The sequence below is a fragment of the Trichogramma pretiosum genome, unplaced genomic scaffold, assembly GCF_000599845.2.
Source record: "Trichogramma pretiosum strain Unisexual culture from Peru unplaced genomic scaffold, Tpre_2.0 scaffold149, whole genome shotgun sequence".
Taxonomy (NCBI): domain Eukaryota; kingdom Metazoa; phylum Arthropoda; class Insecta; order Hymenoptera; family Trichogrammatidae; genus Trichogramma; species Trichogramma pretiosum.
Genome location: NW_019640821.1, coordinates 73,074 through 210,440, shown reverse-complemented (window position 1 = coordinate 210,440; position 137,367 = coordinate 73,074). Strand labels below are relative to the sequence as shown.

The 137,367-nt window shown below is 40.0% G+C and overlaps 8 protein-coding genes across 9 annotated transcripts; 5 read left to right on the top strand and 3 right to left on the bottom strand.

Annotated features, from left to right (window-relative positions):
- Positions 1-62,515: 62,515 nt before the first annotated feature.
- Positions 62,516-72,097, top strand: LOC106649624. Its single transcript, XM_014367100.2, has 4 exons — positions 62,516-62,827; positions 69,438-69,779; positions 70,221-70,447; positions 70,871-72,097. The coding sequence occupies exons 1-4, from the start codon at positions 62,716-62,718 to the stop codon at positions 71,186-71,188; spliced, it is 999 nt and encodes a 332-aa protein (XP_014222586.1). The 5' UTR covers positions 62,516-62,715; the 3' UTR covers positions 71,189-72,097.
- Positions 72,098-88,593: 16,496 nt separating this feature from the next.
- On the bottom strand, positions 88,594-91,872 carry LOC106649574 (mitotic spindle assembly checkpoint protein MAD1). Its single transcript, XM_014367034.2, has 7 exons — positions 91,680-91,872; positions 91,290-91,550; positions 90,974-91,204; positions 90,459-90,904; positions 89,920-90,384; positions 89,541-89,848; positions 88,594-89,475 (listed from the first exon to the last, which is right to left on the bottom strand). The coding sequence occupies exons 2-7, from the start codon at positions 91,548-91,550 to the stop codon at positions 89,132-89,134; spliced, it is 2,055 nt and encodes a 684-aa protein (XP_014222520.1). The 5' UTR covers positions 91,680-91,872; the 3' UTR covers positions 88,594-89,131.
- A 124-nt stretch (positions 91,873-91,996) lies between these two features.
- On the top strand, positions 91,997-93,434 carry LOC106649575 (ER membrane protein complex subunit 10). Its single transcript, XM_014367035.2, has 4 exons — positions 91,997-92,290; positions 92,378-92,641; positions 92,727-92,993; positions 93,069-93,434. The coding sequence occupies exons 1-4, from the start codon at positions 92,231-92,233 to the stop codon at positions 93,171-93,173; spliced, it is 696 nt and encodes a 231-aa protein (XP_014222521.1). The 5' UTR covers positions 91,997-92,230; the 3' UTR covers positions 93,174-93,434.
- Positions 93,435-93,561: 127 nt separating this feature from the next.
- On the top strand, positions 93,562-98,995 carry LOC106649603 (Bardet-Biedl syndrome 2 protein homolog). Its single transcript, XM_014367073.2, has 4 exons — positions 93,562-93,894; positions 94,926-95,649; positions 97,727-98,821; positions 98,889-98,995. Exons 1-4 carry the CDS (start codon positions 93,670-93,672, stop codon positions 98,981-98,983), a joined length of 2,139 nt encoding a protein of 712 aa, XP_014222559.1. The 5' UTR covers positions 93,562-93,669; the 3' UTR covers positions 98,984-98,995.
- A 478-nt stretch (positions 98,996-99,473) lies between these two features.
- Positions 99,474-103,818, bottom strand: LOC106649472 (ras-related and estrogen-regulated growth inhibitor-like). Its single transcript, XM_014366908.2, has 3 exons — positions 103,612-103,818; positions 100,936-101,387; positions 99,474-99,738 (listed from the first exon to the last, which is right to left on the bottom strand). Exons 1-3 carry the CDS (start codon positions 103,736-103,738, stop codon positions 99,496-99,498), a joined length of 822 nt encoding a protein of 273 aa, XP_014222394.1. The 5' UTR covers positions 103,739-103,818; the 3' UTR covers positions 99,474-99,495.
- Positions 103,819-119,021: 15,203 nt separating this feature from the next.
- On the top strand, positions 119,022-120,792 carry LOC106649473 (insulin-like growth factor I). The gene is made up of 2 exons (XM_014366910.2): positions 119,022-119,865; positions 120,228-120,792. Exon 1 carries the CDS (start codon positions 119,259-119,261, stop codon positions 119,631-119,633), a length of 375 nt encoding a protein of 124 aa, XP_014222396.1. The 5' UTR covers positions 119,022-119,258; the 3' UTR covers positions 119,634-119,865; positions 120,228-120,792.
- Positions 120,793-123,061: 2,269 nt separating this feature from the next.
- Positions 123,062-125,731, bottom strand: LOC106649626. Of its 2 annotated transcripts, none has more exons than XM_014367104.2 (3): positions 125,172-125,731; positions 124,045-124,253; positions 123,062-123,354 (listed from the first exon to the last, which is right to left on the bottom strand). In XM_014367104.2, exons 1-3 carry the CDS (start codon positions 125,452-125,454, stop codon positions 123,160-123,162), a joined length of 687 nt encoding a protein of 228 aa, XP_014222590.1. In that variant the 5' UTR covers positions 125,455-125,731; the 3' UTR covers positions 123,062-123,159. The 2 variants fall into 2 exon arrangements, with proteins under 2 accessions (XP_014222590.1, XP_014222591.1); XM_014367105.2 differs by having other exon boundaries at positions 124,045-124,250.
- A 4,851-nt stretch (positions 125,732-130,582) lies between these two features.
- LOC106649474 lies at positions 130,583-132,921 on the top strand. The gene is made up of 2 exons (XM_014366911.2): positions 130,583-131,717; positions 132,145-132,921. Exons 1-2 carry the CDS (start codon positions 130,583-130,585, stop codon positions 132,642-132,644), a joined length of 1,635 nt encoding a protein of 544 aa, XP_014222397.1. The 3' UTR covers positions 132,645-132,921.
- The last annotated feature ends 4,446 nt before the right edge of the window (positions 132,922-137,367 follow it).

Sequence of the window (137,367 nt, the reverse complement as noted above, 5' to 3'; positions counted from 1 at the left end):
CCCATGTGTGAGGAACGCCCAAGCTCAAAGACCGAATATTATCGAAAAAGGAAAAAATCTAAAATTCAGAAAATATCTAAATCGCGAAAAAAAGAAAAATTAATTTATCCGATCGGGTAGTAGGGATAAGGCAGCTGTGCGCGTACACGAAAATCAGCAAAACTATTTCAAAAACTCCGAAGTACAAGCACCGAACCGATCCAACACGTACGTCTGTACACGTACTCAACACGTGAAAATAAATTCGCGTATGAAAAAGCAATCAATCACACACTCGAAGCTACTACTGTATCAGTACAATCAAACTCGGATCATTCACAGTAAACAATTACCGGTAATCACACACAAATTGCTCAAAGTCTTACGTGGGCTAGGTCTAAATACGTGCTCGCAGCACGACTAGCAATAATATTCAAAAATAGATGTACACTTGTACCAAATTATGTTTATGTATATTGAGTCTCCGAGTATCAAGCGTAACTAATTAATACAAATCGAAGCAAAGTATATTTACGCTAATCAAATTAAAAATTTCATAATTCGAACACGCTGCAAACGTTCAACGACAAACATGTCGACTCGCAAGGAAGACAAATCTTCGAAAATGCGAGAAGCTATGCCGATAGATCAGACGAAGCGTGTCGATGAACTCGAAAAAATAACGAACTTCAAGCTCGACTCGAGAGACTCACTGCGCGTCGTAATGCGCTTCTCAAAAAATTAAATTGAATATTTTCTTACATGTCTAAATAAATCTTCAAAATTATATCGAATGTATACATGAACAATAATATGTATATGCGTAAGGGAAGGTAAAGTTAATCACTAGAAAGTTTTTCTTTTGTACTTTCAAATTAATACGAGTGTTGATTGTACCTTGTTGAGCTCAAGTCGTGTGTCGCCGCTGCGCAGTAGACTCGTCGCGCACCGGTGGCTTCTGCTCGCACGCTGCTGTACAAGATGTCCGTCGATTGGTCAAAACGGAGCGCGAAACCTCGCTGCGACCGTTGATGAAGATGGGGATGTCGAACAGCTACCGCCGCTGCTACTGCTGTAGCGCAAGATGTCTGCCGGTGATGAAAAACGGAGCGCGAAGCCTCGCTGCGACCGTTGCGGCACGGCAGAGATGTCGAAGGCGGCTGATGCTGCTGCCACTGTTGTTGTCACGGCTGCTGCTGCTGCCGTTGAGCAAAATGTCTGCCGGTGATGGAAAACGGAGCGCGAAGCCTCGCTGCGACCGTTGCGGCAAAGATGTCGAGTCGGCTATTGTTACCGTTATCTCGACTGCTGGTGCTGATTCCGTTCGTCCGATAGGTCACTGAACTCCGCTGTCGGAGCAGGAAATTGCCACAGAACGACGTATTTTGCCGTGCGCCACTACGTCGAGCAACGGCTGCTTGGTGTCAAAGGCAGCGTAGATGCGGCAACAACGCCGAGTAATGCGTAGACGAAGCCGGCACGTACTCGCTCGTGCTCCGATTTAGGTGTAACAAAATGGCCGCCAAATGACCAATTTACCGCGCGGCACTGCGACGAGCAACGACGATGCGATGTTGGGCGAAAATGGCGCTGAACGGGTCGACGGTGCTCTTCTGCCTCGGAGCGGATTCGCAGCTTCTGCACACTATTTCTTTAATGTCCGACGTCAGGGTGTTGTCGAGACAATTTTATAGCCCGTCGANATATGTATATGCGTAAGGGAAGGTAAAGTTAATCACTAGAAAGTTTTTCTTTTGTACTTTCAAATTAATACGAGTGTTGATTGTACCTTGTTGAGCTCAAGTCGTGTGTCGCCGCTGCACAGTAGACTCGTCGCGCACCGGTGGCTTCTGCTCGCACGCTGCTGTACAAGATGTCCGTCGATTGGTCAAAACGGAGCGCGAAACCTCGCTGCGACCGTTGATGAAGATGGGGATGTCGAACAGCTACCGCCGCTGCTACTGCTGTAGCGCAAGATGTCTGCCGGTGATGAAAAACGGAGCGCGAAGCCTCGCTGCGACCGTTGCGGCACGGCAGAGATGTCGAAGGCGGCTGATGCTGCTGCCACTGTTGTTGTCACGGCTGCTGCTGCTGCCGTTGAGCAAAATGTCTGCCGGTGATGGAAAACGGAGCGCGAAGCCTCGCTGCGACCGTTGCGGCAAAGATGTCGAGTCGGCTATTGTTACCGTTATCTCGACTGCTGGTGCTGATTCCGTTCGTCCGATAGGTCACTGAACTCCGCTGTCGGAGCAGGAAATTGCCACAGAACGACGTATTTTGCCGTGCGACACTACGTCGAGCAACGGCTGCTTGGTGTCAAAGGCAGCGTAGATGCGGCAACAACGCCGAGTGATGCGTAGACGAAGCCGGCACGTACTCGCTCGTGCTCCGATTTAGGTGTAACAAAATGGCCGCCAAATGACCAATTTACCACGCGGCACTGCGACGAGCAACGACGATGCGATGTTGGGCGAAAATGGCGCTGAACGGGTCGACGGTGCTCTTCTGCCTCGGAGCGGATTCGCAGCTTCTGCACACTATTTCTTTAATGTCCGACGTCAGGTTGTTGTCGAGACAATTTTATAGCCCGTCGAGAATCTCAAGCGAGACATGACGTCAGGGTGTTGTCGAGACAATTTTATAGCCCGTCGAGAATCTCGAGCGAGACACGAGCGAGGAAGAAAAAACTTATTCCAACTTGGGCCTGTACCTTATTCTCCTTTTCAAAGTTCTACAGTTCGACGCAGATGAGGTGGCCACACTCGACTGCTCCGAAGATGATGCTGTTGTTGAACTGCCTCCGCGTGTTCTCGAGGATGGCCGACTGCGAGTCAGGTTAGTCAGCTCTCGTTGACCCACGTACTTTTCGTTGATACGTTCCGATGTAGCTGGATAGAAAAGGACGTTGCTCGCTGTTGCGACGGCCGACTCACTCGATGTCGAAGTGGTTTTGATGGTGTTGCACTACACTTCGCGTACTTTTTTGTCGAGTTCACCAGGTGTAGGCTCTCGACTTTCTTGTCAGGGTCACCAGATGTAGGCTCTCGACTTTCTTGTCAGGGTCACCAGATGTAGGCTTATTGGTATATGCCGGCTGCCTCGCAGCCTAGGAGACGAGGTAGTCGGATGAGGCAGGGCAAGGTAGAGAGAGAGAAGACGGTTGTTGGTGTGGGTACAGGCGTTTATTTGGAAGGTGTTCGGAGCGCTGGTAGAGCGTCCGTTGTGTGTGCTCACTCGAGAGTATCTGACCGCGCTTACACGATATAGTCGCTGCGCGAAGGCGCCGTCGGCGCTTACAATGGTACGTGCGTCTAGCGTCTCTTGACGCGTCTGTTACAGTGCGTATCGCCACAGTTTTATCCGGAGAGTGCCTCGAGCTACTGCTAGTCACTCTCGTATGCCGCGTGTCGCGCTGTTCTCTCTCTCTCTCTCTCTTCTTGGCTGATTTTTTTCACATTTATGTATATACCTTACTACCGGGTGTTCCTTTTTTGCATCCAGCGTATCATACCTACCGGAGAGACGCGACGAAGAAAAAAAGGTGGATAAAAAAAAAATAGAGGAAGAAGAGAAAAGGAACGAGAGACGAGTACGCGTGTCAAAGATTACGAGATTGCATTTCTTATGCTACTACCTTCGAGTCTGAGCTGGCGCAGCATATAGTAAAGTAGTGTGTTGTACCACGAGGTCTTGGAAGTAGTCTCTCTTACGTAATGCGGGGCTGCTGAAATCAAAGGAGGTGTATTTGGGGCTTTTGCCGGAGCTTCGAGCACGATGTGCAGAATTCGGCAGTGATTCGACCCATACGCACGAGTGTAGGTCAATGCGCAGATTAAAGTACTTGTAATATCCAAGATCGGCCGTAATATAATACACATATGAGCAATTCTCCAAATGAAACGCATTTTTGGAGGTAGAATCGCGGCAAATTTTTTTTTCAATCTACGCGGATACGGACCCCCGGGAAATGTTTTTGAGGGTCCTAGGAACATGTAACTACGTAGGAACCATAGAAATTTCAATAGTGCTTATTTTTATAGCTACTTTTGTGATTTAGAGGACGAAAAATCATGTTTTCTTATATATACGGCTAATTACTCAATTTCTAAGTCACTGAAAAAGTATCAAAACTCATCTAAGAAAAATAACTGGCTACTGTGTTCGATAGGAAATTTTCTAAGCTTTCCAATGGTGGTGTCAGATTTTCCGATAAGTCGCACCTTCACCGAGAAAATCGCCATCAAACATGCCAAGCTAAATATCTCGAAAAACTCGGTACGGAAAAAGTGATTTTTGAGGTTTATTTTCGATTTTTCTTCTTGAAAATGAAATTTATCGAAAAATCTGACTACACCATGAGAAAGCCGAGGAAATTTTCTATCGAAATCATATCTTCATTTATTTTTTCAGTGGAATTACAATGTTATACATGAGAATTTCTTTCACGTTGTTCGCTGTTTTCTGTTTCCGAGCTGATTCAGCGCGGTCGCGAGGTTTTCGGCTCGCTACAATCAAAACTGGCTCGTAATTCCACTGAAAAAATTAATGAAGATATGTTTTCGATTGGAAATTTCCTCAGCTTTCTCATAGCGTATTCAGATTTTTCGATAAATTTCATTTTCACGAGGAAAAATCGAAATTAAACCTCAAAGATCACTTTTTCCGTACCGAGTTTTTCGAGATATTTAGCTTGGCATGTTTGATGGCGATTTTCTCGGTGAATGTGCGACTTATCGGCAAATCTGACACCACCATTGGAAAGCTGAGAAAATTTTCTATCGAACATAGTAGCCAGTTATTTTTCTTAGATGAGTTTTGATACTTTTTCAGTGACTTAGAAATTGAGTAATTAGCCGTATATATAAGAAAACATGATTTTTCGTCCTCTAAATCACAAAAGTAGCTATAAAAATAAGCACTATTGAAATTTCAATGGTTCCTACGTGGTTACATGTTCCTAGGACCCCCAAAAACATTTCCCGGGGGTCCGTATCCGCGTAGTTTGAAAAAAAAATTTGTCGCGATTCTACCTCCAAAAATGCGTTTCTTTTGGAGAATTGCTCATATACGCGTGTAATACAACTTGCATCGAAGGTAAATCAATCTGCGATCAGCTGAGCAGAGGATATATTATCTACAGATCGTGCATAATCGAGCTTCCTCATCGGCGGCCGTCCATTTAGGTATATTATATAGTCGCGTCCGGTCGTCGCTCAGCAGTCGAACGGAGAAAGCTGATTCTGATTATGTACCGAGGAGACCAAAGCACCGCGTGCACTTACCCATCCACACCTCTGCACCGATGAGCTTTCTCGATACAGAGAGATCGGCCGCAGCAGCCAGTTGCAAGACCTCGACAATTGTACTACACTGTATAACGTCCGATGAACACTTGTAGATACATCTTCCCTTGGGCCGCTTATACGAAGGGTCATGTCGCTGGCCAGTTCGAAAAAGGGGAAAAATTTGTGTGACAAAAATTAAAAATAGGACGACTACTATACCAAACGGGAAAAAATAAAAACGATGTCAAAATTTTAACAAATATTCATTTTAGTTTATTCGCTTTAAAATGTGATAGTACATAGAACATTATTTCGCATCGTGTAACTATATGATAAAATATCGAGTAATCGATATTATGTGCATAAAATATTTAATTACTATAAATTCTTGAATTTTCGATGAAATACCATCAAGTTTGACGTAGTACGCATGAGTTCGCCTCTCTTCGAAATTAGAGTAAAGTTAAAAATTTTGAGCAACGGATTCCTGTAGATTGTTATGATCGGTGATCTCTTGTTATGCATATCCGACTATAGATGTCGTATCCTCAAACCTGCAATCGATGGATTCAACTCCGATTGTTAAATATGAGAGAATTGAAATTACCTGAATGCCAAGACATTATTTTCATTGAGTTACGTACATTAATAACATTGATTGACAATAGTTTTTCGTATAATTTGTTCTTGAAATAAGGTGGTGATTATGATGGATACGGACTTTGCCGCAGCATTTAAAATGTTAATTGGATCTTATATAGATTTAATTCTTATAATCTATATTTGTTTACCAAGTCAATTATTGAAGAATGCTAGCGAAGATTTGTTTAACACAAGGTAATATTTGCTCAATTAACATTACTTATTTCGTACTGCATTACTGTAATACGTTTTTCTATAAAAGCTGTGGACTGAACTTTCAAAACTATCCACCAAATATTAAAAGGATGTTTTTAATAATAATTATGAGAGCCAAACAATCTTTTGCATAGACTGCTGGACCACTAATTGAGTTAAATTTAGAAACTTGCAGTTCTGTATTTATAAATCTCTTATTTTGTGAGAGAAACATAACACACCAATTGCTTACATTTTCTTACGCAGCAGCTTTTAGATCGTTCTACACGTCCCAATAACTGAACTTTTGTTAAGCAATAAACTTGATATCAGTAGCAATATCAAACCGATTGAAAACACGTAAGAAAACCTGAAATAATTATTTTCTTGTATCGACTCAATAAAAAATTCATTATCTGAAAACAACACAAAAGATACTCATCTATATCATTGTCTCATCTTCCATAAATCCGTCAATATTTCGACATTATACTCACGGGCGAAGAAAATTCACCCACTTTACATCGCGAAGCTCTCTTTCAGTATATAAATTCTGCCTTTGAGAGCACGTAGGGTACGCGCTAGATACGTTATAATAATAATTTAAGCAAAAGAGAAAACGCGGCCTTTGATTAATCGATGATAAATCGCTCGAGGCCTGCGCAGGCGCTGAATAAATCATGATCTCCGGGAGCTAGAGAGCCAGAGTCGAGTCACGGGGGGGCAAGGCCGCCCGCCCCGTCCAAAAGCTGGTGTTCATTGGATTTAACAAGTTGTTGCGTCGCTCGCTCATACACTCTCGTGTGCGGATGCCGCGAGGCCGCTTTGGGCGTTTCTCTGATCTCTCTCTCTCTCTCTCTCTCTCTCTCTCTCTCTGTCTAGATCTCTCTCGCTCTCTGCTGCGAGCAGCAGTTGCCAGAGAATTCACCGTGCCGCATCCTTTATTCATCACTTTTGCCTCGCTCGCGCCAAGTCGTGTGTGCCCGTCCACGCATACATACACGCGTTTCTATGCTCATATGTATGCGCGTTTGTAAGTTTTCGTCTGTCATATTTATCGAGGAATATGTACGAATGCGATATGAATGAAAACGAGTCGCGATTCGAGGATGGTTGTGTTGTATATACGTACGAAGTCAAGGTCGGGTCAATTGACTTTCTTCAATTGTTCGCGTGCGAATCATCGCGTGGAACGTATAAACCATATACGTCGTCGCTTGTTAACCATTTCGTTTCGCATAATTGAGCCAACTCCCGACGAAGCTTGCGAATACGATCGTACGAGTTACAAATGAAATATGCTGGCAAAGAGAGCGAAATTATATCATGCGAGAACGCGGGTTGCGAATAGAAGCTCGAGAGCAAGACGGCTATGGGACAGGCTGTCGAACGAATTCGGCTTTTATCTTCGAGCACCCATCCGGTCGTCATCCAAGCTCGACCATCCAGTCCTTCGATCCGCGGCTATATTAGAAGCTCGAGTCGACGGGGCACACTCTGCACGCGTCAGAGATCTGCGCCCGCGTGAAAGATTCGACCGAATTTCGGAGCTTCGTGGCAGGCCGCTAGATGGCGTCTCGCGATCCGATAACGAGTTGTCCCACCCAGGAAATAAGTTGATGAGTCGCAATGACGGTATGATAAACGGGTTACCATCTATGATAAGCTGGCGCCTCCTAACAGCTGAACTTACGAGTTAAAAAAAAACCGAGTAAATATGCCGATTAACATGGGAGAAAAAAGAAAATAATTTTAAAAAATCCTTTAACGAATTCAGAACACGAAAGTATCTTAAAAAAGTGAAACATCATAATAAGAAATACTTTAAAAAATATCATTTTTATTTTTTACTATTTTTATTGATTATTATTTTCAATTGGCATTTCTGTAAGAATTTAGTTTAAATGTTATATATTTATTTTCATTGATTTTGAAAAATGTTATTCAATACCTGAAATTAATTTTTCAAAGAAAAAATCCTTCGATGACTGTTTTATTTCAACAGTTTCAGCATCTTTACGTTGGAAATGACAGTACTTTTCGATCGGTATGACTTCTTCGTAGGGTAGTTTTAAATTTTCTTTATATTTACCCCATTTCTGCTTGACATCGGTACAAATAATGTATTCCAAATTTTCTGTGCGATCCCTGCAAACGTATATATATGTTTTTTAATAATTTTAATAACTTTTTAATAATTAAAATTTATTTGTTATTCCGAAAGTTAATGGACTGTCGCGTAGAAGTGACAACAATGGCATGCAGCGGTAGCCACGAGCAAGCCAAGAAACCAATTTGCGCAACAAATCGCGCTGCTGATGTACGCTTCAAGATTCTACCCAAATTTTACATGTCATCGAGTATATACATGATAAATATTTGTATCCGTAAATATTTTAAATCAAGAAACTAAAAATTGAGAATGTTTATAAAATCATTAATTAATATATTTAATAGACAATATTTACCTATTTATTTTCATAAGGGTTGCAAAAATATGTTTGCATTTTTCACCCTGACCAGCAGGGCATTCACGATTTCTTTTTCATTGTTCTCCACAGTAATTTTAAAATCCACTTTATATGAGAGATCATTAATTAAAAATAAAACTTTTTTTTTAAAAATTCTTCATTAGTTGGAGTATCATTTTTTATTACCAAGTATGAGCTATTAACTCATTAAATATTTATAAGAAGCATTGTTTATAAGAAGCATGTGAAGTCGTTTTATTCGTCACTACATTGGTCGAGGAGTAACTGCGCCTCGCTTCATGATTGGTTGTGGAATCTCGCGTCGGTCGTTCAAATAATTTTTTTAGTGTGAAAACTGAAATGTCGCTTTGCTTGAATGTTTATATTTGTAAGTCAATGGTTATTGTAATGTCAACGTGATTAGTTGGCGCGCGCGAGCGCGCCTCATATCACTAGTCATCACGAAATGTTCACGTTAGCGGCATTCAAAATATCAGGAAAAATACGTACGAAGTGAACGGGAAGCTAGTAGTAGCGTTTTTACGTAAAAGGCACGTACGAATTCTCGATCACGAAATTCATAAATTTTGTCCTCCCCTCGAAACAAAAATCCATTCGGTCTAAAACGTAATAAAAAGATCGCGAAGGTGTGTGCGCAATCGCTCGTCCCGTATATTAAGTACATTAAAATCGATACACGAAAAAAATAATAAAACAAAATTCCTCGCGTTTCTTCGCTCGAGTTCAATGATAATAAATGTAAACGCAAAAAAATACCCGAGCAACGTCGTAAATTAAGGGAATTCATTGACGAGTTGGTGGTGCTAGCTGCTACTGCGATGCGTCAGCCGCGTTGCAGCTGTCGTATACACATACATTAATTTGGCAGCTGAGGCACGCACGAAGCTCGCGCGCGGTCGATTAATATTAATACCACTAGTACGAATGACCACGATATCATGTATATAAAACGATGATGCACGAAAAAGAAATTTTTCGCAGCTTACGGGCATTATTTTCTGAAATACTTGCCGCTCTCTTATATTCTTCTAAAGCATCGCTGCCGCCGAGCTTGTACCACTGTACTACGTCGCGCGCGCGCGCGAGCTTTATATAGAGCGAGTTGAAAGCGCAGCAGCAGCACACGCGCGGAGGTTTCTACGAGAGAGAGAGTCAAAAAGCCTTTGTATTTCTCTGAGAGCTGAAGTAGTTGTTAACTGCGGGCACAATAGTCCCTCTCTCCCTCGCTCTGCTTCGCTTTTTTTATTTCTCTCTCTCTCTCTCTGCCTCGCGCTTTCTCATTTTTCTACCCTTCATTTGTACGTGAACCTTTAGCCGCGTACATAGCAGCGGCAGCAATACGTATACTCGCATTGCAGCAGCTCTCGCACTGGTGCAGCATAAATAAATTAGTCTTATATAGTCCTATTCAATTCATCCTCTCTTCCTTCTCTCCCTTTCTATATACATCGCTCAACTTCATATATATACTCTTTTCGCCGAGCGAGTCGAATACTAAAGCCGCGTCATTTAGGTTTTATTTCATTCTATATACCGCCACTGCCGAGCTTATATACACACACTCGGAAACATTACTCGGCTGAGCGTTGACCTTTATATAGCTCCTGTCTCTCGTGCTATGTCGCTAAGGCTGCTGCTGCTGCTGCTGCTGCTTCGGTCCGCCAGGCAGCTCGCTGACTGACTGATAGTTCGCTACTATATAGGAGGAGCTCCTCTCCCGAGACTCTACTCTGCTCGATCTAAGAGATTATACACTACGGGGAATAGCCAATTAGTCTGCCAATGACGGATTAATTAATATGCTTTGGGAGCTACTTGCGCGGAAATCAATGCAGTACGATGACGACGACGACGACGACGACGAGACAGACAATGGATTATATAAAGAGAGCGGATTTGAGGCTGTATAGAGCTTTGTCGGGATTTGAAAATCTTTAAGACGCGTAATTTTTCTTTTGATTATTCACCGATGCCGATTTCGTCTCTTTCGTTAGGAGGATCGATCCGGAATTTTTTGTCATAAGCACGAATTATTATTATCGTCGATCAAAGAGCACGACGTTATACGTAATGAAAATACGAGACTCGCCTAAGAAATAGTTTCTCAGGCCAACGTCGTTGGCGCGCGCGTTATCTTTCAATTTCGCGCGCGGCGTTGTAAAACACGACGTTAAACCGCGCACGAGCATTATAGTCGGCTGAGTAAAATTGACTGGCCCCTGGAATCGATTGATTTATCTTGGCTGTCGTGTGCCTCGCACTTTAACTATTTTGCCTTTTCGTGCGACGTTGCGCCGTTGCTTGGCGACTTGTGCGACGACTTCGAGATCTCGTGGCAGCAGCAGCATAATATATAACGCCCGCGGCGCGTATTTGATGTGTATATATGTGTGTGTGTGTAGCTCGAGTCCACTGCCCTGCCCTGTGTGTGTGTGTAGGTTAAAATTTCCCTTGGGTTTCCGAACGAGAGAAGGAAAATTTCTCGCGAGTCCGTAGATGGCGCAAGACGGAAAGTCATTGGGATATATATTTTTCACGAGCATTATATGGGCTATATGGGTGGTAGGTAGGTAGTACAGCATCGCTCGCTCCGGAAAAGTATATATAAAGGTATATATACGGCGTCGTATTTCCATTGTGTACGCGTCGTCGGGGTGGTGTGGATATATAAGTCACGCCGGTAGGTATATATCGTACGTAAGTGCGAAAAAGTCCCTTTAATCGCCGATCGATTGATGATTATTTTTCATCCTCTCTCTCTTCGCCCCTCACCTATAGTATATATAAGCTACCACCACTACCCCTATAGCTAGAAAAGCCGGGGATAATGCTATGCTGGAACTGCGCGTGCTAGCTGAGCTAGACGAGCCGGGCGAGGGGGATATCAAATTTTTCTCACATCTTTCCGCTCGATTTCGCCAGGCTCTTCCACGTGTCTCGAATCCGAAAATTCTGGCAGCGAGATCCACTGCTGCTGCTGGCGTACTACTATCCTCCTACGTTATACGTTTTGTACGGGGTCTTTAGAAAAATTGGATTTTTCGCTCGTATACTATACTACACACACACAGACACTGAGTAGCGACGCACGAGCCAGAGAGAGAGAGCCCAGCTGCAGCTTACATATAGCAGCTCATCCTCATGGCCGCACGTCGTTCGAAGCTACACTATTTTTCTCGCAAAGTACATCTCTAAACGTCAGTTTTCCCTTTTTTGTTTTTGTCGTTGTTGCCACGCAAAAGAACACCAAGTAAGGGTATTCTTTTAAGGTTAATGAAATCGTGACGCGATGAAATTTTCCTTATACTTGTATATCTTTCCGAAGCGATCGAAGACGCGAAAGTAAGTGTATATGAAAATAATAATAATAAAAAAAAAAATGAATCGATGCTTCGCAGCAGCAGCCGAGCTGTCGATGTATCGAGTGTATACAAACGCGCGCCCCGGACGTAGCAGTATATATACGACCAGGTAATGCTCCCCCTTTAACGCGTCAACGAGGATCGTGACAATGGAAAATATTCCACGCGTCGATGCCTTCCCTATATATACCCATCGTAGAGAATAGACGCGTTCGACGTATAATTTACTAATAGTAAAAAAGAAGAGTTGAAAGACCTTTGGGGAGGGTGTCGAAGGGAAATAAAAATAGACGCGAGCTAGGTGCAGAGAGAGAAAAAAAGCATCCCTCCTAGCTCGTTAATCGATCGGTTAGCGCAGCTATATACATAAGGGAAAGAAGGCACTTACGCGTGAAGTGTAACATCCTGACGTGGCGCGCGTAATACGTGTATGTGTGTATGTGTATGTGTGCTCGGAGGAGGAAGAAGATCCGATGCAATACTTATTAGACGTTCGCGCGCAAGCTCGCTCTGCTGAGAGTTTCGAGAGAGAGAGAGAGAGAGAGAGGAAAAGATAGATAGATAGATAGACATGGAAAGAGTGGAGAAAAAAAAGAACAAAGCTCCCTCCGCGAAGCGATCGAACACTTAGCGCTCGCACACGTACGTACGTACGTCGTGCATCTCGTCTTCTCAAACTGTATATATAAATCGCGTCACACACACACACACACACACGTGTTAGAGTTTCTCCCGAGGAAATGCCGAGCGAGTGAGAGAGAGATTTTACCCTCCTCGCGCACATACCCACACACACACACACACACACACACACGTGCACGTTCTATTTGTATATATAAGCCGTGGAAAGCACCGGTGTGGACCGATTGAGATAGTCCCTCTTATCCGGTTATCTCTCACGTGGCAGCCTCGCTATTGCGTTATATCTTGTAAGCCTATATGATTCTACGCGTTGTATAATAGCGGAGAGCTATCGGCTGATTATTATACACGCGTCGCTCGATTTTTTTTTTATATATATCGCGACAATTTTCATCAACGCAAATGTCACAATGCAAGTGTATTATACGATCCATCAGTCAGACATCGCTTTATTCGTCTGTCTCGAGATGTATACACGCACCTGTTCTCTATATGGAAAGATTCTATGTAGTATTCGCACGCGCGCAGGTGTTTTGCATTTGGTATATATTTTTTTTTATTATTATATTCGCGAGCTTTCATCACGCATCCCATAAAAAAATAATAAAATAACGGTATTCGCCATTACCCCAAAACAGTGTGTGTGTGACTGTGTGTGTGGGTGTCGAGAGCATCGAGAAAAATATCAATCAATATATATAAGTATTACGGCGGTTGGCGAGAGAGAGAGAGAGAGGACTATACTACCATTACTATACTGCTATACGGTATAGCACACAAAGGGAGAAAAGCTGCTAGGCAGCAGCAGCAGCAGGTAAAATGTTTACGATGGATGTTGAATATTTCAGCATCACACAAGGACGCGATATTGACAAGCGCGCGCGCGCGTGGCGCCTGCCAAGCTTTTCCTTCTCCTTTTTCTCTCTCGGTCTTTTCTCAGCCCTTACGGCGGAACAGTATTATATGGTATACAGAGAAGGAGAGAGAGCTCCGTGACTTGTACATAATGCCGTTTATATATATACGCGCCGCGTGGCCCGGATAAAGGATCAAGGGGGTGTGGATGTGTGAGCTAGCTGCTGCAGGTGTGTGCGCGCGGTTGTTGTTGTTGTATATCTATAATATACTACAATGGGTCTGCACTGTGCGGTGAGAAAAGGAGTTATATACAGTACTATATTATTGAAGCTGTCGTAGACGTTTATATGCCCGCTCGAGCTATATATGTATAATACATCGGACGTTTTTCCGCGCGCGCACGCCGCGCATCAGTCGTCGTGGCTGCTGCTGCTGCTGCTGCACTTGACACTCGGTGGCGGTGCGGAGTAGACGACGACGACGATGACGACGAGATCTATATATGGAGTATATTATGATGTACGCCGCGGAGAAAGAGATGAAAAAAAGCTCGGCGTGTGAGTCAACGACGCGACGAGTCGAGATGACAATAATAATAATAATAACATTAATTTGAAGTTATTAGCTTTTGCTCGCGAAATACGAATGAGGAGGAAATTTTATTTCATTAGGCGCGTGCCGGGTCTGCGTTATATACGATCGCTGGGCAATTTGTACGGTAGCATCGCCAACGCCGAACGGTAGTAGGTCTCGAGACGGCCCAAACGCACACGCTCGATCGTCCGGGGCATATAAACAATATATACACAGAGTACAGCTCGACCTCCTCTAGCCGCTAAAACAGAGCCTCGCTCACGCTCGCGTTTATTCTGTTATATACTCTATATGCGTGCGTGAGTGTGTGTGTGTGTATTATTATATAGAGCTAGCGAGGCCGAGCGAACGAAGCAATAATCGTAAATAACCCAGAGCGAGCAGCGCAGCGCATCGCAGGCAGGCAAGCAGGCAGGGAGGAGAGAAGCAACAGCTAGATGCGAGAGGCACGCGTATAACACGAGGCATAAGGCGGTATTACGCGCGCATAAAAGATTCAAGGGATGAAACAACGAAGGCCAAGTTCTCTCCGTCTCTCGCCTTCTCGGCTTTTACCACCTACCCCCCCGCGCGCGTATATATATACGGATAGCAATCGTGCAGCGAGGGGGAGGAGGAGGAGGAGGAGGCAGGAGGCAGATTATAGCACCGCAATATCGTATATTATACTACATCGCGGGCGACTAAAGCTTACCGGGGGATAAGTGGAATTTCGCGTCGAGCTTTAAATTATTTATATATGTATTGTATATAACGTGTGAATCACACAGCTCGTATAGACCTGAAACTGTCGCAAGTGCTCTCAAAGAGTTTGTCAATTATACCAACTCGATCTCGATAATGATGCACGAGGCCTGCACCGGGTGCCTTATATTATTGTACAGCGTCGTGTTGGTTTATTATTTCATCCGCGCGAAATGTATGTAAAAAGTGAAAGAGAGAAGAGCCGAGCGTTCAAAAGTCGACTTTTTTTCTCTCTTTCTCCAACGGAGCCTCGCTCGTGCTTATATCGCGCAGTACAAGCATTCGGTATATATAGAGGCCGGATAGAGCTGTAAAATTATACGACGTTTGCATCATCGTATATTAAAGTGCGTCGCGCGCGTGCAGATATCGTATCATAGCTAGCTAGCTAGATGCCGGGCGAGATATATATCTAGTAGAAAAACGGGGGGCCGATGCTGCTGTATACCGTTGCGCTCTCTTGCCTGCCTTGAAAGGCGAGAGACACACGCTCGGTGGGTAGGATAGCTGCCTCCTGCCCGCGCGATCGCGTGCTGCTTACTATCCTATATATGAACCTCGAGCAGCAGTAGCAGCAGCCCAGTAGTAGCTATATACCCAAGCTAAGTATGTGCACTCAACGCACTCTTCAGAACTTAATACATCACCTTGCTGCGCTCTCTCTTACTCGCGAATATGACGACGCACCAGAGACCAAATGCTTTTTACCTGGCGCTGCCTTCTTCTTCCCTACTCTCTCTCTCTCGCTTCAATCCATAAAGCCCAACATGATTCACGGGTAGCTCTGTTATATGTATGTATGCCTCTCGGCTCCTGGCGGGCTCGCGCGCAGTTCTACTACTATACGAGCGAGTGAGTGCAGAGAGTAGTAGTAGTAGTAGCAGCCCCGTATACTCGCACGCACGTTATATCACTGTAAAAAGCATAATGCTGCATTTTTTACGTTCTATCGCTCCTAGTTACATCATCATTATTTAAAAGTTCGAGTCGTTTTCCCGGAGAGGAGCAGGCTGCAGGCAGAGCACCTCTTACATAAATCGTCGCGCGAGCTCGCCCATCCGGCCCGAAAAAAATGCGAGAGCTTTTTGGCTCAAAAGCAAAGCGGCGCGTGCGTAAGTAGTATACACTGTACGCGAATTCTTAATTTAAAGTCGAGCGCGCGCTTCGCCTCCTTTTTTATCCTTTTTTTTTTTTTTTTTTTTTTTTTTTTTTTTTTTTTGATTTAATTGTAATGAATCGAGAAAAGCTCGTCGTACGTAATATCATTTTTTTTTCCTCCGCGAGAGAGAAGGAACCTTACGTAACGAATGCGACATCCAAGTATCACTGTGTATACGTGTATTACGAGCGAGAGATAAAAAGGAAAAGGCCAAAGTGTATATAAGCAAGGAACGAATGTCCGTTCATTAAATTAACATGTGTGTTCGCGCGCGCGAGCGCCGAGGATATAATATAAAGCGAGTGGCGCTCCGGAATTAGCGCGTCGTACTTTTCCTCCGACTCGCGACAACGCACCACCACATTTCGCCTGTCGACGCACACCCACGTATACTGTATACACACAAAGGCTTCCATCTCTAATCCGTTGGCTCGTGGCAGCAGTAGCGCGCGCGAATGTCTCTGTCTCTCTCTCTCTTTCTCTTGGTTGTTTGCTTGGGCTTATTAATTTACAACGTTGCAGATTCCACGGAATAACATCCCTCTCTATCTCTCTCTCTCTCTCTGGGTAAAGGAGAGAGAGCTTCAGAGCCATGGGGCAGGAAAGCAGCAGCTAGAGAGAAAAGAGAAAAGATTCGTCTACTTAACCTCGATAATGGCTTAGAAGAGACGACGAGAAAACGAGCTTGTTTCATTTATTTTCAGCAGCTGCTGCCGCCGCCGCGCGTGTATTAACTAACACGCGGGCGCGGCAGAAAAGTCGACTTTTCCATTATCATCATTAAAATCATGAAGGCAGCGCAGCGCGTAGAGTATTTTTAATAATAAAATAATTTGGATTTACGAAGAGTATAATATTAATGTTTCGCGAGGAAAACGAAGGCTTTCTTGCTAATACAGTGTTATTTATTTTATAATAAAATCAACACAGGACGAAGTCTTTGGCGCGAAGATCGATACAAATCGACTCTACAAACGCAAAATCATAATATTACGAAACAGATGTTGATACAAGGTTTTTCCCCATACGCAAGTGCGTGTCAAATAGACCGCAAAATATACAAGTCTCGTCACTTTCTCTCGAGCTAATCGCGCCGGTGATCTCGTTAATAATATCGTTAAATTGGAGTAGCGCAGAGAGCTCGTCCACAAACATTTATACATCGCACAAAGTCGTCAACCCGATAAGATCCTGCTCGTTTTCCTATATAATATATACATCTCTCCGCTGTGTAGCTCTGTGCTCGTTAGTAGCGATCTCCTCCTCGGCGTGGACGACTGCTAACTGTACTCGAGGAGGTGGAGGAGGATCCTTTGTACAAACTTCGATTTCTCATCGTCTTATGTATCATTAGAATCTTCCAGCAACAGCAAGACACTCGACAGGAATTTTAATTATTCCGTTTGACTTTTGGCTTATATCGATCAATTAAATACCCCGTCCCTTTTCTCGCGATATAGAAATTATAAATATACACGATTATTTCTGTATTCAGCGAGCGATTATCCAGTCGTAAGTATTTTTCTTTCTCCGCGTATACTCCTTTTTTTTCTTTTTTTTCTCTCTTATACGCTTGTAAGGGTAAACATTGTGTTAAAGCAAACGTTGATTATTGTACCAGCTGCCGAGCTAGCTCCTTAGGACAAAAGCTGCGGGGGAAAAAAAGCACAGAATGTATAAAAATGAGAGAGAGAGAGAACCAGCTAGAGGCGGACGTCGGTGTGTGGATGGAAAAAGACAAAAAGGGAAACGTGGTATATGTACGTAGTAGGGGCCCTCGCATACATGTATATTACGGTATGTATGAGGGTGCGAACTCAGCGGAAAAGGAAATTCGGCACTTGGAAGAAAGTCTCTCTTTCTTTTTCTCTCTGTGTGTCGGGTTCGTTTTCACTCGTGTACGTACGGATATGTGTGTGTGTGTGTGTGTGTGTGTGTGTGTGTGTCCTCTGTGGAAAGGGATGCCCTATACTACATATATACTTCGGTCCATACATAGCAGTAGTATAGCTAGCAGAGAGATATAGAGAGAGAAGCTCGTGTGCGCCCGCCGCGCTGAGGGCAATAGGGATATAACGGACGAGTTGGCTAAGACAAGCGGGCGGCAGCGGCAGTGGCTTGTCGAGTGGATGAAAGGGGGATATATTGGTATGCGCGGCGGCGGAGGCAGAGCGGAGCTTCCGCCTGATTGGCATTACGCTATAACCCTCCCCGACGTACAATTCGGCATTCCTAATGGACATTATTATTTCACCTATCGTCGAATGCTGCACGTCGATCGATATACATCCCTTCGACACTTTTCTACACCTTTTTTTTTCTTCTCGCTTCTATTTCGTAATATATAAAACATACGTATTCGAGCTTTCTTCTCTCGTTTGTGCCTATGACGTTGCTACGAAGCTCGCGTGTGTTTGTCTCGAGGATGCAGCGTATATATTTCGCCTTGACAACGTGCAGGCAAGTTAAACACTCTCCGCGCGGCGGTGACTATTACTTAAGCCGCTCGTCCGTCTTCGTCGTTGGCGGTTATATCTAATTTGTCGGATGTAAAACGAATCCGAGCTAATCCCGACGGCTGCTGCTGCTGTCGCAAGCTTATGTATCTTATACCGCGGGCGAGTTTTATTTCAAACGCCGAAAGCGTCTTGATACGGCTGAAAATTAAAAAAAAAGAGAGAGAGAGAGAGAGAGAGAGAATGAAATAATTTAGAAACTGGAAAAAAAATGAAAAATGATAATAATGAATTTCAGCTGCTCTCGACCCTGGGCTGATATTTTTTTCATTCGGTAATTGTTAGGAACGGAGAAGGCGTTAAATGGCGTCGCTGGTGCGCCTCTCGCGCTTACAGAAGTGTATTATATTATATTATACGATGCACTATGCTCTATTTAAAACCACTTAGGCCTTAGAAAGATACACGTACGCGAGCTACTGTGTATATATATGCACACGCCTCGTAAATACTTCTGCGTTCTTGCTACCGCCTGCTGTGCTGCTGCTACTCTACGTACGTGTTTATTATATACGATTATAAGCTTTGTATAAAACGTCTACTTCGCTTTACGCGATGCGTATATAAAATATGTCGCGCTCGATTCGCGCGAGCTTTATCTTGATTTTTGAGCCTGCGCTTCGACGCTGAAGATGCGGTAATAATTTACATACGTTCGATTATATTCGACGATGACAACAGCCTTAAAACATAATATAATGCTTTGACTAATATATACAATTATGTTTACTTTGCCACTTTCAGGTTTACACATCGAGATACTGGCCATCTAGCGGTCGAAGGTGAAAGTGACATCATCGTATTGAAAGTGATTTGAAACTGGTCTGAGGTTTTTTGAAACGAAACTCAGCGGCGATTTCAGGCCATTTTAAATGCGATAAATATTTTCCAAGTATCAAACTATCATTAATATTGAGCATTAATACCGCAGAAATACTATAGAATCTGGGTCATTATAATATCGATATAGCCATCAAATTAACAGCATAACGACAATTTTGTGATTTATCCTGTTCATAAGTTACGAAAGATTTTACACTCAAGATTTTGTGGTTCGCAGTTGTGGCGCGTTTTACAACGATAAATATATTTCCACGACCGAGTGAAACTTTTTTTCCGAACTACGGCTGGACTAGGGTCGAGTTTTAAAAAAGAAAATGAAACTTTCCTCGGCCGATGATTAGTGTAGCGAGCGAACTCGATGTTCGTCGTGTCGTGTTACTTTGATTGCGTACGCACAGAGAGAAGAGAATATTGATTACGGGTCGCGATTCATACTCGTGTTATTCAGCGAGATGCGCGCGTCAATCGATATCTTTGGTTACACGACGGCGTCGATTCGATACCAGCCGGGTTACATCGTCCGTTGATTCGATTCGACGATCGAGAAAGTTTTCGAAAGAAGAATTGACAAGTTTTCTTGTGTATAAATGTATGGAATGAGTAAGTAAGCAAGAAGTCGCTCAAATGTTAAAACGTCATTTAAACAGGGTGTTCTATTTCACTAACATATCTAAAAATTTCATCCGCGTGAATTATGGTTGAGCTTTGTGCCACCTATCGGCGACACGTCTCACTACTAAGCGTACATCAATACACAAGTAATTTGATGAAAAATGTAATAAATACATTTTATACGCTTGTATTAAAAAAACCAGATTATACCTACAATCAAAACTTTTGTTTTATTGATAATAATGATTAAAAAAAACAGCAGCAACTACGATTAATAGCTGCACCGAATAATGCACAATACTCGCAATTTCACAAATTAAAAAACACGAAAACGTACTCTCTTCTGCCGGTGAACTTTGAAACAAAAAAAATACACGCATAAAGTATTCAATTTATATATCGAGGGCCTCGAATCGTGCGTGCGCGCGAGCGTATATGTGTGCCGCAGCTCGCGCTCCGGGGGGAGGTAAAAAATCGAAATGTAAACTTCCATTACAATTTCCCGTCTCTGGAGTATTTTCTATAATGACGCGATTCCGAATGCGGGGGAGGCGGGGGGTGGGAGGGAGTTTCAGAGGGAAACTCGCTCGGTATAATGGAATAAGTTCATTTTTAAAGAAGAATGTGCGAGCGCGGAGTCGCATGTAAAGTGGGTTTTTTTTACTATAAGCGCGCGGCGCGCGGTAGTTCTCTTTCGAATTGTATGGAATTTCAATTTTTTTTTTCTTTTTTCACTTCTTACCTTCGCTCGCCTCATGATGTAGCCATTTAAAGCGTTTATTCGAATGATAAATCGAAGAAAAAGGAGGTGAACGTATATATCAGAGCGTCGCGAACGAATCGCGCGATTGTTCAACATTTGTGTCACGTTCGAGTCAACCCCCTCTCTCCCCCTCGCGGCCACTCACTTACTTTCTTTTTTTTTTTCGTTCTTATATTATTTATACGATAAAAAGATTATTGTACGTAACAGAAGCAAAAACCGTATTGTTACAACGACGTTAGGAGAAAAGCACACGAGAGAGTCCCCGTGATTTGGCAGGTGAAAACACACGCGCGCGCGCAAACTTTCTGACCTTTGTTCGTGGAAATGTTCAAAGATGACACGCGTGCACTGTCGGGGCGCACATTATATAAGGGATGATTAAAACGCAGCGCGTTCAAAAATACATGCAATAAACTTTTGCCAGGTGTATTTCGTATTATGTATATACAATGTAGCAGAAACCAGAGCTTTTGCCGTATTCATATACGCGCGATAAGAAAAGTTTCGCCCTGCAGTTACATAGGTACATAGGAGGAGCACTTATCAGCTCGGCGCGAAACGAATGTGAAATATGCCAGGCTGCAACTCGACTTTTTCGAACTCGGTGTACACAAGGTACTACTACGTTTCAATTGTCTATGGGTACCTATATATATATACGGTAGAAGTACGTGTTTTTACGTGTCCATTGGAGCAAACTCTCTTTCTCTCTCTGCTTTTGTTTTACACACATATATATTTGTACAGCGAGTTATTTATCGCTACGACCGATATTTATATAAAACCTCGGGAGAAAAAGTCGATAAAGTCGTGTACCGTACGCGGTTACATTATGGTCGCGAGCAAAAGTCAAATCTTTTTCCGACGCGATACTCGAAAGCTCATGTACGATCGCGAGTACGTAACATATATAGTGTCCAGCTGCAGTGCTGTGTTTATTGCCTCGCGCTCGATCGGTTAAAAGCTTGCACACACACACACACACAGAAGGTGATTTCGAGGCGTCTCTCGCGGGTCTCGTTGCTCTGACGCTCGACGCGACGAGAGAAGGAAGTGTATAAAGCCAACCACCGAGAGAATGAGAGAAAAATCGTCGGTATATAGAGAGAGAGAGAGGGTGGCTTTTACCTAGTTACTTTTTGCCGCTCTTGCTCACGTTCGCGCGTTTTATCTGGCTGTGCACAGGCAAACACAGCGAGCTTAAGCCGTTTGTGTGCATGTAGACGCGCGCACACACGTACACACACAAACAGAGACGAAGTGCGAAGAAATTTCGTTTGATCTTTTTTGCGCCTGGGTATATTACGTACTTTTTGTTGTTGTTATTGTTTTTTTGTTTATTCGAGTGCGTCGACCTCCGTGTACACTTTCTTTATTAAAATAATGCGTCAATAATACATGGGAAAGGTCCAAGAAAGTACTAGCTGGTACTTCATGAGTTTATATTTTCTAGAACAGCTGTAATTTTCAGCTGAAATTCGAGCTAAGATTTGCTTTTTTTTAACTATCATAAATTTAGCTACGTAACTACGAGAAATAAATGGAAAAATAAATTTACTTAAAAATATAAATCCATGAATAAAAACAAATTAAATTTAAATTAAAAACCAACAGATGTTTAAGAACAAAGTTTTATAATTAAATGGCGAGCTTTGAAACTGACCGTTAGATGTCATGATTCATACCAAACATGAAAACATGAAGTTTTGTATAGTTATAACAAGTTGATCCTTCAAACAGATGTACTCGTAATGATTTTATAGAAAACGCTTATTTTTTCCATAATCTTAAAATAATATCGACCAATTTTAATAAATTCAAAAATTAGCCACAGCAAGGCTAAAGCTAACATAGGCGCCTACCCTTTCTAGAAAAATTTTGTACATTGCTTCAAGTCGTGCTGAGCACACAAATGTGTTACACCATCATAATAAAAACATATACAAAAACTGAAAAAAAAACAAACAGATGTTAATAGCGTTGTTCCCGCAGCCACATTTATAAACAGTTTTATCATTTATAAACAACATCAATAAATATTTATCTAAATAACGTATAATTATGATATTTCAATCGTAGGAAATACAAATAATCTTAATCCAGAAATGTAAGTAGACTACTATATTCAACGCTTGAAACAGGTTGCAAATGAAAAAATTGAATAACGTTAGATGCAAACTCGTTCAAAAACTCCTTCGGCGCAATCCATTCATTCGACGATCGCTAATAAATACAATTTTGAGTTCCATGAAAGTTTAGACCTTCGAATCTATCGACAAATATAATATACTTGTCCTTTGTCGTTCGGAGCACGATGTTGTCGCATCACTCGTGATTACATATCTCTTTCTCCAACGCCACGATCGTTCGAGCATATGTCTCGCGGACGCGACACTAAAGTTCTTTCATATACACGTATGCGAACTTGGCCCCTCCGGCTATATAATATGACATGGATTGCATCGCTGATATATACACACGCGACGACGAAATATCTCTTTACTCTACTCCACGACAATCAATGTAATGATAATTATTTTGATATGTTTTTAATTTTATTTCGACCGTAGGGTTTATTAAAGTAATCAAGCTTCATTTTATTGTCAGTTCGCTTGTACATTGCACCCAACGAACATAAGTAGGGCGTCAGAGCTCGCGCCTCGTCTATCTATACTACCAGGCTTTCTACGTACATACCACATCTATCCTCACTCTCTCTCTCTCTATATTCTATCTCTCTGCGGCTCACACAGCCCTTTTTTTCATTTTGCTTCATTGATTATATGGAGCACATCGCATTTCGGGGCTCTGGGTTACTGGTTATACCAGGGATTGCACCGCGCACACGATGTATTTGCGCCGCAGAGTCCGCACATATAGCGAGGCGCAGAGAGATAGGACCGATGCGAGAGAGTCGGAGTTATATATATGAAACGACCTCCTAGCCCAGGGATAAAGCGATTAACTGCGATCGGTATTAACGCGAGAATTGCACACACACACACACACACACACACTGTCATCGCGACACGAGTGCATATAATATCGCGGCGTATATATGTAACTATTTCGCGAATTGAATGACGTATGAATGGATAGCACTTTCGTAAATAGTATTTTTTTTTTCTTCAAAAAACAGGACCAGACACTCGATCGGATGAATGTATTTCGTTCCCCTTTACAGAGCTCTGAATTTTTGCAAACTAATGATATACTGTATAAACGAATGAATGAATGCCGCACGATACATCATACGTATATAACGTAAGAAGATAGAAATGAATTTGTATCGCGTCCTACATTGTATATTAAAACGCGCGACGTCGACGTCTAAACTTTCTGAAACGTTCTCTCTCTATACATCATATCTATCTGTATATATACCACTTTGCAGAACGAGGCGCAGAGAAACGCCGCCGCCGACACACAGTCACGCGAATAATATAATAGATCTTAAATGCGAAACAGCAGCGGCGTTCGAAACGAGCGTCTTTTGTCGCGCGCACGCGGATCGGAGCACCCGCAGCAGCAGCAGCAGATTGTCACAATTGTGCGCGCCGCGCCAAGCAGCAGCCTTTTGAAATTGCGTGACCCACAATATCGCGTATAATGTAGCTCGCGCGCATGTAGTAGCAAGTGTCGTAGTATATAGTTCTGATCTCTTTCAGCCGCGCTTCTCAATTGTCGCTAATTGACTTTTTTCCCGCAGCCGCGCGTTCGTAAGCGAGAGAGAGAGACGAGCAGTTTTTTTGCCGATAAATACACGCGATGACTCACGAACTGTAATGTATTTCGTATGTAATACCGCACATTCGCGAAGTCGATCGAGGAATCTCATCGAATAGAAAAGCACATCATCGAGCGTTGACATTTTGCGCAACGAGACAATAATTGCGTCGACGTTATTTTACGCGCAGAGTTGTATTGTATACGCAATTTTCCATTCGAGCCATTAGGAGAGAGCGAGAGAGCCACACGAACTCGTGGAAAAGGGGCTTTTATAACGTTATATATATGCCGCTGTATATACACATAAGACTTTGTTTCCGTATCAAACGCGTACAGTTTCATCCCGAATCCAATTATGCCACGGGCGGCGCGGCTGCATCCATATTACTCCCAGAGCTCTTCCTATCTATCTACATTATATCGCGACCGATGTCGAATGCGTATTTCCCTTTCCGTTCGCATGTGTGCATGTGTGTGTAATGGTAAACGGCCACGTGTGTGCGTAGGTGCATCCGTCGCACGACTAATTTACATCAATATGATCGTGTCACGTGTAATATTTACACACGCGCGCGCATTAATCAGTATAATCTCGTCGTAACTTATTTAATGGATAATCATGTTGAATGCATCGAAACAACCGCAGCTCCGCCGGTACATATGTAGTTCCGTGTGTAATACGCTATTCAATTATATACAACGATTAATGTTACCGTTGTTATTACTTTTTATATTGAAATTAACGAGTCGAGGGTGAAACAGAGAGAGAGAGAGAGAGAGAGAGAGAGAGAGAGAGAGAAATATATGAAACTGACAAATAAAAAATTTAACTTAATCAAACCGAGGTATTATATACGAGGCACGCTGTCAAGAGCAGCATATACACACGCGTATCCGAGTCATACTGCGTCGTTTTTTTCTGTTAAATTAAATGCACACACGTACACAGCCGTATGAGCATAAATCTACATTATGTGTGTACAGCGGCAAGCGGATATGATCGAATAAAAATTTTGTTAGACTGACCGATGCGTATATAACACGCGAGCGGGCGGGCGGGTAGATGCCCTCCGCACCGCGCCGGGTTGCGGATTTAATATTTATACGCGATCTGATCAGCTGGTAAATTCTTTCGTGTATCATGTGTTATATACGTGGTATACGTGCGGGGCCAAAACCATCATGCGCAACACTGATCTTTTCAATCTGCTAGACGTGGTTGATTTTTTTTTTTTTTTTTTCATTATTATTATTTTGCCCGGGTAGCAGCAGACCTTTTTTCGAATACGACGTGTGCCGCTCGATGCCGTCGACGATATTTTATATATTGCATTTTTCGCATGGCTTGGATGTATATACACATTGCTTTCGCGGGATTATTAGAATGTTTTTGGCCCTTTTCACGTATAAAGTAACGCGGCATTATGTATGTATGATTTTTTCTAAATGCGAACGATCGAAAATTCATGCAGCAAAAAGAGAAGCGGATGAAATGCAATATATGATGTACAAAATTCGATCTTCAAAGTTAAAAGATTCTAATCAAATATTCAGAGATTTTAAAGTAATTGTGAAAAATTAAAGAGAAGTTACGTGATACGCGATCTTCCAGAGAGAGAGGGGAGAGAGAGAGAGAGAGAGAGAGAGATAGAGAAGAGAAGAGAGCTTTTATTAATGTAATTTTCTATAAAGCTTTGCTAACGTCTTAACTGCGCACATGGCAACGAATTTTTCAAGCTGAATTTATGATGATCGAGACGCGTATACGACGATTTCGTATAGCATCAGCAAAAGCTCGCGCGCATCCTCTTTTCTTTTTTTTTTTTTTTTTTTGAACGGCATGTACGAAGCTCTCACTCCGAAAGGCAAAATATTTACACAAAACTTTGGGAATCGCAAAAGCTGAACTTTAACTGGTCCCCTCTCCCCAGGGTGCTCTCTAGAAAAGGCTGTTATGAAAAATAAAAGAAAGTCGATGGGAGGGAGAGAGAGAGCATCGGTTAAATATAAACATTCGCGTGTCGCTCTGTTGCTGCCATGCCGCGGGGAAAATTTAAAAAGTGCTCCGCTCGCTATACGACGAGCTCATTTTCGTGCGCGTGCTGCCGAAAAGAAACGGAGAACGCGCGTATCTTTGAACGAGGGAAACAGCTGATAATAATCCCGAAGAGAAAGAAAGAGAGAGAGAAAAGGAAAGTCGCGCAGTTGCGAAAATAGTAGCAGCAGCAGCAGCAGCAGCAGCAGCAGCTGTACTTTGAAAAATAAAATAATATACACGCGCACGTAGGGCAGGTGTAGGCTGTTGCTGTTGTCGTCAACTAGTTTCTAATACGTGAATATTCGCGCGGAGCACTTTTCAATACTTCGGGACGGAAAATAGTCTTCGAGGCTAAAATGCGTTCCAATTCCAGTTTCCCCAGGAATAAAAAATACACCCATCTATTATATCGATTCGAAAAAACGTAAAAGTAGCCCAATTTCCGTCTCTTTCTCTCTGTCGCGCGCATCTGCGTGGGCGTCGTGGGTGAAAGTAAAAGACGACTCTATAAGCAAAGTAGGGGGCCCCGATGACTAGGCCTTTTTCTTCTAATCTAAAATAAGGCGCTATATACCAGCTACATATAGTTCGAAGTGTGAACGAGGCAACACGCGTTAAGTAAATATAACGCCGTAAAAGTACAGTACAACGTAGTGCCACGTTTTCCAAATTCGAAATCCGACGCTGTACATGTAGAAAAAAAGTCGAGGCAGTCGCTGCGTGCATGCGCGTAGACTCGACGCAGTCCGACTTTCGTTTTCAACTACTACTTATGCGTATACGCCGAAAGTATATACCTACATGTGCAACGCTCGCGGCGATCATCGCACCTCGTGGCTTTTGATTCTTCTCGTTAATCTCGACACTCGTCAACAAAAGCGAAATTTCGGCAAACGAGAAATATCATAATCGTAAAACAGTGACACGCGTACGCGAGTGTATAGGTCGCAGTTACAATTTTTATGTTTGTGTGCGCGTGTATAACCAAAATAGATCGTACGCAGTGCTACACGAGGACAGCCGTGCAGTGAAAATGTTACAACGCCACACGTAGTGAAAGTGAACGAATATCTCCAATAGTGCTTTATCGCGCGTTCAGTGTTTATGAACACTAATAACGATATGTCTCGGTACTACCGAAGTCACTTGAAGAATTTCCACGACGAGCACGGCGTCTCGCTGTACCTGCGCCGCGTCACCCGAGTCCACCGCCAAGCCGAGCTCGATCGCGCCTATCGCCGATCCAATCCCAATCACCGGCTCGAGCTCAACTTCAATCGCGACAACGGCCGACTGCGCGACCTCTTCGACGTCTACGACCGGGCCAATTATCACGACGACACGGGCCTCACGCATCTTCATCTGGCCTGCGAGTACGGCTTTTACGAGGTGGCCCGGGAGTTGCTCGAACAGGACGATCAGCCGGTGGCGGCGGATCCGAATTGTCGGTGGCGCGAGACGGGCGACACGCCGCTGCATCTGGCCTGCGAGTGGAACAGGAACGAGGTCGCCGAGCTGCTGCTGCGCAACGGGGCCGATCCGAATTTAGCCAACGACAAGGGCGAGACGGCTCTGCACGCGATCTGCCGGAAGTACAACGACGACGACTTTTTGGAGCGATGCTTGAGGATATGCGAGGAGAGGGGACAGGAGGTGCGGATCGACGCCCAGGACAACGCGGGCAACGCGCCGCTGCATCTGGCGCTGCGCTACTGCCACAAGACGACGATCGAGTCGCTGCTCGAACGAGGAGCCGATCGCAATCTTACCAACGCCCGGGGCGAGACGCCCCTGCAGATCATCGGCGACGCGCGCTGGATCGACGACGAGGTGCTGGACGCGTTCTTCGAAGCAGAGAATAATCCGGTGCAGGTCGACGCGCAGGACGTCGCCGGCCATACGCCGCTGCATCGGGCACTGAGGCGAGAGCACTGGAGGATGGCCAGGAGCCTGCTGAGGGCCGGGGCCGATCCGAATCTCGCCTACGCGGATGGCGAGACACCCCTGCACATGATCTGCAAGAGGAAGAGCGCCTCGTACGTGGAGCTGTTCTTCGAGAGCGTCGAGGAGGTCGATCGTCGTCCGGTGCGGGTCGACGTCCGAGACAAGGCGGGCAACACGCCGCTGCATTACGCCCTGGCGCTGGATCACCCCGAGACGGCCGAGCTGCTGCTGAGGCGTGGAGCGGATCCCAACTTGGTCAACGCCGCGGGCTCGACGGCTCTGCACCTGTTGTGCGCGAAACATTACACCGACGGCTGGACGAAGAGATTGTTCCGGGCGATGAGCGACGACCGGTATCATCCCCGGCTGCGGATCGATGCCACGGACAAGCACGGCAATACGGCGCTGCATTGGGCCTTGCGAAGCGACAACGAGCCGTTGGTCCAGCTGCTGCTCGACGGAGGCGCCGATCCCAATCTGGCCGACTGCGACGGATCGGCCGGTCTGCACCTCGTCTGCCGGGATCTGGATCTGGACCGCCGCGCTCGCGACCTCCCGCCGAGGAGGAGGAGGAAATCGCGGCTCGAGTTCGGACGACGCGATAGTCCGAGAAGCCGGCGGATCGAGGCGAGAGACAAGCTGATGAGGCTGCTGCTGAAGAAGGGAGCGGATCCGAATCAGGGCGACGCGGAGGGATCGACGCCGCTGCACGTCTGCCTGAAGAACGAAGACGACGAGCTGGTGGCGATGTTTCTCAAGAACGTCGACGGTGGATCGTTCCGTATCGATAGCAGGGACGCTTCGGGTGACACACCGCTGCATCTGGCCGTGCGCAACGAGAGCAGAGAGACGATGAAGCTGTTGCTCAAAAAAGGAGCCAATCCCAATTTGTCCGACGGACGGGGATTCACACCCGTGCTGTCCATTTGTCAAGGTGACCGGGCGACCGAGTGGGCCGGCGCCAAGCACTACGATCTGGCCCGGCTGCTGTTCGAGCACAGTCGCCACGGATTCAAGCCCGTGGCGCTGGACGGCCGGGACCCGGAGTCGGGCGACACGCCGCTGCACCTGGCCCTGAGGAGCGAGAACAGGCAGCTGACCGAGCTGCTGCTGAAGAAGGGAGCGAATCCCAACGCGGCCAACCACGAGGCCCAGACTCCCATTCACGTGATCTGCCAGCTGGGCCGCTGGACGGTTCCGCTGCTGAAGCGGGTGCGCGAGCTCGGGGCTCTGCAGGTCGAGACGATCGACGCCAGGGACGGAGCGGGCGACACGCCGCTGCACCACGCGATGCGCGAGTGCAACTGCGCAGCCAGCGAGATGCTGCTGAGATGGGGAGCCGATCCCAACGCGAAGAACGAGGCGGGCGCGACACCACTGCACGCCCTGTGCGAGGTGTACACGTGCCAAAGCGGCCTGGTGGAGTCGTTCCTCGAGATCTGCGCGGAACTGAGGCTACCGACGCCGATCGATGCCCGAGACGAGGTCGGCGACTCGCCGCTGCACCTCGCGGTGGCGGGTGGCCACAGATTGCTGAGCGAGCTGCTGCTGAGGCGAGGTGCCGATCCCAACCTGGCCAACGAGCAGGGCCGGACCGCGCTGCACTCGATCTGCAAGCTGGCCTGGGACAACGACCTGGCGGGGATACTGTTCGGCGTCTGCGACGAGCGGGGCGAGCGGGTGGAGATCGACGCCCGAGACAAGCTGGGCAACACCCCGCTGCACCTGTCGCTGTTTCGCGGACACCTGAAGGTGAGCGAGTCGCTGCTGCTGAGGGGGGCCGATCCAACGCTGGCCGACGGCCAGGGACGCACACCCGCGCACATCGTCTGCTTGAGAAAGGAGTGCTGGGACGACGGCGATCTGGTGCAGCTGTTCTTCAGGTTGATCCGGGAGCTGGGGAAGCCGGTGCAACTGGACCGTCGGGATGACAGGGGCAGGACGCCGTTGCAGGTGGCCGTGGCGACCTTGACGTCGGTGGCGGTCGACGAGCTTCTGGAGCACGGAGCGGATTTGACGAATTTCGCGTTTCCCGACGACAGCTATTTCGGCGAGTCGTTTCGGACGTTCCATTATCGAGACAGCAGGGTGAAGCTGAGACTGGCCTCGGGTGCTTTCGCCGTGGTAGACAGTCTCGAGCAGGCTGGCTACGAGATGAAGAAGGAGGACGCCGTGACCGTGATGAAATTCTTCCGGAGGCACGATCTCTTCCAGAGGAGGATGAGTTTCGGCAGGGTCAAGTACGACGCGGACGAGGCGTTGGCCGCGGGAGCCAAGAAGCTGATGATCAAACCCGACCTGTCGCTGTACGACGCGAGCCAGTTGACGCCCGAGGCGACGGTCCGAGCGTTCACCTACGCGGATTACTTCCGGCTGATGGGCTCGAAGAGATTCCACGAGTTGTTCCCGAAGTCGGTGCAGCCCTATCTCAGGTACATGTTCGAGATAATGACCCGGGGATTTTTCCGCGCCTGGGCGCTCGAGTGCTTCTGCGAGCTGACCCGATGCAGGCTGCCGTTTGAGTGCTGCGAGAAGATCTTGGATAAGCATTGGTTGACGAATGGGGATCTGTTGAATGTCTGTGTGGCGGCTACGGGGCAGAGGAGTATCGGGCAGACGAGATCGCGATTCAATGTACGATAACGTATGTGTAGGATTTTTTAAGAATTTTGTGATATATGTAATAATGTTAATTATGTTAATGTTGTGATTTACATAATAAGATTTTATATTTTTTTCATTGTATATGATTTTATTATCATTACATTGTATGTAATATTTTTTATACTGTTCAAATAAATGAATTTAAAAAAATAAGTTCCGATTTTTTTTATTAATAAGCAAATAGTCATTCAAAGTAAAGTATTTCCAGTTGTGCATTAATCACCATGATACATTGGACGAAAGACAAAAATATGTAAATAAATTGAATTAAATTTAAGCAACATCTGTTAAATAAAAGTAGGTAACAGTAAAACTTTAACCAAATCCCTCAAAGAAATAAAATCCAAGTTAAACATTTAATTAAAAAAAAAAAAATAATAATAACCTCAGTAAATGGAGAGAATAATTTTACAATAAAACATTAAAAATCTATAAATATTGAATGAAACTTTAAATGGTTACATCGGTTAATTATTTTATTTTTAATCGAATCGCTAGCTCGCTTCGAATTTTATTACGAATCATTGAATTTTAAAATGATCAAAGTTTTTGAAATTTAATTTGCCCACACACTCGAAATGAAATTCATTCGATTGAATTTTTGTTTTCTCTCATATTCCAAACGCATCTAAAAAAGTTTCCCTTCATCGACGAAAAAACATAGCGTTCCAAGACTTGCCGCGATACTCTCAATAGTCCCGGAATGCATACATGTAGAAGCGCAGACGGCAAGAAAAAAGAGAGAATCTTATATCGAACCCACTTATCGATTTTTGCGCGCGCGCGCGACTGTTCGCAGCGCAGTTGAAATACATTTATAGACACACACACACACACACACATATATACACAGCATCGAATCAAGAGAGAGAGCGAGTGAGTACACCGCGCCGGGCGCGCTCTAGAGTTTGGTGCCTAGTTTGTCCAGTACTCGGGCGCGATGAGGCACTTTTGCACGTGGTCCGCAGCAGTAGCAGTATAGGTATACATAGGAATCGATCGCCTATATACTTGACCCACTCGAGGGAGAGAAGAAACTGGCAGTGGTGGTGGTGGTGGTGGGCGAGCTGCAGCAGCGCAATCCAATTTGACTTGACAATGGTGCTAAGAGCTTCGCCTGGCCGCACGTGCGATCGCATACACACACACACACACACACACACACATACACAGACACAACCACATATATATAGTCACTTCGTATAGTCCAGCCAGTGTAACTGTATATGTATATAATACCAATCGACTGCCATACATATCTCGCACTTGCACATAGCAGCAGCGGCAGCGAGCTTAAAGTCGATTCTTCCCTTGCTATTTCGTCGCGTCTTTCCACCTTTTTTTCTTCTTCTTATTCTCTTTGCTTTTCTTTCTTTTGCCCGGTCGCTTTTGTTACTATCTATATACTATTACTACTATTACTACTACTACTCACCTGGGTCTTATCAGCTCTCTCTCCCTCTCTCTCTCTCTCTCTCTCGATATGGTTTCCAATACAAATTAAACTTTTTTATATTATATATAGGCCCGATTCAAATATCTCGCAAGCACCAACGGAACAACTGTATACATATAGCTCGGCTAAAAAGCAGCGTAGCAGCTCTGCTTGGCTGAAGACAAAAAAAAAGAAGGGAATAAAGTTTTTTTCTCCTTGCTCGCCTTTTTTCCGTCGAATCAGCACAAAGCGTTACTCAAGGCAGCCACCGCGCGAGCGGAGGAACATCGTCTTCGTTTCGTTGCCAAAAATACGTCTCCTCGCTTTCGATATCGAGCCGCCGCCACCGTTGCTTTTTTTCGCTTTGGCGCAGGACTATGTGTTCGTTTCATGCAAAAATCTCGAGGAATTATTATATAATCGCACACGTACGCGCTAGACACGTAAGAACTATTTGCTACGATTAAATATCGTATAAGCAATATCGACACCTCTGCTACTGCTGCTGCACGGATGGACAAACCTTATACGGATCGACAATCGACAAAAGTGTATGTGTGGGGAAAATAAAAAAGAAGAACCGGTTGGGATATATGTCGCGCCGAGAGAGGCTACTAAGGGCACTGCAAAGAGATAGAAAAGTATAGCCGAGAGAGAAAAGCCTTTTCTATTTTACTCTCTCTCTCTCTCTGGGAGTCGATGGAGCGAACGAGATGAGGATGGTGGATAAAGGCTTTCTGCACTTTTCCGATCTCCCCCGCGCAGCACTACTCGGCGTAGAGAGAGAGAGAGAGAGAGAGAGGCGATTCACGTGTGAGCAGTTCGCGTCGATCGTCGAAAACGAACAGCGCGTAATTTATTCGAGGATGCAGCGGTGGTAGGTAGCGTTAGCAGCGGTGCAATGGCAATGACGCTCCACAGGGGTTCGAGGGTCCGCAACGATCCTCCGAATGGCCGGCAATAAGATCTTTTTCTGGTGGCTGCTGTTTGCGTGCGTAAGCGATCGCTGCAGCAAGAAAGCTGCTGCACACGATGGATCGTTATACAGGAGAGACGCTGCTTTTCGAGGATTTCGGGGGAGGGGGACGCGGAAAATTTCGAAAGTCCATCTAGCTGCCCTCTTAAGATCGAGCGCGTTGATGCACCTCCGCGCGCTATAAACTGTATAATGCTCACTTCGACGAGCTTTTTCCGGTCGCGTACAAACACCGCGCGCGTCGTTGCGTTATCAGCGCAGCTATATCTATATATCTATATACGATACGGAGCTCGAGCTTGGTCGCGTCGCGTCCGAGATGTCCGCCTTTTAAAACCTTAGTGCAGCAGCAGCAGCAGCAGCGGAAGCGGAGCGAAAGGAAAAGAAGAAAAAGAGGAAGAAAAAAACCTGGGAGCACTGCTGGCTCGAAGAGGAGGAAAAATGAATTATATATAGAGGCATTTGCCGCGAGAGGCCATCTCGCTCTACCTCGGGCTTAAGCAATCAGTAAATACACGTATACGTATATACCTTTCGCGCGCGCGCGCATACACACACAAGTGCAGCAGCGGGTGCGTCCTATGAAGGTACAGAAAATATCAGAGGCTTATGGCTTTACTACTACTGCTGCTGCTGCTGCTGCTGCAGTGTGTGACAGCTCTGAGGAGAAAAACTTCTTCTTTCTCTTTCTGTGTATGTCTCGTAATTACGGTAGTAGTTGACTTGAAAGAATTTCGATGCTGTATAGTGCACCACCGCCACCACCACTAGGAGCTTATACTTTTTCTTTCTTCTTGTAGCGAGCAGCAGCAGCAGCAGCAGCAGCAGGAGCTTCCATGTGCCGCAACGTATTTATGTTTCTCGGCCAGTAAGTCGAATCGTATAGCCTGTGCGGTTGCCTTGGTTTACCCACACACACACAAACACCCACGCACGTGAAGGATGGAGTGACCCATGTACAGGTACGCGTTTCGAGGACGATGTACCCGAATGTACGCAGGTATGTCTTTGAGCTGCAGGCTGCTGTCTCGCTACACCTCTCACTCTCTGATCTTTGTCTCTCGCATCTATCTCTGCGGAGTGTCCGGCCGAATTTAAACCGGCGCAGATGCAGCGCTGATCAATCCGTACGATTTGACTGTATGCAGCTTGTGAATTCGTGATGGATATGATGGTGGTAGTGCGATGATTGGATCAAGAATATGAACATAGTCTCTGCGGACAATTTTCATTAATTTATCAAGAGAGAGAGAGAGAGAGAGAGAGAAAGAGACAGGGGAAATTGATTGGCTCAAAGATTTAAGCGATTTGCGTGTAGAGTTGTTTCGATGAAAACGAGCAAGATACAGGCGCTCGATCGGCGAATTTTAGTGCCTAAACACAGTGTACAAACATAAAAATGGAGCGTAAAATTCGATAACCATTTCAGGCATCTCAGCAATCGTGAACAAAGCGACGTTGAAAAATGTAATTTTTTCAACCCGGCCGAAATCTAGAACTCGCTTGTCGGAGGATGTTGATGTTGAAGCGTCGAGACGAGCATCGACGTGACTAAAAAAGAAAAACCATTACCGTATGCCAGCGATTCGCCCAAGAGGCGATGCATAGTAATGCGTCAGTAATGTATTTCTTGTTTTTGATACGCGAGGAATTGATTTTTCGAGGGTGCTAGAGTACTCGGTGGCTTTAAAATTGTTTATAATTTATATTAATTAAAAATGCATAAAGCCTGCTTTTTCAAATAAAATTCTGACGTAAAACAAACATTTTGAGTCATTACAAGAGATGAATTAATAAACGTCGAGTTACAACCTTCTGAATTTGAGCGAGCGCTCATGCACATTTTTACGTATGTAGTATAAAATAACTGCCCAATTGTTCGACCGCGACACGTTGGCAGAAAAATTATTTACAGATTTTGAGTGATACTTCGTAAAAAACATGTTGCAATATTGGCCGATTTTTCCACAAGAGATGATTGGAAAAGGGGATCTTAAAGATTTATCAGAATCAGAATTATCAGATCTTGAACAACGTGCAAAAGAAATTTTTCCATTGATGGTACCTGTTATGAAGGTTTCGTTCATCTGGCCTTTCTGGACTGGCCTAAAAAAATATGGGTTATGGGTGTCATTTGTGTTCAACATTTTAGCTCTTGGATCTACGGTAAAGTAACAAAAAATCTTATATTTTACTTATGATTAAAATTGAAGTTAGAATATACATATCAAACGGTTGTTACTTACAGTTTTTTTATGCAGCTCGAGTAATAGGCAACAATAAATTAGACATGAATTTAGGCGTGGAGTTATGCATTCAAATACTAATTCATTTTTTTATTATTTTTGCCACTTACTTTATAATTTTAGATAAACAAGGCATCGCATTGGTAAAATTATCCACATACTATTTTCAATACATACTAACGTATTTTGCAATTAATCGAAAGCTTTTTCAATTTTATCTATATGATCATGGAACTTACAAAAGTTATTCGTAATGATGATTAGGAATTTGTTTCAATGTAGTTCCGAGGAAAGAAAATTTCTACAGTATTACATTAACATAGCTAATTTTGCATCTTACATAATCACAGGTCAATGTTTTGATTATCAAATTTGATAAATTTTACTAAACGAAAGCTTCAATTATTTTTCAGGTTTTATATGTAGCGCCTATTCTATGTATTTTGTTATCATTCCAGTATTATGGCCAGTGATAGCAAATTTTATTTTACCAGGAAATCATACATATGATAAAACGTTATCCGCTCACATTGAATTGTTCATAGACGAGAAAACATACTTTTACTATTATTTTGTTATTGTACTTATACTATGTTTCACAACCCAAGTGTTTATTTCAAGTTTGGGAACAGTTTACACAATATCAGTCGCCTACGTGGTAGCAAAATTTAGATTCATGGGGTATGATCTTATAACTTTTCATAATTAATTCCTTGTATCTTGAAATAAAAACTGTCGTTTTGTACATTAGATTCAAGTTGAAACAGATTTTGATTTTGTCTGAAGCGGATAATTTTTCGGAACAAAATGATGACATTTTTAAACAGATGAGTCAGCTGGTTCAACTGCATCAATTTTGTATCAAGTTGAGAGATCAAATAAATCACTCTTTTACTGAATGTTAATTCATTATTTTTTATGATCAGTTTTTTTGATTGGGTGAATTCAATTACGAGTCCTATATTCCTCCTTGCAATATTCGATACAATCATTGGCAGCAGCATTTCTGGCTATGTTGTACTGTTCTGCTGGTTTTAGTTTAAGAGTAAATCATGATAGTTTACAACTAATATTCTAATTTTTCCGTAGGTTGTAATGAAACATAAAGAGAGCATAAACATCGCACTGAAAATGGGCTTTGTATATATCATATGTGTCGAGTGTTTGTTTATGACAAGCTACCCCTCGCAAATGGTATCTAATGCTAGCAGTGACATTTTTGACGACTGGTATGAATAGTTAATTACCGTCATATTATTTATAATAAATTTAAAGTGTTTAATTTTTTCTCTACAATATAGTTATTCTACTGATTGGTATAGATATTCTATTAAAACCAGAAAAATGATACAATTAATAATGTCAAGGTCAATCAGACATTCCTGTGTTACAATTGGTCCAAGCAACTATTGTAACTATGAAACTAGTCGTCAGGTGGCTATGAATTTTAGAAGTTAATCATATTTCTTCTAACACTCATTCAAGCAGTGAATTTTTATTACAGATTACACAATTATCTTTATCTTATATGGTTTCCTTGATGTCTATCTATGGTCCTTAAATCGTAACTCTTGTAATATATACTGTTGAAATTTTAATCATAATCCCTTTTGCAAGCAATAATATTTTAAAATGCATACTTTCATATACACAACCATTTTCGTCAGTCATTTTTCAAGAAGCCGCGACGAGCAAGTAACAATATACCTGCCTAAAATTATAAGTGATAATTAATCATGTGGTCATTCACTGGTACCCGGTCATTGATTGGTCCGACTACCCTACTCTAACCCATGTGTATTAAGCATCTATTGTGAATTTACAAAATAGGGTGTAAACAATTCAAAAAGTTATATTAAATAAAAAATAAGAATTTATATTTATATAATATAATACAGTATTCCCTCCGTTTACGCGGGGGTTACATTCCAAAAAAGCACCGCGTACGATAAAACCGTGTATACTGAAACCAAGCTCTTATGGAATTTCAGGGGTTGTGTTCCTAGGAATCGCAAAATTTAAGAAACGTGTACATAAAAATGATGAAATTAATTTATATTGAATACACTGAAAAAAATTTTATACCCAAATCCAGCGAAATTGGCTAGCTGGATCAGCAAAAGATATTTTGCTGCCACGGCAAAATAATTTTGCCGTGGCAGCAAAAAATTTTTGTCGCGGCAGCTAAATGATTTCGCTGGGACAGCAAAAGGTTTTGTCGTGGCAGCAAAATATCTTTTGCTGATCCAGCTGTCCACTTTCGCTGAATAGACTTGGGCACAAGGACACTCGTAACCAATCGACTTGCTTTGGAAGTCCAATGCATGGCACAGAATGTGTAAGTAGCGGAGAGCAACGAACATCGCCGAGAACCAGCCGAGGCAAATTTTTAGAACAAGTTCTAAATGCATAACTCGGAGTCGGTGGCGGCACACACGTGAGATGTTATTTGCTGGCATGTAGCCTGCTGCTGCGGCACACACACACTCACCCATACCATGTCGGCCTACACATCGCTGTTGCGATTCAGAGCGATCTCTAAAAGGATTCGCACTGTTTCGTTTCTACACGCACAAACACAAACACACATTGCATGAGACGAGATCGCAACTCAAGAGCCTCATGCAAGCACACGTATACACACACGAATGATCACATACTCACACAAATGTGAACGATTCGAATGTCCGTTATAACGCGACTTGACATCGTCAAATCGCACACGACACCAATTTGCACAAACAAGGATGCTCCGCTGACCGCCACTCGAAGGTACAATCACACACACACATACACACACACACACGCATGCGTGCAAACGAAGCAACACGCGCACGAGCTGCCGAGTTGCCAGCACGTCTGTCGTCTGTCGTTACTCCCAAAATGCAGAAACACATAGTATTGACTGTTTTTCGACCGTATTGCACCATGTCAGCTTATACGAATCCTGGCCACTCGACAGCTCGCGCGCCTGTTGCTTCGTTTACACGCATGCGTGTGTGTGATTGTATCTTCGAGTGGCGGTCAGCGGAGCATCCTTGTTTGTGCAACTTGGTGCCGTGTGCGATTTGACGATGTCAAGTCGCGTTATAACGGACATTCGAATCGTTCACATTTGTGTGAGTATGTGATCATTCGTGTGTGTATACATGCATTTGCAATGTGTGTTTGTGTTTGTGCGTGTAGTGACGAAACATGCCAGCAAATAACATCTCACGTGTGTATAGAAGTGTGCCGCTACCGACTCCGAGTTATGCATTTAGAACTTGTTCTAAAAATTTGCCTCGGCTGGTTCTCGGCGATGTTCGTTGCTCTCCGCTACTTACACATTCTGTGCCATGCATTGGACTTCCAAAGCAAGTCGATTGGTTACGAGTGTCCTTGTGCCCAAGTTTATTCAGCGAAAGTGGACAGCTGGATCAGCAAAAGATATTTTGCTGCCACGAAAAAACCTTTTGCTGTCCCAGCAAAATCATATAGCTGCCGCGACAAAAATTTTTTGCTGCCACAGCAAAATAATTTTGCCGTGGCAGCAAATGTTGAAGCATAATTTCATTTTCTCGAGCTCAGCGCGGTGGCTCCCTCGTGTGTGCATGAGTGTACGGATGGTACTGTGTGTGCGAGAGAGTGACCAGATATCGCTGAGACTCCAAACAGAGTACAGCTACGCTTCTGAATCTTTTTGTTCACTACTGTATACTTTTTTATATTCAATAAACATTCTTTCACATTTAAACAACTGCGTTAACAGGTTATGGGCCCAGTAACGTGCACCAAGTGAAAAACGTACGAAAATACATACAAAAACTTGTGTGGTGAAAAGTTATATTAGTGAGTGAAACGTAAGCTGGCAAGAGTCAAGATGGCGGGCGAAATCTCCACTCGACACATTGAGAAGCTAAGCGCCACAAATTTCCAGATGTGGAAATTTCAACTCGAGAATCTGTTCATTTCTCAAGGAATTGAAGAAATTGTTTTCGGCACGAAAACACGTCCGAGCGCAGATTCGAGAGACGAGCTAAAGGCCTGGCTGAAGGATGATGCGAAAGCGAAATTCTTAATATCATCGGCAATGGAGGCTGATCAAGTAAGACATATACTGATCTGCAATACGGCGAGTGAAATGTGGACGAAGCTGAAGGCAATTCATGCGCAAAGCTCGTCGACACATAAACTACTTCTCACGCAGCGATTCCACGAGTACCGAATGGACCCAACAGACTCGGTCGCGACTCACGTAGCCAACGTGCAGAACATGGCGAGACAACTGCTGGATCTAGGAGAAAATGTCTCCGACCTGACGATCACGGCAAAAATTTTAGCAAGTCTGCCATCGAAATATAAAAGTTTCCGAAGTGCGTGGAACAGTGTTGAACCGTCAAGACAAACAGTGGAGTATCTCCAGCAGCGTTTGTTCGAAGAAGAGTCGTTTTTGGAAGGAGACCTCGAAGACGACGCTCGAGCTCTCTCAGCAACCGTAAGAAATGGCGGCAAGGCAAATGACCCGGACGGACGCCAACGCAAGAAAGGAAATAAGCATCAAAATAAAAAGAATTTGAAGTGCTTTACGTGCAACGTGAAAGGCCATTTTGCCAGAAATTGCCCTCAAAAGGAATCAAACAAAAGTACTTCGAGGAAAAGCGAAGACAATGTTGCACTTATTGTTTCAGTTTCACATGGTGAAATCATAACCAAAGAAACCAAAAAACTTCTGGCTGCCAGTACAGAAGAAATCTGGTTGACCGACAGCGGAGCATCGGAACACATCACGCCTCGTCGTGAATGGTTTGCAGAGTACCGTCCAAAGAGAGATGGCAGCACAGTCACTCTAGGTGACAATAAGCGATACGAGGTTGTCGGCATTGGCACAATACACGTCGAGAGATTTGTAAACAACGAATGGCGTGACGGACGCATCGAGAACGTGTTACATGTTCCTGGCCTAAAGAAAAATTTGCTGTCTGTGGGTGCCTGTGTCAAGAAGGGCTTTGACATCTCGTTCAAGAAAAATGCTGTATACATCCAATTGGAGCGAGAAATATGTGCTGTCGGAATCCTTCAGAACAACAACACGTATCGGATGTTAATGCGCGTGGTCTGCTCGACAGAAAACAAAGAAATCAACGTCGCCGAAAGTCTTCAGTGTGTACATGAACGACTTGGACATCTGAACGCACGTGGACTGAAACAGCTGCTCGGTAAGAAACTTGTGCTCGGAGTCGACCTAAGCGACAAGAAAAAGTTTGTTTGTGAGTCGTGCCAGATCGGAAAGTCACATCGTTTGCCTTTTGCTCCAAAGAAGGAAAAAAGAATCACAAAGCCTGGCGAGCTTGTGTACAGTGATGTGACTGGTCCAATCTCCACAGAGTCAATCGGAGGCGCACGATTCTTTGTAACCTTCATCGATGATGCAACAAACTATCGATTCGTATACTTTCTAAAACACAAATCAGATGTGTTTGAGAGGTTCAAGGAGTACGAAAGAGCAATCGCTAATAAATTTGGTCAGACTATAGGGACCCTGGGGGCAGAGAATATGATAACAGTAACATGCTGGAATACATGAAACAAAAAGGCATAAGCTTTGAGACATCTGCTCCCCACACACCACAGCAAAACGGAAAGGCAGAGCGTAGTAATCGCACTGTAGTAGAGTGTGCAAGAACAATGCTGCTCTCGTCTGGTCTTCCTCGTTCATTGTGGGCGGAAGCAGTCAACTGCGCTGTGTATTTGCTCAACAGAGTTTCTCGCTCAAGTGAAACTAGTGAGACTACAGCTTATGAGGCTTGGACAGGAAGAAGACCTGATTTGGAGCACGTCAGAGAGTTTGGAGCAAGCTGCTTTGTGAATGTGCCCAAAGTCTTCACAAAGAAATTCGATCCAAAAGCCAAGAAAGTTGTGCTCGTTGGCTATCATAAGGACTCCAAAAACTACAGAGTATATGATGAAGCAAGCAAAAAAGTCTCAATATCAAGAGATGTTGTTTTCTCAAGTGAGCCAATTGTCAAGAAAGATTCTGACTCAGACGATGATCTACTTCTAGGCACAACTGGTCACAATGAAAGAGATCCTGAATCAGAAGGGTTGGACAACGACGATCTAGACAGCTATAAATCTGCTGATGATCAATCCGCCGAGCCTGAGGACTGCGATGCCATCAAGGAGAGAGACGCAGCGTCTCAGGGAAGGTACACACTGAGAGATCGCCAACTGCTCAGGCCACCACAAAGGTACGAGGCGAATTCAGCAGAGATCAACGTGCCTCTCACGTACGAGGAAGCTACAACAGGAGCAGATGCTGCGCAGTGGTCACAAGCTATAAAGGAAGAGCTCAAAGCTCACAAAGAAAACGGCACCTGGAAATATGTGAAAAAAAACCCGTCAAAAGCTCCGATAAAATCCAAGTGGGTATTCAAGGTCGTCAACAATGTGCAAAACGGTATACCAAAGTTCAAGGCAAGATTGTGTGCCAAAGGGTTTCTACAACAAGAAGGCGTGGATTACACGGAGACGTTTGCACCCGTCGTAAGATACGACTCACTTCGATTGCTTTTGGCCTTGGTAGCCCAAGAGAATCTTGAGATGACGACATTTGATGTACGTACTGCCTTTCTATATGGCAGTCTTGAAGAGGAAATCGACATGGAAATTCCGCAAGGTGTGGACATCAACAACCCCATCGAGACCAACTTCAGTGAAGAAAATCATGAAGAGCTGGAAGCGTGCGTGAGTGGCGAGTATGTGTGTCGGTTAAATAAATCACTTTACGGGTTAAAGCAAGCACCGAGGTGCTGGAACCGACGATTCAAAGAGTTCTTATCGAGATTTAACTTCACGGAAAGCGATGCTGATAAATGCGTATTTGTAGGTCGCGTAATGAATGAACTTGTGCATCTAGCCTTGTACGTAGATGACGGTCTGATAATTTGTAAGTCCAGAGCCACAATCGAGTCAATTTTATTATCATTGAAAAAAGAATTTAAAATTACAGTGGGAGATGGTAGCTTTTTTGTTGGGATGGAAATATCACGAGATCGCACATCGAAAAGTTTGTTTGTAAATCAAAGCGCTTACGCAAAGCGTATCATCGACAAATACAATATGAGTGATGCAAATCCGGTGAGTGTGCCCGCGGATCCGCATAATGTACTTCGCCCAGTAGAGTGTGATGCTGAATGCGTGAATGATATACCTTATCGTGAAGTAGTAGGCTCACTTACATATCTTGCTATAATATCGCGTCCGGACATAGCCTTTGCGACCAGCAACGTGAGCAAATTTTTGAATAGGCATAATCTGCAACACTGGCGCGCGGTGAAGAAAATCTTGGCTTATCTTGTAGGCACAATCGATTACGCGAACGACACTGAAACGAGACGTTCAGTGACAGGCTACATATTTACATACTCTAATGCTCCGGTTACGTGGTCTTCGCAGAGGCAAAAATTAGTCACACTCAGCTCTACCGAAGCTGAATACGTAGCAGCGGCTACAGCCGCGAGAGATGCCGTTTGGCTTAGACGATTATTGTACGATCTCAAATATCCATGTGATTCGTCCACTCCCTTGTTCGTAGACAATCAGAGCACAATAAAGCTCTCTAAAAATGCTGAGTCACACAAGCGGACGAAGCACATGGATGTTAGATTTCACTTTTTGCGCGAGAAAAATGAAAGCAAAGAAATTTCTGTTAAATATATTTGTTCTAAAATGCAAAAAGCTGACTTCCTGACAAAGCCTCTGCCCAAAGATTATTTTCATTCCATGCGCGTAGGTTTAAACATTTGTGAAGTTTAAGTTTGCGAGAAAAGGCGGAAGTGTTGAAGCATAATTTCATTTTCTCGAGCTCAGCGCGGTGGCTCCCTCGTGTGTGCATGAGTGTACGGATGGTACTGTGTGTGCGAGAGAGTGACCAGATATCGCTGAGACTCCAAACAGAGTACAGCTACGCTTCTGAATCTTTTTGTTCACTACTGTATACTTTTTTATATTCAATAAACATTCTTTCACATTTAAACAACTGCGTTAACAGCAAAATATCTTTTGCTGATCCAGCTAGCCAATTTCGCTGGATTTGGGTATAAAATTTTTTTCAGTGTACTTTATCGTGAAAATAAGTCAGTTCTACGTGATTGCTTGATTTTGCTTTGATAATATTTGTATAAATCTTCGTAGATTTTAACTGCTGAAGAACATATATGTTCGTAGGATTCTTTTCTTCAAGGTAATTATCAAATTCAAGAGTTTGGTCTCGTACAGCTCGCGTACCGACAGGAATACTTTTGTAAATCTTCAAGCCACACCATCAACATTTCTTCCATTTTTTGGAACGTTGAGATTCCGAGTAACTTTAGTCAGTACAGCATGTAAGCCCAAATGTGCAGCGCTATTCCGAATTCTGACAGCGCTATCTCGTATAGTTCGAACTGAGGATTCATTAATATCATACTTCCTTGCAACAGCCGCGACTTTCTCACCGTCGTCGAGAAGATTTAAAATTTTTCTTTTATCAGCTATGTTTAAAACTGTTCTGGATTTAGATTTTGATGGTTTTTTGTATTTGGAGCCATGATTTTGATTTTATTGCACAATAATATTTTTAAATATAAAAAATACGAAAAATTGTTTTTCAAACAAAATTCTAACTCCGAATTCGACTTGAGATCCGCGTATACAAAGGACAAAAAGCGCGTATAACGGAGGAATGCCTCAAACAGCGAACCGTGTAAGTCCGAAACCCGCGTATAAGGAGGGACTAATGTATTACACTCGTAAGCAACTAATAATGTAACATATTGCTATTGAATAAAATGAATCAAGAAAAAAACTGAATTTAACTTAAATGAAAAGTGAAACATTGAATTGTAAAGAAAAGGTTGTGTAATATTTTTCGTAAAGAACTTATTGCAATATTGGCCGATTATACAACAAAAAAAGATTGGAGAAAAAGATTTGAAACAATTAACAGAATTAGATATATCAGAACTTGAAAAATGTATCGGGCAATACATTTGAATGTGGTGAATGTGACATTTTAATTTTATTCATTTTTCGTATCCCAAAAAGTTTGACCGCAAGATGAGCATCAAATATTATTTAAAGAGTAAGATTTTGATGATACCAGCACCGCGAAATGGGCTAAAAATATGATTTTTAATCGAGCGAGCATCTGAAACAAAAGTGCATATGCTACAAAGTTCAGTACTTCGTGCTAGTAAAACCTTGGCATAATTTCTTTTTAAATGATTGTTATTTTTACGGTAATAATATTTTCATTGGTTTCTTTTGTTTTGAAAATAAACGCTGTTGACATGATCCTTAAAGGTGTTATTGTACAGCACGTGTAAGAATTAAAAGCTAATATATAAAAGTAGAAAAAAGCAAATTTCGAGTAATAGTGGTCATAACGCGTAGGATAGCGAGCAGATTAATTTTTTATAAAAAAGGAAGTTTTCAACATTATTCCTACACGTGTGACTTATACTGCAGGCGTAACAAATTACAATCAAAGAAAAATTTTTTCTCTTCGCTTTAAAACAGCCTAGGTTCTCGATAAGATAATTCTATCTGCGAAAACGCAACAATATTCGTCGGCCGGTTCTCAGGAACCTGCCGAAATAACGTGACACCTAAGAAAATGGAAAACGACACCAGGTTACCAAGCGCGAGCAAGGGTACAAGCCGCAGGTGAGCGCTTGACTCCGCCGTAGCACAGCGAAAGTACGATTCAAAACCTGGTGTTACCTTTTAATTATTAATAAGCTCATTATTTATTTAATCTTCACCCTCGAATTGTTATTTGTGGCCTCATCCTAACAAGGATTAGGATTAGGATCCTAACAAGGATTAGGATTAGGATGAGGCCACAAATAACAATTTAAGGGTGAAGATTAAATAAATAATGAGCTTATTAATAATTAAAAGGTAACACCACGTTTTGAATCGTACTTTCGCTGTGCTACGGCGGAGTCAAGCGCTCACCTGCGGCTTGTACCCTTGCTCGCGCTCGGAGCTTTACTGATCCTTCTTAGGTGTCACGACTTCGAACGCTGGTTGTTGTCTATGAAAAATAATACTTGCGCTTAAGTATAATCGATTTATCTAAACCGTATGGGACGTGAAATGGACATGTGATAATGTGACCTATTGCTGTTGACACATATTAACTGTTTACAACATCAAAAAATAGCGTAACAATTAGTGGTCGTGTGGGTTTCACGTTTACATATAAAAAAAGTTTGAGTGATATTTCGTAGAGAACATGTTGCAATATTGGCCGATTATTCAACCAGAAATCATTAGAGAAAGGGATCTAAAAGAGTTATCAGAAACAGATATATCAGATCTTGAAAAATGTGCAAAGAAGATTTACCCCTTGATTATATTTTTTATGAAGGCTTCATTTATATGGCCTTTTTGGACTGGCCTGAAAAAGTATGTGCTGTGGGTATTATTTGTGTTAAACATTTTATGTTTTGGATCTACGGTAATTTAACAAAAAATCTTACATTTTACTCATGATAAACATTGAAGTTAGAATATAAATGAAATTGTTGTTATTTACAGTTTTTTTTACATAGCTCGAGTAACAAGAAACAACGAATTAGACATGAACTTGGCAACGGAATTATGTCTTCAATCTCTTCTTTTATGTATTATAATTTTTGGCACTTACTTTACAATATTTGACAAACAAAACTACTCATTGGTAAAATCAACCACATACAACTATTATTGCATACTATCTAATGCGAAATTCGATTTCCAATTAATCGAAGACTTTTTTCTACATGATCATGATACTTATAAAAGTTAACAGTAATGACGATTAGGAATTTGTTTCAATGTAGTTCCGAGGAAAAAAAATTTCTACAGTATTACATTAATTTATCTAATTTTGCATCTTACATAATCACAGGTCAACTTTTTGATTATCAAATTTGATAAATTTTCCTAACGAAGGCTTCAATTACTTTTCAGGTTTTGTATGTAGCGCCTATTCTATGTATTGTGTTATAATTCCAGTCTTATGGCCAGTTACAGCAAATTTTATTTTATCCGGAAATCATACGCATGCAAAAAAATTATCCGCTCACATTGAATTGTTTTTGGACGAAGAAATATACTTTTACTGTTATTTTGTTATTCTAGTAATTATATGTTATACGGCACAAGTATTAATTTCAACTTGGGGAATGGTTTACATATCGTCAGCCGCTTAACTGGTAGCCAAATTTAGATTTATGGGGTATTTCATTATCAATTTTTTTATTTATCATATATAAATATAAAAATAAAGTCGGGGTTTTCAATTAGATTAAAGTTGAAACAGATCTTGATTTTGTCTGAAGGAGAGGATTTTTTGGAAAAAAATGATGAAATTTTTAATCACGTCTCTCAACTGGTTAAACTACATCAATATTGTATCAAGTTAAGTGATAAAATTGAAAATTTTTTGGTTTATTATAATCATTTTTTTTATAATCAGTTACTGTGATGTCTTAAATTCAATTACTAGTCGTATGTTAATCCTTGGAGCATTCGATGTGATCATGGCCTTCAGCATTTCTGGTTATGTGGTACGATTTGGCTTCTTTTTATATGACATTGAATCGGGACCTTTTATTACCCATGATTTAATTTTTTTTGTAGATTGTAATGGAATATAAACGAGACATAAATTTAGTTCTGAAAATGTTCCTTGTATACATCTTGAGCTCAGAGTTTTTATTGGTGACGAGTCATCCCTCGCAGATGATTTCTAATTCTAGCGGTGATATTTTTGAAAAGTGGTAAGCATGCCAGTTTTCCTGAAACATTGCAATTAATTTGATTATGATAATTTTTTGGTTTTTTCGTTAAAAATAGTTATTCCACTGATTGGTATAAATACTCCTTAAAAACTAGAAAAATGATTCATCTAATTCTGATTAGGTCAAGTAGACCTTCCTGTATGAAAATTGGACCAAGCAAATATTCTAATTATGAAACAAGTGGGCAGGTAGCTAGAATGATAGTAGTAAACTAAAATCTTAACCTGCAACCTATTGATGCAATTATTTTATATTCCAGCTTATACGATTATCTTTATCTTACATTGTTTCGCTGATATCTATCTATGAACATTAAATTGTACTCTTTGAAATGTGAATCAAGAAATTAACTGATTTTAACATAAATTTAAAATTGTGATAGTGCTCCATTCGTATTTCGAATTGCAGTGAAAAGCAGTCCAGCAAAAAGTATTCTGTGTATAATAAATATTACCATAGTTAAAGTTTAATTATACTTTTAATACAAAATTTTTTGGCATTAAGTACAACAAAAAATAGTAATAGATACATCAAATTCTTTACTGCCCTTAAAATAAAATCCTTATACTTTTTCAGGTAATTATTTCAATTTAAGCTTCTTTAATTCTCTCACTTAGAAAGTATGAAGCTAACAAAAATATTTACGGAGAACAAGAACTTAAAATTAGTTTAAAAATATGCTTAATTTTTTTCGGAATAGTTTGGGTAATATTTACTTAGTTTAGATTTTTATTCCTGAAATTTCACAGCACCTTAAAAAATATGCGGAATCATTTCTGTTTAGAAGCAAACCGGTTAAAATATTTATGGTGTTGACATATTGCAAGTCTTCTAAACTTTGTTGTTAAAAGATATTTTTTAGAATTGTGTTATCGTGCCGCTGCATATTCTTACGCTTCTTTTTCGATTAGGCCTTGGCTAAGTCCAACCTCCACCAGTCGTGAGTAAGTCATTTGAGACCACATTATATTATTTGTTTTGTGTAATAATTTATTAGTGTACTACCTTCAGCATGATTATTTATTTAGGAATCGTACCGAATTGTGATACAGCTTTGCATTTTATTCGTAATTTATGGAACTGAATTGCAAGGTGTTTTTTAACGTAATAATATGTGGTCAAAGTTACGGTTCAAATTTCTAATTTTTTCGACAATGATAAACAGAATCGTAACTATGAAATTATTTACGAAAACTTTATCATCGATTGATCTTCTAATTTATGTAAATTTAAAAAAAATAGATTTCAGAAGAATTACTCAGTCTCCGTTATCAAGAAGAAAACCAATTTTTTTGTCTTAGGTTTAATAAGAATTATATTATGAGATGTTAAATACATACATATTATGTGTCGATGTTTTGTTTGTGATTAATTGACCCTTGTAAAAAATCTACAACGCTACACTATCTACAACATATTAAAACGTATTACACGATCGATAGAAAGTTTCAATAAAAGCAAAGAAAGATTTACACGACGTTTAGTACTACGTTATGATAACTAATTAATGTATGATTGTTTTGTTTTAATAATATTTTATTTATGGTTTTTTACGAAAAAAGGAAGTTGTCAACATTATTCTTACGCGTGTTACTAAGTTGTCCTCGAATTCTGGTTGTTGTTGGTAAAAAATAATACCGTCGCCCAAGTGTAACTGATTTATCTAAACAAAATAGCACATGAACAATTTCATAAAATTATGTAGAATGAAAAATTAGAATTGGTATTTATATAATTTGATGATATACCAATAGGAATGTAATAATGTATCTTATTGCCATTGAAAATTAAATAAAAAAATATAATTATTTCAATCTAAATAAAATGTGGATCATTCAATAGTTAGTGGTCGTGTGACTTTCGCGTTGGTATATAAATTATTTACAGAGTTTAAGTGTTACTTGATTAAAAAAATGTTTTTTCAATATTGGCCGATTTTTTTAGAAGAAACGATTGGAAAAGGGGATCTAGAAGATGTATCAGAATCAGAAATACCAGATCTTCAAAAACATGCTAGAGAAATTTATCCCTTGATGGTACCTTTAATGAAGACTTCATTTATGTGGCCCTTTTGGACTGGCCTAAAAATGTATGGATTACGAGTATCGTTTGTGTTAAACATTGTTATTTTTATATCTACAGTAACGTAAAAAAATTAAATATTATAGGGTGCTAGAATACTCGGTGGCTTCACAATTGTTTATATACACTCGGATCAATAATTAAAAATGCCAAAAGTCTACTTTTTCAAATAAAAGTCTGACGTAAAAAAAAAATTGAGTCTTTACAAAAGATGATTGATGAATTAATAAACGTCGAGTTACAACCTTCTGAATTTGAGCGAGCTCGCGTACATATTTTTACGTTGTGTAGTAACTGCACTTGTTCGACCGCGGCATTAATATTTAATTTAACACAAATATAAGTATAACCGATGTTTATTATGCTTATTTTGAGAAATTACACGATGAGTTGACGGAATTTTCAAAAAAAAAATCTGTTAAATGAAAAATACAGTTTTATGTAGGATAATGCGATATTAAACGAGTGGTCATAAAGCACCCACGTGCTGCTCAAAATTGAATTTAAAAATAAACTAATTACAACTACGTTGCAAAGTGAAGTATGTAATGGCGTGCATATTTTTTAATAAAGTTTTGTATGATTGGAAGAATCATGCCACAAAATTGGCCTATTATTTTACCGCGAAAGATCGAAGACATCGAATTAAAACAGTTGTCAGAATCGGATATGTCAGATCTTGAAAAAAGTATCAGGCAATGCATCTCCCTTGATGATACCTTTTTTTAAGGCATCACTTATGTGGCCTTTCTGGACTGGCATAATAATCTAAGGAGCATGGGTGTCAGTGGTGTTCAACGTTTTAATACTTATATCTAGGTTAATTTCATAATTTAAAATTAAAAAATATGTTTGAAGATTAACATTTAACATACATAAAATATCGTATATATAAATTGATTATTAATTACAGCTTTATTATGCATTACGAATAACGAATAACGATGAATTAGATATGAACATAGCAACGGAATTGTGCGTTCAATTTTTCGTTCAATTATTTTTTATTTTTGGCATGTAAATTTTAATTTTGGACAAATAAGGCTCTTCAATGGTAAAATTAATCACATACAATTCCTTAGGCACAATATATAGACGTATGAAACATGTTTTTTAATTAATGTAATACCTTCTTAATTTTATCTTTTTTATCTTCAAAGGTAAAAATTTTGCTAGTTCTAATAATGAGGCATTGGTTCCCATGCAGTTTCGAGGAAAAAAATTCTAAAATATTACCTTAACATGGCTAATTTCGACTCTCACGTAATCTCAGGTATGCTCCGAAAATTGAATCAAGTACAGATTACTGAATAAGGGATAAAATTATTTTTCAGGTCTTATTTGTAGTGTCTATTCTATATTTCATTTTAATACTAATATTATGGCCAGTTACAGCAAATTTGATTTTACTTGGAAATCATACGTACCAAAAAAAATTAATCGCTCACTTGAAATTGTTCATCGACGAGGAAACATACTTTTACGATTATTCAGTTGTTATAACAATACAATGTTATACAGCACAAGTATTTATTTCAAGTTTAGGAATTGCTTATTGCTTATATTTTTGCTGTTGCTGACGAGTTAGCGAAATGTAGATTCATAGGGTAGGACACATTTTTTAATACATTCTTCGCAGAATGCTAGCGGTGAAATTTTTGACAAATGTTGTAAGCATATCGATTCTCGTGAAACATTAAAATTATTTTGTATATGTTAAATACAAACCTTGTATTGTTTCAATTTTATAATACAGTTATCATTCCACGGATTAGTATAAATACTCAATAAAAACTAGAAAAATGATACGACTAATAATGATGAGATCCATTAGACCTTCTTGTGTTACAATCGAACCAAGCAAATATTCTAACTATGAAACAAGTCGGCAAGTAACTATGAATTTTAATAGTAAATCATATTTCGGCAATTACTCACTCATGCATTTACTTTTTATTGAAGATTATTCAAATGTCTATGTCTTACGTTTTTTCATTGATGGCTATCTATAATACTAAAGTATAAAGTTTTAAAAAGAGTATTAAAATGAGAATGACAGAGTTGTTGAGGGAAAGTTACCCCTTCTACGTATATTAATGTATGAGAATATTACGGCCATGACGGTTGTGATGCGTTTGAGATGGTTATAGATATTTTTAAGACACAAAAGTTGTCCGACTAATTTTTTTCTCCAACATTTAAAGATTGTTGAAAAAATCGATAAATGAATCAAATTGCTAAATGGATCGGAATCGCGATGATATAGTCCCGAACTCGGGTTGTAATCCATAAATTATCATAGCTGTGCCTAAACATCATTATTTTTGGCACGTACTTCATAATTTTAAGCAAACAAGGCATCGCACTGGTAAAATGAACCTCATACTACTTTCAATGCATTTTAACGTATTTGCAATTAATCGAACGCTTTTTCAATTTTATCTATATGATCATGGAACTCATAAAAGTTATTCGTAATGATGATTAGAAATTTGTTTCAATGTAGTTCCGAGGAAAAAAAATTTTTACAGTATTATATTAACATAGCTAATTTTGCGTCTTACATAATCACAGGTCAATGTTCTGATTATTGAATCAAATATTTGTTACTAAAGTAATGGTTCAATTATTTTTCAGGTATTATATGTAGCGCCTATTCTATGTATTGTGTTATTCCACTATTATGTCCAGTGATATCAAATTCTATTTTACCAGGAAATCATACATATGATAAAACGTTATCCGCTCACATTGAATTGTTCATAGACGAGAAAACATACTTTTACTATTATTTTGTTATTGTACTTATACTATGTTTCATAGCCCAAGTGCTTATTTCAAGTATGATTATGGTGCACACAATATTAGTCGCCTACGTGATAGCAAAATTTAGATTCATGGGGTATGATATAAATTTATAAATATAAATTTTCATAATTGATTCATTAAAGATGAAAATAAAAAAAGGCGTTTTGTACATTAGATTCAAGTTAAAACAGATTTTGATTCTGTCGACAGCGGAGAATTTTTCGGAACAAAATGATGACATTTTTAAACATATGAATCAACTGGTTCAACTGCATCAATTTTGTATCAAGTTGAGTGATCAAATAAATCACTCTTTTAGTGAATTTTAATTCATTAATTTTTATTCTCAGTTTCTTTGATATGGTGAATTCTGTTAGTAGTCCTATACTCCTCCTTGCAATATTCGATACAATCATTGGCAGCAGCATTTCTGGCTATGTTGTACTGTTCTGCTAGTTTTAGTTCGAGAGTGAATCAGGATGGTTTACAACTAATATCCTAATTTTTCCGTAGGTTGTAATGAAACATAAAGAGGACATAAACATCGCACTGAAAATGGGCTTAGCATATATCATGTGTGTCGAGTGTTTGTTTGTGACAAGCTACCCCTCGCAAATGGTCTCTAATGCTAGCAGTGACATTTTTGACGACTGGTAAGATTAGTTAATTACCGTCATATTATTTATAATGAATTTAAAGCATTTAGTTTTTTCTCTACAACTTAGTTATTCTACTGATTGGTATAGATACCCCATTAAAACCAGAAAAATGATACAATTAATGATGATGAGGTCCATTAGACCTTGCTGTGTTAAAATTGGACCAAGCAAATATTCTAATTATGAAACTAGTCGAAAGGTAGCTATGAATTTTAAAAGTTAATCATATTTCGTCAAATACTCATTTATGCATTGAATTTATATTACAAATACAGATTATACAATTATCTTTATCTTATGTTGTTTCCTTGATGTCTATACTTGGACCTTAAATCGTTACTCTTGTAATGTATACCGTTGAAATTTTATTCATTATACTTTTTATAAGCAATAGTACTTTTAAGAATGTTTGTATGACTTCAATGTCCCGGGTAATAAACAAATATACATAATAATATATAAAAAGTACTGAAAGAAATTCATTTAAATCACAGAACAATAACTGTTGAAGTTAGTTTTAAGAAAATTATGACTTGCTCCTAAGAATTACTTTCTACTGGGTTTTCATTAAAATGCATACTTCCGTAAACACAACCATTTTCGTCAATCATTTTTCAAGAAACCGCGACAAGCAGATAACAATATACCTGCCAAATACATCCAAACGCAAAGATATGGCCTCGAACTATGGTTTTTGTCCATAAATTTTAATGACTTTACCTGAACGTAATTGATTTACTCTAACCCATGTGTACTAAGCATCTATTGTGAATTTACACAATAAGGTGAAAACAATTCAAAAAGTTATATTAAATAAAAAATAAGAATTTATATTTATGTAATATAACATTGCACTCGTAGGGTACTAATAATGCAGCATATTGCTATTGAATAAAATGAACCAAGAAAAAACAGATTTTAACTTAAATAAAGAGTAAAACATTGAATTGTAAAGAAAAGGTAGTGTAATATTTCGTGAAGAACGTATTGCAATATTGGCCGATTATACAACAAGAAAATATTGGAGAAAAAGATTTGAAACAATTAACAGAATTAGATATATAATATCTTAAAAAAAGTATCAGGCAATGCATCTCTCCCTCGATGATACCTTTTTTTAAGGTATCACTAATGTGGCCTTTCTGGACTGGCATAAAGAAGTGTGGAGCATGGGTGTCAGTGGTGTTCAACGTGAATGTGACATTTTAATTTTATTCACTAAATACTTTGCTAGTAAAACCTTGGCATAATTTCTTTTTAAATTATTTTTATGTTTACGGCAATATTTTCTTTGTTTTTTTTTTGTTTTGAAAATAAACGCTGTTGACATTATCCTCAAAGGTGTTATTGTACAGCCCGTGTAAAAATTAAAAGCTAACATTTAAAAGAAGAAAAAAAGCAAATTTCGTGTAATAGTGGTCATAACGCGTAGCAGAGCGAGCAGATTAATTTTTTTTTTTGAAAGAAGGAAGTTTTCAACATTATTCTTACACGTGTGACTTATACTGCACGCGTAAGAAGTTACAATCAAAGAAAATTTTTTCTCTTCGCTTTAAAATAGCCCAGGCTCTCGATAAGATAATTCTATCTGCGAAAACGAATTCGTACACAACAATATTCGTCGGCCGGTTCTCAGGAAGCTGCGGAACGCGACGCGCAAAGAAACGGATCCGATCAAATAGATATGATCTCGAACGCTGGTTGTTCTCTATGAAAAATAATACTTGCGCTTAAGTGGAATCGATTTATCTAAACCCTATAGGACGTGAAATGGACATGTGATAATGTGACCTATTGCAGTTGACACATATTAACTGTTTTCAACATCAAAAAATAGCGAAACATTAAACAACTAGTTGTCATGTACGTTTCACGTTTACATATAAAAAAACATTGAGAGATATTTCGTAGAGAACATGTTGCAATATTGGCCGATTATTCAACCAGACACCGTTAGAGAAGGGGATCTAAAAGAGTTATCAGAATCAGAAATATCAAATCTTGAACAACGTGCAAAAGAAATTTTTCCATTGATGGTACCTTTAATGAAGGCTTCATTTTTATGGCCTTTTTGGACTGGCCTGAAAAAGTATGTGCTATGGGTATTATTTGTGTTAAGCATTTTAATGTTCATATCTACGGTAATGTAAAATAATGTTACATCATATTTATGATAAACATTTTAGTTGGAATATAAATGAAATAGTTGTTATTTACAGTTTTTTTATATAGCTCGAGTAACAAGAAACAATGAATTAGACATGAACTTAGCAACGGAATTATGTCTTCAATCTCTAATTCTAGGTGTTATAATTTTTGGCACGTACTTTACAATATTTGACAAAAAAAACTACTTATTGGTAAAATCAACCACATACAATTTTCATTGCATACTATCTTATGCGAAATTCGATTTCCAATTAATTGAAAACTTTTTTTCTACGTGATCATGATACTTACAAAAGTTAATAGTAATGACGATTAGGAATTTGTTTCAATGTAGTTCCGAGGAAAGAAAATTTCTACAGTATTACATTAATGTAGCTAATTTCTCATCTTACATAATCACAGGTTAATTTTTTGATTATCAAATTTGATAAATTTTACTAAACGAAGGCTTCAATTACTCTTCAGGTTTTGTATGTAGCGCCTATTCTATGTATTGTGTGATAATTCCAGTCTTATGGCCAGTTACAGCAAATTTTATTTTACCCGGAAATCATTCACATGCAAAACAATTATCCACTCACTTTGAATTGTTCTTAGACGAAGAAATATACTTTTACTATTATTTTTTTATTACAGTAATTTCATGTTATACGGCACAAGTATTAATTTCAACTTGGGGAATGGTTTACATATCGTCAGCCGCCTACCTGGTAGCCAAATTTAGATTTATGGGGTATGTCATTATCAATTTTTTTATTCATCATATATAAATATAAAAATAAAGTCGGGGTTTTCAATTAGATTAAAGTTGAAACAGATCTTAATTTTGTCTGAAGGAGAGGATTTTTTGGAAAAAAATGATGAAATTTTTAATCACGTCTCTCAACTGGTTAAACTACATCAATATTGTATCAAGTTAAGTGATAAAATTGAAAATTTTTTGGTTTATTATAATCATTTTTTTTATAATCAGTTACTGTGATGTCTTAAATTCAATTACTAGTCGTATGTTAATCTTTGGAACATTCGATGTGATCATGGCCTTCAGCATTTCTGGTTATGTGGTACGATTTGGCTTCTTTTTATATGACATTGAATCGGGACCTTTTATTACCCATGATTTAATTTTTTTTGTAGATTGTAATGGAATATGAACGAGATATAAATTTAGCTCTGAAAATGTTGCTTGTATACATCTTGTGCTCAGAGTTTTTATTAGTGACGAGTCATCCCTCGCAGATGATTTCTAATTCTAGCGGTGATATTTTAGAAAGGTGGTAAGCATGCCAGTTTTCCTGAAACGTTGCAATTAATTTGATAAATTTTTGGTTGTTTTCGTTAAAAATAGTTATTTTACTGATTGGTATAAATACTCCATAAAAACTAGAAAAATGATTCATTTAATTCTGATTAGGTCAAGTAGACCTTCCTGTATGAAAATTGGACCAAGCAAATATTCGAATTATGAAACGAGTGGGCAGGTAGCTAAAATGATAGTAGTAAACTATAATCTTAACCATAACCTATCAATGCAATTATTTTATATTCCAGCTTATACGATTATCTTTATCTTACATTGTTTCGCTGATATCTATCTATGAACATTAAATTGTACTCTTTGAAATGTGAATCAAGAAATGAACTGATTTTAACATAAATTTAAAGTTGTGATAGTGCTCCATTCATATTTCAAATTGCAGTGAAAAGTAGTCCAGCAAAAAGTATGCTGTGTATAATAAATATTACCATAGTTAAAGTTTAATTATACTTTTAATACGAAATTTTTTGGCATTAAGTACACCAAAAAATAGTAATAGATACATCAAATTCTTTACTGCCCTTAAAATAAAATCCTTATACTTTTTCAGGTAATTATTTCAATTTAAGCTTCTTTAATTCTCTCACTTAGAAAGTATGAAGCTAACAAAAATATTTACGGAGAACAAGAACTTAAAATTAGTTTAAAAATATGCTTAATTTTTTTGGAATAGTTTGGGTAATATTTACTTAGTTTAGATTTTTATTTATGAAATTTCACAGCACCTTAAAAAATATGCTGAATCATTTCTGTTTAGTAGCAAACCGGTTAAAATATTTATGGTGTTGACATATTGCGAGAGTTTAAACTTTCTTATGAAAGATATTTTTTAGAATTATGTTATCGTGCCGCTGCATATTGTTACGCTTTTCTTTCGATTAGACCTTGGCTAAGTCTAAGCTCCACCAGTCGTGAGTAAGTCACTGGAGACCACATTATATTTTTTGTTTTGTGTAATAATTTATTAGTGTACTACCTTCAGCATGATTATTTATTTAGAAATCGTTCCGAAATTAGATACAGCTTTGCATTTTATTCGTAGTTTATGGAACTGAATTGCAAGGTGTAATTCAACGTAATAATATATTGTCAAAGTTTACGGTTCAAATTTTTAATTTTTTCCACAATGATAAACAGAATCGTGGGTGTCGATGTTTTATTTGTGATAAATTGCTGCTTGTAAAAAATATACGACGCTACATTATTTACGGCATTACATTTCTGACAACTGATATAAGTATCTGGTTTCTTCAAATTGTCAATATAGGTATTACACGATCGATAAAGAGTTTCAATAAAAACAAAGAAAGATTTACACGACGTTCAGTACTACGTTTTGATAACTAATTAATGTATGATTGTTTTGTTTTAATAATATTTTATTTATGGTTTTTTATGAAAAAGGAAGTTGTCAACATTATTTTCACGTGTGTTCCTATGTATGTCCTCGAATTCCGGTTGTTGTTCGTGAAAAATAAAATGGCCCAAGTGTAACTGGTTTATCTAAAAAAAAAATAGCATACATGAATGATTTCATAAAATTATGTAGAATGAAAAATAAGAATTGGTATTTATATAATTTGATGATATACCAATAGGAATGTAATAATGTATCTTATTGCCATTGAAAATAAAATTAAAAAATAAAATTATTTCTATTTAAATAAATGTGGAACATTTAATAATTTTTAGTCGTGTGACTTTCACGTTGGCATTTAAATTATTATACAGAATTTGAGTGATACTTTGTAAAAAACATGTTGCAATATTGGCCGATTTTTCTACAACAAACGATTGGAAAAGGGGATCTAGAAGATGTATCAGAATTAGAAATATCAAATCTTCAAAAACGTGCAAGAGAAATTTATCCCTTGATGGTACCTTTAATGAAGGCTTCATTTATGTGGCCCTTTTGGACTGACTTAACAGTAACGTAAAAAATTTAATATTACACTTATAATAAACATTCAAGTTAGAATGAACATAAAATGATTGTTATTTACAGTTTTTTTATATGTATCTCGAGTAACAAACAACAACGAAGTAGATATAAATTTAGCGATGGATTTATGCCTTCAATTTTGTGTTCACTGTTTTTTTATTGTCTGCATACACTTTATAATTATAAATAAACAAAACTGCTCACTGGTAAAATCAAACATGTACAATTTCTAATGCAATATTAATATATAGTATATTTCTCAACGGGTGCACATATGGTTTTTTAGCAAAACGAGGGATTATAGCACGAGCCGAAGGCGAGTTTTTTTTTCAAGTTCAGGAACAATTTACATTCTGTTAGTCACCTACGGGGTTGGAAAATTTAGATTCATGGAGTATGATGTTATATATTTTTATAATTAATTCATGATTTATGTAAACAAATTTACTCTTTTCTTATATTAGGTTGAAGTTAAAACAGATTTTTATTTTATCGGAAGCAGAGGATTTTTTGGAAAAAAATGATGAAATTTTTAAATATATTACTGAGCTGGTTCAATTACACCAATATTGTATCTAGTTAAGTGATAAAATAGACAATCATTCTTCACAATTGTAATTCATTTTTTTCATGATCAGTTTCTGTGACATAATTAATTCAATCATAAGTCCTGTATTAATAATCGGAACATTGAATGCGGTCACGGCCTACAGCATTTCTGGATATGTGGTACGATTTGGCTTGTATTCATTTGACAGTGAATCAGATTAGCTTATAAGTCATAGCTTTTTCGCAGATTGTAATGAAATATAAAGAGGATATGAATTTTGTTCTGAAAATGGGCTTTGTTTACATCATGTGTTCAATATATTTGTTCGTGTCGAGCCATCCTTTGCAGATGATCTTCAATGCCAGTGGTGACATTTTTGAGGGCTGGTAAGAATAACTAAGTAGCAGTTTTGGAAGAAAAAATCTTGTGAAACATCGAAATTAATTTGCTTATGATAAACAAACAAAAAAAATTTAGTTTCCATCTTAAATAGTTGTTCCACTAACTGGTTTAGATACTCAATAAAAACAAAGAAAATGATACTGCTAATAATGATAAGGTCTAGTAGACCTTCCTGTATTAAAATTGGGCCTAACATATATTCCAATTATGAAACGAGTGGTCAGGTAGCTAAGAATGCTAGTAGTGAACTATTATCTCAACCATTACTTCTTCATGCAATTATTTTATATTTTAGCTTATAGAATTATCTTGGTCGTACGTTGTTTCGCTGATGTCTATCTGTAATCCTTGAATTGTACTTCTTGAAATGTGAAATTTTTAATAATAACTTTTTTTCCCCACAATTATATTTTGAAATATATGCATATGATTTTATTGATTGTTCAATTATTGCAGAAGCTCAAGAATAAGATTCAATTTTTTTATTGTACGCTCATCGTCAAACGCTAATTTCAACATTTAATTATTTATATCCCTCACATTTCAAAAAAATTCGGTTAACAGCCGAGCATCATAGGACATCTATACCAAACGATTTTGAAATGCTACCAGTACCACAAAATGTTCCTAATTGATGAAATTCGTGTTTCTCACTTTTCTCCATTCGCACCAAATTGTATCGAATGTTACCACCATATTGTTGAATATACTGGATCGCGGGTAGAAATACTTAATATTAATAATGGCTTGATGACTAAATAAAGTGTGATATGACCATTTAAAATGTTTTAAAATACATTATCATCGATTGGCTGATCTTTGTCAACTTTATTGTTACAATCACGTTAAAAATATTAAGCGCATTTAAAATGACAAATAAATGGCAATTTAACCGTTTATAAACCTCTTGTTTCGAACAAAAAATTTAGACCAGTTTAGAATCACGATAATAATGCTTCAAGCCTTCACCGCTAGGTGGTGAGAAATTTCATCTGTAAATCTGCAAGAGGCAAAGTAAAAGTAAATGTATAAGTCAAAGCTCAATTTTTAAAGAGTAATTAAAGTGTCGGGTGGCGTTTACGTTGCTCACGATTCACCGAGAAACGGCACAATAGCATTATAATGACAGTAATGCATTTCTCGCTTCTACCCATATACTGCGCATCCTATTGACTAATCAAAATCGGATCGGCCGATTCCAGCATCGGACGCGTATAAACAAATACACGCCTAAATGCATATTTACGTACACAACCATTTCCCCGGCATTTTTCCTGAGGATTTTCAACAAATAGGTAACAATAAACCCGCGCAAATAGATTCGAACGCGACGATACGGCCCCGGGCTCTGTAGTTGTTGTCCGTGAAACATAATACCTGCGCGTAAGTGTAACCAATTTACCCCCAGAACAAGTTTATTATCCTTCCATTGTGAATTTACACAATAGGGTGGAAACCATTTTCAAAAGGTTTTCTTGAATAAAAAAGAAGAATTCGTGTATTAGATAAATTGACATTGATGGACAAGTACTATTGTGACCAATTAGCTATTGAAAACGCGTATCAAGAGGTAAACTAAATTTAACCTCGGTGCAGAGTGAAACATTGAAATGCGTCGGTGTGAGTTTCGTGTTATTTAACATAAATAGATAGCCATACATTCTAATCAAGTCATTTTTTCAAAAGTTGCATGTAATTCATTCATATAATTGTAAAATGTCTATGTCCTACGCCACCCCATTGGTGTTTATCTATGAACCTTAAATCGTGCTTATTACAATATAAACTGCGTTGAAATGTGAAATGATCAGCATGCTGCACGCGATAATATTTCAAAATGTTTGCATGACTTCTAGTCTCGTTACATTATTTCAAAAGCCCAAAAATGAAACATTATATTTTTTTCGTCATTCTTCAGTGCTCCTCGAGACGCGCAAATTCGTCATTTGAATTATATTCATTTTTCGTACCCCAATAAAAATTCGACTGTCAGACGAGCATCATACAAAGAACAAAATAATCAGCGACCAGAGAGAACGAAATCAAAATAATTGATATTCCAAGAACCTGCGACGAGTTACACGCACTCTTGGGCCTGTGACTTTCCTCTTGCACCCAAGAAGTAACAAAAAAAGTAAAGAAGAAGAGAGTCGAGGCAGCAAAAAGGCCACAATCCTCGTGTATAAATGGAAGTTGAATATAACTCTATAGCTCTCTGCCTCTCTCTCTCTCTCTCTCTCTCGGTAGCTTATTAATCCTCGCCGCTAAATTAGCCTCGATGAGACTTAATCTAACTCATAAAATGATTTTATCAAAGCCCCCAAAGAGGAGGGAGAGAGAGAGAGAGAGGAAGGGGCGAGCGGAGACTCATTAAAACTAATTCATGCAAACATTTCTTGCCTTGAAAAGTTGCACGACGACGAGAAAGAGAGAGAGAGAGAGAAAATAATTAGTACGCGACCGAGTCATGAATTACTGTGTTTTAAAAACGATAAAGCTCTCGGAGCGGAGCTAGGCTTCAACAGGTCAATGGCGAAAGAAGTTCAAACGACGAGTCATTGTCAAAGCTCGCGCGCGTAATCTACGACGAAACGCGCGACGCTCTCCAAGCGTGAGTAATAATCTCTCTCTCTCTCTCTCTCTCTCTCTCTCTCGATTTGAAAAAGCGCGATTGAGGTAATTAATTTTATTGATCACAAGCGGCAATTTTATCGACCGTCAAGCCCACGCGATTCGGAATTAACGACGAACCTTTGTATCAACGGCAAAAATCTGCAAAATGTGTATGCCTATACGACGATGCACGTGGTCGTGTATACAGGAGCATGCGCGCGTCGATTCGAGCGCAGTAATACGCACGCCGGGCGGCGACGGCAGTCTTGCGTGAACTTGCGCGCGCGCGCTTCGCTGTACGGATAAACCGGCCGCGACTCCGTCGCAGGCTCAGTCAGTCAAGCTTTCGCGCTCGTTGCGCGCGCGCTGCCCCGTCTACCAGCCTCCTGTCAGCGTATGTGTGTGCTATATATATATATATATACGTGTAAAAAACAATGTGGAGCCGCGGCGACAGAGATCGGCGCGAATCGACGCGATGAGTGTCCAGTTTAGCGAAGGTCGATGACCGATCGGAGATCGTTGGTGTAAACTACTGAGTGCACGTTAGTTGTGTGTTATCTGTGTGCGATTGTGATCGATAAAGAAAAAAATTGATTATAATCAAAGTTTATTAATTGAAATAATCATGTGACACGATGTCCATCGCCTCGAGACAAACAAGCGCCATCGGGCTCGTCGGCCGCCCGATGCTGATTCGACTCGTACTACTGACTCTGCTGCTCCTTCTCGACGCTCGTCTAACCACAGGTAAACACACACGCGAGCGATAAAACTCTCTTGTTTTACTTTACAATCGTCGGCGTAACGAAAAAAAGGAAAACAAATAAAAAACTTCAAAGAGAATAATGCGATCGTTTCAGCGAGCGAGCGTATGAAAAAAAAAGTGAGAGGGATCGTTATACTCCCGCGAAAATATATAATACCTTGTGCTTACGCAGAGAGAGAGAGAGAGAGACCGAGCCTTTATCCTATTTGGCTTTGCGCGCGCGGGCGACGGCGCGGCATTGAATTTCATGCGGGGAAAAATCAGCTCCAGCTCCCAGCACACACACAATGGTCTTGTGTTAGCCCGTAATACGTTCGCGTGAACGAACGCGATGTCTGTTTCAAGAAGTTCTATATGCTCTCTCTCTCTCTCTTCTCTCGGGGTGCGAGAAAAACTTTTTTACGCATCATTATCATAAACATGTGTCGCGCGCCCGACGCGAGTCTCGAGTGTGCAAGAGGAGGGTGTACTATATATGTGCCACGCGCCGACGACGAGGTCGACAAAAAGTTTTTTCCAAACCATCTCCACCCCCCCGCCCCCCCTTGTGCCCTGTCCTCCTTCAACAAAGTTATACGCGCGTTGGGCTTCACTGGGCACAAGAGCCGCTGCTGGTGGAATTGTCTGTGTGTATGTGTCTACGTCCTTCTGCTAAAAAAAAAACATATTTTTAGGTGGAAAAGTTGGTCCAACAAATTTTCAGTTTTTTTTTTTTTTTTTGTTCGCCGAGTGAGAGAGAGTAAGAGCAGCGAGTCGAGTCAAGCTTTACATTCATTGTCGGTTCTAAAAGCAGAAGATATCGTCTCGTTAAGTTGGGAAAATTTTGCAATTTTACGCGATTCGAGCGGCGCTAGGTATAAATTTGCGGAATTGTCGCGCTTGTCTGTGTATACTTATGCGATTGAAGTAACGCGATCGTCGTCGTTTTGCGGACGAATTAAATTTATTCGTGTTATTTCCCTCTTTTATACTTTACGACTAAAACGATGAAATCTTTTCAATAGAAAAGGCACGTACCACGCGTTTTTAGTAAATATATTTTAGAAATCGATGGAATACGAATCGAAACGATATCCCGAGCTCCCGAAAATCGATGTTTATTTTGCGCGCGGTCGAGAGTCGAGTACGCGTACGCACACGTTTTTTTTTTTAATCCCCCGCGTACGCTCGTTTCGCGATATAAAAATTACCGCGGAAAATAACGCCGCGGCCCGGGGTATATTTTTCAACCTATTTTACCATTACCGCTCGCGTATGTACACCGTATGTTTACACAAAAATTCGTACACAATGAGCATTTTTTTTTCGGGGCTAGTAAAAGGTAGTAGGGGGGCTGAAATGAAAACCGAGTTATCTGCGCGAAGGTGGGCGCACAGAAAGAGAGAGAGAGAGAGAGAGAGGGAAAAGAGAGCAAAATAATAATAAAAAAAAATATAAAAAAAAAATTATTGTTTTTCATGCGCTTTCGCGTTCGGCTTTAAACAAAGCTCGCCTCCGCTGGCGTGTGGTGCGTGCATATGTACGCAAATACCATAGGTAAAAAAGTGGTTTACGTAGATACTTTTCCAGACCATAGCCGCAACCCGGCAACGCTCGTACAAATGAGAAAAAACTTTGCGTAACGCAACGGGGTTTTAAAAAAAACAACAACAGCAACGAAACATGCTGCGGGGTTGCTGCTGCCGCCGCTGCGAGTCAGGGGGTGGCTGCGGGGGTGAAAAAAAAACATCAACAACGAAATAACAGATGAACAATTTTTTCTGAATTTTAGCCCCGTACATCCCACAAGTTGTCGGTGTATTTGCGTTTGTCTGATCTCCGCGCGTTTTGCGCCGAATGTGGGCTACACAGTACATAACGTAACATAAATGCGAGTGCATGTTCATTTGCCTGCAATTTTTGCATACGCCGCGCAATTTATTTGCACGTCGCGGGAATATAAACTGCCTCTTGCGCGCGAGCTCATGAAGCGTTTCAATTTTTAATGTCACTGAAGAGCATCCCCCCATTGTGAGGAATTAAAAGTTTTTCAAAAAAAAAAAAAAGGAAAAAAAAGAGGAAAGGAAAGGAATGAACGAGAAGTGAAGTAGAGAGACAGTTTCGAAAAGCCTTAAACTCTTTTTCAATGCAAAAAAAGGAGTAGGAGAGAAAGAAAGAGATGATGAATATTTATCGCCTCATCGTTGTCGTTATGTCGAGCTGCTTGCTGAAATCCGTTTTCGACTCGGCTAAATGAGAGAACTGCGCTTTATCGCATAAAAGCTCTGCGCGCGATGGACAAAAGCTATATACACGTATTATTAACGCCCGCAAGGCGGAGAGAGGATATTATTAATAAGTGTGTATAGGTGTGTGTGTGTGTGTGTTTTATAAAGCGGAAACGTTATTATGAATGTTCTGTGTGTGTCGCAAAACGAGCAACAGCATCAGCAGCTCTTCCTCATTATAAATAATTTCGCCATTCAAGTGGCTAATAACAGGCCACGCGCGCGGGCGTAGTAACGCGTGGCTCGCAAGTCGATCGTCGCCGCGCAAACTGCGATTTGTCTTCGTTTTACAAAAGAGAGAGAGAGTCAGTCGACTCTCGTTGCTTTAGTCCGGAAAAGGGGGTCGAGGCTGAATATATAAGCTACGTGCTACGACGACACGACCTGCTGCTGCTGATGTATTCTTCTCTCTCTCTCTTGCTCTCGCGAGCTCCTTCAATTGGATATGAATGAGTTATTCTCGAGTCTGTTAGTCTTCGCCTCGGCGCGTGTGCGCCCCCGCCCTCGACTCCGCAGAATCAGCAGAGAGAGACCTGTGTCTTACACACAAGCGCGAGCGAGCGGGAGTCAATATACTAGGCCCCGATGCAAAAGCCCCAACGGGATCTGAAGAGCGAGAGAGAGAGTAAAAAAAAAGAAGAGAAAAATCCACCGCCGCGCTGAGCAGAGCAGAGCGTCGTAGAAATTCCGTCTGATATCAAAGAGAGAGAGAGAGCGAGTGAGTAAGAGAGAGAGAGAGAGAGAGAGAGAGATTTTAGTACTTTGCTCGTTCGCCCTCGAGCATCTCTGTCGGCGCGGGCGAGGCCAGCTGTGTGAGCAGTGGCTGGGGTATACATCACCTGGTGGAAAGCTTACCTATACGTATACTTCCAACCTTAGTTCAACTACATCTTGTACTAACTTTGAGGCATCTTAACTAAATCAAGCCAGAGAGTAGATAGTAAGCTCGTATATATAGCTCGTAGCTCGCTTCTACTGCTGCAAGCTCTCGAGTCCGGAAAATTTTAAGTCAAAAATGAAAAACGTCCCAGTTTATGTATAAACGCGCCGAAAAGCTTTTCTATGATTCGAGTTATTATAATCATAATAACTCGAATCTTAAAGTGTAACTATCGGAGCTTTCGATTACAGATCTATTAAAACTAAAGAGAGATCGTATCATGCCGTATAATTAGCGGGCTCGTAAATAAACGAGGCAAACGGAAAAGGCGCAAGAAGGAGCTGTAGGAATAAACTGCTGAGTTTATACAACTACGAGAGCATAAGTAGTCGGAGGTCGAGTCAGGACTAACTATTAGACTACTCTCTCTCGGGCGCGCGCGTGTTATACGTCTATAACGGCAAAGTTAAGACCATCGTTATCAGTTCTCCAGGAAGTTCATTGACGCGCCGATTTTCGCCATTGAAAGCCGAGCTGTGCTGCTGCTGCAGCGCCTTTGTCTTTGGCTAAATTGTTATGGCACACATACACACACACACACACGGAGCCCGTGTCTATTTACGCGGAAAGGGGAGACCTCGCCCGTGCGAGCACCTATACTGCACTGTGCAAATAACCACTATACGCATGAAAGCCAATGGCACGTAAAACAATGCCCGTCGTAATTTTTTTTTTTTCGTCATCCTTTTTCGAGCTGCTTTACAAAGATTTTGTGTCACGCGGTGTACATAATTATATGGCTCTANCCCCCCCCCCCGTTGTACGTCATTGTCGTATACTCGAACGATAATTGCGCGCAATTGTGGGTATGCACGAAAAGAAGTTTGAGTGTATCCGTGCTGCGAATTTGTAGTTATTGTATGAAAGTTTAATCATTTAAAAATAAAGCCAACTGATCGCAGACCGATAAACAGAACCGAATGAGATTTAACTACTCGATAAAATGACAATCTAACTGCTTCCAAAAATGTAAACTTGTTTTCAAACGGTTTGAGTAGAACAACATACATCAACCGCTAGATGGCGACTACCTTATAATCTATATAAACCTACAAGTGGCAAAGTCAGTATAATTGTATAAGTCGAATCTTGATTTTAATATCTTGGCGATCAGTAGTTGATAATTGAAGCCAGCCCCCACCGCTAGATGGCGACTACCTCAATCTACATAAATCCGCATGTGACAAAGTCAAAATAATTGTATAAACCAAAAGCTAGCTTTATGTAGCTGATTATTGCCGCACTTTTCCAGTTCTGCGCCGGCAGCGTACACGCCTGTATACATACAATAAACGAACGATATACTCACACGACGCCACATATACACAGCGCGTTATTATCAAACCAAATAGATGTCCGGAGTATATAGGCTGGCGCCGCGGCGAAGCCCCCCGAGTCGTGTGCAGCGCGTCAACGCCTCGCGTCGACGTCGTCGTCATCCATACAACGCGTGCTCTTTCTCTCTCTGTTTATTTTATATCACGCGTATATATATACGCGTCGTGCAGCGCGGCGTGGGTCAATTGTCTCTAATTGTAACTCGTTAGCCGCAATTTTTCATGCGCGCGGCGGAATGTTATACGCGTATATACCCGCAGCGGTATACACGGAATGTAGTGGTGTCACGCGGCGTATATATCGAAGAGAAACATGTGTACAGCGTATACGCACGTACAAATATTATACATACGCCATAGGACATGCACGAAGAGAGAGAGAACGAACAAATTAACATAAAATAGCAGCAGCAGCAGCTGGCCGACGACGAAGTATTTCTCCACTCCGCACCATATACATGTAGTTTTTGTGATTCGATTGCGAGAGCGAGCTATATAGTAAATAGCAGCGGCGCAGAGGGACGTCGTATTATTTCGGGGGAGGGTCGAATTGACTTTTCGCCACGCTGCGATGTACGTAGTACACATGTGCGTGGGTGCGTGCGCTCGTGCGAGCATAAAAGCTCGCGGCCGCACTAAACTGAGACCGAGAGAGAGACAGAGTAGAGAGAGTTTATTCGAGCACTGCGCGAATATATACACGCACGAATTGGTCGTAATTTAGTCGCGCGCTCGCACACGGCCTGCAGAGACCGACCGACTATATATATACGCGTGTGGAACGAAATGGGTGAGAGAGAATAGGCAAAAGCAATAATTATTACACGCGCAGAGCAGCGGTAGCGAGCTCGTATTATATATGTAGAGCAGAGGCAGAGCAGAGGGATGTGCGTGAGTGAGCTTAAGTTCATCGCGCATGCAGCAGCAGCGGAGCTCGCACGAGAGCTTATAATGGAAATATACTTTCAATTAGCACCTAGCTCTTCGCTCGCTCCCTCGCTCGCTGACTCTGTAATCATTTTTGAGCGAGTGGCCCTTTTTAATTTGGCCGTCGATCGATCGAATCTATTGAATTTAGGATGTTTGAAGTAATATTAAGCTCGTATCGAATGACTTGAAAATGTTCAGTTAATACGATGATACTATACTTTGAGCTTTCGACGGTAGATGCCGACTGTAATAAGCTATAAACCTGCAAGTGGAAAAGTCAAAATAATTGTATAAGTCATTGTATAGTATAAATAATTGTATAAACACTAGACTGGAAGCAAAAGAAAAAATTTTTTTTATTTCGCCCGGACCAAACGGAAAAGTGATCTATGTACCAAAAAAATAGTCTGTGCAAAATTTTAGCTCATATAAATTGAGATAACCCGTGCCGCCAGTCGCTTGAAGGTTTTTAAATTCGATTTAAATTAATTTTTACCGCTTCTTTACAGCGATATTCAAATGGCTCTGTAGCCGTCAATTTTCAAGCAAATAAAACTTCGAACCCATAAAATTAAAGGTCTTGAAAATACCTTTAATTTGCTTTTTTCAAAATTGTGATTGCTTCAAAATTAACTGCTGTATTTTTTTAGCTCATTACACACGAAAGAACACCCCGGAGTTTAGGAAAAATTGGTGTTTCTCCGAGTGAACTTCAGCTATTAGAAAACTAGAAAAATTTCGATTTTTTTCTATTTTTTAGCAATAATCAAACGGCTCTACAGCAGTTAATTTTGAAGCGATCAAAATTTTGAAAAAAGCAAATTAAAGGTCTTTTCAAGACCTTTAATTTTACGGGTTAGAAGTTTTATTTGCTTGAAAATTGACGGCTACAGAGCCATTTGAATATCGCTGTAAAGAAGCGGTAAAAATTAATTTAAATCGAATTTAAAAACCTTCAAGCGACTGGCGGCACGGGTTATCTCAATTTGTATGAGCTAAAATTTTGCACAGACTATTTTTTTGGTACATAGATCACTTTTCCGTTTGGTCCGGGCGAAATAAAAAAAATTTTTTTTTTTGCTTCCAGTCTAATAAACACATCAAAATGTTTTTTTAGGCTTTAGGCACTCGCCGCGGCTGGTAAAGAGAAACAGCAGCAGCAGCGGCCCCCCTGGGAACAACGCGACACCCGAGCGCAACAACATGGTCCGGGGCCTTCGCGCCCCGGCCGTGGTGGACCCGCGCTCGCCGGAGCTGCTGCTGCGCTGCGAGTACGACCTGGGCGGCAACGAGCTGTACGCGGTGAACTGGTTCCGCAACGAGGACGTGCTGTTCCGCTACTCGCCGAGCCTCGTGCCCAAGGCGACGGCCTATCCGGGGGTGGCCGACGTCAACGTCAGCCTCGAGCACAGCAACGCCGAGCAGCTGCTGCTCATCGGCCATCAGGACGTGCAGCGAAGTGAGTCGAGTTTTTTTCTCCTTACAATTATATGTAGAAAGTATCGAGCGCATTCTGAATTAGCTGAATATAACAGTTTACTTGTTTCGAAATATTTCGATCTGTTTTCAATCGCGTCAAATACGATATTACTTTAAGTCTTTACCGCTAGAGGGCGAGTACCTTTATTTATGTAAATCCGCAAGTGACAGAGTCAAAATAATTGTATATATCAATCTAAATTTTATAAATTGTTTCGTCTGTGTACTTATTGCCTTTCCGAACAATGTGATTGATAATTGAAACCGGTCTCTGCCACTAGATGGCGACTACCTCATATGCGTAAATCCGCAAGTGGCAGAGTCAAAATAATTGTATAAGTCCAAGCACTATTTCAAAGCAATTCATACAATTAAACATTGCCAGATTATGTATAAATTGCAATTAATGGCATCCTTGCAGACATGAAGTCGTACGAGGGTACGTACGTGTGCGAGGTGTCGACGGAGCGGCCCTTCCTCACCGACTACGGGGTGGCCAACGTCAGCGCCGCCATCCTGCCCAAGGTCAATCCCGTCCTCGAGGGTCTCCGGCACAATTATCAGGTCGGCGAGTTCCTCGAGCTGGCCTGCACCTCGGCACCGAGTCTGCCCCCGGCCGAGCTCTCCTTCTACCTCAACGGACGCAAGGTATATAATACATAAGAAAACGATCTATATATATATGTGCCGGGCAAAACTTATATTAAACGTTATATAGCTTTCGTGCACGCTTGTTCTCTCAGACTCCTCCTCCTTCTCTTCGCTTCTTGATCTATATTATACTCGCTCTCTCTCTCTCTCACTTCTCTTGTTCTGCTCCTATTCGCGCTTCTTCCAGCCCGGATTAATTCGAACGTTGTATATATATCGCACGGTCGCAATTTTCCTTACCCTCGCCAAACCTATATTATGTGTATATACATACATACACTTGCATAACTATTGTTCACGCAGTTTTTTTTGTCTATACATTTGAATTTGTACTCGATGAAAAGTCATCGATCTCGAAATTAATTTCTTCTCGAGCTTTTAATCAAAAATACATAACGCGTACTATACGACCAATTGCAGATCGATCAATCACGAGTGCGCAGCGAGAGGATGCGTCCGTCGAACGAGGCTACGTCGAGCACGAGATCCGAGCTGTCCCTGAAGCTGGAGAGGCAGCACTTCCAGAACGGCAGTCTGAAGGTGGCCTGCGTCGCTCGAATAGCCAATCTGACGCAGATCAGCCGCGACTATCGAGTCGAGGCCGTGATCGCCTTGGGTGCCGCCAACCAGCCGCTGGCCCAGGCACCGCCCTCGCCGAATTCGGCGGCAGCGTCGGGACTTCATCGTTATCTGGGATTGCTTGTCGTCGCGTTCTGGGCCGTCGGTAAAATTGCATGATACGACTGATTCGATCGACTTGTCCGATTTCTATGTTAGAAACGAAGATATACGACTGCACAGTTTATTCTCAAGATGTATAAATATAAAATATACTTTCGAAATTATTACGTTATTTTTTACTTAAACGTAGAGGAGTGCAATGACGAGCTACGGCATTGCTGGATTATTATATCGTATAATGTCTGATGTAATCAGAGAAAATTTGTTGCCAAAATATTTTTACGAAATACTATGAATGAGTTGAACAAGAATGAGATATATTTTTTGTAATTGTAATATTGCTTTAAAACGACACCGGCTAGAAAATTCCGAGCGAGAGAGAGAGAGAATAATTTGACCCACCGATAAAAGATCGAAATTTTTTTTAATGGTAAGCTAAATTTTTATAGATATGTTTGAATTAAGCAAAGCACGAACCATTTTTTTTTTTTCAGCACTTGATACATTTTTAGAACCTGTAAGAATCCTATATGATGATACGATGAAATTGTGTTATTTGTAAAATAAGAACAAAGATATACCGAAAAGGATTATGAAAGAATATAATTATATTACGAATAGATAGCAGATACGAATAATAGCAAATTAATAATTATCAGTTCCATGACTCGTCAGAGACTACTGACTTTCATGCATTTTAAATTTTAAATTCATCCATGAATGATTGGAAAAGTTTTAATTTTATTTGTAAAGTTAAATAGATATTTAAACTTGCGATGCAATTCGATTTGAATTCTGAGTTGGGGATGTATACGATGTGAGAATAAGAGAAGAGAAGATAAAAAAATTAAAAAAATTTTTGTGTAAATAGTGTGTATAATGCAATAGAATCTGTATGTATCGTGACACTTGAAGATACTTTAATATGTAACAAAAAACCATTAAATTGATCCATTCATCGTTAAATTTGATTATTTGTCGAATCTACCCCCCCGATTTTATCACTATTTATTTATTTACAATTTCATCATTCGAACTGCATGATAAGCAAAAGGCTTGGAACTATATCGATCGCATCGAGACACATTGCGGTTAATTCGCACACGTGGATGTAGGCGACTCGATCAAAGCATCTCGGTTACATATCCGGGCTGATTGAAAGCGATGCTTTTCTGATCCAGTCGCAACGATGATTAATCAAGTTTTGCTTCGGTGACTAATTAATCGACCATGGAGAACGAAGTCGCTGTAATTTCAAACATCTCCTAGGAGTTTTTATTAATAAGGAAATATATAGTTATGTTAAAATTAACCCATTAACGCGCAAAAGTGCAATTTTGTGCATGAATTTTTCTTTGTAAAAAAATTATAGATAAAGTTAAAATATTTTCTTAAAAATCCATACCCAGGGGTTTTTGAGTATGCTCTTTCAGTATCCGGTGTTATTTTTGCGATAAATAAACATTATCATCGTTTATTTTGCCATTAAAAACAAAAAACGTAATTTTTTGATTCAAAATTTTTTTCCAAAGTCGATTTTCTACCTTGCCTTACCTTCGAAGGCTCCCATAACACCAGAAATCGTGCACTTTTTCTCTGAACCTTCGAAAAATGCGCTGCCGCAATTTTTATCTAGCCGCTATATTTCTAAAATGGCGAATTTATACCGAGCAGCGATATGAAAATTGCCTTATTTTTTATTTGTAAATTATTGACTTTATGAAAGAAAGTCATATAATGAAAAGTGTTCAAATTTGTTCGAAAAACACATGTGAATTTTTTTTAGAATTTTTTAATAATTTTTTCAGAATTTTTCAGATTTTTTTTTGGAACATTTTGGATTTTTTCGACAGGCCGGGAAATGGTCGTATTTTGCAAAATTTTCAAAGTGGTCTGAAAAATTCTGAAAAAATTTAGACGTATTCTCTAAACGATTTCAAATAAGTTTTTACACTCCAAATTGTACTTTTGAGTTCATATTTAGCGCATGTAAAATAGGTTCTGAGTAAAAAATGAGTGAATTTTTATACCGCTGCTCGGTATAAATTCGCCATTTTTGAAATATAGGGGCTAGATAAAAATCGCGGCAGCGCATTTTTTCAAGGTTCAGAGAAAAAGTGCACGATTTCTGATGTTATGGGAACCCTCTGAAAGCAGGGCAAGGTAGAAAATCGACTTTGAAAAAAAATTTTGAGTCAAAAAATCACGTTTTTTGTTTTTAATGGCAAAATAAACGATGATAATGTTTATTTGTCGCAAAAATAACACCGGATACTGAAAGAGCATACCCAAAAACCCCTGGGTATGGATTTTCAAGAAAATATTTTAACTTTATGTATCATTTTTTTACAACGGAAAATTCATGCACAAAATTGCACTTTTGCGTGTTAATGGGTTAATTAACAAAGCTCAAAGTGACGTAAACAAAAGTGACACGTGGTTAATTAACTAAATCTAAAACTGACTCTTGTGGTGACTGTTCCAGGGTACGATACACAATAAACACCATTACCGTCGGCGATGTTTACTGCACAATAGCGTAATAATGACAGCAATGCGTTTCTCGCTACTACCCACACACGCACAGTCCTATTAACTAATAAAATCGCAACAGTAACATCAAAATCGGACGAGTAAACAAATACACGCGTGAATGCGAATTTATTGTGTTGCGGTTAGGGGCGAGTACCCGATTTTTCGAGTTTTACTCGACTCGAGTCGCCAAAAATTGTGTGAAACTTCAATATTTTACCAACAAGATCAATATTTTACTAACGCTAAATGCCACATTTAAGTTCTTGAAAGAAAAGCAAACTTTTTACAAAAACCGTAACGCAGCCTCGATCGCGTGATCATTGACTTCATACGTGTACGAGCGTGTGGACGTGTTCATTCATAGACTCAATGTATAAAATCGTAGCGCAGCAGAGACAGTACAAAGAAGAAAAACAAAAGTGTGCATCGAGTGATTTTTAGTTAAAATATTTGAAATTGTAAGTGACTGTGAGTTGTGAAACAATGGCCCATTATCTCGACGATTGCGAAAATTTAGAAAGATTACAGGCCTTGCGAGAAAATGTCGATTGGGAGATGGCGGAGGAGCGACATCGATTTCTCGAACGACTCTATCCCGTGGTCGTTTGTTGGTACTACGAACTTCCAAACCTGCGCGACATCTTTCGAGAGGATGAGATAGAATGTCTTCTCTTGGATTCTTCGGATTTGAAGAGCGATCACAATGACTTCTACTACAGCAATGCAGCAGGAGAAGCATTCATCGATTTCGTAGCTTGCACCGGCTACAGACATCGGGCCCGATTCGACGAGCACGGCAAGCCACTGCTGATCAATCGCACAAGTCCGCTGCACCGAGCGTCCAGAGTCACGCTAAAGTTGCGCACCATCGAGGTTCTTTTTGAAATTTACAACGACTTCCGGGTGAATTACGTCGACGAGGAGACCGGCCTCACACATCTGCACGTGGCCTGTCAATACGGCTTCGACGACGTCGCGAAAAAATTTCTCGAGCTCGGCCAAGTCGATCCCAATAATTGCCGGGAGAAAATGACCGGCGACTCGCCGCTGCACGTGGCGCTACGACACCAGAGAGCCGAAGTCGTCGAGATGCTGCTGAGCCAAGGCGCCGATCCTTATTTGGCCAACGATAAAGGAGAGACTCCTTTGCATGTCATCTCCAATGTAGAGAATATCGACGAAAGCGTCGAGGAGACGTTGGTAGAGATGATAGAGAAGAAACAGGAGGAGATCGACGATGCCCGGAACGGGGTAACACGCCGTTGCACTTGGCCTCGGCCAAGTGTCGCAAGAAGGTAGTCGAGTGGCTGCTGAGACGAGGCGCCGATTTTAACGCGGTCAACGATAAAGGAGAGACTCCTCTGCACGTCGTTTGCCAGAGAGTCGACGTTCGCAGAGCTACGACGCGGATGGGACGGCGGTCCAAGCCGACGAAGCCAATAGTTTGCCGCCGCTGGAAGATGCAGCCCACATCGTGGACGACGCCTCGTTCCAGAGTGTGCACGAAATGTTATCAGCTGATTATTATCAGCAAATAGCTAACCGTACAGATGCCTTTTTAAATTTCCAATTTGGATTATATTCATACGAGATAGCCAACGACGACAACGTAAGTGTTCGGAATAATTTTCAGAGTAATAATGTATGTGTAAATTCCATTAAAACACTGGATGGCTTGTTGAGCGAGTCAAAACGAAACTACGAAAAGCAGATAGCTGTAAGTACTTTCAAAGGTATTGCGACAAATGAGCACTTTTTTCAGGCTATATTCTAGCATAATCTGTCATTTTATCATATTATACTAATGAAAAAAAATGTATATATCGCTGTAATATTGTGTATAATTAATTAAAGTATCTCAAAGTGCTTGCGTTTGTAACCACACATCTACTGAACAAAATGAAACCCCTATGACCATGATTGAATCATCGGTTATAGCTGGATTTTACGGCATAGGTGTACCACTCGGGAGTGTGGGCTTCGTTCATTCGGGAGGGTTCTATGGTGACTGGGACCTCAATTTTGATATTCCAGAATGAAAAACTTTGGAAAAAGAGTGAAAAAACAGAGTTTTCTCTGTATAGTCCAAAAACATTTTTTTTTTGTATTTTTAATAAATTTTTTATAAATGTAGGTTTAATATACCTTTCCCCCCTTAAAAATTAAATAATGATGTTGCATTCAATAATTGGTAAGATGACTCTATCACATACAAAAGGATCTTATTAAAAGTTGAGGACCCCAATGGATTTATACTGATAATTCGAACAAAAAATCAATAAAAAATGATTTGTATAATGAATTATATGTAACTGGTGGTGACTAATACAATCAATTCACTACAGTTGATCGTAATAGATTATATTATTTTTATGAATAGATTTGTACACATGACCTATAGATTTCTCAAACATCGACGGCTAGCATGATTGATAAGCATAGAAACCTGCATCAAAATGATGTTAATATTCATTAATTAATTCGGATAATTAGATAAAATTTTAGTAATTTTTAATCCAGAATTTGAAAATATATTTCAATATATTCACGAGTCTATATTTTATAGTCTAAGCTCTATACATAACATGAATCGAGTGTGACTTCGATTGGATTGGTTCCGCAACACCAGCCGATGCGTCTATAAAGATCGAGTGACATCGAAAATTAACTCGAGGGTTATAAGAGATAATTTTAAGATTTCTCTCTTTATAGTTAGTACTTTCGATGCACACTGTGTTGATATCGAACTGTGTTGCGAAATCAATCCAATCGAAGTCGCACTCGATCCATGTAATGTAGAACCAGCTTCATAATCATAATCCTATGCGAGCGGTACGCGCCCAAAGCATTTCTAGTACAATGGTAAAAGGCTATATGGAAGGATCTAACAATGCACTCTACTACTCGACTACTCTATCTACTCTTTTAAAAAGAGTAAATAACGCAGTTTACTATTTTGAGGTTCGAAAATTACGCTTTTGGGTTTAGAGTGCAGGAAGCATGAATTAATAAATTCAATTGGTTTTATTTAGTTTATTTGAATTTTTTTATAAAAGTACAATATTCAACAAAACAGACATAAAAATATACACTAATTATGTTTATACCCATCACGAGCTTTGCTCGCCAGTTGCCACGAAAATGTGATACAAGTCTTTGTTCATTAGATTGTCGAGGATCATGTCACAGCACTCAAGCGGCAGCCGCTTATGTATCAGATCCCAGAAGGGATACAACGTCCAGCTTTGGAAAAATCTTCTGGATAATTTCTCGCACAGATGCGCGACGACACACGCCTCAAACCCTTCTTTGCGGAGCGTCGACAATTCATCCCAGCAACGGGCGAACTCGAAGTATTCCTTGAAGGTGATTCGTTTTTTCACCTCCTTAGGTCGCAACTGGAGCAGGTCGTAGAGCGATAGACTCGGACTTATCATCGTCTCTTTCGCAAAGCTCGTGACCTCCTCGTGGTCCTGCCAATTAAGAACTTCAAGATCCGCTGACTTGACGAACAATTTGTACTTGGCAAACAGATTCATGATCGTCAGGGCGTCCGATCGGCTAAGCTCGTATCCTCTAGTCTCGAGGCTCTCGACGACGGCCAAAATGCCAGACGTTATTCTTATGTTTGTGTCAACTCTAAATTCATCGCCGAAGTCGAAGAGACTCTCGTTTGGGAAAACGAAGTCAGACAAATCGGCGCCGTGATCCAGTAGAACATCGACGGTATTCGGCAATAATTTCGCTACGGCATACTGCAGTGGGGTCCGACCGTACTGGTCCCTCGCGTCGATCGGCACAATTTCACGTCTATCTTCGATCATTATCTTTAAGAATACCCCCGCCACGTCGTTGCCGTTGGGCACCGAGCAGATGAAGTGCAGCGGCGTCGATTCATCATCTTCCTTGGCCAGATTCGGGTCGGCGCCGCGTCTCATAAGCTGCTCGATCATCTTCTTGTTGCCCCACTTAAGAGCCAAGTACAACGGTGTCTTGCTGTTAGAATTTCGGGCATCGATCTGCAACTGCTGATTTAGCTCATCGCTTACCTTGAAGAATATCTCCACCAAATCTTCGTTGTGCAAACTCTGGGACATAACGTGCAGAGCCGTATTTCCTAGACCGTCAGTCAAATGTGGATCTGCGCCTCGCCTCAGTAGAAATTCGGACACTATTTTTTTATTGAGTGTCAGAGCCAAGTGCAACGGTGTCATACCCGATTTGTCCTTGGCGTTTAACTGTCCCGAATGGTATTTGGCGTTGCTAAGCTCGAATAACATCCTGAGCGATTCAACGTCATTATACCAAATACCCATGTGCAGGGGTATATTTCCATCCTTATTCGCTAATGTTGGATTGGCACCTCTTCTCAGCAGCAATCGCGCCACTTCCTCGTTGACATAGCACAAAGCCAAGTGCAATGGCGTTTTACCCTCATTGTCCTGTGCATCGACTAGCACATGTCGATGTTTTTCGTTGCTGATCTGGAACAGCAGATTCGCCAAGTGATTAAATCTCATCTTGCAAATGATATGCAGAGCTGTCGATCCCTCTTTGTCGGCCAAGTTCGGATCGGCGCCTTTTCTCAGCAACCACTCGGCGATATCTGTATGAAACTTTTCTAGAGCCAAGTGTAGCGCTGTTTTACCCTCCTTGTCCCGGGCGTCGAGCGGCAACGGTTGACGTTTTCCGAGGCAAATCTTGAGGAGTAACTTCATTAAGGCCTTAGAACGATCCATCTTGCATATCAGGTGCAAAACAGTCGATCCCTCTGGATTGGCCAAGTTCGGATTGGCGCCACTCTTGAGCAGCAATCGTGCCACTTTCCTTCTGCCATAGGCCAATGCCAAGTGTAGCGCAGAGTAGCCTGTCTCATGCACGAGGAGATTGGGATCCTGGCCGAGCTCGAGAAATTTCTTGACGACGTCATCGCAGCCGATAGCGCAGGCCACATGGAAATGAGTCAGGCCAGACGAGTCGGTGTAATTAACGTCGAAATCATTGTAAATTTTAAAAAGCTCACGGACCATGATGTCTTTATTAAGACATCCGCTCCTAGCCACATGATGCAGTGCTGTAGTTCGACGCACACGTGGCTTACCGTCTTGCTCAATTTTGGGCAGATCTTTGTAGCCACTATTAGCCACGAATTTAATGATTAGTTCTCCTGAACGATTGTAATCCTCTTCGTCAAAAAAAGTGATGGATTCCGTGAGAAGCCAGTCGATTTCTTCGGCCTGATATTGGCACTTCCAATCGCTGAATAAGAGGTTAAGTTGACAGAGAAAATCCTGTCGCTCCTCTTCAATGTCCCAATTGACTTTTTCACGTAACTTCCTCAAACTGTCAAACTTTTGTTGGTGGAGATGACAACCCACAAATTCGCTTTTGTAAACGCTCATCGTTTGTCTCACTAATTCACGAAAAGCACTTCGGTTGACGCACGATCTTTCAGAACTGTTCACGCTGTGGCGTCGCAATGTGTACTGGTCATATGCATGTATAGTTACTCGTCTATGATCTATTGACTATGCGCGTAACCCGTGACGCCTACAACGAGTCAATTCAATAGGGAACGTTTTGGTTTAGAGACCGTCACTATAGTCAATAAAGTGTAAGGATGGCGGAGTTTTAACAAAAAAATATTAGTTATTTTTTCATACCAGAAACCTGAAAGTGACTATTTCCCGGGCGCTACGCAAAACGGGAAGAACGATTTTTGAACCACTGTGCATAAAAAAACCAAAATTGATGCAAACTTAACAATATAATATAGCGGATGCTATTTGTACATTTGATGAAATTTCGATAAATGAATAGTTCAATTATTGTATAACTACGCATTCGAATTTACAGTAAAAATTAAATTCAAATTTTATATATATAAATTTATAAATGTTTATATGAAAAAAAAATGAAAAAAAAATTCGGAATGATAACTAAAAATGTTGTCTTCATTTTCATACATGTTTGGCATGCTTTTAAAAAATATATTGTTGGAAAATTTATTTTAAATGTTAAAGAAAGACCATTTACCATTTCCAACACTTATATAAACCTTTTTTCTGTATACATTGAAACATGAATGACGAGTGCGAATGTCTCGTTTTTGATCGAGACGGCCGGGCAAGTAGAGTCATGAGTAAGACTTTTTCATACAATTATTAATTTAACATGATCACTATTAAATTTTTCTACTCGAGCTTAGTGTGTTTAACCATAGAGAAAAAAAGTTTCAGTTTGTCTGAATTATAATTGCCAGAATATATTTGATTTCATTACTATCATAGCTAGAAACCGTTTAATTGAAAATTGATATTAGATTTTTCCAAATTGAGAAAAAAATTTGGAGTTAGACTAAAATTATAAGGATAAGACTTAATAAGAAAGTGTAGGAACTGTCATACTTGCACTTATCTAATCTTTTGAAAAAAAGTATTACCGCGATTTCGAATTATTTTATGTTAACCTTAGTAATCTAGCTTCAACGTCCGAAATAAATATGTTAGTTAGACTGTTTTATCGAGTATTTTCATAATTGCATTTTCGATTTTTCAAGTATATTTAAACAATTTTAAAACTAGAAGTTAAAAAATGAACATTTATTGACGAAAATGAATTTACAACTACTAGTCAAATTTGAGATGAAAAATATCCAAATTTTTTATTTGTCACGCAAAAGTATAATTCTAGACAAATTATGATACTTTGCATTATTGACATTTTGACTTCATTTCCAAATTTCGAGAGCTACCAGCAAGAGTATTTTAAGTCCCTCAGGTCACTTTAGGTTATCAATAAATTGCGACTTTCTTGAGGAAATTCAACGCCGAGTACGTACTCATACCTAGTGCCTCGATCTTTAAACCCGGAAACATAATCATGTGAAAAAACGTTGAATTCCCCCAGGAAAGTCATCGCCGAGTCCGCACGCCACCAGATCCACCCCTCTGCGTTCTTGTCGACGATCTCTCGCGTCAATTTCAACGTGCTCCACTTGAAAATGGTTAAATGTTAATTAGTCGATGTATATAGCGCGTGTGTGTGTGTGTTTTTTTTTTCTACTCCACCCCATTCGGACACTCACCGGTATCCGCCGTTAGGCATTGCTTCGGTGAGGCCGGGGTTAGTTGAGCATTTCTGCTACTTCTGTTAGTCGCTGTTTTCCATACATCCCCCATCCGTCGCATAGTGATATGATCAATTGTCGTATCCCCTTTTCCGAGCCGTCTACTGCGTGATCGCACACTGCTGGCATCTCCTCCTGAGTTGGACATCTTTTTAGAACTCGCTGTCAAGTGCCATCTTGTGATGACTTTACCCGAGCCAGTCGACGTTTTTTCACAAGATTATCTCTCCAGGTGGCACGATCGAGGCACTAGGTAAAAATACGGACTCGGCGATGTTTTTCCCCGAGAAAGTTGACGTTTTTTTGCAAGATTATCTCTCAGGGTGGAAGAATCGGTGCTCTAGATATAAATACGTACTCGACGATGACTTTCCTCGGGGAAGTCGACGTTTTTTTGTAAGATTATTTCTTCGGGTGGCACGAACGGTGCACTAGGTATAAATACGTACTCGGTGATGACTTTCCTCGGGGAAGTTGCGATATATCGATAACCTTAAGTGACCTGAGGGACTCGGAATACTCTTGCTGGTAGCTCTCGAAATGTGGAAATAAAGTCAAAATATAAATAATGCAATGAATCATAATTTGTCTAGAATGATTATTATACTTTGGGATGACAAATCAGAAGTTTGGATATTTTTCCTCTCAAATTTAACTAGTAGGTGTAAAATCGTTTTCGTCAATAAATGTTCAACTTTAAACTTGCTAGTTTTAAAATTGTTGAAGTGCATTTTAAAAATCTAAAATGCAGTTATTGAAATACTCGATAAAACAGTCAAACTGAAATATTTATTTCGGACATTGAAGTGTTATGGCTCGTTTGCCAAACATTTATTAATTGTTTAAATCGCTATTATTTCTTGCATTCATCTTCGCTTGTCAGGCGAGCACGAGTGCAAGAGAGCAGGGTAATGAAGAGAAAATGATTACAACACATTTTATATTGCATTACACTTATTTATTAATAATCTTACAATTCATCGAAGATGCTGCTGCTGCTGCTACTGGGTTCTGGCTTCTGAGTGCTGGCTGCTGGCGGTGTTGCTGGCTGGCTGCTGTTGCTGAACGGCTGGTTGGTTGGCTGGCTGCTGGGTGCTGGCTGGCTGACAGCTGTTAGTGGCTTACGATACACTTCACCTTTGCACTGACTCTAGCCGGTCGACTAAACTCGATTGATTTTTTACAGGGCCTACAAAAGCTCCGAAAAAGCTATAAATTTTATGGTAAAAATTATGAAAGTGTATAGAAGCGTCGAAAAATAATTTATTCCGTATTTGTAACTTTTTTTTCGTGTCTGGTGTTTTGAAATGTTGCAGATTTTCCATATGATTCAAATGAATAAATTTAAAAATAAAATCGAATTACTAAATTTATTTGAATTTTGATGTTTTTTTTTTCATTGATCCTATATAAATTCATTCTGCTTGCATTAGGGCGGTTCATTTATAAAATAATTTTTTGTAACTTAACTAATCCAATAGAATCAGAATGATTATAGTTTTAAAGTAAGTTTTCTTAATTGAAAAATTCAAAAAATTGGTTCTCGAATAAATCTCGAAAAATATTTTAATCAGAATATTTGAGGTAAAGACTATTAGTAATAGGCTATATAAAACCATGGACTTTTAATCAATGCAATAAAAACATTCTTTTTTGATTATATGATGACTTATTGATGCAATCAATAAGTGCGTGGAGTTTTTGTTAGTAACGACTTATCCATCGCAGATGATCTACGATGCTAGCAGTGAAATTTTTGACATCTGGTAAGAGTGCCCAGTTTCATAAAATTCCAATATCTCAAAGTGTCGAGATTATTTCGTTGATTATAAAATCAAACTTTTTGGCTATTTTTGTGCAAATAGTTATTCGATTGATTGGTGTAGATGTTCAATAAAAACCAGAAAAATGTTACTGCTAATAATGATTAGGTCTAGTAAACCTTCCTGTGTCAGAATTGGGCCAAGTCAACTTTTAATTTATCAAACAAGTCGACAGGTAACTATGAATACTACTATAAAGACGTACTTCGTCAATAACCTTTATATGGAATTACTTTTTATTTCAGATTATACAATTATCTTTGTCTTACGTTGTTTCGTTGATTTCTATCTATGCTCGTTAAATCGTAGCTCTGAGCAACTATTTGGATAACAAAACCTAGCTACAAAATTGATTCTCAAATAAAACTACATCATACGTTACTGTTTGAATTTCAAAACACGGCCCCAATTATACAGATGTCAAAATAAACTTGTAACTTGAGAACGCGAGAATTACGCTTTGATGCATCGGAAGAGTTCTCCTAAATTTTGACCGCAAATAAAAGTTCATGATTGAATATTTGTAGAAAAATGATTTATTGTAAAATTTATGGTAAAATTAATAATAAGACGCTTCAGATAAAAGGCGATAGCAAGAATAAAATTTTCCCATTAATAATTAATTAATTCTAAGGATGTTACTTCTTATTTTTGTTTCTTCTTGCTCAAAAAATCGATCGAAAAATACTTTTGTCATTTACGTACTGTAGTTCTGTTTGACCATCTAGCGTTATCACTTATTATTGCAAATATGTTTAACTACCTAATATTAATTCGAGTGGGTACGAAATTGAATTACGATTGCGCGTAAAGATATAATAGCGTTTATCAATACAGCTCCATCGAGACCAGAACCTGGGACATTTACCAATTGTATCAGCGCATAATTGAAGTAAAAATTCATTATCGCTCATCCACTGCATATCTTCCCTGCCGAACCTCATTAAGTAATATTCGGGTCAATTTATAGAAACTTTAGATTCGATGTATTATCGTATATGTTCGGTGCGTCGCATTCGGGACGTTACATCCCCAACGATATCCCGAGAAGCCGCGACGAACTGGGTAATATTAAACCCGCTCAAATGGATCCGAGCGAGCGATGACAGGGCCTCGGGGGCTCTGGTCGATGTCCGTGAACCCGATCGCACCAGTAACCAATTTAAACGCATAATATGCTTCTATTGTACATTCACACAATAGGGTGGAAAAATTATCGAAAGGTTTTGTTGAATATGAAGGAAGAATTCATGTAAGATATCGTGACAATAATGGGCACGCAATTATGCTATATCAATTAGCTATGCATGGAAGAACAGTAAAATCCCTAGAACTAAATATATACTTTTCTCGTGGCTCTTGTATTGGCCCGGTTTCTTGGTAGTTCATTTGGGATTCGTAAAAATCATGTCACAATATTTGTCGATTACATTGCAATAAAGAATTAAGGGCAGCGAGTTAAAACAGCTATCAGAATCAGATACATCAGATCTTGAAAAATGTTCCAATAAAATATATACTCTATGTTGGCACCCTTTATGAAAATATCAACCATGTACTTCAACCATACGTATTCATGTAATTACTCTTTATTTGAGATTATACAACTATCGTTGTCATACGTAGTTTCGTTGATGTCTATTTATGAACATTAAATTGTGCCTCTCGAAATGTGATCTAACACAACTTTAAGAGCGACAAGATAATGTAGCACTACTGGGCAAGTAACAATGCAACCTCACAGTTATTAAAAATATGAATCAAGAAACAAACTGATTTCAACTGCAATGCAGAGTGAAACATTGATATGCGATAGTGCGAGTTTTCCGTTGACACATGAATTATTAATAAAGTTCGAGTAATTTTCTCCATTTGCATTTTCAACTTTAAAGCATTTATTATGAATATACAGAGAAAAACAGTCTTGCAAAAAATATGAAGTGCATAATAAATATCATTATAGTCAATGGTAATGTTGAACTATACTTTTAATATGAAATTTTTCGGCCGATACAAAAAAAAAATTAATAATAGACATCTAGGAAATGTAGGAATTTCCACCGACCTCAAAATGAAAATATTAATTTATTAAATATAGTATGTATTTAAATAAAGCTTCAATAATATGTTTACTTTAAAAAGTATGGATGTAACAATACAAGTTTAAAAGAAAAATCGGACAACTTCACACAAGCTCGTTGATGAGGGAGCAAAAAAATAAAATAATTTTCTCTTCTGAAAGTGCGATGAGCGAGAGTTTTAATAAAAACTATGTTATATGATGTTTAATATTATAATAAATTCAACTATTTTAGAGGAAAAAAAGTCGTGCTCCAATCGAATGAGATTTACATTTTAATGCGGTAAAAACAAACGATTTCTAATGTAAAAGTGTATAAAGTTTCAATAAAAATAAAATTTGCTGTGCTGCATTGATTCTCTAGTTTTTTCCAAATGTAGATTAATTCGACGATTTATTTTTTTTCTATGGTTTTTTTCATGATTCGTAAAGAACACGTCGCAATATTAGCATTGAGGACAGCGATCTAAAAGAGTTATCTGAATCAGAAGTACCAGATCTTGAAAAACGTGCGAGGGAAATTTATCCCTTGATAGCACCCCTTATGAAGGCATCGATCACGTGGCTTTTTTTGATGGCATGAGGAAGTATGGGTCATGGATATCATTTGTGTTAGTGATCGTATTTTTCATATCCACGGTAATTTTATTGATCTGACTAAAATTTCACTTATCACAATTGATAAATAGTTATTTTACAGTTTTTATATGCAGCACGATTAAAAAAAAACAACGAATAATTAACCATGAATATAACAATGGAATTATGCATTCAAAATCGTAGATCTCCCCATTTATCCATAAATTCGATCAATCGATAAAAATCCATCTGATTGGATAATCGAGTAGAATTTTCGGGCTTGTAAATTTTTGCGCGCGACTCAAACGTTCTATACGGCAAATTGAAAGACGCGCTCGCACAAATCCTCGAAAGAATTATTGGAAATGCTACGATCGCGCGTTTGAAGATAAAGGAAAAAGGGTAAGCGGGTATCGCGCGGCGCACAGCGATCCCTTGCCTACGAAATGCTACGACTTTTTTTTTCGGGGATACACAGTAGTAGTACAAAGTTGGATTTCACGTACTCGTGCACATCTTAACGCTTGATTTCCTTGTCTTTTTTATTACGATCGTTTGATGGAGCAGAAATCGATTATGCGCGCCGGTACTACCCCAAAATTCTGTCGCGCTCGAATAGATGTTGTACGCGTGTAAGATAAGGGAAAATTTTATTTATACTTTCCTGTTTGTTATAAAAAATTGATTGAGAAAATATTTATTCATCCTATTATCCTTGCAACATATATCTAATAAAAAGTAGATATATGTAGTCGAGAGAGTAAGTCGAGAGTGTAACGATGAAAAATTGCGCGTCCTTTCAAAAGTGTTTATACAAATGTCGAGCGATTCCATTCTGCTCGTGACAATTGCCCTCCCGAAATTCTCGATCTTTTCTTTACGCCGAACCAAATAAACTAGATTCGAAGTGCCTGGGAAGGATGTAAGCGCCCAACGTCGGTGCCGATAACGCCTCAGTGTGCAGAAATGGCCAAGTGTCGTATAAATCTCGTCCCGTATTATATATATAGCGTCGCAAGAGCTCGCTCATTGCCCGCATCGCTCGCAAATCCTCTGATCAATTTCCATTTCACGAATTTCGAGGGGCACACACGATTTGCTCTCTCCTCCTCCTCCGCCGCGACTATATGGATTTTTGAACGTTTTTACTCTATCTCTCTCTGGGTTGAATAAGAAAAAAGATCCGTACTCGAGAGTACACTTTTCGCGCGCGCGCCGTTGTATAAATATCGCGAGTCATAAATCAGCGAAATATACAAAGTATGGCCTGGACGGTGTCGAAAATTTGGTGGAAAGCCGGAGGATAAGATTTGACAAGTCCGATTACATATTTTAAGAAGAGCCGCCGCCGCCCGCGCTGCAAAAGCTTCGAGACATAAATATCGATTCTCTTTTCATGTTCAGAGCCATTTTCGCCGTCTACTAGCGCGCGCGTTATCGAATTTTCATACACTTCAGACAAAGGACGTCAAAAAATGTGAAAAAAAAGGGATAAAAGTTCAACAAATTTTCATTCGTATTACGGAACCTCGAAAAAATCATCTCGATGTAACGAGAAGAACTAGAGGTACTGTATTGCCTTTTTTTCGAAAAAACCCTGCCACCGAACTACTACAATCAGAAAAAAGTGCGTAACTCAATTTTCGTGTGCTAACGAAAAACTTTCGAAACTCGCAGCTGTTATTTGTCGGGGGCCTCGCAAATAGGTATCGCGTCATCCAAAAGAGAGCGCGCGAGATGATTAAAAAAGGGTTTATTATTTTTCGATACTTGAGAGTCTTCTAAATTAAAATTTATCTCTTTTTTTTTCGCGAACGACTGCGCATTAAGAGCACTTTGCGCGCACGGGGCTTCCTTGGGAAAAGTTTTCCGAAAAGTTTTCTGAAATTCTAAGCGGACTGGTGCTGCAGCACAGCTTTACAATCGAGCCATGAACATTAATAGCGACGAGGACGAGGAAATGATCTTTAAGAACGATACAATTAGAGGAAAACTACTGGCTTGGACCATTTTAATATTTCTCTCTGTCCTAAAATCTATTAAAAGTTGTCGATTCGATCTTATATATCTCACGCATTAAACATTATTTAATCCCAAACACCTTTACAATTGTAACGATATAACGATGTAGTCCCTTTGTCCCTCTACTGCACTTGTTTCTGTAATTTAAACTTTTATCATTTTACAATTTTCATTGCTCCTTTCCTCCACCTTTTTTTTTTGTTATCATTTTAAATGAGCTTGACCCGAGAAAGCAATGGGGATAATATCTTTCTCTCTCTTTCTCTGTACTCGTATATAGCGCGAGCGAAAATGGAAAGAAAGCGCCACGGGGCCAGGCAACAGCAGCAGCACTGCAGTTTACCACGAGGTCGGAAAATGAAAAATGAGTCAAGGAGGAGGAGGAGGACGGAGGGAAAAAAAGCCTCGGAGCGCTGTCTTATCGCTGATTGGATTGTTTCGGTGAAAAGACGATAATTGGATATCTGATAAGGAGACGCGCAATAAATATGTATAATCGCGCGGACGATAAATGCTCTTCTCTCTCTCTCGGTTTTTCTCTCCCTTTTCCCAAGCCGCGCGCCACGCGGAGAGGTCTCATCGAGTCGAGATGGGAAAAGTGTATACAGCTCCTCGATTTAATGAAGTATTCTCGGATGGAAAAAAAGTCTTTTTATTTTCATGGATCATTGTGCGGGGTAAACAAAAAAGCGAACGATCGGATAGCGCGATGCCGTCGTTCAATGATATATAAATAATTTTTAATTTAGCGCGTGGCGGTAACGAAGGTCAGTACCGGGATATCATATTTGGATTACAATTAAACAAGGGTCAATCAATTTTTTATTCGATTACGAATTGCGGTTCGAAAATTATCAAGTTCCATATTTGATTACGTGAAAATCGTTTTATTATCAATAACTATATATAGGAGACCCTGAATGAAACGAAGTCCGTTTCTAGTCCAACAATTTATGATTAAGATTGAATTTGAACCGCGAATTTGATTTGCGGTCTATTGGAATTTCATAAACTCGAGAGAATTGTATTCCGTATACCGATGTCAATAAATTTATCATTTGAACATTGAGATTATGAGATATTATACGATATAGTCTGCCATTGTGGTGTGCCTTACAATTGCAGTAATGAGAAAAGAATCGACCAGTTTATTAAGATTTTTTCCATCGTCATCATTCAATTGATATAAATGTACAATGTCGTTTAAAAAAAAATTCTCCTAAATTTTCTGTGGAATTAGTAATATAAATAGTAATGAAAAGCACTCATTTTAAAATATATAAATTTTAATAATTATGTATAGATACACGTATTCATCTTAACAATACAATTTAATTTTATCGGTTTTTAATCGCAATCTCAAGTTTCTAAGTACTTAAAACCAATTCAATATAACACCAAAGACAATGTTACAACGAAAAATTTTACATAATTCTCTTGAGATTTTCATTGAAAAATAAATAAATTTAAAAAACTACGCGATTGTTCAGAAGTATCCAAAGGAAGGCACTCGCGTAGTTTTCACCAGAACGCGTCTAGTACATAGTTCGAGAAACATATTTGAAAATATTAATTTTTACTTTCACTTAAGCTATGCTAATAAAATCATATTGCTAGTACATTATTAAAAAATTTTTGTAGTATTATTTTTATAGAATGTACAAACTTTTTAATTATAATTATGTACTATTTACACGATTTTACAGTATAAAACATGTTACACTTTCTTTGTTCATAAAATTGACAACTTATCGCTCGCTATCAACATTAATTATACCCTACGAATTGCTATTCAAGTATATTGTGCATACTTGAAAATTATTACAAATGAATTAATGACACATTGTTTGCTGATCAAATAATTCTGACTGAACAGCGTTTAGGAACATGGGCACGCTCTGTTGCTGCTGAAGATACCGATCAATCAAATGCGTCAAAGTCGCCGAAAAAGGTGTTTCTATCATATTAACATCATCATCGGTGACAAGGAAAAATAAATAATCACCTGGCGATTCAGCGTACTGACTCGCCAATTTATATTGTCCCTCTTTTGTTCGATCGATTTTCCAACCGGTCAATTGGTAACAAGCCTGTCTGTACTCATGCGATGTGGCCTGGAAAGCCTCTTTCAGTCGAGACATTTTGATTTCGTAATTATTTTGTATTTCGGCAATTTCTGAAAATGAAAACTATAAATTAACCTGATATTAAAGGATTTAATATTTTTATTGAAGAACTTACCTTTGGAATGATATGAAAAAGAAGGAGCAGGGCCTTTTCCAGTACTGCCACTGGACACAATTGTTCGAAGTTGTTCAACCTCTTCTAGTAAAGCTTTCTCCTTTTCTTCAGCTTGTTGTTCAGCTAATGCTGCAGGGTTTAATTTATAATGAACAATTTTTGTATTGATATTGAAATCACCTTTCAAAGCACGATGTGCAATTTCATCTTTTAGTTTTTCATTTTCTTCTTTCAAAAGTTTAAATGCCTGTAAATGCGGCGCACCATCTAAAGCCTCAATATCAGCTTCAAGTTTGGCTACTAGTTCTCTGTTAATGAATTATACTATCTAATACATTTTTGATGATTAAGGATTCAATAACTAAAAATAAGGACTTACCTGTAACTTTCAATTGTGCGTTCAAGAACTGGTATTCTGTCATTAGACACAGAAGGATTTTCATTATTATGATAGGCAGTAATTTCTTTCTCATAACTATCTAGTTGCTGTCTATAACTATCTCGTTCTCTTGTAACAAGCGACATTTTCTTTTGTAATCTAGATACAAATCGAGTTAATCTGTCATGAGAATTAATTGTATCTGTAAGTAGTTTTTTGGTTTCCTCTACTTTAGAATTAGCATTGGCTAAATCTTTTTCCAAGATATTTATTTTTTGACGTAATTCACCTCCTTCTGCAGTTAAATCTAAGACTGCAGATTGTAAGCTCTTAATTTCTCGTCTGACAGCTGAAGGGCCTCCAGATATTCCTAATTCTTCATATTCAGATAATTTAGAAAGAAGCTCTGCTTGTGAAAATTCTAGTTGTGAGACTTGTTTCTCAAGATTTTCTGTACGCTGGAGTCTATAAAAAATGTTTGTAAATTATTTAATTCGCAAAAAATCTGTAGAAAATCATTTGACAATAGTTATAATTACCGGCAATTCAAATGTGCAATTTGTTCTTCTAAGAGAAGTTTTCCTTTCAAAGATTCCCTCAAACTCGTGATCATTGCTCTTGCTTGATTTAATTCTTTTTCCAGCTCATATGCTTGAGCAGCTCTTGCTGTAAATTTTTTACTTTCTTCAATGTGAGATATTTCAGAATTAAATTGTTCAACTTTTACTCTTAAAGCTTGCAATTCTACATTCTGAAGTTCATATTTTTGTTGATCTTTTCTAGCCTCTCGAAGATTTTCTTCCAATTCCAAAATCCTCTTATTTGCTAATTCTAGATTTTCAGTACAAGTAGATAATCTAATTTCTATTTCTGGTCTATCTGGATCTGGTTTAAATGTTCTTTCAACTTCTCTCTCCAATATCTGCTTTAATTTAGCATTTTCAGTTTGGAGGACCATTATTTTTTGTTCCATTTTCATTTTCATCTATTATTTTGAAAAATAATTATTATAATTGAGATTTTGAAATTCAAAAGAGCTTAATGCAATAATTACCTCAGCTAATTCTTTTTCAGCACGGAATTGGGCTGCCTTACTTTCTTGAATTGTTTTTCTTCCTACATCGACTCGAAGTTCTAGCTGCTTTATCATAGTTTTGTCTTGATTCATTTGAATTTGTAAAATTTTTTTTTCCTTTTGAAATAATTCCTCCATCTCTTGGCGAATCTGATGTAATTGCTGAACTGTTGATTCTTGATGAGTGAGTCTTGTTCTCAAACTTATCAACTAAAATTATTAAGATATCGTCAATCAAGTACATCAACTACTTAGTGTAAAGTATTTTGTAATCACTTAAAAATAATTGTCTCACCTCTGCCTTCATCTTGCGCCATTCCCAAGGACTGCTAGGAATAGATTCTGCACTACTTGTGTTGAAAGAGTCACTAATACTGCCTTCAAGCTTCATTCTTTTAGGAGTTTCATGAGTATTGCCAGAACCTGGTTGCGTATTCAAACTAAAATTGTGATGAGGTGCATCTGAGCGCAGTGGTGTGCTGGTTGGTAGATAGGGGTAATTTCCATGTTCAAAATCACTTTCACTCACTTTAACCGATGTGTCTTTACGATCCATCTGAAAAAAATTATAAAATAAAAGTAAATAATACACCGCTATATATTCGCACAAGCTAACCTATAATACGCAAGTTTATGACACTATATTTTCAATATTTGAAACACAAACACAACGATAAATACAAACCTTGATAAACTTGCGCTTCGGCAGGCATCAAACGAACAGAAAACGTTGATTGTTACGACTGTTTTACGCAGGCGATTAGTTGTTTTCACTTCGCTAACTCCAAACGCCGTCAAAAGGCGCGCAAAATTTTGCTTATGCTTAATGCTACACAAATGCTACATACATGATGTTAAGTCTGCTAAAGAGCGAGCTATAAGCGAAACGAGACGTCGAAGTAAGAAATCACTAGCGGAACGCGAAAGAACTAGATCTAGTGAGAGAGAATGTATCGATACCCAGGCAGCAGCACTGCCTTACGCTAACCTGCAAGTGTTCTGCGTATACTTTTCTGCTAAACGCTACGGACGTCTGCGTTGTCTGCCCGTTTACATACGTTGCCACGCTGATATTGCCTATCGGCATAATAAAAACCGTAACCCCAATACAACAATGAAAAACTAATAGTTGTATCCTAATTAGTACAGATCATAGATGTTTGTTATTTAATTTGTTAAGTGTTTTGTATGACAATTTTGAAAAGTTAGATACTCATCGAGTTAAGTCAGATCAAGATGACGTTTAAATACCAAATAGCAATAACGCTTATTAGTTTACTGTCTTTTGCGTGCTGTGTAAGTATTAACTTTTGTCGATCATCTATTGATATAATGGTATTTTTATCATTCATTAATGGTATCTTTGTTATTCATTTTTGACAGAGTGAATTAGATTTTGACGGATGGCTTCATGTCAGACTGTTTCATTCCTTGGATGATGCTCCAGAACCTAATTTTATTGAAAGGGGCAACATTACCATTTCAAGTATTCGCAGTGGAGCTGCTATAACTGCACAATCTGCTATTAGTGAATCTCAGTTACAAAAATTAATGTCTCTGGCTAAAAATAATGGCATGTACAGGTTAAAGGCAACAGTAACAACTTCATCGAATAGCGAAACAAATTTCCTCACTTCTGTACTAGCGGTAATAAAAATGAAGTTTTATTTTTACAATCAAATACTGTTTCTTAACAACTCTATGTTCAATGTCATCTTTGTCATTTTTTTAGTGTAATTTACTGGGCTCTGGTTTGGAGGATTATGTACACATTTGGTTAGATAGCTCAGCCGAGCCAATAGCAGTTAATTTAATAGCCACAGGCCCATGTACTTTAGACGAACCAATGACCAAACAATGGAGTACAGATGTTCAAGTTAAGTATCCAGATGGTGGTCCAGTACCGGATACTGCAACTTACATTCAGAAACTTGAAAAAGAAAAACTAGCCAGAGAAAGCGGTGAAGTTAAAGATAACAGATCATTCTTTGCCAAATATGTAAGTGAATCTCTTCAAAATATTGCATTGCTGAAGATAAATATCAGACAACTAATATCGATTCAATTTTTTCAGTGGATGTACATAGTCCCAGCTTTAATATTCTTTGTCCTCTCGTCCGCTACGAATCCAGAAGCAGCTGCTGCAGGTGGTGGCGGTGGTGGTGGTCAACGCCAATAATTTAGGAAAATTTTTTAAGTTGTATTTGCATTACGTCAAGTAACATTGTTAAAGTTCTGCTTTAACTAGACCAACAAATCGTTATACTGCGTGTAAAAAGTTACAGTAAGCATTTTTTATAAGTATAATGCCTAAATGAATGTGACCCAAAAAAAACCTAAAGAGAACAGTCATGAATTATTATTTGTTAGTGATCAAATTGAAGTCAGATATTATAAAAATCGTATTTACTTCTATCAAAATAAAGCGAGAAATTATAAATTTTGTGCTTTATTGTTAATCTTATTTTGAGTATATACTGCAATACATGAAAATTGGAGAAATATTCAATATCAATTATCCAAGACACATTCATGGGTCACCCCACATTCCCCATTCAATGTCTCCCCGCCTACTTTTTCCGATCGATATCACTATGTAAGTACAAAAGCCACAACATAGCGCCTTCGACGCCGCCAACGTGAGCGACGATGGGCGCAGAGTACTGACAATTATTATGGAGACGTTCACGCTGAAGCTCGATCGTCGCCTGGAGCCGGGTCGGGTGACCTGCGGCAAATTCGACGGTACCCACGCGTGCCTGGCCGCCTCGACCTCGGTCGGCAACGTGCTCATACACAGCCCTCACCGGGAGGCGCCCCTCGAGCCGGACTTTCGCGTGCTCGACGAGCACAAGCTCACCTGGCAGGGTGAAATAGCTGAATTACAGATCGGCCGTCAGGTAATGTACATTTTTATAAATTAAAAATGTCATCATTGTAGATAAAAAACCTTCGGCACTTGTAGGTAAGCGTGGAGTTGAAATTACAAAACAGAGGCAGTTACTATGGATACTGCGAGGGTAACAACTGTTGCGCTATCGCAGCCCTTATATTGTATTATATGAGAAATATAAAAAGAAAGAAATAAGATGATATCTAGACAAATCGCTTATTTATAACTTGAATTTTCAATTATTGTTATGACAAACTTGACTAGATTTTTTTAGTATCAATGTCTTAGAAAGGGCGAACCTACTATATAGTGCCTCTGACCACCGTGAGCTATTATTTCAATCAATAGTAATTAAAGTAAAATTTTTTTCACTTCCTCTAAACATTATATTTTCAGAAAAAAATATATAATTGCACTTATAAATGATCAAAAACTTAAACTCTATCCTGGTTGAATACTGGACTATTCGGTTAATTAGATTATTTTGTATCCGACGACCGGTATACATTTTAATACTTTTCAGGTAAATGTTTTCGTTTAATTTTTAAGAACGAAAATAGATTTCTCGTACATGTCATCGTCACCTATGTTCGTTTATAATGCACTTAGTACTCGAAAATAAAAATATCAGCCAGTTCTAAGTTAATGTCAGACGATTTGAATTCTTTACCTTCAAAACCTATTTTAGAAATATTACCAATTTTTTTTGATCGAGTGAAAGTTCTCGATCGAAAGTTTACCTCTTTTGCTTGAACACCGAGAAAAAAATTTCATTGATTCAACAAAATTATTTAATTAAATACAATCTATGAAATAATTTCATTGATTCAATCTTTTTTATTTCATCCAACAAAATATTTAATTGTTTTTACCAAAGTTTCATTGCTTCAATCAATCATTTGATTAAATTAATAGTAAATAAAATATTAAATTAGATTTCATCGTATCAATGAATTTTTTTCTCAGTGAAGAAGGTATCATTTACAAGCGAACAAAGTGAGCATTTTTCTCGAGCGATCGGTCTATATACCCACGCAGGTGACAGCCATCGCCACGGGCTGCCTCGACGACGACGAGCGCGACGTGCTGTTCGTCGGCACCGCCAGCCACGTCCTCGCCTACCAGGTCGAGGACAACGCCGATCTGTTTCGTCGCGAGCTCGCCGACGGCGCCTACGCGATCGCCTGCGGCAAGCTCGGCTGGCTCCAGCAACCCGTGCTCTGCGTCGGCGGCAACTGCTCCATCACCCTGCTCGACCAGCTGGGCGAGGAGGTGTTCTGGACCGTGGCCAGGGAGCGAGTCACCGCGCTGGCCGTGCTCGACTTCGACGGCGACGGCGCCAACGAGCTGCTGTCGGGCACCCGGGACTACTATCTCAAGGCTCAGCGCGAGGACGCGGTGCTGTGGGAGGCCAAGGAGAACGCCGAGGTCGTCGAGCTGGTGGCACTGGCCGAGCGACAGTTCGCCTACGGCACGGCGAGCCCGTCGAGCGGCACCCTGGGCGTCTACGAGTGCGGTCGCATCGCCTGGCGCATCAAGTCCAAGCATCGGGTGGTCGCAATGCGCTCGTTCGATCTCAACAACGACGGCAAGCCCGAACTCGTCTCGGGCTGGAGCAGCGGCAAGTTGGACGCGCGGAACGCCTCGAACGGCCAGGTGATCTTCAAGATACAGCTGTCGGCGCCCGTGGCCGGACTGATCGAGGCCGATTACAGGCGCACGGGTAGATGCGATCTCGTCGTGGCCACCGTCAACGGCGAAGGTGAGAACACGTTTGTATTATATACGGCGATCAGCGAAACGAAAATATTATGAAGCGAAGCTGTCCGTAGAGAAGAAAAACAACTCGAATTTCAAAAGTTCATTGATCTTTAACGCGTGTATATGTTTACGTAATGCGAATTTCTCTCTACACGCCGGTCAAAATACAAATCGAAAACAAGTTTTCTCGGGGGGCTATTATTTAGCTCAGGAAAGTTCAATCGAAGATATTTCTCGTTTTCGATTTTTTTTATTACACCGATTGTGTCGGTGTACTACTATGGGAAAAATGATTGTGTTTACAGTAAAATCGACCGTGTTAGCGGACACTGACCGAGAAACGATCATAAAACTGATGATATATAATGGAAACTGTTTGATTCGAACCTATTTATTTCGAAAACCTGGTTAACTCGAAGAAAGGTGACAGGTCTCGGCCAGCTCCCATTTAAAACAATGTTAAAACAACCTTTTTATTTCGAACAAATTTTTCTGAATTTTTTCGAATTTTGCAGATTTTTAATACAATTTTTTGAAATAAAAATATTATAGTCTAGAAATCATTCAAAATGCTTGCAAAACGGTATCTTCACAAACAGTGGCAAACTGTTTTAACAAAGCAGGATTTTAGAAAGAAAAATGAATCAATCGTAATTGAAGATATTGCCATGCGGGCTTTGTTAATCAATATTATATTAGATTAGAACGTAATGTTATCATACGATGAATATGTAAATGTCGATGATAATTTAGTGATTACTGGTACGTTATCGGATGCTGATATAATTAACGAATGTAGAAGTGATGACTATAGTTCAGAAGATGAAACTGCAGATCAGTTACCTGCGCCCAAAAAATGACTGTCACAAAAGCTTTTGATGACTTTAACCCGTTTCGGGCCAAACGGACGAAATTTCCTGCATTTGTTCTAGTGCTATAAACTTCGCGAAAAAAATATCTGATAAATGTTTAAATAGTCATTTCTGACGTGAACTTTTATGAACTTTTTGATTCCGGTGTCAGAATTGTCAAAAAAGTTGAGGAGCAAAAGTTATGAACAATTGAACAACGAAAAACACGATTTTTTTGAAAGAAATTTTGATTCGATCTAAATTTTCGAATCAAAAGAGACTTGATCGGTGCATCTAACACATCTTTTTTGCGTCCATGGGGTGTTGACATAAAAGTCCAATAGTTACAATATCGAAATTCAACATGGTGGACAAAAAAATGGCGCCTCGTAAAAAAAACCATGTAAAAACTTGATCAATTTTTTTATATGCTTACCAAGCACCTAGGAAAAAAACTTTACTTCGAAAAAGTCCTTATAATTGTTCAAAAAACACCCTGACTATGGGAGAAAGTCTTTTCCTCGCTGACGCGAGCCAGTGGGTCACTCTCAACTTTATCTTTTCGCGAGCTGTCAGTCCTACCCCTCGGACCGCAAATTCAGTCCGGTCACTCGGCGCGTCGTTCTAGTACGAAGAGTCATCTCGCGATTCTAGTCTTGGTTTTTTTCTTGGAGGAATAAATTGACTGTTTAGATAAAGCAGTAGAACTTATTTCTTAAAAAAAAAGAATCAAGACTAAAATCGCGAGATGACTTCGTACTAGAACGACGCGCCGAGTGACCGGACTGAATTTGCGGTCCGAGGGGTAGGACTGACAGCTCGGGAAAGGATAAAGTTGAGAGTGACCCACTGTCTCGCGTCAGCGAGGAAAAGACTTTCTCCCATAAGGCCCCTTGTACTGTTATTATTCACTCATTACTTTATTATCAATTAGAAGACCCAAACAATCAATAACGCATTATGAAGTTGCAGATATTTGATTATTTTTTCTAAATTTCCGAATATTTAACTCAATATTTCATCAAATATCTATGGCTCATAAAATCACTGAAAATGTTGGCAATTTTCGTTAAAATGATTGAAGTGTATGGAAATAGTGTCCGTACTTAGGAGAAGTTTTACTAAAAAATTCTCATAAACAAAAAATACTATATTACAGCCACTTTAATATGACACATGATATAATAACATGTAACTACTTGAAATAAAATTTTGTCTCGCTCGCAGTGCGTGGCTACCCGTCGGGCGCCGTGCAGGACACCGCCACCACCCAGGCCGAGCTCTACCGCGAGCTCCTCGCCAAGAAGCAGAGCCTCCAGATGGAGCTGCGCCAGCGCAACTCAAGCGAGTCCAACTACTTCATCGGCTCGAAGCTCGCGGTGAGCATCGCCTCGTCCAACGGCGCCGTGCGTCTGGGTCTCGCCTCGGGTCCCGGCCTGCTCATCCACTACGTGATGGTGTTCGCCGAGGCCGTGTTCGAGGGCGAGAGCATGGTGGCCCATCCCGCCCAGCCGCAGGGCGAGCTCGAGATAGCGCTGCGCTTCCCCAAGAACGGGCCGATCGACGTGCACGTCAAGACCTGCGTGGGTGGCTGCCAGCTGGAGGAGCAGCAGACGACGCAGCAGCAGCGCGAGGACGACGTGCTGATGGTGCTCGAGCTGACCCATCAGTTGCCGGCCTTCTGCATGTACGAGGCCATACCCAGGCCGGACGAGGTGCCGCCCGAGGTGGACGCCTCGGAGCTTGTGATGGACATCGCCGAGCGGGCTCAGCGAGTCGCGCTGTGGCTGAATCAGTGCCTCGTGCTGTCCGCGGAGATCGAGGTGCTGGACAAAGGCCCACGAGCGGGTGGCCTGGAGATCTGGCTGAGGGCGATGCGCGACCAGGACGTGCACTGTCTGCGCGTCGACGCCGCCGGCAAGCTGACCCTCAAGACTCGCGACGCGGCCTTCGCCGGCGACGTCGTGCAGTCACTGACGACCTATCTGGGGCTTAGAGAGGCCACGGCCGAGGTCAGATTCGTCGCCGAGGAGCAGCGAATGCTGCGAGCCCTCGACAAGTTCAAGAGCTTCAAGGAGGTTGAGAGCCAGCTGCAGGCCGAGCAGGCCGGCACCTCGGACCTGGTGAAGAATCTCGTGGTGCATCTCGAGGACTCGCGAATCATCGAGGACCCGGTGGGCATGAGGACGTATCTGACCGAGCTCAGGGCCGTGAACGGCGATCTGGTGCGCGATCACGAGATCAGATCCAAGAGCTTCGGCGAGATGCTGGCCGCGTTGAAGGATCTGAACGCGGGGGTGCAGAACGCGGCGAGGTTGAGAGGTATAAGCGTAATTTTCTTTTTCCAATCGATCTTAAAATATATATCATTTTATTTCGTTATGTGTAGCCGGCAAAGCCGCGACGAACGTGGTGCAACGTTGCCGTAGCGCCATCAAAGACGAGAACGGAAAAGCTCTGCTGCTGGCCCTGAGACACGGATGAATTCATCGCGTTATCGCCTCGCATCGCCGCAACGAAATCAGCGAAAAAACGTATAAATTTATACATTAATCGAGCGTTTAAAGCCGCGGTGACGATGTGTAAATGATATATCCCGATATCAATTGGGGAGCCACTCGACACTCGACAACAACGAAGTAAACAACTAAGATTGATCGCGGGCCGCGCGCATCACACTCTTCGGAATTTTATCCGCAACCGGATCGCTCCCCGTTGTATCTACCGTAGTAATTATCTTATCGTCGAGTCTTCTTATACTTCTCGTCTTTTTTTTTCTTTTTCTTTTTCGACGATATTTCGGGACATCGGCGCTGAGACATTGATTTATTCTCGCGATCGATTTCTCCGCCTTCCTCGAGAGGTTGACGCGAAGACAAAAAGAACAAATATACGTGTATGTAATCGAAAAAATTGCAAAAATTCTATGTGCGTCAGCGAGGTATGTGTGACTTTTGGAATTTTTGTCACGAGAACGAAACGTGCTCGGTGCTGCTCTAATGTGGGGCGCCTCGTGCCGAGATGCTCAATCGTCTCTTGGTCGACGAGGACGACGAGGGCTGCTGCTGCTGATGCGAACTACTGCTGCTGCTGCTTGTCCTGCGTCTTCTTTCAATGCTGCCGTCGGTCGAGGCTCGCAGCCGGAAGCTATGCTGTTGCTGCTGTTGATGATGATGTTCGATCGATGATGGTCCAGGAGATAGAACCAGCCTCGCCACGCTGATGAATACAGCCATTACCTGTGTGCATAATTCGATTGTTTATGTTAAAATTTGTATCGTAATTAAAACTATTTTCTAATTATCTGTCGAACGTCTCTCTGAAATTGTTTTTACCATGAGGCAGCGGCCAATCTTATCATCTTTTTCAGATTCATTTTCCGTAACCGAGTCTTGATTCATCGTTATGCTATATATGGTATCTTCGAATGTCAGAAAAATAATGTGACTTCCGTTTGATTTTTTTTTCCTTTTTTTTTCAAATCGTGAAAGAACTTATCACAATCAAACGCGATTTAGCTCGGTGGGAAGTGAAGTTAAATGTGGTTCTATAACGACACCGCACCATCTTCGTATATAGATAATAGATATGCCCATTATAAACCCCTGTTTACCGGCTACAGTTCTCAGATTATTTAGGCAACAGACCATTTTATGTACCATGGAAGTGCTACCGGTCACACACGTGTCCGTTTTGAAAATCTACCATAGCTGCGAAAACACATCCACCCGTGATAAGAAGATGTAAAGAGTCATGTCTAATTACTACACACATTAGAATAAAATGATAAAACTGCGCAAACAACGATCATCGACATGAATTAGAAAAAAAACAGGCCAAGTTGAAAACAAAAAAAAAAACTATTTGATTAAAAGGTAGGTCTTACACGTGCTCGTCTATATAGAAATGATAAATATCTACTTGTTTACTCGAAGAGATTATCAATTAATGTATTGCCGATCACGCACTCCATCATCGGCAAAAATACGACGATCGCATCTTCGTTTATTAATTGCTCACGCGCGTATTTGGTCAAATCTAAAAAAAAAAAACAGTTTTTTAACTATGTAATCAGATTTTCCGATACTTTTCATTTTTATTAGGAAAAATCGAAAATTAATCATTCGGCTCATTTTTCCGTAATATGTTTCCCGAGATATCGCTGCGAGAATGTTTAATGACAATTTTCCGGGTGAAAATGACAATTATCGAAAAATCTTACGTCGGCATCGCAAAGCTGAGAAAATTTCCTATCGTTAGTCATCGATTAGTTATTTTTTCTGGGTGCGATTTGACATTAGCAGTCGCGTACACACAAGGTAGCTTTATGAAAATTGCCGATTTTCTCTTTAAACTCAAAAAAAGTCACCCTTTTTTTCTCGCTAAAAAAGCTGCTTTTTTTTTAGATTTGACCATACACAGTAAAAAAATCTTGCCTGATCCAGCGACTCCCTCGCCGATATCTCGTGAAACGCGTGGGCCTCGATATCCCTCGCTCTCTGGCGTCCCTCCATCGTACCGACCATCCTCTCGCCGGCCTCGGCCAGGTCGCTCTTGTTCCCTACGAGCACGACACACGGCTGCTGCTGACAATGATGATAGTAATAATGACCGGATTTTTTGGCGCGCCACGCCTGATTCAGAAGAAATCTCAGCCTCCAGGTCTCGTCGAAGCTCACTCGATCCGCCACCGAGTAGCAGAGCAGCACCGCGTCGGGCCAATCTCCACCGCCACCGAGTAAGGCACGCTGGATGTTGCCCGGATCGTTGCCCGGCGGATCGACCAGCTCCCAGCTGCAGGACAGCCGATTTTCGACGCGATAGCGACGCTCCTGGCTGCAGTCGTACTCGCCGATGAAGCGGCGGCTCGCGAAGCGCACGGCTATCGCTGTAATAATATATATGGGTAAGGCTCAGAATTTTTTAAATAAACCTGCGCTCGTATGTCACCGATCTTGACGCGCTTTTGGTATGTTATAGTACATGGTAAAAAAGACCCAAAACCAAAATTTTAGACCCCCTCCCCCCTCCTACCCCCCACTTCCGGTATAAACGTCCATTTTCTATCTATATTTTTTCTGAAGGCCTGAAGCAATTAAAAAATCTGAAAAAATTCACAAAAATACTTTTCAACAATCCAAACAACCTTGAATTTTTTCAGATTTTTTGAGTGCTTCAGGCCTTCAGAAAAAATTATTGAAAATTTTGAAAATTCATATACGGCGCTACGATGCAATACAAAGCCCGATCTTTTTTTCCACTTATTTTTGACATCAAAATACATAACCTCAAATTTTTTCAGATTTTTTCAGACAGAGCGCTGGCGGTTTTTAGCCGAAAAACGCCCTTTTTTTACGAAAATAATTTTTTTAGGGCGATATGAAGCTTTAAAAAATCTGGAAAAATTTTTTTCTTGTTTTTCAGGTCAAAATACATAACCTTGAATTTTTTCAAATTTTTTAATTGAAGGCGATAGCATCTATGGCTAAAAAACGCTATTTTTATGAAAAACGGTTCCTGGAACCCAGAGGTTCCGGTAAAAAAATTTGAAAAAATTTTTTTCGAATTCCTTGTCAAATTTTAATAAATTTTGACCGTCGCAAAATTTCGATTGGAGCTTCCTAGCTCATTCTAGAGCATAACAAAGATTCGAGCGAAATTCTGAAGAAATTTGAAAAATAATGTAATTGTGATGAACGTCTTCAGAATTTCGCTCGAATCTTTGTTATGCTCTAGAATGAGCTAGGAAGCTCCAATCGAAATTTTGCGACGGTCAAAATTTATTAAAATTTGACAAGGAATTCGAAAAAAATTTTTTCAAATTTTTTTACCGGAACCTCTGGGTTCCAGGAACCGTTTTTCATAAAAATAGCGTTTTTTAGCCATAGATGCTATCGCCTTCAATTAAAAAATTTGAAAAAATTCAAGGTTATGTATTTTGACCTGAAAAACAAGAAAAAAATTTTTCCAGATTTTTTAAAGCTTCATATCGCCCTAAAAAAATTATTTTCGTAAAAAAAGGGCGTTTTTCGGCTAAAAACCGCCAGCGCTCTGTCTGAAAAAATCTGAAAAAATTTGAGGTTATGTATTTTGATGTCAAAAATAAGTGGAAAAAAAGATCAGGCTTTGTATTGCATCGTAGCGCCGTATATGAATTTTCAAAATTTTCAATAATTTTTTCTGAAGGCCTGAAGCACTCAAAAAATCTGAATAAATTCAAGATTGTTTGGATTGTTGAAAAGTATTTTTGTGAATTTTTTCAGATTTTTTAATCGCTTCATATCTTCAGAAAAAATATAGATAGAAAATGGACGTTTATACCGGAAGTGGGGGGTAGGAGGGGGGAGGGGGTCTAAAATTTTGGTTTTGGGTCTTTTTTACCATGTACTATAACATACCAAAAGCGCGTCAAGATCGGTGACATACGAGCGCAGGTTTATTTAAAAAATTCTGAGCCTTACCCATATATAATACGGGCCAAAGATGATGTGTACGATCGTTAGATCAGATCCGACGAGATCGATCGTGATTTTACGACGTCGTACATCCGAAAGCCGATGAAGCCGATAACTATCGATTAGATTTTAAGTTTATACACGTAGGTACTTCAAATCTCGCGCGACGACCCCAGCGCGGCTAATCTAGAAAATCCTTCAAAGACTCAAAAGTCTTTTTTTTTCTTTAACATCGATCCAATTTCAATCGGAAAATACGAGACCGTAATAGTTGTAATCCATAAACTGCATGTAACTACTCTCGCGTGTATATACACGATAAGAGCCGCGAGCGCGTTATCGTTTGGCAGAAAAGTAATGCTAATGTGTAAATATTTATTGCACTTTTAAACTGCGCGAGTCTCGCGCACAAACGACGACGACGAGAGACCTATTGAACTTGAATCCCATATAAGTAATGTACTTGAAATATCGATCGATATTATACGGTTGTATATACATGTATATGTAATTTAAAAATAATATATTATCTAAGACCTCACTCGAACGTGTATTGAACTTTCTTTTAATTTACGTAATAAGTACGAGCTTGGCATTAGATCAATTTTTTTCTCTCGATTGTGTAATCCTATTTTTTATCATGTCACACATACTCACCGGTTTTACCTACCCCGGGCTGGCCGAGAAGTACGATTCTAACGAGGCGATTTTTCGACGCCGAGTCTTTGCTGCCGCTGCTCGAGCTTCCGAAGCCGAACTGCCATCCTCCCGTGTAGGCTTGCATCTCGCCACCGACTGAAGTCGAAAATTTTCGCACGCAGCTGCGCGACGATTGCACACGCGCGTGGCCACGCGCCCGCGCCAGACTGGATTATGCATAAATCATAATTATTATACGAGAGAAAATATAATCGATTATTGAACGCTGCATAGTAATTGAGCGTTTATGCAGATAAGTTGGATTCACGCTCGAGGGAGCATTACTTTAGATATATTGTGTATAAACGCTGTTGGCCGCGTGGTCGATGCGTATTTTTCAATTATTTTCGAGTGATTACTTCGTGATTACGAAGTAAAAAAGGAAAAAAAATGAAAAAAAAAGGTACTGGAGCGTGATCGAGTAAATTAGATTCAGTAAACATCGGATGAATCATGTATTTGCGAGACGAAGCTGCTGTATACTCATATTAGTCGAATGATGTTCTGTACAAGTTTTATTTAATGTGACGAAAACCAACGAAAGCCGGTGGTTTACTTAGATAAAAAAACTGAGTAAAAAAAAACAAACAACAGGTTCAAGCAGCACACACCAGAGAAAAAAAAACACGTGCGCAAACATCATTAGAAAACAAAATATTTATTCAAAAATACGATACGTTGACTCTCGCTCGTACATGGGAAATCAACGAGTTCGCGGGGCGCAGCCTCCTTGACAGTTCATGGAACCTGAGATGAGGTCGTAATCGTGTCATCGACATCGACATTACACGCCTAAAACAGAGCAGGTCACTTGTGGACCGATGAAGCTTTACTACTACTACTACTACTGCTGCTGTAAACACTCGAGTAAGATGGTCTCTCAGGTATAGCTCATAAAAATATCGCCGTACAAGCACCGTTTTAATCTGTTACATATATATATTTCCTCGATGATAATTCGGTAGCGATACACGAGAGTTTCACTCGTTGAGAAATTTCAAAACGCACTGCTCGGAGCAACAGCAGCAGCAGAGCAGGGAGACACACATTATTACAAGATGACTCGGTCATTATATATTTTTTTTTTCAGATAAAAAGTTTCGGTGTACACTAATCTCCCAGAGTTCACCGCGCAATCCTCTTTCCAAACGCCTGGCTTTATATCTTCGTATACGTTTCCTCGCTTTACGCTGTCCGCGCGTGTAATCTCGTATACTCTTCGCGGCTATACGCGAAACAGAGTAAACAGCATAATTATGTTCATTGATTTTCATCACATATGACTTCTTTGTATTGCTCGCGTAAGTACGTTACGCATCGAGCGCTACATATACTATATGCACAATCGTGGAAACGAATTAGTCAGACGGGGTGAATCATTATGCATGTATTCAAAATTGGATCAAGAGTGTACGTGTGTGTCGAGGCGCCGATTAATACGAGCGCGAGATGACAGCGACACTTATTATATTATAATTGACGATGTCTCGTTACTCGAAATTCGCCAACGATTCGTTTTGTTCGAACGTCACTGTAATATCGGGGGTGAATCGTCTTTACGTCACTGTGAGAAACTAATCGAGCCAGACATTTAAATATAAAAATTCAACCTTGTCTGCGTATAAAAAACGTTGTATTAATTTTCGAAAAACAACTTGAATTCCACTACACGTGTGTGTGCTACTGCTGCTCCAAGCGTAGCTAATTTTGGGGATATTTTTTTTTTTCGACTAAAAGGATTTTTGATAAAGCTCTCTTATCTCGTGCGCGCGCGCCGTATAGCGAACGCACGAAATAGTTGTTTTTTTTTGCGCACGAAAAATTTTTAAAATACCTATTCTCAAGAAAGCTATCGTAAAGGAGATGACTATGAACTTTTTCAAACGTCAAAAAAAGAGACATGGCAAGGCAGACGACTTCACGTCTCATTAACAACGGTAGTAATTTAATTTAAAAACTCCGCAAAAAAAAAAAACTCCGAAAAGATAAATTCGATACAAGGTACAGGTTATCGATACATAAAAATGTGTAATGCTGCTGCGTTCAGCAGCAGTATCGAGAGTCTGCGTATATCTCTGGTGTGTATCTTGTTGTTTACTTTTTTTCTGTCGGCAGGTCATCAGAAGTTGACATTCTGTCACAGCAGCGGCAGGCCGCGCGCGTAGTATCTCGACTTGCAGTGCTTCGACCCTGTTACCATAAGTTAATCGCGTTTCTACTGCTGCTGCTGCTGCTGCTGCTGCTGCTTCTTGTCTTTCGCCCGAGGAAAAATGTGTCAGTCACGTTACAAAGACGATTGCGCTCGCGCGCCCCGAAGAAGAATTTAGGCTTTCAAAATAACGATTCACGTGATCTCGATCCGACATGAAAAAAGAAAAAAATCCGTATATAACCGACTCGCTCGACCTCATAGCGAAATATATAATACATAAATTCGAGGGGGACAAAAGCAGCTGAGTATATGTGTTTCACGCGTGTATATATATTTTACGCAGCGTGTGCGAGCGCTCGCGAGCTACTTCGAAGTCGACTGTACACAAAGTATATAGTAAAACTCGCTGATAATACGGTAATGTATGAAAGATATCGCGGTTAATCTCGCTCGCTCATTTTTTTTTTTCGTCGTTCTCTTTGGAGAGAAGAAGCCTCGGTCTTGTTTTGGCGTAAACACATCATTTTTCAATTCTCACTTCTCTCCGTACACCGAGGTTCAAGATGTTTATGTCTGTACCGACATCGTGTCTTTCGTGGATAAGGAATCAATTAATTTAAATTAAACTTCGATCGATTTGCGCAGAGAGAGGCGACGCGCGCATTGAATGTACTTCCGAGTTGTCCCCCGAAAAATTCGTTAACTTTTCGAAGCACCCCCCAATAAAATCGATCAGGGTTCGCTGCGTTAATTTCGGGGGGGGGGGGAAAGGAAATTATTTCCTAGGAGTTGAATCGTTTATCGGTCAGACAAAGTCTTTTGAACTTGCTGATTAAGCTATTTATCACGCGATTACAAGAAAGTAAGTGTGTAATTACTGGGATATGCAATTAAAAATATTTATACACATGTCCGGTTATCTTAGTTTCTCTCCTCGCTTTTTTTTAATCGTCCATTAATTTTCATTTGCATAAATGCATGTTGCTTACAGTGTATTCGCGGAGTGTGCACTCAAATCCGCGCCAACTATTATTCGACTCCGATGCCTCATCGTGTCTTCGTTTTTTGTGCGCGCGCGCTCGAATCGTTTTTCTATAATATCGGTATATAATAATTAAAATTGTTTTATTTTTTTTACAAAAGACGGTGACTGCGAAGAAACGAAATTTCACAATGCGTATATATAAAGCACACAATCTGCCAAGCGGCGCGCCGAGTTATCATAGGACTAGCAAAATAGATGTTTACTGCAAAACTGTTTTGAAACAAACACATTAATAATACCGATTTTTTTATCATTATATACACGAGAAATTTTATCTATAACCTCGCTCGTAATTCACTTTATTATTTTTTCCGAAGCGCGAGACAAACTTATATACTTACATACACGCTATACATGGAGAGATACATTCGTATTCTGGCGTTACGTAATAGCGGTCGGATTTCGATTTAAGTTATCTGTTTGAATCTGGCGCGTGCATAGAATGTACCGTAGTAGGATGATCGCCGAGCGCCGAAGTGGCGTTTTGAGCGACAGAAGCGTATAATGGAATATAAAAAAAAATATTCATTGATAAATCAGAGGTATTCTAAAAAAAAACACTTCGACGTCCTTATTGAGAAGATATTTACACCGTTGCAGCAGCTCGGTGCATTAGTCCGTCTTTTTGTCTCTTTTTGCAAAACACACAGAGCTTTGAACGTGATAAATGCGATTTCTACTTCGCAAGTCCACCCCGATCCAAGCGCGTTAATTTGTTTATACAATGTTTATACGAGAAATAACAGACCGATAAGTGCTCATATTGCTTCGCTGGCTGCACTGCTGCCGCTGCTGCTGCAGCTCGAGTCCACGTGTACTCGCGTTGAACTTTTACAGGGGCGCGCAGATAACCGCGTTTATTCATGAAAACAGCCACTAAAACTCGAGATCTCGTAATTACCGTCAATCAACGTCGAAACTTAGATGAGATAACAACATTTTTCAGGAGGGTTAAAAGTATTTTTTTCAAATCGCTTATCAATCCGTCGTCTTCTACTATCGAAAGAAAAATGATACCCAAATTTGGGCGAGTGAAAAACTTCGCGGCTCCGTGAACTATTTCGTTGAAATCGTATACTCGTTGCGCAATCGCGTAGCAGAGAGAGAGAGAGAGAGAGAGAGAGAGAGAGAGAGAGAGAGAGAGAGAGAGAGAGAGAGGAATTTCGAAAAAGCTGAGGCCCCTCGACGATATTATACTCGAGGCGAGGAAAAAAAAAAATAAATAAAATTTTTCGAATTTTACAATGTTTTTTGCGGATTCCGCAAACGACGAAAAATTCCTCTCTCGCGTCATAGTCAGCGCATTATCGCGCATAAGTACCACGATGATAGTTGAAACTTTATACAAAGTCAGGATATTTTAGAGAGAAGGAAAAAATTATTAGACGTAAGAGACCAGCGTATAGCTCGTCGCAGACGACGAATTTTTAAAAGCCACTTAACTTCCCGAATATCAATTAAATTTATAATTAGTATGAATTTTTTAAGATATGTCGCGAACAAAGTTTCAAAATATTATAAAGCGATATTACGCGTCCCCAAGGGTATCGCAGTTTGCAATAAAAAAAAAGAACGGGGAGAGAGAGAGAAAGAAGAAAGTGCATCGAGATCAGAGAGCCGTCTGTACTGCACAAATTTCGATGCGAATCGGCTATTTTTAAAATTATCAATCGAAAATATAATTGCGCGATACCGCGAGTCCAAAATTTTGCGCAAGAAAAACAAAAACAATACAATAAATATACATATTAATTGTCATTATAAGCTCTCGTCGATTACGGAGCGCGCTTCTTCTTCACGAATTTTGGCGCCAGCGAACGAGCGAGAGACACTCCGGGCGCATAACTTAAATAATCATCGTCCTCTCTCGAATATAATGCAAATGTATACGCGCACGCAAGTCATCGAAAGAAAAAAAAGAAAAAAAAAGATGAAATTAATGGCAAAAAATATGTATAATAATACTGGACGCAGTAAAATCAAGCTCTCGCCTCTCTCGACGCTTCTCGTCGTCGCGTCGCGCCAGAAATATGAGCTCGCGCACACGACAACAGCATCTCTCGCTCGCGAGCTCAATAATACATATAAGCACACGACGAGCATCGTTACCGATCCGGGAGTGCAATTTCTCCGACTATCCGCCGCCACCCGTAGTAGTCGTTGCATCCCGCGCGTCTCCTCGTCGTCGGCGATCGCGCGCCGCCGCCCGGCTCGAGTCGCAGCGGCAGCTGATAAGCGATTAGCGTGGCAATTATTCCAGCCGGCGAGTGTAAGAGAGAGAAATTGCGTGTATTATACGCCAGCACAGCCGCTCAGACAAACATCCCTTATCGTTTTTATTTTATTTTTGTATCAATTTTTTCTTTTTTTTTTTGGAAAGAGAGCAGCAGAGAGAGGGAAAGGAAAAAAGCGAGAGTCAACGGCTTTTAAAGAAACGATTAGACTCTTGTCTGCGGACGGGCAAATGCATTCAGGTGCACGCATACCCGACCGAAGTCGTTCCAGACACACATTATGAAAAAAAAGCTCTCCAGGTCATTCGGTTGGATATTCATGAAAATCGGCCGAAGCCATGATTATATAGATGCGAGATGTAGGTCAATCGCGCGTGTCGTTACGACACACATCGTACGCGCGAATTGAACTTCATTTGCATGTTATATCGCGCCCGATCGATCGGCAGCAGCAGCAGCAGCAGCAGCAGCAGCAGCTCGAGATCGGTTGTATAACGGGCGCTCGTACACATATAGTTAACGGCAAAAAAGATCGGTAAGAAAATTTTGAATTTCAGAGGCGCCTCGCAAGCAGCAGCGCGCTTGCGATATATATAAAGCATATATTTTACACATTTTAACTGAAGTACATATACGTACGCGTCTATTTTGCAATAATTTACATATGTTCCGTGCATGCGAGATTATTATAGAAACGTCACACACTGCCTCGAAGTTTTCTCTCTCTCTAGCTCTATATTTAAAAGGCGCAACAAAGAGGCATAACGCACATTATATACGTAATAATAATTTTGCAACTATCGATCCATAACGATACGTACGTATATATAATGCCCTGACACGCAGTAATTTATAAATAAACTGGCATCTAAATCGGAATTTTACATAAGCCGTAAACAAAACACATCGGCAGCAGCAGTCGCAGCAGTCGCAGAGTCGAAAAACATGCAATGGTCAAGGTTCCCAGCTCCTCGACTGCAGTTATGTATAGCTATATACAAGTAAGTGGTGGCGCCTCAGCACGTGTGTGCACATAATGCGCGCAGAGCTGCGGAATAATAATACGCGCGCGAAACATGATTTATCCTATATTTTTCGGATAAACGTTTCACCTTGTGCAGTTCTGATCGAGCGCGCGGTGAGTGACGGGGTTGAACGTATTTGTACATCATTATTATATACGGCTCGAGTCTCGGCGGCTTTCGCCAGAGCAGCAATAGCAGCGGCTAACATGTATTGTACGAAACTCAAAACAATCGTAAAAGCTGTCGGATAAGAGGCGGATGCGTAATTATCGCCGCCGCCGCCGCCGTATATACAGCCTAAACATTAATAGCGAATCATGCGAATTTATATTTAAAGAGAGCCGAGCGGAGACGAAGAAAATGCGAACGACTGAGAGAGAGAGAGAGAGAGTAAGAGTGAGCTGAGGGAGGGAGAAAGAGACCCTCTCGCTGCTGCTGCTGCACGTGATCGGTATGCAAATGCGCAGGCGCGACCGCGAATGTACGCGCGACAAAGGTCATTTCTCATTTTTTTTTCTGCTGCTGCTGCTGCTTTTGCTTTTTTTTTATTTTATTTTGTTGCTCTACCAGTCGATTAACCTTGGCTATAAAGATATACAGCCGCAGCCGTTGCGGCTCGCGCTGCTGCTGCTGCTGCTGCTGCAATTTTAACTCGATAAATAGTCCAAATTCCGCGTGAGTCGCGAGTGTGACTCCGAAATATATAACTGTACTCGCAGTGTGTGTATACGCATGCACGATCAAGGGGTTGTGGTCACGCTCCGACTACGATGTGCAAAAAAAAAAAAAAAAAATAAGTTCATGACCGATGGTTCATCGATAAATCATCGCACATCGACGTGTAGCTGCAGCAGCTTAATGCTAAAAATCTATCAATATACAAACACACACACACACGAGAGAGAGAGAGGCTAGAGAACACTATGCATGCATACACGCGCATATCTCAACACTTAATCAATTATTCTATAAATATATTCCCCTTTTGGCCGAATAGGGGGAGATATTGAAATCCAATAAACAGAGATAACCGGCTACAGAAGACAAAACTTAGGAAAGTCCCACACGCACCGTCTCTCGGCTCTCGTCTTTCTCTCGGGCGCGCGGAGTTCATCCATGCTATGCTAGCTAGGCTCTCTCTCCCTTTATTTCTTTTTCTCCTTTTTCCATATACACGCGATTTCTTTTTCTTACCCTCCTTTTGTATTGTTTCTCTTCCACTGCTGCTGCTACTTTTGTTGCCAATATATTTATATACTTTTTAGTAAATTTTTAGACGCGCGACTCCGACTCAGCTGAATCATAATTATATACGTATAATAATACTAATCGGCCATTATTCATGCGCTTAATCATTTGTGTAGGCTGCTGCTGCGGTTGTTGTGTTATACAATTATAATACACAATGTGCGCGAACGAAATTTGCTATAAATAAGCTGCATTGTCATCCCGAAATATCTTTCAACGGGGATGAGAAACATAATTTATGCCTTGCAATTTTTAAACTCGATTTTTTGTCCCAGATATTCATATACCGACACGTGCGCATGGAAATGTTTTAGCCCACGGGTTCGAGTGCTATAGCACTCGCGAGGAAACATTTCCACACTAGTTACATATCGGTACATTATGCAACGGGCACAGGTGCGAGAACCTACCTTCCTTTTTGTATAAGGAGAAAACGAGAGGAGGGTTGCGAAAAAAAGAAACGAAACATCGAAATAGAATCTCGCGCTCGACATATCGAAAACGAGTTTTCGTTACATACGTATAACGATATCCGCGTTATTTTTGAACGCGCAGCAGCGGACGCATTTGGTCGAAAAAAAAAAAAAATATTTTACAGATAAGATTATGCAATTCGAAGTTTCATTGTTACCCAACTCTCAACTCGATTTTTTTTTCGAAAAAAAAAGTCGGAGGATTTCAAATATATCTCGTATCGGAGGGTTATTTTTATAATCTCGAGGGAACTCGAGAAAAGTCACATGCTGACATCGACCTCAGAGCCAATATGTACTCGCGCTCGATTGATAATTTTTACATGTGATCCGCGAGACACGTTCTTCTCTCTCTCTCATTTTTTTGTATACCTCCCTTGTCTCCCTGTTAATCGACTATATGTATTTCGAACTGTATTGTAATATGCACACAACACAATACGAAACGAGATACAATGAGCAATTTGCAGTGAAAAGAAAAAAAAAAGATTATACTGGCAGTCAAACGAGAGTTCACGAGAGGATGGAAAGTTCTTGATTCTCTCTCTCTCTCTCTCCGTCTGAAGATTCGCTGCTGCTGCTGCGAAGAGCACATTGCACACAAGCTCGCAAGGGTGAAAGAGAGCAAACGGATAACGAATTAATTAAAAGGCACCACTGCTGCGCCGATGATCATGTGTGCGCTCGACTATTCGCATATAAAATATATCGCTCGTTATATTTTAGAACTCGATGGATCAATCACGCGCGCGCGTGTGCATGTGTACAATGAACTAAATTTAGCCTCGCGAGTGAAATGTGACACGCGGTGGAAAAAATTTTGCTTTTCTTTGATTTTTTTGTACTCTTAATCGCGAGTAGGTTGTCTATCAAATAGATAAGAGATAGATAATTTGGAAATAATACCTTTGTTTACTCGAGGCGAGCAAACGCTCTCTCTCTCCCTCATTTTTTTTCTCCGAGACAGGTGTCCAAAGATAGATCGATATATCATATTCTCTTTCGATGAATTGCATAATTTTCGCGCGATGATAATCGTATGTCACTCGATGATCGTTCAATTTTTCCCCCCTTTATACATTATACATTATCTATTTTTGGTACACGCCCGGTTTATCTGCACTCGCTTAATCGAGTGTATCGATCGAAAAAAATACATTTTTTTTTCAAGTACCCGCGCGCATACATTCAAAATTCATCGGTACACTTTTGTCTCCCCCGTAGAGCCCCGCGCGCACCAGTGTATAAGAAACGTGACATTAGTTTCTGCTGGCGTAAACAAAAGTTTATAATTATAAATGTGCAGCGCGCGACAATGCGCTCATTGTTGAACAAAACCATCTCTCTCGGCGCGTATCGCTTTGTTCAATTCCACTGACACTCGCGGTTTTATCGTTTCGTCCTCACTCACTCTCTCTCTCTCTCTCTCGTTGTGCGAATATTGTAAATACAAATACGCGTATACAGTTTCATTAGCATCTCGAGCTCGAGTTTATATAATAAGCGATGCGTTTTTATTTAGTATTTAAAACATACACACACACACACACATGTGTGGGTAACGTTCGTATTTATAACTCGATAATGAAATGACTTTAATCAAAGTTACAATTAAAACTCGAAATAATAAAGTTTACAAATTCCTATGCAGCCGATGCAGCGGCGGCGGCGAGCGTTATAAGTGAGATTGATCAGTGTTTTACATTCGTAAGAGTTCAAGTTGGCTTTAACAGGCCGATTGTGTGTAAACACGCATTAAAATTAATTACGATTACGTCGAACTCTCGTAACCTCACACGATTGCGTACATTTGTAAGTTTGCGTACTGTACACTGTACGTATACGAATTTGTAAGTACGCGCGAGCCTCTCTCGTTGCATCGAAATATCTTAAATGTACGTTAATTTTAAAATTCATCGTGATCGATACTGATTTTTCGATAAATTCGTGAAAAAAAAAATAAAATATTCAATTGTCGCTTATCTTGCTTCATTAATCCGCTTAAATTTATCCTCATTTTTTTTTACAATGCATCTCGAGTAAACAACGATCTTCTTCTTTCACCTTTTTAAGGGGAGTCGTGCACCGATTCAACTCCTCTTTGTCATTTTTGTGATATGAGTCACATTTCAATGACAATCTACATTTTCAATATAAAATTGACATCTTCGGGCCCAAAAAAATGTGGTAGAATAGAGTTTTTGAGGTAGACACTCCTGCTACGGAGCAAAATCTTCAGAAAGATTCTCTAATTCTCGCCAACAGATGTGAAAAAAAGCAAAAAAATAAGAAAACTTATTGATGTTTTTGAGAACGCTTTGATTAATAAAACCGATATAACGGTCTAAATCAAAAGTTCGTAAATTCGTGGACGCGCGCGCGAGACGATCGCGAGAAACATTACAATCGGCGATCGTTGCAACAAATGACACTGAAATGGAAGCTCCTTTGTTTCGACTATCTCGTATAGCTCTCTCGGCTAAAGCAGGCCTAAAAGTTTTCATCTAATAATAATGGATCGAATGTATTGTCAATGTTTACAAGCCTCTCTAATGCTGCTGCTGCTGCTGCTGCGTTGCGGCACACACTACACATAGCCTCGGATACATATCGGCGATAACGAGCGCGCAAAATCATTCAAGTCTCTCTTCGGTGTCTCTCTTGACTCGATCAAGTCAGCACCCCGCGTGAGTGAAGTTATTAATGGTGGACGAGCAGCAGCAGTAGCAGCAGCAAAAAAAAAAATTCGCGACGATAAATGGAGTACATGGAATAAGCTCGCGTACGTATAGGCATTTATTTTTGCCCGAACGTATATAAGCTTCTTATCGGCATATCAAATTCGCGACGACTCATTCTCTCGGCAGCGGCTTACAGTGCCCATGCTCGCTAATCAGTTGTTTTTATAGTTTGACACTCGCACGCAGCCTCTCTTTCTCTCTTTCTCTCTCTCTCTGGTTGAAATGCGATTGGTTTATAAATATACATTTTAATATATATGAAATAATATATAATACGCCGTGGAAACATTATATATTTGGCATGTTATTTCCTCTTTCATAATTTCGACATTCGCTCTATACTATACACACTCGCTCGCTCGTCGATATAATACATGTTATTTTTGTCAAAGCTCGAATTTCCGTTACATAATGGGTAGAATCGATGATCCTCTCGCGCATCATCATCTCGTCTCGATTATATAGTTATGAACATTGACTCGTATATATATGCGCCGATTTTTTATGGCTCGCCCGGCTTGTTGTTATAGACGAACGAGAGCGCGGAGGCATTACCGGGTTAACAATGTATGTAATATGTATTTGCCCGCCGCCGCCGCCGAGCTAGAAAGAGAGAGATACATTGCACAAGCGCCTATATACTCATCAAATTCGATTACGAAGAGAGCAGCAGCAGCCGAAGTCTCTCTAACAAACAGATAACGGAAAGTATGCCAAAACTCTCGCTCTCGGGCGCAAAGAAAACACGTGTCGAACTGCTGCGGCGGGCAATTATGGATCGTTTCGCCCCGCGAAGATGAATCGCGCGCATCGGCGAGGATTTTTGTATCGATGCGTTTCGCGGATGTGTCTATTAAAGCCAATATCTGTATCTCTCCACGCATGTCTGTCATTATCCGTCTCTCCTTTTTTTATTCCAAGCTATTTTCAGATTTCGCATCGTGTGCGTAGCATTGGCCGAAACGGACGTACGTATATATTGTAATATGAATTTTATATGTACAAATGTAGTGGAAAATTTTTCACGACATCTCATTGCCGATAAAAGGGAAAATTGATGCGAATGTTGCACTATGCCGGCTACAGTGTATATTATATATTTCAAAAAAGAAATGGTCGTTCGATAATGAAATGGGAACGCGAAATTGATCACCTTTGATATACCTTATTATTTTAATTAAATTAATCAATTCTAGATTATCAAAAAATAAATTTACTAATTAAACACTTGTCGAAAAATTTTATCATTGGCTATATATATTGATTTATACAGTTGACTCGAGCTAGATAAAATCACAATAAGCCAGCGGTTATTATAATTAAGAACATTTTTTATCAATCGAGTCAATAAGCGATTGATCATGAAGAACAAACCAAAAACAAATGAAACAATAGTTTATGATTGAATACTTGCGATCGTTGTTCGCGAGCTATATTTAATCACGTATTAACGACTCAAATGAAAAAAGAAAAAAAGAGCCACACATTTATGGAAAAAAGCGAGCGATAAAAATGGTTCGTGCAAAAGAAAGAGCAGAATCGATAAGTGCTTTATTATATACGTATATTATATTAACGTAAATAAAATGACATGTCTGGAAAAAGGCGCGCGCGCGCGAGCACGGTGCAATGCTATCAGGATCTCTCTCGAGGAGCAGCGACGACGAGACACGTCGCGTATAATACGCATGCTATACTACACACACACACGTCAGTTAGCTTCGCGACTTGCGCAAGAGAAGCCTTGAAGTATCCACTGTTAATATGTGCACACACATTTATTAAATATCATCGTCGTCGTCGTCATATACGTGTGCATTTGTGTGAAGCAAGCATTTCGCTCGGTATCACTGACGCAGGTATAAACGCGAGCGCATTTTCTTCTTCTTCTTTTTCTTTTTTCGTAATGATTCACATTAACGCGCGCTCATTGTCTTTGATCTAATTCGAAGTCGGCAGAAAACTGCGTCACTTCGAGCTGATCGGCTTACAAAAATTGCGCGCAGCAGCTGCACTCGGTGTACCTGATTTCGCGCGCGCGAGCGCGAAAAGATTCGATAACGAGACGTCTATTATGTTTTTTGCCTATACATGTATCGTATAGAGCCGAGCTTTGAAAGTTGACGCACGCATATATACGCGATCCACATCGTCAATAAGTCAAAGCAAAACGCACGCGCGAAAATTAGGTCGATCGAGCTCGGTTCGGATCGCTATCATCGTTGAAATAGAGGTTGCGAGGGCCGTATACGTACATACACGATGTTTTATGTATCGAGAGCTTAATATTATAATATTCAGCGCTATATACGAGATAAAACTGCTGCTACTGCTGCGAGAAGTAAGAGAGAAAATAAAGTCGGAGAGAGAGAGGGTGACATGTAATTAAACGGATTCTCGATGCAGCTCGTAAGCCGTAAGCCAACATTTGTAATGTATTTGTATGCATGTATTAATCTTAGAAAGTTATATACACCTGGCGCCTGGCGGAGAGAGAGAAGGTGTGCGACCGTCGCAGGCGCGAAAACCCGTACCGACCGAAAAATCAAAATAGGTCGTGTGTGTGTTATTATGGAAAATCTTTCCATCGAAGAACTGTTCTCTCCGTCGAAAATATTTACTTGCGCGCGACTAGAATTCCACGCGCGCGCGGTAAACAGACGTATATATACAATTTTTAATAATTCACGTGCGCGCGAACAACAATTTTTCGTGAAAACGTCGAGCCTACGTTAAAAATCTCATCGTCGCGTCTCGTTTCTAAAATAACACGAACGAGTCCACGCGCGAATTGTGCGGTGGGTAATTTCGCTCTGTGATTCAGGAAAACCTTGTTTACATAGAAAACAAAGGATGGCGGATCGAGTTATTTACGAAAACGATCCGATGTGTGTATACCTATAAAATTAAAATATTTCGGGTATCGAACATTATACACACCAAATGTATATAAAATACCTTCTGGAGGAACTGGTTTATGAGTTATTTATTGCGCAATTATTTGACGAGAGATTTACTGAAATAAATGAATTTATATAAAGGAAATGTTTACCCGGGGCGCGTGGTAACTCTTTATATAGTTTTTGTGCGCGCGCGCGTGTAAAAATTCCATTTGAACGGCACGAGTACGCATGCTTATTAAAAAATTTATATATTGTATCGCGCATAAAGGACCACCAAATTCCATTCGAATGTGTACAATCATGCCATTGATTTATCACGTGTTACAAAATAAATGTTCGAGTTAAATATACAGAAAAAAAAATTAAGAAAAAATTATAAGCTTCATTTTTATACTCGCTCGAACACCCATAAAAGTTGTTATTCTTTTAAATCACGGATCGGAGCGAGATATTTTCCATAAGAGGATTTAATAAGCATCGCGACGCGCGCACGCACCGTACAACACCTGAAATAAACCGCAAAAATCGAACGCCCGTATATATACACTCGATAAAATGCCCAAAACCGGTAAGACTCGGGCATAAAAATTATAATTTTTTTTTTTTCGATTCTCGTCGAATTCCCGGTATCCGAGCGTAAAACAGTAGCGCAAACAACCGTAATTAATGGCTTTCGTTATAATCGATACAAACAGCGCGTGAACGAACCGAGAGAGAAGTAAGATGAAAAATTTTGTACGTTTGATACGCGAGGGAGGGCCATCGGCGAAAAGCTCGCGACGATCGTTTCGCGATCGTTATTGGTTGCAGCAGGTAATATGACACGCCTGCCGCATCGATTATTATATGGCAGGCAGTCTAGGGACTGTACAGACACGGCTCGTATTGCATTTCAAGATAAAAAGAAAGAGACACGAGAGGCGAGAGAAAGAAAGTGCGTGGTGTGGGTGAGGCAAGCAAATAACTATATCTGAGTGATAAGCGTGAAGAGAGAGAGAGAGAGAGAAGTGGCGCCCTGCTACTGGTGTTGATCGGTTATTTCACTTCAGCGTCAGGCAAACTAGTTTCTTTCGTCTGCTTCAGCCGCTGCTTACTTACTTACACTTACACATGTAACGATCGAAGTTGGCGGGGACTCGATATTTTTTTCTCTTCTTTTTTTTTTTATCAAAACTGCGGCGCGCGGCCCACGCCACTTGTTACATTGAGAGCTTATATATACACACAGAGCTATATAATACATACACAAAATACAGGCACGTCGACGATCGACCACCGATGGTGGAGTAGTAGTCCGAAACGTCGTCGTCTCACCCACCACGTTTAACATTATTAATACTCTGTGTCGTGTGTACGTGTGTCTGTGTGTGGAGTCCCTCCTATTAAGTCGCGGCGGCGGAGCTTGGCTCGCTCGAGAGCGTGTGTGCGACTGTGTGCGAGTGTATGTGTGTGCGTGTGTGCTCAAGAGCAGCAGCAGCAGAAGGCGCTCTATACAATCGCTGCGCGCTGGCGACCGGACAGCCAGTCGATCTCGATCTCACGAGCCAACACGAGTGCGCTGCCTGTGCCCTGTGGTGACTTATAAAAGTGTGCGCGCCGCCGATCCGTGAGGCAGTTGAAGTGAGAGTCGAGCCGGTCTCGCGCGATCGTTCATCCCGTTCAGTAATTTTGTTAACTCACGGGCCATCCAAGAAAGAAAAAAATTAAGTGCCTCTAAGTAGAAGTGTGTAACAGTTGTTTTTTTTGTAATTAATCATAAAAGAAGAAGAATACAATTCGCAACGATGGCAACGATCCGGATGACGCTCGTGCTCTTCGCGCTGATGCTGCTGATCGGCAGCGCGCTCCTGCCAGCTCCCAGCGGCGGCGGCGGCGTCGAGGCGTTCTCGCTGCATCGCCGCCTGCCGAGGCGCTCGGTGAGGCTGTGCTCGCGCTCCCTCAGCGACGCGCTCTATCTGCTGTGCAAGGATCGCGGCTACAACGAGCCCTTCAGCAGCAGCGACGAGGAGGAGATACGCCACGCTACGGGGCCCGGCCTCGTCGAGGAGTGCTGCTACAACGCCTGCAGCATACAGCAGATGGAGCAGTACTGCAAGCCGCGCAAGGACAAGAAGGACGGCGAACAACAGCAAGCCGGGGGGGCCCAATCGAAGAGATGAAGAGGCCCCGCGAGGAGGAGGACGCGTGTTACCCCGTGTCGTCGTTGTACGGAGGTACGGTGGTTGTTGTCGCGTGCGGCAGAGCGGCTCTTCTTACGTGGCGCGCAAAAACGTGTGCGTGTCTGTGTCACGACGAGAGTGGCGGCCGCCCATCACCACCAACACCACCGGCTAGGCGACGCGGGGATATCACCGGGACAATCCTTTGTTTTACGCGAGGACCTTTGTAATGGTAATTATACGCTGTTTTTTATATCCTTAATTTTCATTACCGATGGTATACCGATATTTAATTTGATAAATTTTTGACGCTCATTCGGTTGTCTAAAAGCCTGTAATTCTAATCAATTTACAAAACAGTTACAAAAAAAGTTAACACGTAAAGTTTTTAATATTCCTTCTAATAAATCGTGCATCAAGTCTAAACTATATTACTAGCGATCCTATATGTAAAATTAAAAATTCTAATGCTTTTTATTGTCATCGAACGCGTAATAACAATATATTAAATTCAAAACTTTTTCGTGGAATAAAATCTAACTTCACTCCTACAGAGTTGAACAAATTTTCTAACTGTTATAAATTATTTTGCAGTTCCTGAGGCTCTAAAGCTGAACATCAATCAATTAAATGCACGTCAGTGCATTTGGATAGATAAAAAAAAATCGAAAGTGTGATACTCATTAGTGAAGAAAATTGTGGGTTTAATCTAACTGGTTAACTGAAAATGAGTCACTTCATCATCAACGAACCCACCTGACTGATAATTGAAAAGGAGCAACGAGAAAGTCGAAGTCGATGACGATTTAACGAAAAATTCATCGTTATTTTGTTTGACTTCGAATTCTAGACAAAACTCTTAAGAGGATAACTGAGAGTGAGATTGATAGTGATTTAGTTTTTAATTAGGAAAAAAAAATCGTGTTATTAGCTCGCAAAATTTTTTTAATACGACTATATATAATTTCTAATTTAAATAACATTATTAAATTTCAATGTAATAAACTGTGCTGCAACTGTGTGCGGTATCATGAGTGCAAACTCATTCGAGCGAACATGTACAGTTTATATCAAATTATGAAACGATCAACGAATGCATGTGTGAATGTACGTGAAACGGTATTCGAAAAAATGCTCTTTTTGTGATAGCAACGAGGAAAGTCCGTAGTAGCAAAGTCGCTTTGTGGGTCGTGCATTTTTTTTTTTTTTTTTTTTTTTATAAATCAAAGGGGAAAAAACTCCGATAAATAATCGTATACACTGAAATTCAACTTTTTCTGCTTCAAAAAAGATAAAAATAATATAAATACATGTATTTTGTAAGTATACAAAGATGCGCGATTGGCGAATGTGCAACAAATAATAAAGATTGTTCGGTTCTTTCGATAAATGCTACTGCGACGACTTGAATGTGATGTTGATTGTTCGAATGTATCGAAGTTTATTGTATTGTTTTTGTAAATAAATAGTCGATCTATTTAGGTCAAATGTTTATAGTTTTCTTTTAAAAAATGTTCAAAAAATGCACTACATAAACGATTGTGATGAAAAGTGATGGCTTATTAAGCTTTGATACTATAGTGCAAAGTGTACATACAATTAATAACTTTGATAAACGAAAAAAGTTTAAAGGCGATTGTATTGTAAGGAAAGTTAATCTTCATTGTTGATATTGTTACATTTAATGCTGTTATTATATTTGAAAAATATATGTTGATATGGCACCAGCACACACAAGAGAATATTAGCTGCGCCTTGAAACAACTGATGATCTCATTAGTATTAATTATTATCTAATAAGATGCTTGGTGCATCTTTTGTGAATAAAAAAAAATCATTGTATAAAATCAGCGAATTTTTGTATGTAAACATTGTCATTTAGAACGACTAATTAACGACTTTTTAGGAGAATTGTAAATACTTATTATGAAAAACAAAATAAACACCCTAACTGGTGTGTCATTCCTACTATTAAGCTTTGTACAGCTTTATATGCGTTTTATATAATATGTTTTGTAAATATGTTTTGATTTTCACCAGTTTTTACTGGTGGAATACGTAGAATGGAATCTAATAAATTCAATTTTTTAATTTTAATTATTTTAGAGTATTCATTATTTAATAAAACCGTATTTCACTTTGATTATTTGGTAATACTTTAAAATACGAATCAATAATGACGAACCGATACGTATCCTATGTTTATAAATCGGAACTTTATTTGATCGGACATGCCAGTAATTTGTTGACAATGAAATACCATATTAAAATATTCACATCAAATTTTGATTGATGTGACAAAATTGTTGAGAAATTAAGAATCGTGTGTTATTGTAATTAAAATACTGCATCGAAATGTCTACTTATTCACGGAAACCGTTAATTTTTATAGATCCTTTAATTTTTTAGAATCGCAAATGAATAAAATTAATGAAATCACTTTTTTGAATGAGCAGTTCTCCCATTGTTATTCTGTATTAATACTGATAAAACAAAATTTATACCGCTGTTGTATAACATTACATTACATGTATACTAAGTGTGAAACTCTGCTTTTACGAAATTTATTGCGGTACTTATTTCCAAAGCAAAGTCTAACTCTCTTTTTGTTTAAAAAGCATTAACATTGTCAGTTATATAAATTACATAAAACATATAATAATTTTTTTATGTTATTATTATCACAGTTTTTTTATTTATAGGGCATTTAAATCGCAATTCAAAATCTATTTCATTTAAATTGAGCTTAATTTATTCCAATAAAACTACTTACTTCGAAACTACTTACTTCGGAAGGAATTATTAAATAAAATGAAAGTTGATTATATTCAAACATAATCTTATTAACTTTTACTAATTAAAGTTGTGAAAATGTCAATAATTTGTTTGTTAATCATCAGTTTCTTGTAGACAGTGTATATATTTATTTTACGAAAACATTACAATGTTTTCAAATCAATTGTTTTTAAAATAATTCAAGCTTATAAGCAAAAAATAATAGTTTTTTTTTACTTTCCTTCATTCAAGCTTGAAAAAACTTTTGTATCAATGGTTGTAGCATAAAAGTAAAAATAATTTAAAATACAACTAGTTTTTTAAATAAAATTTCTTTATTTGGATATAAGTGAATAATTTTACACAAATATTTAAAACTGTTAATACTCATTCAATTTACACATTAATAATTAAGTTCTCTACAAAAATAAAACTATAAAACTTCAAAAATGAATCGCATAACAATCAAACATATTTTCAAGAATTAATCTCTATTTAATCAATTCATCAAAAAAATTCAGCTATCATGACGTTTTCATGAGAAAAAATATCTAATCTAAAATAATACAATGAATTTTTATGTTATATAATTACGATAAAATTATATAACATATAAAATTCTTCAAATACTCTCATTTCTACATATCTTAAATAAAAAATTTAACGTAGACGATGGTAGTGACTTTGGATATTTACAGCGGCGAAAAGTATGAAAAATAGTGTCGTGATGATGAATTTTTTGTAATCACTATCAACATAAATATTTATATAGTTCCGGTTTCTTTTTGCAGTTTTCTAAATTTTTGCAGCATTGATAGGCAGCTGCGTGTTCTGCAGAACGAGCATTGCGATTTAATTCTTCGAAAAATTCGGTGACCTGCTCGTGTATCCAAAGATCCTCGTGAGTCATGAAGCTTGAACCAAAGCCGATGTGACTGTGACTTTCCTGTAAATAGTTGCAATTTTGAATAGGAATTTGATATTTTGCATTTTATAACGTCAATCAAGGCCCCTGGGTTACCGATATCGCGCCCTCGGAAAACTCGACATACGACAATTCGACCTCGAAAAAAATACGCAAAAAAGACGGTAAAAAACACATTTATTAAGGGGGTGTTATAACGCCAAATTATTAAGTACAAAATACAATTCGTACAACATGATCAATCACAATTATTAAACACCAAATAATACATCTATGAATGATTTCCTAAGCACGATGTACACCACGATAATGTAACAATACGATAATATATAAAAAACCAAAATTAGAAAGTGAAAGTGATAGAAGTAGCGATAGAGTAAGGAAAATGTACTATCACAGATTATACTCATATAGACTGACAGACGCACATAGCAACGGTAAAAAAATTTTTTTTGAGATTGAGATCTCGCTGGGTGAGTTGTCGGGGTCGTCTTGACTCGGGACGAGTTGTCCGAGGGCGTGTTATCCGACTCCCAGGCACCCAGCCAATATACCCAATCATTTCGATAATCAAGTCTAATTGTAATTAATTCAACTTCTCGGTACTGATAATATCCGTTGATTTTCAAAACAAAATTTCGAACAATTGAAGTTATAAATCAGGGATAAAATTCGAAAAATTTATAATTGATAAGTGAAGTGTGTATATACCTCAGGTAAGTAACGAGCTTCTGAAGATGATTCATAATCATCTTGAATTACAATATCAGCGGCCGCTGATGGGACGTCAGCATGAGTTACGGTTTTACGAGTATCAGCCTCTTGATGAAGTCGAGCGTGGATCGGATTGATTATTTTTAACATGTCGCTTACAGATGTTCTTCTTATCCTGCTTATTTGTGTCTCTGTGATTATGCCTGCTGAAAGCAAGTAAGAAAAACAAATTAAGTTTGTTGAACTACTTTTTTTATTATCAACTGCTCTCTTAAATACAAATTGGAGTCGAATGTCACAAAAAAATTTATAAAGCATAAAATCGGAGCATTTCATTAGTTTATTAATATCATAGCTTTTGTATTATTAAGAATTATCTCATAAGTGGTATTCATTGGTGTCACGTCATAACGATTTCTTTTCTGTAAACAAGCGATAATGCAAAAATATTTTTGCATCTTACATGAATAGCTTAAGAGCGCACCTGCTTGACCAAAAAATGGTAATTTAAAATAATTTACACAAAATATCAATTTAATTGTTCCAAAAAATTTAGACCAGCATTCAAACATTTTAAATGAAATAATAACACTTTGAGCCTCCGCCACTAGATGGCGAGTACCTATATCTGTAAATCCACAAGTGGCAAAGTAAAAGTTATTGTATAAGTCAAAGCACGGTTTGACTGAAAGCAGCAATCATATGGCAGACAACAATGTATATATGGTCAAATCTCAAAATAAAATTCCGTTTCCGAAAGTAGTCAGTTAAATTTTTTCGATGAGTTTTGATACTTTTTCAACGACTTGGAAATCGAGTAATAAGTCGTATTTGCGTGAAAAGATGACTTTTCGGCGTCTAAAACACAAAAGTGCCCCAAAAAAAATTAACTATTTTCAAATTTCATGTTCACGCGTTTTTTTTCACTTCTGGAGGTCCTATATGAACAATTTGCGGGGGTCCGGGCCGCTGGGCACGCAAAAAAAATTTCACCTTTTTTTGTTAACGAAACGGAATTTTATTTTGAGATTTGACCATATATACGAGAAAAAAAATATCCCCGGCGTTGACACGCGCACAGATTTAAACGATACAACACCATATTATAATAATCGTGGTCGTACTTGCGGAACGCGCCTCCTCGGCGGCGGTGACTGCGGCTACGGCGGCGGCGGCAGCAGCAGGATCGTCGATCAGCAGGCCCGACGACGATCTCTTCTTGCGGGAGCAAAAGTCCCAGTAGAGATCCCTGAGAGATTTGCTGCACTCGCGGCTGTCGTCGCCCACGATCAGCTTGACTTTCGGCGACTGGGACTTGCCGGCCCCGACGGCGCAAGGCAGCCAGGCTAGTTGCAGAGACAGCAGCAACAGCAGCAGCTGCAGTGGCAACCCGTGCCCGAGTCTCATCGTCGAAATTCTATGTCGTATTTATAGTCAAAGAAGTTTTCAGAACTGTTTTGACAGTCATGTATCGACGCACACACAAGGGCTAATAATTCGTCGATGCGCGAACGCGGTATTCAAAAATGCAAAACGATCGAATTATTATAATTTTTTATATTAATAATTGAAAGACGTAATCGCAGAGAGATGCAAACGCGCGCGTAAAACTCTGCTGACGGAATGCTCATCGGCGAGTGATTCCTCCTCGATCATCTTCGTTCGCGTACTTGATCCTTGCTGCTTCGCTGCTGCGTCGTTGTGTTATCCATATATTGCCGTGTAGAGTATTGTATTGTACACACGCCGGAACGTGTCGAAATTGCACTTGGCGTTATCGCGTCTCCTTCTCGCGCGCGCGCGTAACTAATAATAATAATGAGAATAAGAATTTGTACAAAAGCGCATAATACTTCGCGGGTCGCGACTTCTTCTTCGTTCTTCTTCGTTCTTCGATTCCTGATGCGCACACACGTAAGAACAGAAGAAGAGACAGAGCGAATCTCTCATCATGCGGTAAGAATGCCTCGAGCGTGCGAGAGAGAGATAATACAATTAACGTAAAGAGCGCCGCGCGCGCGCGAGGACACTGCACTCGTCGACGCATCTCTTCTTCTCGCACGCAGACGCGAGTGTGTACATATTTGCGCACTTTGCGTAGCATTATGCGTTGAACTAGTTCGTCGTTGACGCGACGAAGGTTACTTGGAAGACGCACACATGCGTGGCTCTTTAAATACCTATAGAAACTTGTATACATTGCCAATCATTTTTTTTTTTCTCTTTTTACTCCATAACAACGTCGTGGTTATTATATCGCCGCTTCAGCCTCGAGACAACTCGAGGCGCAAAAGAAGAATGTAACGAGGCTACTTTATGCCCACCTATAGACGACGACGACGACGACGACGACAACGTTCACTCTCGGAGTCGAGAGCTGTCATAGATGATAATGGCCAGATGATGTATGTTCTCTCTCTCTCTCTCTCGGGAGCCGTGTGTTTAGAAAGACCACATAACGAGTCTCGGAGGAAATTATTATGGTTTTATGAAATGGACAGGATTGGCAATTATTATAGGCCTGTCTGAAGGATATTTATATTTAGAATATTAACAGTTCTTCGGCGCTTGGCTGCTGCTACAGCATATATGCACGCCGTGCATGCATGCGATGTTTCGCAATGTAGTTCGCCTGGCACGTGAAAAAATTCATTTCTCCGTGAGAGATATACGCGTTTCGTACTATAATAATCATGTACACCTTCGGCAGCAACACACCATGATGCCGTGCAAGCACGAAGAAGGGGTTGTGAACCTTGAAGCGCTTCGACACAAACATTATATTAACATTGTTTTTATTGGCATGTATAAATCATATACGACACGTGTATGTACATATGATCTGTGGTAGTAAACAAGGTCGTGGAACGGCAAGAGCGAGAGTTGACGAAAAGTAAAAAAATGAAGTTTTGTCGCTCCTCGAGCGAAGGTTATGCACCTCGTCCCATTTTCAGAATTATATTTTTATTAATTTATACCTTATCGAAACTTCGAATGAAAAGCTTGACAAGTCCGCGTGCGTATACTACCAGAGTCTCTAATCTTGGAAAATTCTTTTTACACGTGACATTACGAAAGATCGTCTTTGAATAAGAGTTTATTATTCCGAGTTTCTTATTGTTGTTGCGATCGTTTTTTTTTGGAAAAAAATGTTCAAAGATGATATCAATTTCTCGTTAAGCCAATGGGCGAATGAATTTCCATCGATTAAATTACTTTCAAGAAAATTATTAGAAACACATTTTCGCCTTGATTTTTCTACACCAACTCATGCGTTTTGCATTTTAATTAGTCACAATTAAAGGAGAGAGAGAGAGAAAAAAAATGCGCGCAATGCCACACTTTTATCTGGTAGCTTCGAAACACATTCTCTCCGCGATGACGGAAAATTTCAAGACAAAGAGACGAAGGATGAAAAACATCATACATCCCTGCGGATTTCCCGCGTGTAAAAAATACTTTTCTAGTCGATTCGGCGTTGACAAGATTACATCGACATTACAGCTCGTCGACGGCAACTCGAGCGCGAAGTGTTTTTCGAATAAAATATATTCGAAAGTAATGAATGTAGCGGATATCATCCGAGGCTAAAATAATAATGTATACGATCGCGAAGAAACAATTGTTCGACCGTTAACTCTCGAGAGTTTTATTTTTGCTTCCCAAAAATTGTCTAAAAATAACGATGTAAATGACCGAGTACCAAAATGATACACGCACGTGAGTTTCGAACGAAGCCGGAGAGTCGGCGCGGGCACGAGACAAGTGCGTGAAGTTACCGCACGCGCTCTCTCGTACTGTCTGTGTATGTATATATACGTGCGTGCCCACATAATACTTTCGACGTTATCGTTTGAGGAATTCGTGCACACAAGTTTGAACGCTTGCACAACACACGCGTCTCTTGTCGTCGAAGGAAAACAGAAGTGAATACAATCGATCGTACTTGTCTATCAACGTTGAAAAATGAAAAAAAAAGAAAAATGAAAAACGATCGCTTGGAAATCGGAAGAAACGAACGCTCCAGTTTCCAATTGGTTCGGTGCACGTTAGATACGAAACAACGAGTTTTGAATTTTTCTCTCACACGCTCGTTGATACAAATACGTTATTTTTTAGCCTCAATTTTAATGCAAAAATAATCGAAAATGATTTAATTTTATACTCGAATTTAAAGATTAGGCTTGAAGATGCTAAAATAAATGTATTGAAATTCAATTGTAATTAAAGCCAGAGTACGCCGCTAGATGGCGAGTACCCGTGCCTGTAAATCCTGCAAGTGTCAAAGTGAAAATAATTGTACATATATCGTATAGAAAATTGCGTATTGCTACAATCGTTCTTTCCAATAGTGTCGACAATATTCCAGGTTTTAAGGGTGTCCACTATAGAGATTTCACTGTATATGATTAATGAAAAAAATCATCTAAACCAAATCAAATTCGATCGTTCTTACATCGAATCACGAACTGATCCATCGTGGAGGAAAAAAGAGGTGTAGTATCGTAATGTTTTGTATTACACAGTGCATCTGCGACCAAGATATACGAACGAGCGACATGCACGCCGCGAGCTTTATGCTGACGCGTGCCGATCACGCATTATCCATACACACACAGACGGACGAACAAAGTGCATATTGCTCGATAGCTTACGTACACTTTTTTCCTATACAGTATATGCGGCTATCGGATGTTGACACTCGTAACATCGCCGATAGATCGGCCAAGAGATGTGCTCCGACGGATGAATTATTTTTTTCCCCGTTATGTCATCAACGCATCTCGATACATATACGATACCGATACACACTTTCGAGCTTTTCATGTAATAGCGCGCATTGTATAACGCGCGAACCGATTTTAATATAACCCGGTGATGATTCCAATATACGAGTTGGCCACCCGCAGCACGAGTATTATAATATATAGCCTCTTTGGTCAATGGACCATTATGTATTTATATGTACAAGCGCAGAGCTATTACACACATGCGCGACGATGATTGGCACTGATACATGTAAGACAACGATCAGCTGCTGCAAGCTCGTGTGCAGTATATAACTACACGAAGCTTACATATGTATATTAATAGTGCCAATCAGCAGCTCATGTACACCGGAGGATATTTTTAACTCTCTCGTACACACATGCGTGTGCGTGTGTCAAGCAGTATCTACAGTACATTAATATGATAAACATCGTCGCACGATGCACATGTGTGATACGCGAGAGCTTATATAGCTCGATGGGGCTCGGTTGGGTAACAGATATATATCGCGCGCTCGACGCGACGATCCGATCATCATCGACGCTCGGATAATGACACGTACACACACATGTGTACGCTGTATAATAACGTAATTTTTTTTGTAAAATATTCTTAACAAAAAGGGATCACAGATATTATCCAAATATCATGAGTTCTCGAACTTGATATATGAAAGCAGCTCGACTGTATCGTTTGCGCGTACGCCTACGCGACGTCTCGCGGTCGTAATTGGAATTACGTGTTAAGTTTCGAAAAATACGATATTACATACATAGGACTCTAGCAATTGTGAATGTAAAAAATGATACAATTTTTACCGATTTCTACTCGTATTAAGTCGCTGATTTTTGAATTTTCATGAGCGATCGTATACATTCACAAATAATTCAACAATTTTAATCGCTCTAAAGCTGTGGAAGCTTTAAAAAAAAATGGAATATTCTTTTTATTATCTTTCTCGTATTTTTAGAGTTTAAATGTTGTAACTCGTGTTTTGAATTTTTAATCTAGTTAAATCTGTCAAATTCTCAGTAAACGACCGATTGATCAATTCCTCAATCATTTCGCGCGAACGATACAACAAAAGGAAACTTTTAATTTCCCTCGTTGTAAGCTCTATACGCCGCGCAAGCGTGCGAATTTATTTTTCGATTTGACTTATGGGTCGCTTGCGCGACCCTCCAAAAAAAAGAAAAGATAGAAACTTCATCAAACTGTTCAGCAGTCTGAAGAAATTAAGAGAGATGTACCCGCCACCATAGAGATAGATCTTAAAAACTAGGATAAATCTTATAGCTAAGGTAGGTTGACGAGATTCCAAGATATCGAACTTTATATAAGGGCGGCTCGACTGAATCGTTTACGCAAATTGGCATACGACATCTAATGGCTACTATAGGCACCGACGCGTATGTAAAGACGACTGTGTTATTGATCTCAAAATTGTGTCTGCGTTTGATACGGTAAATAAACTTCATGTGTAACACAAGTACCCACAGACCACTAATTATTTCATCTAATGTAATAATGCTTGTTTATTTAGTACAGAGACTCATGGCTTCGTGAAAATCATAGTATTATTATGATCTCGAAAGTAAACAAATTTATAACTTACCCTTCTCTTGTCGAATATAAGCGATCATCTCACTCAGTATTAGCGAAAAATATATTACTTCCTAAAACGTAGTTTATTCTGTAACACGACGTTCAGTTAACGGTTAACAATTTTAAAATAAATCAAAAATTTAGCTCTAAATTGTAAAATATGGAGGATAGAACGTATACCGTAGCATTGAACATCGTCCAGGAACCAAACGTCAGAACGTGCTTGACAATGTTGCAAGTTTATCTAAGTGAGATTGAACAAGTGTCTACTCGAAAATATGAACTTTATCGAGTATTTTGTTTGGTCACCAAACTTCTGGATCAATTGAATGAAAAAAATAAACAAGTGTTTAAATTGGCTCTCGAAGAGCTGCAAGTGGTAGCTAACATCGAAGAATTCCTACATTTTGGAATAGCATTAGGTCACTTGTTCACTGTCAGATTTGTCCATGAAGACTTAAACCGGAATTGTCATCTGATGAGAGTCGGAGATGGAGATTCGTTAGTTCACCGAATGAGTGATTTAATCTCTTGGAAGTTGGAGCTTTGTCATAAAGAAACATCTATACGGCCGCTCATCGTCTACTTCGTAAACGATGCAATTTCCAGAGAGTTGGTGCCGAACTACGCCGATGATACTGGTTTTACATACTTCCACGCGGCCTGCTTCTGCGGCCACGTCCCCGCGGTGCGACGATTTATTGAATTTGTTGATATCAACATCAATACTTTTCGGTTCGGGCCTTTGCACTTGGCTGCACGAAATAGGCACGCCGACGTCGTGCAACTGCTGTTGGACAGCGGCGCCAATCCGAATCAGCTGGACCGGGACTCGGGGTTGACTCCTCTGCACATTCTGGCGAGATCTCGGGTCTGCGATTGTCCACGGCAACTCGTTTTAGTCGATCACCGGTGTGCCCTGCACAGATCAGTGGAGCCCATCGTTGACTTGCTTGTCAAAAGAGGCGCAAGAATCGAGGACCGAAGTAGATCCGGAAAGACCGCGCTGCAGCTAGCACTGCTTCAGTGGGATATAGAACTGACTAAAGCTCTACTACGACACGGCGCATGGCTGCCGGGTCTTTTGAATAATGGAGCTCTCTTTAATTTCGCTTACCAATGCAACTTCGAAGAGCATATGACAAGGACATTTCCCTTTTCATTTGTCATAGACCGTATGATGAGGGCTATCACCAGCCACGAATTCCTCACGAGGAATAATGAAATAGTCAATCGACAGTATCACATGCTTATGGCCCAGCAGCTCAGGTTTCTGAAATGCTGGATAAAGTTTGGTGAGTCATTTCGTTTTATAGCAAATTAAAGTATTCAAGGGGAGTTATTGTCGAAAAAAATTGTATATTTCTAACGGGTAGCAGCTATGGTTTTTTAGCTTCAAATTAGTAACATTATAAAAAAAATTTTAACAAGAAATAATCTTGTTTCTCGAAGCTAGAAATATAAGCGAGGATAAAAATGATTTTTTAGATTCTTTTAGTCTAGATATTACATGAAATCCTATCTAAGATCTTCGATAAAATTAATGACATTATCAGATCTCAAATAACATCTGGACTAAACAAATCTAAAAAATCATTTTTTTTATCCATTTGTCACGATCACGGGCGAGATTTCACGTAAATTTTTGGGCAAAAAATTACCTACATTTTGATTCTAATTTACTCGAAATTAATTTTATTTTTGTTTTCACGCATTAACAAGATCGCAACACTAGAATTTTCGATCAAATTCGACAAGAAGTGTTTGTTGAAGAACGAGACAGACAAGGTCTATCGCAAGAATCACAAATATGCCTCGAACAGAGAACAATCTTCGTGAGGTCAGATAAGATGCCGGAAATTGAAAATCACGAAGTATTGGACGTATCTTACGAAGACGAACTGGAGTCATTGCGACACACGATGGCAATCAGGAATGTCTCCTACTTCAGAATTGGTCGTGTAGCTCGCAGTAAAGGTCACGAATTAATGTGGAACGGCGAACCACCGGAGCTTCTTGGCTTCCCACTTCTAAGTCTAATTGTCAACCGTCACATCGGTAATATTTTCATGAGGCGTCGCAGCGAGTTCTTCATTGCTGACTATTTGACTTCGCTCCCTTATTGGAATTTACCATTCATTCCAACGTTGAGGATCATAGAATTTTTAGATGATAATGCATTGGGGAATATTATTATACAGTGGACTTTTTTAGAGGAATGACCATCGTTTGACATTATATATCTATCAAATTCACCAAACAGATGTATATTGTTTGGTTATATAAATATTTTAAAAGTCACCTTTGTTCTTGATGAAAAAATGTATTATCGAAGCATGATACTACGTCATACAATTATGTAAAAAAATTAAGTGAATGTGAGCATGCTAACACGGGCCAATGTTGATTCAGTGTTTGCAGTTCGGCTGCCAATATTGGCAACCAATGCTATATTGGTATTTAAAAAATGTTCAATTGATAAGGGAAAACCAACCAATGGCATCGAGCATTGTTTTGTTATTGGCTGCCTGTCTTATATTTTCAAATCATATAATTTTTTGCGTGCTGTATTAGTATTAATAAATAATATTTTTTCTTTTGATAAATTATCTTATTTATTTGAAAGCTTAATAAACAAATTATATAGGCAATTCATTCAACAATAAGAAAATAAATTTGAAAAAAACATACTTTTATTAAACTTACAATGATTTTTCATTCAGCTCTGAAGTGACATTTAAATTTGATGATTGGTTTTCTTTATTTAACAAACACTCTGCAATATCTTCTTTAGACGTTGAACAAATTTTTGAGGCACAGGAAGAGCTATCGAAGAGAATTTCACGACGTTTCTTCAAATATCGAGATTTTTTGACATACTTATAATTGCTTTTTGAAGTCATATTTGTCAATATTGGCCCAGAGTCAAAACAATGTCGATAACCTAAGTCGGGGTAACCTCATCAATTTGATAATGTTTTGATGTCAAAAAAACATTGGCTTCCAGATATTAGGTTACCATAGTAAAAGTAATATTGGCCCGGTTTAGCAACCTCGGTATTGCTCACATGGATATATTAAATTTATTAATAAATTGAATTGAATGAAGCGTAATTTCCCAAATTCTTATTACTATATGGTCTCATCTTCGTGAATTTTTCAAAGTAAATTATTAAGAAATTGTTCCAAGAACAAATTTTTCGAATTTTTCAAATTAGAAAACTTACTTTAAAACTATTATCATTCTGATTCCATTAGGTTCGTTAGATATACAAAAAATTTTTTCATAAATGAACCGTCCTAATACAAGCAGACTGAATTATATAGGATCGATGAAAAAAAAAACATCAAAATTCAAGTAAATTAAGTAATTCGATTTTATTTTTAAATTTATTCATTCCAATGATATGGAAAATCTGCAACATTGCAAAATACCAGACACGAAAAAAAAGTTACAAATACGGAATTAATTACCGTGACTTTTTTTGACGCTTCTATACACTTTCATAATCTTTACCATAACATTTATAGCTTTCTCGGAGCTTTTTCAGGCCCCGCAGGCCTTTCGCTAGTGCATTGTATTACATTTTCTTCGCTGTCTTCGTTGCCTTGGCCCAGAGTTGCCAAGCAAATACGATACAAATCCAAGTTCGTCAGGTTCTCGAGAATCATAGAACAGCATCGAATCGAAAGCCGATGCCGTATCAGTTTCCGGAAAGGATCGAGAGCCCACCGCCGGAAAAATCCTCTCGATAGTTTCTCGCACAGATGCACAAAGCAAGGCTTCGTATACCGCCCCAGTAGACCCGAAAATTCATGCGAGTAAGCGAACTCCAAATAGTCCGAGTACGCGAGTACTTCTGCCGCCTCTTCGGGTCGCAACTGGATCGAGTCGTGCAGCGACAGATTCGGCTTTATCGTTGTACTCTTCGCTAGCCTCGCGAAGCGTTCATCACCGCGCATTTCTTCGAGATTCGCCACCGACTCCTCGAACAATTCGTACCTGGCGAAAAATCTCATGATCGACAGTGCGTCGCTGGGGGTCGTCTCGTATCCGTTTTTCTCCAAGCGATCGAGGACGACTAGTGCGCCGGACGCTAGAGTCAATTCGAAGTCGCGCGGCCTTCCACGATATCGCGGTATCGAGCCATCCTTGACGAAATGACCAGCGATGGGAAAGACGAAGCCAGAGAGATCGGCGCCACCATTCAAGAGTTGATCGACGATATGCGGCGAGAGATTCGCCACGGCTAATTGCAGCGGGGTCCATCCTTTCCCATTGACCTTGTTCGGATCTGCGCCGCGTCCCAGCAGCGCTTGGACTATCTGCTTTTCGTAGTTTCGATTTGACTCGCTCAACAAGCTATCCAGTGTTTTAATGGAATTTACACATACATTATTACTCTGAAAATTATTCCGAACACTTACGTTGTCGTCGTTGGCTATCTCGTATGAATATAATCCAAATTGGAAATTTAAAAAGGCATCTGTACGGTTAGCTATTTGCTGATAATAATCAGCTGATAACATTTCGTGCACACTTTGGAACGAGGCGTCGTCCACGATGCGGTCTACATCTTCCAGCAACGGCAAACTATTGGCTTCGTCGGCTTGGACCGCCGTCCCATCCGCGTCGTAGCTGCGAACGTCGACTCTCTGGCAAACGACGTGCAGAGGAGTCTCTTCTTTATCGTTGACCGCGTTGGGATCGGCGCCTCGTCTCAGCAGCCACTCGACTACCTTCTTGCGACTCTTGGCCAAGGCCAAGTGCAACGGCGTGTTACCCTCCTCGTCTCGAACGTTGATTCCTTCCTCGTTCCGGGCATCGTCGATCTCCTCCTGTTTCTTCTCTATCATCTCTACCAACATCTCCTCGACGCTTTCGTCGATATTCTCGACATTGGAGATGACATGCAGAGGAGTCTCTCCTTTATCGTTGGCCAAATAAGGATCGGCGCCTTGGCTCAGCAGCATTTCGACGACTTCGGCTCTCTGGTGTCGTAGCGCCACGTGCAGCGGCGAGTCGCCGGTCATTTTCTCCCGGCAATTATTGGGATCGACTTGGCCGAGCTCGAGAAATTTTTTCGCGACGTCGTCGAAGCCGTATTGACAGGCCACGTGCAGATGTGTGAGGCCGGTCTCCTCGTCGACGTAATTCACCCGGAAGTCGTCGTAAATTTCAAAAAGAACCTCGATGGTGCGCAACTTTAGCGTGACTCTGGACGCTCGGTGCAGCGGACTTGTGCGATTGATCAGCAGTTGCTTGCCGTGCTCGTCGAATCGGGCCCGATGTCTGTAGCCGGTGCAAGCTACGAAATCGATGAATGCTTCTCCTGCTGCATTGCTGTAGTAGAAGTCATTGTGATCGCTCTTCAAATCCGAAGAATCCAAGAGAAGACGTTCTATCTCATCCTCTCGAAAGATGTCGCGCAGGTTTGGAAGTTCGTAGTACCAACAAACGACCACGGGATAGAGTCGTTCGAGAAATCGATGTCGCTCCTCCGCCAGCTCCCAATCGACATTTTCTCGCAAGGCCTGCAATCTTTCTAATTTTTCGCAATCGTCGAGATAATGGGCCATTGTTTCACAACTCACAGTCACTTACGATTTCAAATATTTTAAATAAAAATCACTCGATGCACACTTTTGTTTTTCTTCCTTGTACTGTCTCCACTGCGCTACGATATTATACATTGAGTCTATGAATGAACACGTCCACACGCTCGTATACACGTATGAAGTCAATGATCACGCGATCGAGGCTGCTTTATGGTTTTTTCCTCGTGTAGGTATATAGCACTTTCTCTTTTTAAAAATGGGTGGAGACAAACTGGCGCTTGCGCTGCAGCCGTTGACCTGAAAATTGAAGCCGTGAGGCTTGATAGGTTTTTGTATAAAGTTATCTTTTCTTTCAAGAACTTAAATATGGCATTTAGTGCTGATAAAATATTGATTTTCTTAAAAATTGGCACATTTTAACATGTATATAAAGTTGTACGCAATTTTTCGAAATTCTGCTACACTCAAGTGAATGAGGATACTTTTCTGAAGATTTTGAGACCTCATTGATCATGCGGCAAGTGATTTGTAACACAATATTTAGTATTATAAAAAAAAGGATGTAAGTGGTATTTCAAAGCTTCGATAGAAGTTTCTTTTGTCAATCAGGTGTATAATGAACATATTTTACTATCACCAAAAAAAAGTCTACTATTTCTTATTTACAACTTTCTTATCGATCATCGCTACGTGGATATTCGCGGCGTATTATTACCATTCATATTCTGCTGTCTACACGGGGAAACATGTACACCACATAACGCGACGCACACCAGCACCCGAAACTGTGATAAGCCACCTACTCATAAAAGAGCGACACTACATCAGAGAAAGCGGTGAGCGCCTCATGTAAATCGATGCCGCTGCTCTACGTTTCTCGGCGCGTCCATGCTTTGCGTTTTAGCGTGCTGTGCGTGCATCGCCTTTTTCGATGCGCGCAGCTCGTGCTACGATCAATTTATCGACATCGAGTCGTGTCAGATCTACGTAAAGTAAATACGGCCACACGCGTACCGGCTTTTTTAATTCGCTAGCACGAGCACCAGTGACGTTGGAAAAATATTTCGTATATGCAAATCGATAGATTTTTGCCTGCTCTTTCCGATGGTGATATTAATTTTCCAAAACAATGTATTTTTCACCCGGAAAAGCGGCCTCAAAGTCAGACGTGTTTTCCATAATGTTCTTCTAAAATTTTCCTTACTTATAATTTACATCAATCAGAAGGAAATCTATTCAGGAGTATTGCGTAAAAATCTCATGTTGGAGAAACCATGGAGTCAAAAATGCCGAGCGCTAATGTGCCGAACAACGTAGTTTGGTGGCTTGAATTTTCATTTGATTTGATTTGAAAAAACAAGCAAATTGGCATACGACATCTAATGG

Excerpts from the sequence above, each read along its gene's own strand:
- LOC106649624 (XM_014367100.2), top strand. The coding sequence starts at position 62,716 with ATGTCCATCGCCTCGAGACAAACAAGCGCCATCGGGCTCGTCGGCCGC. Across the intron at positions 62,828-69,437 it reads CGACGCTCGTCTAACCACAG|GCTTTAGGCACTCGCCGCGG; the intron begins GTAAACACACAC and ends ATGTTTTTTTAG. Across the intron at positions 69,780-70,220 it reads CCATCAGGACGTGCAGCGAA|ACATGAAGTCGTACGAGGGT; the intron begins GTGAGTCGAGTT and ends GCATCCTTGCAG.
- LOC106649574 (XM_014367034.2), bottom strand. The coding sequence starts at position 91,550 with ATGGATCGTAAAGACACATCGGTTAAAGTGAGTGAAAGTGATTTTGAA. Across the intron at positions 90,385-90,458 it reads ATTGCACATTTGAATTGCCG|ACTCCAGCGTACAGAAAATC; the intron begins GTAATTATAACT and ends CATTTTTTATAG. Across the intron at positions 89,849-89,919 it reads CGCACAATTGAAAGTTACAG|AGAACTAGTAGCCAAACTTG; the intron begins GTAAGTCCTTAT and ends ATTCATTAACAG.
- LOC106649575 (XM_014367035.2), top strand. The coding sequence starts at position 92,231 with ATGACGTTTAAATACCAAATAGCAATAACGCTTATTAGTTTACTGTCT. Across the intron at positions 92,642-92,726 it reads TCCTCACTTCTGTACTAGCG|TGTAATTTACTGGGCTCTGG; the intron begins GTAATAAAAATG and ends TCATTTTTTTAG. Across the intron at positions 92,994-93,068 it reads GATCATTCTTTGCCAAATAT|TGGATGTACATAGTCCCAGC; the intron begins GTAAGTGAATCT and ends CAATTTTTTCAG.
- LOC106649603 (XM_014367073.2), top strand. The coding sequence starts at position 93,670 with ATGGAGACGTTCACGCTGAAGCTCGATCGTCGCCTGGAGCCGGGTCGG. Across the intron at positions 95,650-97,726 it reads GGCCACCGTCAACGGCGAAG|TGCGTGGCTACCCGTCGGGC; the intron begins GTGAGAACACGT and ends TCTCGCTCGCAG. Across the intron at positions 98,822-98,888 it reads GAACGCGGCGAGGTTGAGAG|CCGGCAAAGCCGCGACGAAC; the intron begins GTATAAGCGTAA and ends CGTTATGTGTAG.
- LOC106649472 (XM_014366908.2), bottom strand. The coding sequence starts at position 103,738 with ATGCAAGCCTACACGGGAGGATGGCAGTTCGGCTTCGGAAGCTCGAGC. Across the intron at positions 101,388-103,611 it reads GCCCGGGGTAGGTAAAACCG|CGATAGCCGTGCGCTTCGCG; the intron begins GTGAGTATGTGT and ends ATATTATTACAG. Across the intron at positions 99,739-100,935 it reads CGAGGGAGTCGCTGGATCAG|GTAATGGCTGTATTCATCAG; the intron begins GCAAGATTTTTT and ends TTATGCACACAG.
- LOC106649473 (XM_014366910.2), top strand. The coding sequence starts at position 119,259 with ATGGCAACGATCCGGATGACGCTCGTGCTCTTCGCGCTGATGCTGCTG.
- LOC106649626 (XM_014367104.2), bottom strand. The coding sequence starts at position 125,454 with ATGAGACTCGGGCACGGGTTGCCACTGCAGCTGCTGCTGTTGCTGCTG. Across the intron at positions 124,254-125,171 it reads CGAGGAGGCGCGTTCCGCAA|CAGGCATAATCACAGAGACA; the intron begins GTACGACCACGA and ends ACTTGCTTTCAG. Across the intron at positions 123,355-124,044 it reads AAGCTCGTTACTTACCTGAG|GAAAGTCACAGTCACATCGG; the intron begins GTATATACACAC and ends AACTATTTACAG.
- LOC106649474 (XM_014366911.2), top strand. The coding sequence starts at position 130,583 with ATGGAGGATAGAACGTATACCGTAGCATTGAACATCGTCCAGGAACCA. Across the intron at positions 131,718-132,144 it reads GAAATGCTGGATAAAGTTTG|ATCGCAACACTAGAATTTTC; the intron begins GTGAGTCATTTC and ends CGCATTAACAAG.